This window comes from Vigna umbellata, chromosome 10, assembly GCF_029865625.1.
Source record: "Vigna umbellata cultivar VRB3 chromosome 10, Vumbellata_1.0, whole genome shotgun sequence".
In the NCBI taxonomy this organism is placed as follows: domain Eukaryota; kingdom Viridiplantae; phylum Streptophyta; class Magnoliopsida; order Fabales; family Fabaceae; genus Vigna; species Vigna umbellata.
The window spans coordinates 15,213,399-15,357,577 of NC_142174.1; the positions used below are offsets into that span (position 1 = coordinate 15,213,399).

A 144,179-nucleotide genomic window follows, 5' to 3' on the forward strand; every position below is an offset into this window, starting at 1 on the left:
ATCTTATTCAAATTCAACAAACGTTTTTACTGTGATAAAGTTCTAAGAAAAATAAAGTGTCAGCATGCTTAGATATTAAGAGGAACGATTAGAATGTATGGTGGCATAGAGAGAAAGAAAAATATTTTAAAAAAAATTAAATATGTTGTTGTTTCGGAAGTGTAGGGCTGTGGGGTTCCAAGTCTTCCAAATCCTCCCGTAATCTTGTCTCCGTGGCGGGTCTTCTCCTGGCGCTCTGGCTCTCCTCTTGATCCGGAGGGGTGGAGACCTACAAAAGATTCTCCGATGCCAAAGTCAGTTTCAGAGCAGTGGCTATTTTCAGTAGTAGTAATAAATGTGCATTCAATGTAACCTATCTACCACTCACCGTGGACCTGTATTTATAGTTTTCGCTATGGGCCTGGGATTAGTGAAAAGTTAATCACGGCCCAAAACGGCCCGATAGCTTCTAATTTCTACTTACCTTTAAACCAAATTACTTTCCCTTAAATTATGTTGATTAGTGTTTCGGCGGGCGTGGTCGTCCGCCCATGTGAAATGGGCGTCAGCCTCGCGCGCACAGAGATCCGCCCATGTGGGGTCCGCCCATGTGGGCTCTTTGGTACGGCATCCGGTTTTGCTGGCCGTGTCCGCGGGGATCCGCCCATGTGGGATCCGCCCACGTGGTCGTGGGATCCGCCCATGTGAGCTCTTCCGTACGGCGTCCGGTTTTGCTCGTCGTGTCCGCCCATGTGATATGGGCGTCCGCCTTGTCCGTATGGAGATCCGCCCAATTAGCTTGGGCGTCCGCTCACATAGCTTGGGAGTCCGCTCACATGGATCCTTCCGTACGGCGTCCGGCCCTTGTAGATACACAAGCCCCCCAAGTCCTAGTGCTCGTAGTGAACGTGGGACTTTGGGTCACCTAACAGACAAGATTTGATGCAGTGGCTGTCGTGCCGGGCTGCTCTGTGATGGTAGGATTCCTTGTGAGTTCTTCAAAGTTTTTCTTATAAAGAGGTTCGGCCCGGTTGGTAGGTGTTCCTCCCTGCTACAAGAGGGTTAGGAGAGTTTATACCGGGTCTAGGTTCAATCTTTGGCCGGCTCTTCAACGCATGAGCCTCCGGTGTGCCTTCTACGATTGCGTACAGGCATTGTCGTAAGTCGCCGTAGCCTCCGGAGTGGACTCCGGTATATCTTTGGGTAGGCGATCATTAGACAACCGGACGGTCCTTCCGTATTGGACAACCGGACGGTCCTTCCGTACGGCGCCCGGTATTTCGGGCGTCTTTCGTACGGCGCCTGGCACTTCGGCGCCCCTCGTACGGCGCCTGATACTTCGGCGCCCTTCGTACGGCGCCCGGTATTTCGGGCGTCCTTCGTGCGGCGCCCGATACTCTGGTACACAAGCCCCCCAAGTCCTAGTACACGTAGTGAACGTAGGATTTTGAATACGGCGCGTGGGGATCGGGAACCCGTAATTGGGCTTTATCCAGTGGGCTTTTTGAATTTGGATTTTAGGCGGAAAACACGTGGCGCGTCCCCAGTGAATAGAGCTGAAGCGTCGCCAAATCCGGAGCGTTGGTTGTACCAAATCTAACGGCCATGATACATCCAGCGGTTACTAATTTTTCCCTATAAATAGGGTGTTTAAACGGGGTCATTTTCACTTATCTTCTTTACTCAGGAGTTCGAGATTCTTTTTCCCTCAGGTAATAAATGGCATCTATGTCCATTGAGTCAGGTTCTGGGTCGTCGGGCGGAGTCCGGGAGGGGTCGGCGCAGGGCGACAGCGGCGATTCTCTAAGTTCGGCTTCTTCTCGTTTTTTGGAGGAGGCGGTTGGGTCTTCCGGAGGGGACCCTGGGTCACCGGTCTCGATGAACGACCGGATATTTAATGGTGTGCCTCTGTTCTTGCTCAAAGGCGGTATTCGTGTAGTCGGGTCGCCCTTCGAGCCGGATGGTGAAGGGACGGTGATATCGGAGTTGGCTCCCGTCGTTCCTAGCCGGTATGCTTCCTGCTATGCTTATCGCAAGGATTTAGAATGGCGGATCCGCCATACCCATATCGTACGGGATATGGAGGATTCGAGGTTAATTCGTGCGGGGGTGACTTTGTTGAACGAAAGGGTCTTTCATGATGGGCGGTCTAGTCCTTACGATTTCTTCTTCATGTACGTGACCTTCTTCACTCATCTTTTCGTCCGGGTGCCCTTTACTAAATTTCAAACGGCCGTTCTTCGGGAAGCTAATGTGGCTCCGACGCAGCTGCATCCCAATTCGTGGGCGGCTGTGCAGGCGTTTACGGCGATGTGTTCAGCAGTGGGTGTCACTCCCACCATTCCAGTTTTCTTTCACTATTTCGAAGTCCGCCCTTCTTCTTCTGGCGGTTGGGTATCTTTTAATTCGGTGCGGGACAGGACCCTTTTCCGCCCCTTCTCCGATTCCTTTAAAAATTTCAAGCAACATTACTTTAAAATAATCGTTGATAAGGCCGGCCTCCACGAGTTTTCCGATAGTGAAGGGAGGCCGCTGTTCCCATTCTATTGGACGAGGGACCCTCGACGAATACGGGCGACTTCAATCGGGGATTTGACAGCACCCGACCGAGAGGCCGTGCGCACCATTAACACCCTCCCTCGCCGGATCTCCGCCCGCCACCTGGTTGAATGCCTTAGTCTTGAGGATTGTGGACCAAAGGCGTTCGGTATGGTCTTGTCACATTAGGTGTGCTCGTTTTTCGCATACTGACGTTAATTTTTCTGAATTTCTTTGTTTTTTGCAGAACTAATGACGACTCCGGGCCCCCGCAAATCCAACTTCCTGACCGTCAGGAAGAAGTCCGGTGCCAGCTCGTCGACGGCCCGGCCAACCGGTGCTCCCGCAGTGCCGCGCCCTCCTCCTGCCGGCGCTCCGACTGGACGGGTCCCCCCCACTGGTAAGGCCGGGGGTCCAGGCGTGAAGATTAGAATCCGGGAGCATCAACCGGAGATGGCGGCCGTCCAAGTAGGTCCAACGTCTGGGGCGGCCATGACTTCCGCGGATCCTACTCGAAAGAGAAAAGATCCTACTGCTGAGGGACGTCAAGACAAGGAGGGCTCTTCGTCTCGGTCAGCTTCGAAGAAAGCCCGTAAGGACAAGGGCAAAGAGAAAGAGCGGGAGAGGGTATTGGCCGTCCCCATTCCTGGCGGTGTTTTCAGCCCGGAGTTCAGCATGAGCGACCGGGCAAAATTCCATATGCGCTCCTCTCAGCGGGCGCTTATTGAACCCTTGTCCGAGCTGGAGCTAACCAACGCCATGCTAGAGATGTCTACCCGGACATCCGCTCTGGCCTGGTACTTAAGAAAGTTTGCTGACCGCCCCGGCGTGGCGGAGGTCCGGGCCGAGCTCGACAAGGAGAAGAAGAATGCAGCCTCCCTTCAGTTGACCTTGGAGCAGATGGTCCTTAACCAGGATGAATACGATAAGAAGATCGAACAGTTAGAAGCCGATCTTGAGGAGGCCAAGAGGGAGGCCGCCAAAAGTTTGGCAACCGCCCAGGCCGAACAGGAGCGCTTGGCGGAGGAAGGTCGCCAGCTGAAGGCGGAGGTAGCCCGCCTAAAAGAGGTCGAAACGGATCATGCTAAGACCAACGAGGAGCTCACTCTTGAAGTTACTAAGGCCAAGGAGCAGGTTGCCGAGTTGGAGTCGACCATTATGTTTGAACATGAGGAAGGGTTCAACAAAGCCCTTCGTCAGGTAACTCTGCTGGCGGGCATCCAGGATCCGTTTTCTTTGGGCGTGGATATAGAGAAGGACGTTTTCGACGGCGTCCTTATGGATTTGAATGCGGTTGAAGACGACGGGCCAACTGTAGAGGCGGCATCCGGGAAAAACGTTTAGAATTCTTTTTCTTTTAATTTTTTGGTGTATCTCGTGACCATCCGCCCAACATCTCGGATTGTCCAGAAGTTGGCCGGGCGGTCCTTTTGTAAATCGGCGCGTTTCAGCGTCCCTGATTAATACACAGTTGGTTTTTCCTGTTTCGTATATTTTGTGCGCCTTTTATTCCTACAAAGGACTTGCTTTAGTACCGGTCCGGCCGGGGGGAATGACGCCTCCTTTTCCCGGGCGGGTGTCGACGTTTAGCTTTTAGATGTTTAACTTTCGCTTCATGGCCCACCCGATCAAGCTGAGTCGTTCTCTTTGGATTCGCCTCGTCGCCCAACCAAGCTGAGAGTCGTTCTCTTTGGAACGCTCGTCTGCCAACTTCGGTTTGGTACGGCGGACGTCTCTTCCTTCGTCGCCCAACCAAGCTGAGAGTCGTTCTCTTTGGAAAGCTCGTTCGCCAGCTTGGGTTTGGTAGGGCGGACGTCTCTTCGCTTCGTCGCCCAACCAAGCTGAGAGTCGTTCTCTTTGGAACGCTCGTTCGCCAGCTTGGGTTTGGTAGGGCGGACGTCTCTTCGCTTCGTCGCCCAACCAAGCTGAGAGTCGTTCTCTTTGGAACGCTCGTTCGCCAGCTTGGGTTTGGTAGGGCGGACGTCTCTTCGCTTCGTCGCCCAACCAAGCTGAGAGTCGTTCTCTTTGGAACGCTCGTTCGCCAGCTTGGGTTTGGTAGGGCGGACGTCTCTTCGCTTCGTCGCCCAACCAAGCTGAGAGTCGTTCTCTTTGGAACGCTCGTTCGCCAGCTTGGGTTTGGTAGGGCGGACGTCTCTTCGCTTCGTCGCCCAACCAAGCTGAGAGTCGTTCTCTTTGGAACGCTCGTTCTGAATTAGATGTCTACAAAACAAAGTGAGTTTCATAGGAGAAAATAGAACTTGATTCATTAACCATGGGGGTACATTACATCAAGCCGTGGAAGTTAACTGAAATAAAACTTTAGATGCGTGGCGTTCCAAGTGTTAGGGATGGGACGTCCGTCCATGCGCTCCAGCCTATACGCTCCGTTTCCCAGGGCCTCCATTACTCGGAACGGCCCTTCCCACTTGGCGGCCAGCTTTCCATGAGTTGGGTTTCGGCGGGCGTCTCCCGCTTTTCTCCATACTAGGTCCCCCTCCTGGAAGCTTCTTGGCCGGACCTTGGAGTTGTATTTTCTTTCCACCATGCGCTTGCATGCTTCGGCCCTCAGCGCCGCTCGATCACGCCGTTCGTCCAGGGAGTCCAACTCGATTCTCAACTCTTGGTCGTTGAGGTTCAGGTCCTCGACTTCTCGCCTCAAGGACGGTTCGCCCAGCTCAACCGGCAACATAGCATCAGTACCATAAGTTAAGTTGAAAGGGGTTTCGCCTGTGGTTCCATGAGGTGTGCATCTATAGGCCCATAGGACCTCGGGCAGTTCGTCCACCCACGCTCCCTTCCTTTCTCCCAAACGCCGCTTGAGTTCCGAAACTATGGTCTTGTTCATTGCTTCGGCTTGACCGTTCGTCTGGGGATGCTCCACGGAGCTGGTAATGTGCTTGATTCCCAATCCTTTGAAGAATTCGGCGAGTTTTTTATCTATAAACTGCCGGCCGTTGTCTGTGATGATGGATCGGGGGAGGCCGAAGCGACATATCAACTTCCAACAGAATTTCTGGACCTGGGCGGCCGTGATGGTCGCCAAGGGCTCGGCCTCTACCCACTTGGTGAAGTAATCCACCGCCACCAAGAGGAACTTCCTCTGCGCTTGCCCTACTGGGAATGGTCCTACGATGTCCATTCCCCATTGGGCGAATGGCCATGGGGAGGATATTGAACGTAAGGCATGTGGCGGAAGATGGGTGTTGTTGGAATGTTCCTGACAGCGAACGCAGCGCTGGACGAACGCTTTTGTGTCCGCCTCCATGGTAGGCCAATAATATCCGGCTCTCAGTAACCGGGCTTTTAACGTTCTCCAGCCTGTGTGGAAACCACAAACGCCGTTGTGTAGCTCGTCCATGACATAGCATGCCTCTTCGTTCCCCAAGCACTTAAGGAGGGGGGAGGAGAATCCTCTTCGGTATAAGTCATCCCCCACAATAAGGTAACGGGCGATTTTCTTGGCTTCGCCCGGACCTACCGTCCGCCCCTCGTCCTGGCGGGTCATGATCTCCCTGATTTCTGCACGCCAGTCCTGCCCTCCATCGGATACCGCCGAGCATTCTACCGAAGGCTGAAGTAGAACCTGCCGCACGACAGTAGTCAACTGTCCCTTTTCCTTTCCCGAACTGAGTTTAGACAGTACGTCCGCCCTCGTGTTTTGTTCTCTGGGAATGTGCTGTATGTCACTTTATCGAACGCCCTTGCGAGTTCCGCCGCTCGTTGGTAGTATCGTAAAAGGCGCTCCTCTCTGACTTGGAAGTTGCCGTTCATTTGGCCTACCACCAACTCAGAGTCCGTCCGGCAGGTTATCCTCCGCGCCCCCATGTCTTTTGCCAACTCGAGGCCGGCTATCAGGGCCTCATACTCGGCCTGGTTGTTGGATACTTTGAATTTGAATATCAAGGAATGCTCCAGTAAGAATCCGTTGGGGCCTTCAAGAACGATGCCGGCCCCGCTTATCGAACGCCCGGACGCTCCGTCCACGTACAGATTCCAGTCTTCTAGGCCGGATGGGGGTAATTCGGCCGCGAAATCTGCCAAATGTTGGCCTTTAACCGATCCCCTTGGTTCATAGCGCAAGCCGAACTCTGAGAGCTCTACTGCCCATGCCACCATCCGTCCGGCTAGGTCCGGCTTTCTGAGGATTTTGGAGATTGGGAAGTCCGTCCGGACTATCACTTGATAACTTTGAAAGTAAGGGCGAAGCCTTCGGGATGCGTGCAATAAAGCCAAGGCCACCTTCTCTACCCGCTGATACCGGGTTTCTGCATCTAGGAGCGTTCGACTCACGAAGTAAATTAATCTCGCTTGAGGCCGCTCTTGCATCAATACGGCGCTGACGGCCGTTTCAGATACTCCCAAGAAGATATGCAAATCTCCACCCGGAACCGGGCGGTTCATGACCGGTGGGTTACTTAGGATGGCTTTGACGTCTTGGAACGCTCGCTCGCATTCGTCGTCCCATGACGGGCCGGCCCCTTTCTTCAGCTTACGCAGGACCGGCCTCATCCGCTCTGCTAGCTTGGGGATAAATCGGGACAAGGCAGTGAGGCGTCCGACCAGTCTCTGGACTTCCTTAAGGGTGGCCGGACTCTGCATTTTCAGTACCGCGTCACACTTGTCTGGGTTAGCCTCAATCCCCCTTGATGTCAGCATAAAACCCAAGAACTTTCCGGCGGCTACCCCGAACGTACACTTTGCGGGGTTCAAGCGCATGCCGAATTTCCTTACTTGGCGAAAAACCTCCTCAAGGTCTTGGATGTGTCCCTCTCCATCTGCCGATCGGACCACCATGTCGTCCACATATACGTCCATGCACCGGCCTATCTGGTCCCGGAAGATTCGATCCATTAGGCGCTGGTATGTCGCCCCCGCATTCTTCAGGCCGAACGGCATAACCTCATAGCAGAAGTTAGCCTTCTCTGTGATGAATGCTGTCTTCTCGATGTCTGGTCCGTACATGGGTATCTGATTATACCCGGAATATGCATCCAGGAAACTCAGCACTCGGTGTCCGGAGGCGCCGTCCACCAGGGCGTCTATGCTGGGTAGGGGGTGCGAATCCTTTGGGCAGGCCTTGTTCAGATCCGTGTAGTCGGTACACATGCGCCACTTCCCGCTAGCCTTCTTCACCATGACCACGTTAGCTAGCCATGTGGTGTAGGTGACAGCCCGGACGAATCCGGCTCTCTTCAACTTCTCTACCTCCTCTTCGACCGCCTTGCGCTTCTCCTCGCCCATTCTTCGCTTTTTCTGGGCTATAGGTCGTGCATTCTGGAAAAGCGAGAGCTTGTGGCACATCACCGCAGGATGAATGCCTGGCATATCCGCTGCCGTCCATGCAAAGAGATCACGGTTCCTCCACAAGAGCGCTCTCAACTCCTTTTCCATCTCGAGGTTCAGCTCCCTGGCGATGCGAGTGGTTTGGGCAGGTTCCTTTCCTATCAGGATAGGTTGGGTTTCTCCCATAGGTTCCAGCCGGTCCTCGGTATTCGTCCTAGGATCAAGGTCGGCCATGGCCACCTCCGAGCCGGCCGCCCGCCTTTTTGCGGGACGGACGTGCAACTTCAACCCTGCTGCGTAACATTCTCGCGCCGTCTTCTGGTCCGCCCGGACTGTACAAATAATTCCCTTCTCGGAGGGGTATTTCATTGTGAGGTGGGGGTAGAGACGATTGCTCCAAAAGCGTTTAAGCACGGCCTTCCGAGCAGCACGTTATATGAGGTGCTCGCCTCTACCAGCAGATACCGGACCCTCTTCTCCTCGCTAGATCGTCCGGTCCCCAACCTCGTCCTCAACTCCACATATCCCCTTGTGTCAACTCTTTCTCCTGCAAACCCTACTATCTGCCCATCGTAGGGGACAATCAGATCTTCTGAGATATCCATTTGCAGGAAGGTCTTCCAGTAAAGGATGTTGACCGAACTTCCTTGGTCAACCAGGACTTTGCTTATCCCATACCGTGCTATCTCTGCCGTTATGACCATTGGGTCGTCCTGGTCGGGATCAGGGGCGTGAAAGTCCTCGTCCGAGAAGGTAATGGGCGGCATGGAGCGACGCGGCTTGTCAACCAGATGGACGGATTGGAGGGCCCGAACGTGGCGTTTACGGGCGGAAGAAGATGATCCTCCTCCCGCGAATCCTCCGGAAATGGTATTAATGTGTCCTCTCAAGGGGCGTTCCCGGCTGCGGCTTCGACTTCGGCTCGGGCGCCTTTCGGAGCGGGGTCGTTCCGCTCGGGGATTCCGCGGCTTATCCTTTCGGTAGGCCGGTCTCTGGGGGACCGTTCGGTTGACTGCGACGGGCGCTCGTCTCGGACGTACTTCTTAAGTTTTCCCGCCCGGACGAGTTCTTCTATTTTGTCCTTGAGGGTCCGGCATTCTTCGGTGCTGACCCATGTTTTTGTGGTAGGAGCAATGTTTGCTCCGGTCAGCGCTTCAAAGTTGGGAGTCCCTCATGCTCCACTATCAGTTCTGCACTTAGGGCCTCTCGGAGAATTTTCTCCCTTGAGGCGTTCAAGGGCGTATATTGTTGGAAGCGAGGTCCTTTCTTCTGCTCCCGGGGCCTAAGGCCGAACGTTTTTCCCGTAGAATTGGCGGGCTTATTACCGTCCGTCCTCTCTCCCCTGGCTTCTTGATTTTCTTTTTTATAGGAGAGCTTCATCTCCTCCACCCTTATTTCATCAGCTGCTCTTTCCCTCAACTCCTCCATTGTTTTGGGTGCTCGCCTGCAGACACTATCTTTGAACGGCCCCGGCTTAAGAGCCGGCAGGATGTAGTGAAGGGCGAGCTCCGGCGTCAGGCTTTTCACTCGCCGGACGGTCTTCTGATACCTGTCCATGAACGTCCGCAAGGTCTCGTCCTTCTCCTGCTTGAGGGTCATTAATTCGAATACGGTCAGGTCTTGAGTGCTGCTGGCCGCAAATTGTTTGACGAACAGCTGTTTCAACCCGGCGAAATTTTCTATCGAATTAGGGGGGAGGGTGTTGAACCACTCCAATGCCTCGTCCTCCAACGAGAGCGAGAATGCTCTGCACCAGATGGCGTCATTGCCTGTTCGGAACGCCATCGCGTTCGAGAACGTCTGGATATGGGAGGCAGGGTCCGTTGTTCCGTTATACATTTTGAATTGTGGAGCCATGAATTGCTCCGAAATTTGGACATCCATGATGTTCTGAGTGAACGGGAGTAACAAGGTGGACGACGGTTCCGACTTCACTATCATTCGTCCGTCCTCGGCAGCGCTCTCCGCATGCACCGATTTGGCCTTGCTTCCTTCCGCCTCGGACCCGGTAGGCCTCCAGGTTTTATCATACTCGGTATCGGCGGGTGGACTGTCTTCCGCTACCGTCTTTTCCTTATCCTTCCTTTGCTTTCCTTCATCTATCCGCCCGACCTCCTCGGCTATCCGCCCGACCTTCCTTTGCTTTCCTTAATCTTATTCAAATTCAACAAACGTTTTTACTGTGATAAAGTTCTAAGAAAAATAAAGTGTCAGCATGCTTAGATATTAAGAGGAACGATTAGAATGTATGGTGGCATAGAGAGAAAGAAAAAATATTTTAAAAAAAATTAAATATGTTGTTGTTCGGAAGTGTAGGGCTGTGGGGTTCCAAGTCTTCCAAATCCTCCCGTAATCTTGTCTCCGTGGCGGGTCTTCTCCTGGCGCTCTGGCTCTCCTCTTGATCCGGAGGGGTGGAGACCTACAAAAGATTCTCCGATGCCAAAGTCAGTTTCAGAGCAGTGGCTATTTTCAGTAGTAGTAATAAATGTGCATTCAATGTAACCTATCTACCACTCACCGTGGACCTGTATTTATAGTTTTCGCTATGGGCCTGGGATTAGTGAAAAGTTAATCACGGCCCAAAACGGCCCGATAGCTTCTAATTTCTACTTACCTTTAAACCAAATTACTTTCCCTTAAATTATGTTGATTAGTGTTTCGGCGGGCGTGGTCGTCCGCCCATGTGAAATGGGCGTCAGCCTCGCGCGCACAGAGATCCGCCCATGTGGGGTCCGCCCATGTGGGCTCTTTGGTACGGCATCCGGTTTTGCTGGCCGTGTCCGCGGGGATCCGCCCATGTGGGATCCGCCCACGCGGGATCCGCCCATGTGGGATCCGCCCACGTGGTCGTGGGATCCGCCCATGTGAGCTCTTCCGTACGGCGTCCGGTTTTGCTCGTCGTGTCCGCCCATGTGATATGGGCGTCCGCCTTGTCCGTATGGAGATCCGCCCAATTAGCTTGGGCGTCCGCTCACATAGCTTGGGAGTCCGCTCACATGGATCCTTCCGTACGGCGTCCGGCCCTTGTAGATACAGTTGTGTTATTTATTATTTATTTTTTATCGACAAGACCATTAATTTTTAGGTTATGTTTACTCTACCAACTTGTTTTTATTCAACTATTTTCCTCCTTTTTATCAAACAAAGTATCGGTGTTGATAAATTTACATCCTAAAATGGGATACTTTTTGAGTTTGTGAGTACTTTACCAATATTTTGATACAAGCCACAAGCTGTTTAAGTCTTTGAATAATGTATTATGAATTTCATTCTTATCTATAAACAACACCTATGAGTATACAAATTGAGACACTAGTAAAAAATTGGGTTTTTACAGCGCACATTATGTCACGGTTCACTGGAAACCGCAGCATAATGGTGCGCGGTGGCAGTTTTGTAAATAAATCAAACAAATATGCCGCGGTTCAGAGCGGAACCGCGGCATATACTCCAGTCAACCATCCCCTTTGACGCCACGTCTGAATAAAAAATTAAATAACAGAGTATATGCCGCGGGTTTCTGGACAACCGCGGCATATACCCCTGCCAATTTATTGCAGGGGCTGACTGAGTCAGAGAATTTCAGAAGTTACAAGGGTATATGTCGCGGTTGCTCTGAGGAACCGCAGCATATACCGCAGTAACTTCTGAACTTCTCTGTCAGTCAGAGAATTTCAGAAGTTACAGGGGTATATGCCACAGTTTCTCAGAGCAACCGCGGCATATACCCCATGTCATCTACTGATATTCCCCAAAAGGCAGTTGGGAGACAGTTGTGTTCAGCACGTTACACGGGTATAGGCCGCGGTTCTCAGAGTAACCGCGAACTATTCTCCTACCTGAAATAAATTTAAAATGAATTCGAAATATTTAGAGGAATATACCGCGGTTGCCCGCTGAACCGCTGCATATACTTTAAAAATAATTTAAAAAATGCCATTAAGGTTAATTTTTTAAATCAGTATAGGCCGCGGTTCCTTGTGAAACCGCGACATATAACCATCTTATATCGCGGTTAAGTAGTGAACCGCGGTAGATTCCCCAGTCAGAGTTAAAAAATAAAACTTTGGAACAGTGTCGTCTTCTTGTTCGCGCAGTTTCGCGTTTTCTTCTCCCTCCCGCGACCACCCATCTCAGGCCGTCGTTTTTGCACCGTTTAAACTCAAAATTGTTCGGTCATTTCTCGTTTTTGACGATAAGAAAGAGTTTTAGCCGATCAAAATCATTTGAAACGCTTGTCATTCCTCTCCGCTGCCATTTTCCTTTGTTGCACCAAGCTTTTTCGTCGCCCCTGTTCCAGGTATTTATGCCCTTTTGCATTCTTAACATGATTTCTTCATTAGTTTTTGCATAATAACAATTGCTATAGTTTTGGTAATGTATGAAATTACTATAGTTTTGGTAATGTATGGTATAGTTTTTGCTAAAATTTTGGTAATGCATGAAATTGCTATAGTTTTGATAATGTATGGTATAATTTTTGCTATAGTTTTGGTAATGTGTGCTGTAGTTCTTGCATTATTTATAAACCTTAAAATATTATTCACTAAGTTTCAATGATATGTATGAAATTGCAAGTTTGATTTTTAGTAGCTTATCTTTTTATGTAATATTTAGGAATATGGATCGAAATTGGATTAATTTACCACGTATCCCTCCCCCTCCCACAGGTAAACTTAATAAACATTTATGTGCAATTATTTCTATCTTTTGTATAATCTAACATTTACTCTGACCGGGAGAAGCGCGAAAGGAAGTTGTTCCGCATCAGCCATCCCAGAGGATGACATGGACGATGGTAGTCCATGTCTGCTATACATTTTAGAGGATACTGAGATGGTGCTGGTAGCTCGTGGAACAGAGTTTAGGTCAGCGACTGTATGTCATGGTATGCAACTATTAGAGGATGAGGTGAAGGTCTCAGTGGATGAAATGATCATACCAGATGCCTCGGTTCCTCTGTCCACGGAAGAGATTTTCACTGTGGAACAAGCATATAAGTCGTTTATCTCTTGGCCTAAATTTTTGGTTAAACCAGTTTCTGACCCCTCGGTATGAAATTCTTCTTTACACTTCTCAATTTTAAAGGTTTTTGATGTCAAAACTTATCTTATCTTTTCATGTAACAACAGACGCAGGCACAAGAGAAGATTCCTCTATCTGAGGATGACCCTCTTTCTTCATTGCATCTACTTGCTGACATCCTTGATGATAAGCCTTTGGAGGTTGAGTATGATGCTAATGTATTTGGGACAGGCTCTGAGGTCCCAATATACCTTAATAGCCAAGATGTCCGTGAGCTTGCGTCAGGAACACAAGAGTTGAATATTTCAATTATTCAACTTTGGACGATGTAAGTCTATGACCAATTATTTATATATAAAATTGATTTATATATCAAGTATCCTTATATCAAAGTTAATTTTTGATTTCAGGTATATGTCTGGGGTCAGTAACAAGTTGGGGCGTTCTGATGATTATGGATTCATTGATCCCCAATCAATTCATGAATCAAATGATTTTGATCAGATCAACATGAATCTGATAAGAAGTTTTGGAAGGGGCAAGAAAATATACTTTTTGCCTTATATATCCGGGTAAGTGAACTTTGTTAACATAATAATGTTCCATATGTGATTTTAATATTTAATAGTTACGTTATTATAAATTTCAGGCGCCATTGGCAACTTCTTGTTATGTCTATGCAAGACAACTATGTTTTGTGGTTCTGTTCATTGCACAAGCCTCCTCCCACACAACTCAGACAAGCAATTGATTGGTAAGAACCTCAATGTTTGGACTTTCTTTGTTATATAAATGAATGCTAAAACCTTTTTTTATATATAGTTCTATTCCAGCAAGTATAATGATGGGTGGGAGATCAATTGTTAATAGTAGAAAGATTGCTTGGATTTCTCTCAAGGTTTGACATATGCTAAAGCCATACTTTGTTATAATTGTTTTATTTTAATGTTATTCACTAACTATTATCAACTGTGATGATATATTGTAGTGTAACAGACAAAATGGGTCATATGAGTGCGGATACTATGTAATGTATTGGATGACCCATATTGTTCGTTCTCACATCACAAGTCGCTGGGAAACGGTAATATTTAACTTTAACAAATTTTGATTTTTTTCCAAATGTTGAATTCATATACACTAATTAATATGAATTGTCTTTTGCAGAGATTCAAGACTACTACACCAGTTCTTGAGAAGTCACTATTATTCATTAGGAACGCTGCTGCGAAGTATATAATTAGATTATACAATAGCTCTTAGATTTAAACATTGCATTTGATTAGATTGAATTTTCTTAGACTTTGTACTTTATTTGATGTTGAAATACATTTGAACATGTGTTTGTTTTGTTCAAATTGAATTTGTGTACATGTTTTTATATGCAGGTCTGTTTTTGTGGTAGTGGATATCACAAAAACAGACCTGCAATTTTAAAAAACTGCAGGGGAATATGCCGCGGTTGTAACCACAACCGCGGCATATAGTGTTTCGTTTTTTTGTAAAATGAGACATATGGCCGCGGTTAGTGCTAAAATCGCGGCATATACTACAGTCTTTTGCCGCGGTTGAACCGCGGCATATAGTGGACAAAATTTTTTTTTTTTTAAGAAAATGGATTTAGGCAGCGGTTCCTTGGACAACCGCGGCATATTCCGCAACCTATATACGGCGGCCATAATCGCGACCTAAAGTCTCTGACTTACTACCGCGGCTGAATATGCCGCGGTTCGTAAACCGCGACGTATAGTGAAAAATAACCACAGTAAAATTCTCTCACTGCACTAGTGAAAAGAAAAACTCTGTAACTGTTGCAGTCAGTTATTTCTCAATCGCACAAGACAATTAGAGATTTTGGAAGTGCGCCATGAAAATGGTACTCATGTAGTAGAGTTCAACCTAGGCTCAACCATTTCCATTCAGAATATATACGCCATGATTATTCTGATGAACCAATTTACAGGTCAAATATTGAATCAGACATATGTCTTAAAAATTATGCGAAAAAAAATGTAGTTGAATGCAATGTATCATCACTAACAATCTCATCAAAATGTCTTTTTGAATTTGCGTACTTTATTCAATTTGGACTCTTGATTCATACTCATTTCTTTAATGAATTCTAATACAGATACAAAACCATTTTCATCATAAATTTTTAAATATGTTACAGTGCCATTTAAGTGATCTATAACAATATTTAAATATTTTTAGATTGCATGTACTTACAAAATTGACAGCAAAGAACATATCATACAAAAATTCATTCCCAATATAAAATTTCATAATTCTCCAATTCAAAATTATTCATGATAAGGTGCTAAATATATGATTGTACTCTTTATTTTAGGATCGTAACTAGTTTTTGACAATAATAAGTAGTGCAAGTCTTATTTTTGGTTCTTGAAACTTAATAACACTTTGAATTACGCATGTGCAGTGCAATCAGTATCATCGTAGAAAGATAAAATTGTTTTGTTGCTACTGAATTAATGAAAGTGTATTTTGGGATTTCTGTTTTATCTTTAGAAAGGAATGGTGATAAGTTCATTTGAATGGAAGCACGGCACGAAAAAGTGATTTAGTGGTGAAGAAATAGAAGTAGAATTGGCTTAGTATACGTCAAGTGTATAGAAGAAGAGAAGTGTCGTTGTTTGTGGTGATTAGGAGAAAGGATAAACATGATGAAGCTGACGTAAGCAGAACAAACTGAACAACGGAAATTAATCACCGATTTGCGACGCACAGACGCCGTTTTCTTTGTCCCTTTCGTCACTGCTTTCTGGATCAGAATTTGGTATCTTCTCTTTCTCAGTGATTCATTCCAAACACTACAACACAAAGCTATACCTTCATCTCCACCGTAGTCATCAACACTTCTATTCCTCAAACCAAAACAATTAGCCTTTTCATAACAATGGACCCCATTTTTTTTATTTAATTCTTCCTTATTCTTATCTAATAAGCTAGGGTTATAGTATAAGATTTATTAATATCTTAACTTCAAATGTTGGTTATACCTGTGTCGGAAATGTTTTAAGAATATCGGATGTAGATGGTTTTAGCAAATGATGATTATAAGGATGAAAAGAATACTGAAAAAAAAATATATTTGATTTTTATCTGTAAATAATTTACAAGATATTTATTATTTGTAGTTAATAGATATTTTAATATTTATTTATAAATAAATCAGATACTATATTAACCATGCTCACATATATTTATTACTTATAAAAAAGTTAAAATTAAAATTTAATTCATATTTTATTAAGTTAGATTTAATTAAAATTAATTTATATTTTATTAAATTAAATTTAATTAAATTTTTAATTTTAATTTTAATTTATATCTAATTTAATTTATATTATATTTTATAATTTTATTTTAAAAATTTATAAAATAATTTTTTCTAAATGTCCGTAGGTAACTAGGAATAATAAATAACAAATGGATATCTAACGAATAACGAATAATAAGTAAATTTTTTTTTGTATGAATTTGATAGTGAGTATACATTATCCATCATATGAATATGAATATGTTGGGTGATTAGAATCTGAAGAGATCCATATATTGTCTTGTAAGAATTTTAATTTAACTTTGAGAAACATTAACGTTTGATATTATAAGTTCTTTAATGTTATTTTAGTTAAAATAGAAAGAAGGGTTGGTGAGAGGAGTTGCTTTGGAAGATGAACCTAGAAGAGTTTAGAGGGCAGGTTCAACACCGCTGCTTCGAAACACCACTGCTATCTTGAACTTGGCTGGGATAATATGAATCATTCATCCACTTTCATTGCCAAATCTTCATATCCTACATTTTTGTGTACTTCTGTCACTTCACACTGCCAAAAAAGGCCAAACAATGAATGACTTGATTGAAAATATTGATGAATTATTTCAAAATACAAATACAAAGTATCATGTTAATAAAAATGGGCAAATGTAGAAATATACCATCGGCAAAGATTCATTAATGTAATGATAAAGATTTTGAACTCAATGTGGCATTAAATTCAAAACAACGGACTCTTCGTTCGTATGCAAAGATGTCTCCCCTTAAGCATTATTGCTAAGACTCTCACTTTGCCAAATAGTAGCATATTCCAGCAAGCAGTGGAATTTTTCTTTTTTTGGCCAATAATGCAACTAAACAAATTCTGCTATAGCTGAAATGGACAAGGAAAATTGTATATTGATCATTTAACCCCGAATGCATTTTTCAAAGAGGACTTGGCCAAAAAAGTGAAGTAGAAAAAGGTTGGAATCAGAATTTTGGAAATTGGACGGAGAATAGTTTGGTGCACTCAAACAAAACAAAACAAAATGAAACAAAACCTGTGATGTAATATCAAACTATTAATTTTGTTTGGATATGCCTTTCGAGGAAAAAAAAGTTAAAAAAATTGGAAAGCCAGTACACAAAATTGTTAAGTGTGTCAATTAAAAATAAAGTGCTGGCAGCAAAATTTTTATTGACTAAACTTATTTAAAAGCTATAAAATTACAAAAACATTCACAAAAAATGTATAATTTTCAATAAATATTGACTAACAAAAAGTATAATAATTGTGAGAAAGTAGTATTAATTAGACATCACATTCCAGAATATGCTGTGAATGTTCCGAAAGGAAATTACTGTTCAGGACTACGGGTCAGAGCGACTTAATTTCGGTACAGAGTTTCTTGTTTAAGATGATGAAACAAAGAAATCAGTACGGAGAACAGTACAAATAATGTCAACACTTTTTTGACATCTCTGCCCCCTTAAACTCTTCCAATCTCATACAAAACTAATAATATCTCTGTAAAGGAAGAAAGTACAAGAAGATTTTGAGCAACCATTTGCTTAGTGTTGTCATGTGTAACATGATGACCAAGATGTGTATTGCACACCAACATACAATATCTTGCTTAATTACTCACAACATTATTGCTTTCCTTTGATAAAATAAGTAGAGACACATTGTAACATGCAAAAAAATCATGCATATAGACTCACATGGAGTTCACTACCGAAAATGAAAGAAAAGACTCACATCACATGTAGCTCAGCTGATAGCATCGGTTGAGAGAATATCCCACAGACGTAGCAAAACTAAATTTTTGTTTAAAGCAAATTGTGCAATGAAAACCCGATGAGGACAACATGGTCCAATCTCACAAACGTGTTTTTTCACGAATTAATTACTTTATGCAGTGTGTCTTATAGTGAGGTAAATTCAGTAGCCTCTTCCTATAAAACCACCCACGCTAAACCTCGCTCTCTCAGCGTGAGCAAAACGAGCGAAATAAAATAGAAATGGCTCCCTCGTACTGCGTGAAGGAGAGCAAACCCTGCGTCGGTTGGGTTCAGCGTTACTTGGATGATTGTCTCTGCGATCTTAAAGATGAAATCTCCTTTTCCTTGGGCTTCATCAGTCTCATATGCTGGGGAGTAGCAGAAATTCCTCAGATTATCACCAACTTTCGAGCTAAGTCTAGCCATGGTGTCTCCCTAGCCTTTCTCCTCACTTGGGTCGCTGGGTTCGTCATCTTTTCCCTCTTTCTTTTCTCTACTAATTTTAACCCAACGTTTTATTACTCCCACAATTACTCTAATTCCTTTCCTCAACCATTTTTTATGCAGCGACATGTTCAATCTCGTTGGTTGTGTTCTGGAGCCTGCCACGGTACCAGACTTCTAACCATCAACATTAAAATTAAAACACTTGTTTCGTTCCATACATGTTCTTGTTCCAGTTCTTTCTTGCTTTAATGTTTTTTATATATTTGTACTTATCGTGATTGTTGACTCACTTTATTTACTTGTTTTTATCTTTTTTGTGTGTTGTGTTTTGTTTTTCCACTTGCTTTTTTGGATGGCTGCAAAACCAGTTGCCTACTCAGTACTACACAGCTCTGGTAACTACTGCACCGGAATTCCCTCTCTGCGTGTTATTTCCATTTCTATAAATTTCTTTTTGGTGCGTTTGGTGTTTTAGATCTTAAAGCAATGTAGCTCTGAAACGAAACCTTTAAATTATCTTTAGCTTGGGAATTGCTTGTTTTAAAATTTTCCAGATTCTCAAGAGTGCATTTCCAATAGAGTTACTCTTCTAGTAGCAAGAGTCAAGGTATTTATTGTACAAAAAACCCTTTAAAAAATTATTTAATATTTGCTTTTAAATCTGCCGTTGGAAATATTGAATTAAATGTATTAAATCTCTTTTCCACAATTAATTTATTTAGGCATTTATTAACAAGATCCTTCATAAAATTAAATTGATTTTGTATTTCAAAAGCAAGATTGCAATAACTTCATATAAAAAATTTAATCTAACGCAAGAAAAGTATTTCTCAATTTTACTTAAACGTATTTCATAAACTAAATTTTGAATTTTCTACAATCAATCGTATTTAATTATAAAATTTGTAACTGTAACACTGGGAAACATACTATCATGAACTTTGAAAACTTTTATGTCCATTAACATAAACAAATATTTGCAAAAGTAGGGTACGCCCACTTGTTCACTATACAATAAGGCTATGACATGTCACCAAGCTGAAGGCCACCCATTGGACACGTGTTATTGTGTTCTTTCCAGAGACAAATCAACCGGAACGTTCTTTTGAAATCATCTCTTCCCTTTTCCATTTTTGTGTTCTCAAAAAATTGTATATTAGTATTTTCTTTATATTTTTTAAGTTGTAATTTTTATTTATATAAAAAATAAATAGACTTAAGTTCTTAACATCGCTTGTTTATGTGATGTGCAGCTTTACACAATCACTACGATCGTGCTAGTACTTCAAAGCCTCTATTATGACTACATCTATAAATGGAACAAGCGTCGTCGAAATATCAACATCGACGAGGTACAGTAATAATTTCAAATTTCTCATGCCAGGTTCTGCTCATCAAAATTGAAATATAATTTAAAAGAGAACACGTATATTTCATTAATTTATTCTTTTTTATTAATATTACTAATAGGCCCAGGAAGAAGAGAAAAAACCTTTGAGACCCAAACCAGGGCCACAGTCAGGGATTGCAATACCAAATGACGAACCCAAATCAACGCCCCGACGGGAATACTACTATAGGTAAAAATTGTCTTTCAATTCCCAGTTCATATGAGTACATTTTGTTAAATAATGGTTTTATTAAGAGATTATTCAACTAATTATTTGTTTTTGAGTTAATTAAACAGGTCAGCGAGATCTCTGGCCGGTAATGATACTCCACCATTTGGTACCTACTTGAGAGCTGCTAAAAGTGTCCCTTCGGCCATGGAAATGAACAATGATTCATCCTCTGATGATGAGCCACCTCCACTTTCTTCCACCAAGCCTGTAACACAGCCTAGACCCATCCCTCGATCTGTCCCTGTGAGTTTTTATCCCTGAAATTAAGGTTAACAGAATTTGTATCAATGTCTCAAAAGGTTCTTGTTATCTTAATTTGTTTTCCCAAGTGATGTACTTTTTTAAGTATGACATGATCATCAAAGTTTTGCTAGAGGCACAGTAATATGTCTTGATCTCCTTATACATATTCACTTCCTGTGTTTCAGGCAAGCTATGGAACATTTCTAGCAGCATCTATGAACTTGCCCCGGCAGGGTAATGCTTTGAAGGAGGGATACATAAGATTCAACGGAAGAAAGCTACTCTTGCAGGTATACAGATTGGCAATGTTACTGTTTGATTAATTTATTCACACACTGCCATTACCTTGCTGCCACTTAATTTCTAGAACTCATCACAGGAGCAAAACATGCACAGTGCCTTGGGTCAATGGTTAGGATGGTTTATGGCTGTGATCTATATGGGTGGCAGGCTCCCTCAAATATGGTTGAATGTATGGCTCAGAACTTTTTCTTTTATTTCTGAATACTTTTCATTTTTTCTGCAGTCGTGTTTTTTTTTTCTTGTTAATTACTGATAAAGTTGTTGACTACGTAACCATGGCCAGATTAAACGAGGGAGTGTGGAGGTACTGTATGATCTTAATCTCCTTTTTCTTTTTCAAATTATAACTCACATTGCATTTCCCCTGATTTATAGATGATTTCTCTCTTTATCACTGTAGGGCTTAAATCCTCTGATGTTTCTCTTTGCATTGATCGCCAATGCCACTTACGTTGGAAGGTTACTATTTCCCTCCCTTGCATATGTTTTTCAGCCTTCTATTATGAAAAAAATGAAATTAAGCAATATTCTAATTCCTCTGCTGTTCTGTCATGTGTGCAGTATTCTTGTAAGAACTACCGAATGGGAAAGCATCAGAGCTAATATGCCATGGCTGTTGGATGCCATAGGTTGCGTGGCATTGGATCTATTCGTATCCTTTATACGCAGTTTTTTTATGCAAATATTTGTTGTTGTTAATAAGAAATTGTTTCTTTTTTTCCAGAACATACTCATCAAACACATTCTTACAGGGCTACAAAGTTGTTAAACCTTAACAATGGTAGATAATTTTGCAGTACGCCAACTATAGATACATTCGGAAGAAAGCAAGAAGTGATGATTCTGATTACGGGAACTACGAGGAAGACAACAAAAGATTCGTGTCTTGATACGCCGAACTGTAACAACATGTTAATCTTTCCAAAACTGAAACCATCGTATAACACTTCTATTTCACCATAACATTTAGCTATTAGTAAAGGCGTGGTTAGAATATTGAAGTGGCCTCATTAGGAAACGTGTCTATTTTCACGTTAATGTGATATAGGAAGCTGTCAAAGTTATCAATATGTCTACGAATTATGAATCGTTCACGATTCTTACACCAGCTACCAAATTTATGAACTATTAACCACCCACGATACTATATTATTCCACTTTTTGTTCACCAAATCACTGTCAACAGCTAGCAAATTAAGATGGAATTGATTACTCATATCCTATCTTAAGATTGTGAATTATGAACCGTTCGGTCACATCATAATTCATTCTTCAAACTGTAACACAGGATTCATGATTTTGTATTCAATCATGTATGAACAGGGATAGCTCGACCGGCCAAGTGTAAAGTAAAGAAATATGTTGCAAATTATACAGATTAAAAACAAATTGATTTGAAAATTTAACTACCAAAAGAAAGTAATTAAATCAAATTTCATCGACCAATGATGTTTCCAAACAGTTCCATTGTCTTTTTATCTCTTTCCTACTGCACATATCCAAGGAAACAAATGAACTTTTCTTTGGAGTCGTTACTACAAGATCAAAATAGAGTGTATCATCTACGCCGCCTCCAAGATCTCATTCTGCATCTTCAAAAATTCTAATTTTGACCTTCAGAAATCTCATCATTATCCTACATTTATAAAAAAGTTTATTTTTAACTTTAATAAATATATTTATAAAAGACTTTACACTACGTTAATAATAACTAAATTTAAAATTCAAATATTATTTAATATAATTTTATATTTTAAAAATTATTAAAATATGATTTATGTAATAATAATATTATATTAAAAATATAAAAATAAAATAATTAAAATAAAAATAATAACAATGAAAATAAAATTATATTAAATAAATATTTAATATATTTAAATATATTAAATTATATTAAATTATATTAAATATTAAATTAAATTAAATAATTATTAAATTTTAAATAAAAGATAAAATTTTAAAATAATTATTTATCAAATAACAAATAAAATTATATTAAATAAAATATTTAAATATACTAAATTATATTAAAATATTAAATTAAATTAAATAAAATTTTAAAACTTTTTTATCAGATCATATTTGATTTATAACTTATCGGATATCAATATCTGATTAACAAATTTTTCAAAATTTTATTTTTCTAAAATTTTAATAATTATTAAATTTAATTTAATATTTTAATATATTTAAATATTTTAAATATGATTTTAAGTATTATTTTGATTTTGATTTTGATTTTGATTTTAGTTATTATTTTTTTAATTTTTTTAATAGAATTATTTTAAAAATATAAATCATATTTTATTAATTATTAAAATATAAAAATATAATAAGTAATATTATAATTTTTATTTAAGTTTAATATTTATTAAATTTTAAATAAAAAGCAAAAGTATTAACATATTTTATAGATTTTAATATATAAATAAGTTTTTTAAAATTTTCATTTTTATTTAAAATTTAATAATTATTTAATTTATTTTAATATTCTATTATAATTTAATATATTTGAATATATTAAATCAAATTTATTATTATTATTTATTATTATTTTTATTATTTTTATTTTAATTATTTTATTTTATGTTTTTAATATAACTATTATTATAATATAAATTATATTTTACTAATTATTAAAATACAAAATTATTTTAAATAATATTTAACTTTTAAATTAAATTAAATTATTATTAAGTTGGTGAAGATTGTTTTTAATAAAAAAGAAAAGAAAATGAAAAAATATTTATTTAAGTTAAAAATGAAAGTTTTGAAAAAGTTAGAGGTGGAGGATGAGATGTCAGAAGATTAAAAGTGGAATTTTTTTGGAGGTGTAGGATGAGATCTTGGAGGTGCAGATGAAACACTCATCAAAATAAGATGTTTAGGTGTTGAAGCCCAATTATAAATTTACGTTGAAGCCCATTTATGATTTTGTCCTAACAAAATGACACCATGTGCTTATGGGCCTAAAGATGGAGCCCTGAAGCAAGGTTGAAGGATGGCAAATAAACTTTCAAGTAACTCAAATGAAGTTCAAATTTATTTTCACTGAAAGTAGAAAAAAATGTTAGAAGAGTGTATTATAGAGTGTGTCAGCAACGTTCTTTTAATTATAATTATGTTGTATTCATATTAACGATTGATTATAAAACTGTTCTTGCAATGTTTTTTATTATAGATGAAAAATAAGTTCAAACAACCATGATAGTCGCAGAGACGAAACCGCTGGCATGTACCTAAAATGGGTTTGGTAATGTTTGTGTATCTTACATGTGATAATCTTGATCTTGATTCAATTTTCAGTTTCCAGAGGTTGAAGTCGCTTGGAACACAATTGTTGGTTCTAGCGGTGAAAGAAACAAACAACCAAAATAGATTGTAACACCTGTCGCTGTTGCTTTTGGTATAAAAAACAAGGAGATATGAACCACCACCCAACACATCTTCACAATGAAATGCAAAAAAGAAATGAAAAAAAAGATGATAAAGTAACCAAAAATTTAATGTTGTTTTTTAAGTAATCCACATTTGCTACCGAGAAATTCAATAAACATGTGTCCTAACTTGGTTTGCCTCATTAGTTCAAACCGAAATTTTAGGGGGTTTGTTCATCTCAATGGTACATCTCGTTGTCTTTCATTTTCCGTCTCTTACTAGTCATGTGCTACTTTCTCGATCCCTTTATTTCTCCATCTAAATTTAATGTTCATGCTTCTCATTCCTCTACCCAACTCTCATTCATGCAAAACAGATAATTAATTTGACCATACATATAATATAAAACCATTGTGATACCATGTTTTTCATATTTAATTTACAACACCATAGTAATCCGCGTAACCCATGTTCTATATCACCCTCGGTGTATTGCGAAGAAATTAGATACATGCACAAGTTGACTTAAAAATTAAAATAAGGTATGCCTAAATATTTCGGTAGACTCGTTGCACTTTTTAATGTCTCAGCATCTTTCTTTTGTTTGAACATCTAGTCTTTTACATCGTCCGCTCGCCGAAACTAGCATGCTACTTCGTCTAGGATCTAGAACAAAAAAAAAATACACCAAAAATGTGTACTCTAAAAATTTCCATGGTTAAATTAAAGTAAGATGGCGTATTTGAATCAAGTAGTCGGGTTGACTTAAAAGAAAACTTTGAGTATACCATGTGGACTTCTTTTGCAACGCTTCTTAAATAAAAATAATAGTTAAAACGTCATTTAAAATAATCCAGGAAAGGACTCAGAGATGGTTTTAATTGCATTATGTCATCCACAGTCGAAAACATATATTATATATAATTTTAAAAAATTCTTAAAAGATTGATTTTTAAATTAACTTAATCTTATAAAGCTGACTTATAAAATTATATTTATATCCACTTAAATACAGTAATTTTATCTTAATTTTAATTGATATAAAATTTTTAATATATTTTTCATATCGAAATATACATATTTTAAGTGTGTAATTAGATATTAATAATGGTATGATGGTCAAGATAATTTTTTCAATAATGAGTGAGTTTCTAAGATAAGATATATATATATATTATATATATATATATATATATATATATATATATATATTTTGAAACATATATTAATGAAAAAATTATTATAGTTAATCTCACTCAAACTACCGTAATTTCGTATGTTTGAAATTTTATCAATGACTTAAAATGATTTTATCACAATTTAAATTACCTAATCACTTATATTTTAGAATTGTTTCAACCTTAAAGTGAATATGACGGTGAGAAATGCACATACGTATGGGCAGTATCAGTGGTTCCACGGGACACGACTCCTAACGCGGCACATTAGATGTTAGTTTTCAATTAATGTTTCTATCTGCCATTTGCGTGTTTTCCCAAAGCTTACCAAATTAATTTTACTTTTATTTCTTATTATTGAATCTAGTACAGTGGGTTTCTCACAAGAAAAACATGTTTTTAGAGATGGAACAGTTATAATTGTTAAAGAAAACAACAAATATTTTTTTACCTTTTTCAATCCCGTACAAGTGAACAATTTCTTGACTTTATTTTTCAGGTTGCATGCCCTTAAAGCACGAGTAGTAAAATAAGTTTGGTTAAAGAAATGAGCAAGGAAAAATAAAATTTATATTTATTTTCCTTTTCATTTTCAATTTCACTTTTTTTCATTTTAAACGGACTAAAACTAAAACATGATGAGTGGAAGTTAGACGCGTATAGAGGCTTTTTAATGACGAATTAATGTTTACGTACATTCTGACATTGATTCCTCCGTGTTAAGATTTATAGTAGTACTTTTTTGTTTTTTCATTTAGTGAGAAAACTTGACTTTTGTTTAGACTTTTTCACATTTATTCACCTATGTACGATTTACTCATATAGGCTATTGACGATTCCATAATTGTTAAATTGAACATTGGGTTGAAACTAGTTTATAAATTAATTGATTCTCTTTATACCATGTTCTATGTTTGGAGTTAGTTTTGTTCTAATTCAGTATTTACGTAACTTTTTTGTCAGCACATATTCATGCATGCGATTGAGTTTAGCATATGTAATGATACCTTTTATATTGTTAAATACTATTTGTTACTATCAAGTAGGATGGACTGATCGGACGTGTTTAGACAATACCGAGTATGTGGAAGATGGTATAATTTGTCCGATCGGGCTTCTCCAGCCGTTTGTTGGAGACAGCGTTTGAATGTCCATAAAGGCGTAGTTAATGGGGTAACAGTCATTGTCGGGCAGTTAAGGTGAGCATTGAACGTCGTCATTAAAAGGTAAATTAATGAATAATATTCTCTGAAACCGTATAAATAACAATCGATTGAGAAGGTAAAATCTCTGGTTTTTTACTACATTTTGATAGATTTGTAAGGACAAATTCTGACTTGAGCGTCCGAGTATTTTCTGCAAGTCATCCATATTTGAGATTGAGAGAGAGCGAGAGTCAGAAAGGAAGAAAGAAGTGAGAAGAACCGACCGGTAGAGAAGGAACGTTCCCGAGCGGTTGCAGCTGGAGTTGCCCTCGTCAGTAGAAAGAGTAAGTTTTCTTTTGGGTCACATGGAATAAAAGTAAAAGAAGAAGCATGCATATGAGCAGAAAAAACTGGAAAAAAAATCAAATATTAGAAGGATGGTAAGTCAAATAATTGTTAAGTGTTAAGCCCGGTTGGTACGTTCTTTTGTTTATTTTTCCAAGTTATATATTTTCTCTTTCTTTTTGGTTAAAGGAGGGGGTGGTTTTAATTTATTAATTGTTAAATCTAAGTGCGTCAAACTTTAGAAATGACTAAATAGTGAGTGTCTCTCTGAGTGATTACTTATTTGTAGCAGCAAATGACTCCAATTTAGTATCATATTTCGGACGTATGGATGATTCCATGTTCAAAAATTTGCACCCCCAAAAAGAAGATACAAACAATGATGATCAACCTAGTCAAAACCTTGAAAAGTAATGTTTGGCTTTGGCCAGACAATAGAAGAGAAAAGAGCGATGATTCAGTTGGAGAAGAAAAATATTCAAAATACAACGCACGATCCTTTTCAGATCCGCAGCTACAATAAACCCAACCTCACCGACACAAAATATCCTTTTCAATTTTCCTTACACACAGGCAACCACTGTTCAAGTTGGTTAAGGAGTCTCATGATTATTTCCCACTCCCATTTCACACACGTAATAACGCCACAAATATTATTTCCGAATTACCAATTTCGTAAACAGCCACTCACAACAAAAATTACAATCTAGACGTAGTGAAGAAAAAGAAGAAGAAATTACATTAAAATAAAATAAAAACTTGGCATTGGGGTGATTTCGTGTTAGTAGTTACAAGACGTAACGGTAACAGTGGTATTTGAGTGGCTGAAAGGAAAAAAAGTGGAGGGTATATGTACCTGGCTGTACATGTACAGTGTAAGATCAACACGGCCGTAGTATGGGGCCGCACACGGCGAGGAAGGAGCGACTCCAGCGCCAGCTCCCAGGGACAACCAATATACGACACCACCGCTAAATCAAAACTACTCCCGCAAAGCAAAAAAAAAAATTAAAATAAAATTGTACTAGTACTACTGCTGCTGCCGCTAATAATGATAAAAATGGTTGTGGCGGGCTAGGCTTCGAGAGCGAAAGGAGTTTGGAGAAGATCGTAGGGAGCCCACAGGGCATCCAAGGGGCAAGGGCGGTTGGCGTCGAGGCGGGCCCACGGTTTTCCCTTCCCACTCCAATGCAGGAGGCTCACCGGGCCTGGATGCAAGTCTCTGCAGAGGCCGCGGAAGTTATCCCCGCCAAGCCCATGCTGGTTCCACCTGTGATCCACCGGGCCTATGTTGCCAGCGAAAACGAGTAGAAACGGCGGAAGGGACCCCAGCTCGTAGATCCGCATTCTCTTCTGGAGCTCCATCCACTCCTCGATCTTCCTGGTGTAGTCGCCGGCCCGCCAGCGTTGCAAATCAATCACCATGACGCCGGTGTTGAAGTAGCAGGGCCTTCGGCCCGCGAAGGTGAGGGAGAGAGAGGGGTTGGACCAGAAGGAGGGGGTGAAGTAAGCGCTGAAGTTGGCGTTGCAGTATTCGGGGGCGGCGAGGACGGTGTTGTTGCTGTTGTGGTCTCCGAGTGGCGTGGCCGCCAGTTTGGCGATGTCGTCGACGAGGACGAGGTCGGAGTCGAGGTAGACGATTTTGCGGACGCAGGAGGGGAGGAGGTTGGCGAGGTAGTTGCGGGCGTAGTTGAGGGGGCAATCGAGAGCGGAGCGGATGGAGGTGGAGATGAGGCCGGCAACTTGGAGATCGTTGAAGGGGTAGATTTGGAAATTGAGATAAGGGAAGGAATTGGAGAGGGTGCGATTAAGGAGGGCGGAGGAGGAGGTCCTGGAGGCGGCGGTGACGAAGTGGAAGACGACGTTTTCTGGACAGGAGGAGTGCTGGAGGACGGAGAGGATGGCCGCCATGGAGCCCCGGAGGTAGGTGATATCCAGTGTCATGGCAACGTGAACTGCGTCGTCCGAACAGGTGTGGGTGTGTTCGAGGGCAGTGGTGGCACAGGTGGGGGAGTTGTAGAATTTGGGTGCTTGTTTGAAATGTTGTTGTTGATGTGCAGTGATGGCAGCGGCATTAGTGGAAATGATAAGGATGAGACAGAAAGGTATTAATGCAGAGGAATTGAGTGCATTAGTAGAAGCCATGATTTCTCTTAATGAAACTCCGATGATTGATCCAAGGTTTTATCCAAGGACTCTCTGTGAGACAGAGAGAGAATATGAATATCCTCTTCTACTCTTCTACTTTACTACAACTACCATTTTCTCTCTCTTTTCCTTTCTTGCCTTCCCTCCTTCTCAACCCATTTTTCAACTTGCTTCAGAAATACCTCCTTTTATGCATACTCATTCATCTTCTCTGTTACGCTCCTTCGCCATACTATAATTCTACGCCCACTTAATTTTACTCTCCATCTTCTACTTCTTTCAATTCTACCCTAAATTTTTACTTTCTCTTCATTATAGCTTTTCTATTTAAATCAACCGTGCAATTAATAAACTCATTCCTTCTTCGGTCAAACATCTGATTTTTTATGAAATATTCATTCCAAATCAGTCATTTTCTTACTTTTTTTATTTATTTCCCATTAAAAAGAACTCAAATTAAAAAATACTTTAAATTGAAATATTCAGTGTGCACACCTGTGAATACAGAAGATGGAAAAAGTGCATTTTCTTTTTCTGGGCAAGTCTAAAACAAGAAGGAAACTATCATATATATATATATGACGATGATTATATAATAATTATAGTGGAGAAGTCTCGATGCACTTCAGATATTTTAAAGTTTTGAACCTTGGGATATATTTAAATAAATATAATCTCGATAAATCACGCTTATAGGAGAAAACTTATTACATATTTTATCCATCCATTAAATACGAAGGATATTTCTAAAATGGTGATGTTTACTTTACCCCTTCTTTAATATGTTTTACAACCTTAGTTATGTGCTTTTATTTATTTATTATTTGGAATTATTTTACACATAATTTTAGTTATTTATATTCAATAAGAACATGAATGCTATTTGTCAAATTAAAATTTTGTAATCAAGATGGAGAGGCATTGCCACATAGATGGGTAGAATAATTTTAAATGACAACTTGTGAATGAAAACTCACAAGGAAGGTTTTAAAATATGTGTAAAGAAGAGTTGCCACCCCCTTCTAAAAGTATATCTCGTTATGAATGTTGGAATCACCTTAAATATATTTCATAACTATAATGTTCACCCTAATATCAAATGAGAAATTTTCTTTATAAAATACATTATCCAAAATTAGACAATGTTTCTCCATTCTCTTCCTTTCTTGCTTATTAATTAAAGCAATTTATACCCAAATGGTAATATAACTGCAAATACAAATAAGCAAGAAAAATGTAATTTTCCAGATACTTAGTAAGATTTCGTAATTGTGCTTGCTTTTACATGTATGAGTGAAAAAGAAAAGAAAAGAATCCCTGTGATTGAGGAATTGGGATACACAAAAGGAGTCACTTCCACTGAGGGCAGAGATGGGGCATTTGGTAACATTACTCAAAAGATTGTGATTAAAAACTTAGCCACCACCATTTTGTTCAATGGGCATGTTGCAAATGGCTTCACAGACTAACCACATTGTGCCACATGAACATCAAATGTCATGTCAAATACAAGGAATTTTTTCTAAGCAAAAAAAGAGTGAAAAAGAAGATGTTCTGGTGTTGTTTAATTTCAAAGGGAAAGGGACATGGAAGCTAGAGGTATCGTAGGCAAAGGACTACACAGTAACCACTTATCTCTTTGTAATATGATAAGTTAACTTTTTTTAACAACTTTTTTATAATAGATTATGTGTCACTATTTTATTGGTTCGTGTATTTGAAACGATCAATCACAAGCTATCACGTAATAGGTTGTCAAAAAAATTATTACATTTTTTTTTCCTATCTTTTTCTCTATATTCACCAAGTCCATGACCAAAGTTTACCCAATTTATGCTTTCTTCTAGACTTTATAAAAGTGTCACCTAGAAAGTCTTTCACAAACTTAAAACTGTCTGGTGGTCATGCCTGATCCAAATAATAGACACATACATCATAACTGTTTGCTTTTAAGAAGACAAAACACATATTATTAAAATATGCAAAAGGCAAAAGTATAAGTTGTAGTGTAAAAGGAAAAAAAACAGGATCTATAATTTTGTTATTTTATTTCTATAATTATTCTAATATGATTCTATAATAATGTAACATTATTTATGTCCATCACCTATTTAATATGGATAATAATAATAATATATTCTCTCATAAATCTCAAAATATGATTTATTTTCTAACACTCCCCCTCAAATTGGAAAGTGAATATGAAGAACTTCCAACTTGCGCTTCATGATAGAGAACACTTCTTTTCCCAGTGGTTTGGTGAACACATCGGCAAGTTGTTCAGCTGAAGGTACATATTTATTTGTGACTGAGTCATCCTGAATCTTATCACGAATGAAGTGGCAATCCATCTCTATGTGTCTAGTTCTTTCATGGAAAACTAGGTTAGCTGCAATGTGCAAGGCTGCTTTATTGTGACAATACAACAATGCCAATTTAGGATGCAATATTCGTAAATCTTTCAACAATGATCATAACCAAGTCAACTCACAACAAGTACCAGTCAATGCTCTATATTCAGCTTCTGCAGAGGATAGAGAAATTCTCTTCTTCCTCTTTGTTCGCCAAGAGATAAGGGAAGATCCCCAAAAAAACACAATAGCCTGTAGTTGATTTTCGGGATACTGGGCAAGCAACCTTCCCAATCTGAATCACAGAAAGCATGCAAAGATAATTCATTTTGTGAAGGGAAAAACAAACCTTGACCTGGGTTATTTTTTAAATATCGTAGCACACGCATTGCAGCTTTCATATGAGACTTGCATGGAGCGTGCATAAATCTGCTCAATATGTGTACCGCATAGGTGATATCTGGACGGGTAATTGTTAAATAAATTAAGCGACCAATAAATCGCCTATATATTGACGGGTCCTTTAATAATTCCCCTTCATCAAAAAGCTTTATATTTTGTTCCATGGGAAAATCCACAAGCTTAGCTCCAAGATACCCAACATCTTTTACAATTTCTTAAGCGTATTTTCTTTGTGATATGAAAATACCTTTCTTAGAACGAGAGACCTCAATACCCAGAAAAAATTTAAGATCACCCAAATCTTTTATCCGAAAATGATTGTGTAGAAATTGTTTAAGATTGGATGTTGCAATAGGGTCATTACCAGTTATGAGAATATCATCAACATAGATCAACAAAGTTGTAAAAGACTAGCCTTTTGTATATGTAAACAATGAGTAATCTACTTTTGATTGAATAAAACCAACACTTTGAATAGCTATAGAGAAATTGGTAAACCATTGACGAGAGGCTTGTTTTAATCCATATAAGAACTTGTTGAGGCGACACACAAGATTCTCCCCCTGTGGCTGAAAACCAGGAGGAAGGGACATATAGATTTCTTCAGAAAGATCACCATGAAGAAAAGCATTATGGACATGAAGCTGATGAAGAGACCAATGTTGAGCAGCAGTCAAAGCTAATAAACAATGTACTATAACCATTTTAGCAATAGGTGAAAAAGTGTCATGATAATCGATATCTTCTAGTTGGGTATATCCCTTTGCAACTAGACGCGCCTTATACCGTTCAAGAGAACCATCAGATTTGCGCTTGATTTTGTACCCCCAACGACAACCAATAGCCTGTTTTCCAGGAGGAAGAGTGGTGATAGACCAAGTATTATTGGCCTCCAAAGCAGCCAATTCAGATTTCATTGTCTTTTGCCAATGAGTGTGGCAAACAGCTTGATCATAACATGTAGGTTCAATATCATTAGTAATAACGACAATAAAAGAACGATGTTGAGGTGTGTAAGGTCATAAGAGATAAAATTGCAGAGAGGATATGGTGTACCTTTATTTGGAAAAGATGACGGGGATGACAATGGATCGGGAGACACTACCTGATTGCAAATATAATCTCGCAAAGTTGTAGGAGGACCATGAGATCGTTGAGAACGACGCAAGTCTGTTTTCTGTAGGTGCTGGTTGAGTGTATGAAGGACTCTCAGGCGGAGGATTATCTGGGATAACATTAGGTATGACAGGGTCTAAGGTGGTTGGAGGAGAGGCAATGGATTCATACGGAAAACTAGCCTCATGAAAGACAACATCACGACTAGTGAAGACTTGGTGAGTTTCAAGATCATATAACTTGTAAGCTTTTTTACCAAGAGGATAACCAAGAAAAACACATCTTTGGGCAGGAGGAGCAAACTTATGAGAAACATGAACATTAGTAGCATAAGCAAGACATCCAAAAACTCTAATGTGTGAATAAGAAGGGATTTTACTATATAAGCGCTCAAAAGGTGTCTTGAGTGAAAGAAGAGGTGTGGGCAACCGGTTAATTATATGGACAGTAGTGGAAACACATTCTACCCAAAATTGTAAAGGAAGATGAGCTTGAAAATGAAGAGCTCGTGCTGACTCAAGGATATGTCTATGTTTGAGCTCAACAACCCCGTTTTGTTGTGGTGTGTAAGTGCAAGAATGTTGGTAAGTGGTACCTTGTTGTTTAAAAAAATCTCGCAGAGAAAAAAATTCCTTTCCATTGTCAACCCGAATATTGGCTATATAGGTATTAAATTGAGTTTTGAAAAAAGAAAAAAAAATTGGTAAGAAGATGTTGGGTTTCACTTTTATGGTGCATGAAAAAAACCCAAGTAAAGCGAGAAAAATCATCCACAATGGTCAAAAAATACCTAGCACCAGAAAGAGAAGGAATTTTATATGGTCCCCAAATATCACAATGAATTAATTGAAAAGGTTTAATGGAAGAAATTGAACTAGTTGAAAAAGGAAGTCGTGTCTGTTTTGCAAGAGTACAAACATCACAAGTTTTATTTGACTCTAAAGAGAGATTTAACAAAGTTTTAGCCATGAAGTCTAATCTAGATGGAGATAGATGTCCTAGTCGTCGGTGCCATAAGGTAGTAAAAGTGTTTGAAGGAGGAGATGACTTGGTGGCATGGACTGCTATGGATTGAATAGGAATTTTTGACTTATTTGATGTCATTGCAACCATGTAATAGAGTCTGCCTCGTTGTTTACCCAAACCAATTGTTATTCTCGTCATCAAATCCTGCAAAATACACCCAAAAGGAAAAAAGTTACTAAACAGTTTAAATCTCGTGTGACTCGACTTACCGACATCAAATCTACTTTGCAAGATGACACCCCAAACACATTTTTTAAATAAACAATTGGGCTCAAAGATAGAGTGCCAGTAGAGATAATTGGGGCCTGGTTACCATTTGGCATAACAACTGGTGGTAAAGAAGTGTTTTCTTTACTGTTAACAAACAAGGTTGGTGAAGAAATAATGTGATCGGTAGCCCCACTATCAATTATAAGTTTGGGTGGTGACAAACTTGAAGAAACATTGGCATTGTTGACCTTAGGATTAGCTGATTCATTACCCTGTATAATAGACAACATTTGTTGAAGTTGCAATTCAGTTAATCCATACATTGCAGACTGCATCTGTTGCATCATTGGAGTCGTTGTGACAATATTAGCTAAAGACTGACTACTCCCATTGTGCTTAGAGTAAGCATTCTTGGTTGCTCCATGCTTTGGGTGTTCAGGAGGATAACCATGTAACTTCCAGCATGTGTCTTTTGTATGGTGATCTCTATCACAGTGAGAACAATGCAGCGGCTTTCAATTAGATGAATTAAGACGAGAAGAAAAGCCTTGTTTTCCTCGAACAACAAGGGCTACTGGTTCATTTTTTTTGAATAGTCATGGCTGAAGCTTCTATTGTGTCACGTGCGGTGCCCAAATGTCGTTGTTTTTCTTCTTGAATGATGGAAGAATAAGCTTGTGTAACATCAGGCAAAGGATTCACTAAAAGGAATTGGCCACGAATAGCACTATAAGAGTCATTCAACCCCATAAGAAATTGCATCAATTTGCGTCTTTTACTGCTAGCTCGACAAGTGCAGGTTGCATTACTATAGGAGCCTAACTCATCCCATAATTTTTTAAAGTTGGTGTAATAGGCTGCAACTATCATTTGATCTTGAGCTAAGCAAGCAATGTCTCTCTCAATTTGAAAAATTTGTGGTGTGTGGCTTTGAGAGAAACGATTTTGAAGATCTGTCCAAACTTCATGAGCAGTGTCATAGAAAATAACATTATCTACAATATCAGGTGCTAAAGAATTAAAGATCCAAGATAACACCATGTCATTGCATTTTTTCCATGTTGTATATTCTTCTGGTTTGGCCTCAACAGAAAGTGTCGTAAGAGTTCCATCAACAAAACCCAATTTGGATTTTGCATTCAAAGAGATGACCATGGCTCTATGCCNCAGATGAAGGAGGCGAGGTCGGCGGCGAAGGCCTTGCTTGATTTGGGACGGCCGTGAACAGCGGCGAGGGGCATTGTGTACGCTTCTAACACTTGCAAGTTTGCATCTTTATTTTCTTATTGATGTTATGGTTCTTTTTTGTGTATGTGTGTGTATTGGGTTTTTGGGGAAAAATTTATGTTTTGTATCAGAAGAGGGATGATATTGGATGTTTGGTGCCTATAAGCTGCTTGACGTATATGGTAAGTATCCTTTTGGGTTATCTTGAAAATGTATCATTGAACTGATGATTGTTATATAGGGTCATGGATATCGTGTTTGGGAGGATGAGATTAAATTGCTTGATGGAAAAGGCATTGTTCTTACCCAGCGAAGCAGGCAAAGGAGTCTTCATGATTTTTGGAAGGAATGCCAAAATGATGAAACTGATGATGAGCTGGGAAGTGAACTCAGTGAAAGGATGAAAGTTACAGACTATTCTGAGGATCCCTTGGTTGTGCCAGACAAAGAAGATGGTGGTGCAGCATTAACTACAGCAGATTCGAGTCGCAATGGTTTTCCAGATTTCATGATTGATGGTGATGGTGTGTTAGAAGAGATGGGTGATTTGTTATCCATTTCTTTGTTATTAAAAAAATACAAATATCCACGTCAATTAAAAAGTCAGTTCAGCATGCCACGTCAATCATATACTAACACCGTTAGGTTCAATTTAACGGCAAGGACCAAATTGTTGCAATTTTCATAAAATAGGATCCAATTGAGACGCCGAAAAAGAACAGGACCAAATTGAGATTCTCACCGAAAAAAAAGGACCTCTTGAATGATTAAACCTAACAACTATTTCTTTTGGGAATCCAAGTGTGAGTCTAAGTCTTATGTTGGATAGAAAGTTTTGGATAGAGAGTAGTGTCAATCCTTTATATGGTTGGACTCATATCTCATTGGTATTGTGTCTCCCGAACAAAGATTGAAAAGACATGAAGAAGACTTAGTCAAAAATGTCTTTCAATCAAAACTAAAATTATTGTCTCACAATAAGGAATATGAAGGAAATAAAAGTAGAGGGAAAATTTCTATAAATAAAAAAAATTCTAGAAGTTTCTCTATGACTAGTCAAGGAAAATATTCTCCATATGACATCTGTAGAGAAGTATTGTCGTTATAAAAATAAGCATAAAGCAAACTTTACTGAAGAACATAATAAGGAGAAACTCTTATTCTATGCTAGTCAAGAATCTCCTAATGGAGAAGGAAGTTAATACTTGGATAGTGGATGCAACAATCACATGACAAAAAATTAAAGCATCTTCAAAGACATTGTTAAATCTGTCAAAGTTTGAGTGTGGGTACAACATAGGAAGGAAAGATTTCCTTCCAAAAGGAAATCTAAGCTCCTACCTAAAAGATGGACTTTTTCAAGTTCTTAAAAAAATTAATGATAATGCTTACATTATACATCTACCTAATGATTATGGAGAAAGTTCTAATTTAAAAATTAATGATTTGACTCCATTTGATGTAGGTACTAATTTGGGGATAAATTCGCTTCAAGGAGGGAATAATAGAGGAATGTCCCTTGATTGTTTAGAAGACGACTTGAGGAATAGCCTTTGCATATCAAAGGACCTAAGAGAAGGTCAAGGAGAAAACAATTAGAACAATAAATCTCCTTTAGCCTCATGATGCTCCATGAAGATTGAAATTTAAGAGACATGAAGATCATGGCTTGAAGCATAGTTATAAAATAATTTAGGAAATTAAAAATATTTGCAATTTTCTTTTAATGGAAAATAATTGGTTTCTATTTATTTTTAATTTTTGAATTATTTTTGGGCTTAATGTATTTTGGGCTTTCTTTTGGAGTTTCTTAGGTGTCTTAAAATTTTGTGCTTGTATACAGGGATACAAAATACATATGTAGACACTTTTGAATCATAATATATGCATTTGCATTTTTTAGAGAGGATTCTTTGGTTCTTGGATTAAAACTCTGATTCTTATAAAAGATTAATATCTTTGTGGCGAATCTTCACTTGACTTATCAATCTGCTAGATTGTCGTATCCCCATCTTTGTCTTGTTCCGCATTATTCTTTGGTTTTTTTTTGTTGTACTGATGAGTCAATATTTTCTCAACTACACTTAGTTTATTGTACTAGAATTAATCAGGAATTGTGCTTAAATGTCCAATATTTTTCTATTTTTGCTAATTATGCTTAATTCGATCAGAAATTCTTATTTTGATTAATTTTAATTATCTGAGATTAATTATTTACATTATTGAGTGCAGGGAAAATTTTGGAAATGTTTTGGGACTTCAAGATAAATGTGATATAAACCACACGGCCATTCACGGTGCAGCAAGAATTACACAATGCACATAAAGTGTGAATTTTAGAATAGAGGGAACCACATGTAGTGCAGCTCACGGTTTTACAGCTCTCTTGTAAGATAAATGGGCTGCCACATCTTCTTAATTGTCACGTAAAAGAGTGCTTGGAGAGCCCCCTCATGGCTTTAGCACGTTAGCAATTAATTGAAGGAAGAAAAGGAAGTCATCATCCAAGAGTGGAGCTCACGGTTATTGACCCATAGGAAAACTCATTTTGGTAAGCAAATACCAAAGCATACAATGGAGATGGAGGGGGACCACCATGGTGAAAATTCACGTCCAAAAACCCCAAAGTGCAAGAGCTGAATTTGTTGAAGACAAGCATTATATGCTTTGAATAGAATGTGGGAGCCGCGCCACCTAGGACCATTGGAGAATTTCTCTTTGGTTTAAGAATGAAGTAAGGCCGTGAATGGAGGGACCAGATATTGCAAGTAAGTTCACGGGTTTGCACAATTGGAAAAGCATATAAACATATGGAGAAGAAGCACATAATGGAGGGGACCACGTTTTGAAAGCTCATGACCAAAAAGAAAACATCACTCGGCAATTTACATGAAATAGGAATTTTCTTCCTTTAAGACACATCACACGGCCCACATAGAAAGAGATGGCATTCACTTTGGCTTCATGCAGAATATTGATTACTCTGGGTGTTTTTCCACTCAAAGCAACTCCAGCACTTCACGCTCCAGCTCTTTGAAGTCCAGCAGCTCCATGCACGCAGACCACCATCAAGCACTCCATTACTCCTCACGCAACAGCTGGTTCAGTTTGGAGAAGTGGAAGAGGAGAAGCATGTAGCAGAGGTATCACGGCTTGTGTCCAGCACCTTGCAGTAACGTCCAACACTCCTTCACATCCAGTGGGAGATTCATTGGCTGGAAGAAAAGCACACAAGGAGCAACACTTGGAGGAGAAGAAGTCTCGGCCCTTGAGCAGTAGCCACCACCGAGAAGATGTCTTCACTTTTCTCCATTGGTTCACGCTTGGAAGAATGAAGGAGATGGAGTTGAACGTGTGAAAGAAGAGGAACGTATGGAGAAGCTAGGAAGGGAACCCACGGCTGCAAAACCATTTCCATGAGGAAGAAGTGTGTCTACGGGAACAATTTGAAGAAGAAGACAAACAATGGAGGGCCCACCTATTTCTTTGGCACCTTTAAGAGTTGAAGAAAGTCTCCAACCTACGAGGGAGACAAAAACAAACGTGAAAGTGGGAAGGAATTCAGGCTGTCAATTGAGAACAAGACAAAACAACTATGCTGAATGAGAGAGAGGATCCCACGGGAGTTGGTCAGAGAATTGGTTATAAAAGAGCAGCAGGCAGTCAGTGAAGATTCATTAGAGTTTTAGGAGTAGGAATTAGGAGAGAGTTTACGTTCTGCTTTCATTTTTCCACCTCCCCTTTGGGGAGGTTTTGGATTTGTTCCCCAGTATGTTTTCCAATTTGTTTTACAATTTCAATCTGCACATTTAATTTCCAGTGTGTTTTTCAGTTGTCAAAACTCTACTTTCATCAGCAATTACCTTGCGTTTGCAATTTCGTCTGAACGTTTAAAGCTTTGATCAAATTATTGTCACTGCAAGTTTCTGCTCACATCAATTTCCTTTAAGTTTCATTGCACATTTTAATTTCTATAAGAAGTTTATTTGTTTTTGCAATTTACAGTTTTCTGAATTTACCGTTTTCGTTTTTACCGTTTTTTATCGTTCTGTTTTTACAGTCTTTAAACTTTATTTCAACATTTTTAATTTTGCTTTATTAAATTTCCAGTTTTAATTTTATTTTCCGCATCCAAAACTTTCAAAACCCCCCACTTCGTGTTTAATCTGAGACTGAACCATAAACATTGATCCTTGAGAGACGATCTAGGAGTCACTTCTTAGTCTATACTGCATTATTTTCGTGCAATCAACTTTTGCGAGAGGCGCGACCCTCTCGTCATGTACTCCTTGAGAATTCATATTTAGAGAAGATTGTATTCTTTCCTAGACAGGATCATATCATTTATTAGTTTAGTTTTAATACTTTTTGTTTTGATAAATTTAGTTTTAGTCTTAGTTTTTATTAGTTCATACTTTTAATCTTGAAACTATGCTGGAAACATTCAATATAAAATATTGTGCTAGATGTTTTTTGTTTTCTAGGTTAGGAAAAATTGTAAAAACAAATAAATTATTTTAAAAAAATGCTACAATTGATGTTTATTAATTGACGTTTATTAGTACACTAAAAGACATCAATTAACGTTGGTCTTCTTGGGAATAAAGTGTGAAACTAAGTCTCACATTAGATAGAAATGAGAAAGTTGTACATTATATAAAGATGAAAGATCCATTAACCTATTGCGTTAAGGTTTTGGATACAGAGTGATGTTAATCCTTTATATGATTGAGCTTATATGTCATTGGTGTTTGTGTCTCTCTGGTGAATCTCCTCCTCAATAGACCCAACAGGTCTATATCATAACCAACCACAATTACTTGGTTTTCCATTCCGAAGTTAAATTGACGTCTCTAGCTAAGATGTTAGAGTTTAGACTAACTTCAAATATAAAAAATAATGGATGTCAAAACTCATTTTTGTAGTAGTGATTGAATTTTCAAAGTATGTTTTTACATAGTACCTATTTTAAAAAATAAATAAACGAATAGATAAATGATACTTTCACAAACATAAATTTTTTACATTTATTTAACACTTTCCTTTCTTACTTTTTTTTTTTTCTTATAACTACAAAAAATTCACCCTATTTTATCTTTTATTACGTGTGTTAAATGAAGGTAAACTTTTCTCATCCTACCATACTCTAATAAATATGATGGAAATAAATATTCATTGATGGAAAACAGCTGTGTAAATTTGTGTTGACGGGAAGACTTTAAATTTATTGGTTGATTATTATGGTCTTCGAACAAAATGACCTTCTGCACTGCATTATTCAATGGATTGTGATTCTCTTTCAATTTACTCATTTCCGTTCATCTGCATATTCCGTTTTTCTGTATCCATCTTCCATTAAATAGTTGTTCATCTAGATTATCTCAGCACTCACTCATTCCCATTCATCCACCCCATTTTCTACCATGGCTGTTCAATTGATTACCGATGCTGCTCTGTCCAAATTCTTTGAGAAGACTTTTGACATTTTATTTTCTCGTTTTGAGGGCATATTTCGTGGAGATAATAAAAGTAAAAAGAAACAGATAAGCAACTTGAAGGGGAAGCTCCTGGCCATTGATGTTGTGGCTGATGATGCAGAACAGAAACAGTTCACAAATCCGCGAGTGAGAGATTGGCTTCTCGCAGCCAAAGATGCCGTGTATGATGCAGAGGATCTCCTGGAGGAAATAGATCATGATGCTAAAGAGGTTTGCAATCCCCTCACTTCTTCTTTTATCAGTTTCTTTGAAAATAAATTTGAATCAAGGATGGAAAAACTCATTGAAGACCTAGAAGATCTTGCAACACAAAGCCATGTTCTAGGTTTGAAAAAGGCTGATGATGTTGGGGTCTCAGGATGGGTCAGTAAATTACGATCAACATATTTGCCAAATGAAAGTGTTATATATGGCAGAGATGATGATAAAAAATTTGTGTTTGAGTGGCTCACATCTAACACTCACAACAACCTGTCTATACTTTCTATTGTGGGAATGCCTGGGGTGGGTAAGACCACTCTTGCCCAACATTTATTCAATGACCCAAGCATGAATAAGGATAAATTTGAAGTCAAAGTTTGGGTCTGTGTTTCAGATGAATTTGATGTTTTCAAGGTATCAAGAGCAATTCTTGAGGATGTTACTGGATCACCTGATGATAGCAGAGATACACAGATGGTTCACAAAAGATTGAAAGAAAAATTTACGGGGAAAAAATTTCTTATTGTTTTGGATGACGTTTGGAATGAAAATCAATCTAAATGGGAAGAGGTGCAAAAGCCCCTTGTTTTCGGAGCCCAAGGGAGTAGGATTCTTGTCACTACACGTAATAAGGAAGTTGCTAGTATCATGCAGTCAGAGGAACACTCCCTAGAGCAACTACAGTACGAACATAGCTGGAGATTGTTTGCTAAACATGCATTCGGAAATGATGATACTAAACCAAATCCGAAGTACAATGAGATTGATGTCAAGATTGTTAAGAAATGTAAAGGATTACCTCTTGCCTTGAAAACAATGGGAAGTTTATTATACAACAAATCATCTGTTCCAGAATGGGAAACTGTGTTACAAAGCGAAATATGGGAATTTTCCCAAGAGCGTTGTGATATTGTTCCCGCTTTAGCATTGAGCTATATCCACCTTCCATCTCATTTGAAGGTCTGCTTTGCTTATTGTGCACTATTCCCTAAGGATTATGAGTTTAGAAAAGAGGATTTGATTCAGTTGTGGATGACTGAAAATTTCCTACACTGTCATCAACATAGTAAGAGTCCGGAAGAAGCTTGCCAACAATACTTCAATGATTTAAAATCAAGGTCCCTCTTTCAACCATTAACTGAAAAGAAAGAAGTATTTGTCATGCATGACCTTCTAAATGATTTGGCAAAATATGTTGCTGGAGGCATATATTTCAGGGGCAATATTGATCAAACAAAAAAAATACAAGAAGTAACTCGTCATTTTTCATTTGAACTTGGTTACGACCGACATTTTGAAGGGTTTGGAACTTTATACAAAAGACAAAGGTTACGTACATTTATGCCAACAGGTAGGAGCATGGATCAACTTCCCTGTTATTGGAATTGCAAAATATCGATACCTGAATTGTTCGCCATGTTTAGCTTATTGCGTATCTTATCCCTCTCTCATTGTTCTGACCTTAAAGAGGTACCTGACTGTGTCGGCAATCTTAAGTATCTTCGTTCGTTAGACCTCTCTCGTACTGCCATAAAAAAGTTATCTGAAAGCATATGTTCACTTTCCCGCTTGCAAATACTGAAATTGAATTATTGTGGCGATTTGGTGGAGTTGCCCTCAAATTTGAATTCACTCACCACTTTGTGTCGCCTTGAATTTATAGAGACTAAAGTGATAAAGGTGCCAGATTTGAAAAATTTGAAGAATCTTAAACTAAAGATGAGTTCCTTTAACGTTGGCTGTAGTAGCGAGTTGGGTATTCAACGGTTAGGAGAGCTAAACAACCTTCATGAAAGCCTATCAATTGACGAGTTGGAGAAAATTGAGAAACCCCGGGATGCATCAGAAGCAAATTTGAAGAATAATACACACCTTGTGAAGCTAGAGTTGAAATGGAATTCAAGGAGGAAAGATAACCCTATTGATTCAAAAAAAGAAGAGGATGTAATTGACAAATTGCAACCTTCCAAAAACTTAAAGGAGTTATCAATCTTTAGCTATGGAGGCACACAATTTCCAGATTGGTTACTAGAAGATTCATCATGGGAGATGGTGTCCTTAGCCTTTAAGGAATGTAAGTCTTGCCAACGTTTACCTCCACTTGGACTTTGGAAAGATCTAAAGGACTTGAAGATTGGAGGACTTGATGGGATAGTGAGTATTGATGCTGATTTTTATGGGAACAACTCTTCTTCCTTTAATTCCCTTGAAAATTTAGAGATCTCTGATATGAAACAATTGGAAAAATGGGAGTGTAAAGCTGTGAGAGGTGCTTTTCCAAGTCTGAAACGTCTTTCAATAAGTAATTGTCCCAAGCTGAAAGGAGATCTGCCAGAGCAACTTGTTCCTTTAAATGATCTAAAGATTTCTCATTGTGATCAAGCTTTAACTGTTACTGCTCTAAAAGTGCGATGGCCTACAATGAAACGTCTAAAAATAGACGGGGACTACTTGGAAGCATCAATGGTGAAAATTGTTTGGCACTTCACTTCTCTTGAAGTCTTAGACATTAATTCACACTCGAAGACAAACAGTGATGAATCTGTCTCTCCGTGGACCTTTCCTCTACATTTCTTCCCAACATTAAGTGCGCTTAATCTCAGAGGGTTTCTTAATCTGCAGATGATCTCACAGGATGACCGTCATAATCATCTCAAGTATCTGACAATCGAAAAGTGCCCAAAATTTGAATCATTGCCTGAAAGCATGCATACATTGCTTCCATCTCTCATGAGGCTAAGCATATATGATTGTCAAAAACTTGAGTCGTTCCCTCACGGAGGTTTGCCATCAAATCTAAATTTCGTGAAACTCCAGAATTGCTGCTCCACACTTATTGGCTCATTGAAAGGAGCTTTGCGAGCCAATACCCTGAAAAGCTTGTGGATTGGACTCGTGGATGCAGAATGTTTTCCTGATGAAGGTTTGCTTCCCCTCTCTCTTACTTCTCTATGCATCTATTGTTTTGAAAATCTAAAAAAATTGGACTACGAGGGTCTTCGTCAACTCTCATCTCTCGAAAAACTGAGTCTTCGTGATTGCCCCAATCTCGAAAGCTTACCGGAGGAGGGCCTTCCCGAATCAATTTCACAATTTTCAATTTCGGGTAACTGCCCTTTACTCAAACATCGTTGTCAGAAAGAAGTAGGGGAAGACTGGGAAAAGATTTCACACATCCAAAACCTGGATGTGGAATGATATTTGGCTGAATGTATGTGCACTGAGTTATCTACCATTCGATCAAACATTTCACTCTTGAAATTCGTTTCCCAAAGTCCTACTATAAATTACCATGACATTGCTGACTAGTTTTTGATATATTGTTTGATAATTCGAACAATCGGATCAATAGAAACATTTCTTTGCAAACACAATTTTTTTTGTTGTAAATTTTAAAACAATAGCCGAATAATAGTAAAACTATTAAAAAAGATTAATAATTTATCGAAAACATCCATCATTTAAAATACTACTAGTATTATATATATGTAAGATACCCGAGTTTAAACATAGAATGTTATACAAACATCTCAGTATAATATTTACAAAGTCTTTTAAATATAAGATTAAAAAATAGGCATGATGACGTAAATATTTGAACAATTATTTCCGCATAATTAATTTCTTAATTTAAAATACTAACAGTATTGATTTACTGCAGAAAAAAATTGCAAATAATAACTAAAATACAACAATCAAATTTACTGCATATTTCAAATTAATTTTGCATCCAAATGATTTTCTCTAAAACCACACCATTAAATTTTTTAATTTCACTTCTTAATATAATTTATACATAGTTACAGTACACGGTTCAACATGGTTGAAAGAAGATGATTTGCAATTTCATGTTTACCATCTATATTGTTTTGTTTGGAGCGTGATTTCTATTATCTCCTTATCTTCCTTTTATGTTTTACTTTTCTTTTTTCAATGATTTTCTTTTTCAATTTTTAAGCTATAACAAATTATTAAAGTTAATTTTTAATAGATATTTTAACTTATCAATTATCAATTAATAACCAAGTTCCGTTTCCCACCTGTTTAATCACTAAGACATCATAATTTGAACTTTGATTGAAAGACATTTTTAACAGAGTTTTCATTATATCTTTTCAATCTTTTCTAGCATGCTTTAAGAGAACTCACATGGAAGAGATAGATATTAGGTTTAGAATAATTATAGAACTCTGTTTGAACTCCTTGAAAAATATATTTATCTGTATTTTATGTTTAATATCATATTATTACTTTTAAATTATACTTTAAATATTTAAAAAAAAATTAGTCTTTTCACCTACTCTTGTCTTAATAATGAATATATGTATATATGTTTATCTTATATATATTTTTATCATAACATAAGCTGTAAATAGAGGTAATAGAAGTGACTTAATATTGTATCTGATTCCTTGTCATCTGCGCGTTTGAATGAGCACTGCGGATACTGTATCAGTCTGAAAACCGTTTGCAACTTTTCAAATAACACCTCCTTCGGAATTCTAAGACTATATTCAACACATCACTGTTTAACTTTTAAAAAGGAATAATCAGAAGCGATGAATAAAAGAGAATGTTGAAGGAGGAGTTGAATTCGTAGAGTTATGTGAGTTTTGGTTATAACTAAATTCAATTAGTTCAATCCTTCAACTCAAAACATTAATTAAATCAAGATAATTTCTCTTATAATATGTTAGGTCAATAGATTTTTCCTGTAATCCATGGTTTTTTTTTATATATATTAACAATAAAAGAATTAACCCAAGTTACAGTAAAATTAGTATAGGCAACTTAACTCGATGTTTTACAACATGATCGGGAAGTGGATGTAAGCATGTTCCAATCACCATCCAAACTCAAACAATTAACGTAGTATAATCACTTTCTAGCTTTATTGTTGGGTTGAATTTTTTTATTAATTTAATTTATTTATATTAGTTTCAATACGAGATTTTTTTAAGCATTAAAATAATTAGTTGTGGAGGTATGTGTAACGTCCCAAAATACAGTAATTACCATAAGTCAGAATTAATTACAATTAACAGTAAAGTGAACAGTCTTTACAATTAACAGAAAAACACGTTTCAAAAGCCGAACGGCCTTGATACAAAATAACGAGTGTATCATAACAACAGGAATTAAATCAGAACGAACGGTTTTACAAAAGAAATAACCGAACGTCCTCATAAGCTAACATTTACAATCTAAACATCTACGAGCGCTCTAATCAAAATGAAAGAACGACGTCCTACTGCTCCGCTTTCACTTCTACTTCAACTAAGTTTTCTTCCTCGATGACGTCCTCTAGAGTGGCCTCGCCTTCTGCTCACATCCACACGGATGATCATTGCAAGACAGGACGAACGTACAGATACGATGGACAACAAAGGAAAACGAAAGGGTAAGCTTATATAATTTAAGTTATACATCATCACATACAATAAACATATCATTCCACACAAGCACATAGTTTTCACATATAACAATCATGTAACATTATATATATATATATATATATATATATATATATTTATGACGACCGTCCGGACTGTATGATCTGTGTAGTTACAAGCGTCCTTGCACTCGAGTGATGTAATAACCGGGATACACCTAATCAGCTGCCACTCGAGGTTAGTCCGTTCTTACGTCACCCATGTTAACTTATGGACTAAGGACCTCCTGCCATTCACACGCATGACTTACCCTCTCTACGTGAGAAGAGTAATCACTGAATATCAGGATGGACAGCGAGTCTTAACTTATCCACAGTCATACTTTACCAAATTTAATATTTAACATATCTGAGACGTTCCTCCTTGGAACGCTCGTTCAAATCCCATACTCGTATAACCATTTAATATAGTGTTTGAACATCTTAACATTTCATATTTATCACATTTTCATTCTATGTTCCACTCTCTTAATAAAACGAACGTTCAACTCTCGGAAGGAAGAGGACGAACGTTAAAACCAGATTTAGCGGGACCCAGTAATAATCAAAAAGACTCCAGAATAATAAGACCCTTTTTCAGAATATTTTAAGTACCAAGAGGTCAGGTTGACTCAACTTGTACGAAGATACATCAAGATAAATACTTAACTACATTAGGAACTTTTTGTTTAAAAGGGGAGGCTGCCAGTTAATGACCGAACGCGCCAACATTCATTTACTAAGTATTTTGGACGAACGCGATTTACGTTCGTTAAGGAATCAAAAATAAGGACGAGCGTTCGGTTTAAGACCGAACGCTACATTAAAGCGAACGCTAGGTAGATGACCGAGCACCAATCATGACGAACGCTTGGTATAAGACCGAGCGCTATTTAGGACGAACGCTTCGGTATAAGACCGAGCGCTAATTTGAACGAACGCTTCGGTATAAGACCGAGCGCTAATTTGAACGAACGCTTCGGTATAAGACCGAGCGCTAATTTGAACGAACGTTCGGTATAAGACCGAACGTTACGTATTTTAAAGTTTATGGTATTTATATATAGCTGAGCTGGAACGAACACTCAGACATTCAAATGGGGACTCTCGTTCTCGAGCGGAGTTCTTTCCAAATGAAAGAATTCCAGTCTAAGTTATTTCCAGGAAAAACCGAACGGTATAAGACCATACGGTGACGAGCGTATTTTATCATAGGAAGAGTTTATCATATCCAGATTTTTTTCCAACTTTCTTAACTTTAACATTTCTCATACGATACATACTTTATAATTTCATATCCACATTAATTTACATACTATACAGCTTTCTTCACATTAATAAATCCAACTATACTATAGTCATACATCTTTCATACGAGTCCAATTCAACATGCATTTCAACCAACAGAAAACATATTCATACAGCACAACAGGGTTCGTTCATGCAGATCCAGAACAGCACATATACATATATTTCATACAGACAACCCAGATCCTGCCTTCATAAAATCATACAAGTATAAATTAAATATATAAGCTTCCCTTACCCGGATCAGTATGCGAACTTCCTAAAGCAAGGTATGGTGCGTCCTCTAACAGCGTTCTACCCTCAGTTTTACTAAACACTTTCACTTGATCTAAACACCAAAATCAGAGATGACTCAGATATAATTCATGCATGAACCCAGAACTTGTTTTCGCATGAAACCCTAATAGACGAACTACTAGAGAAGAGTACTTACCAGCTCAGATTCTAATTTTGTTTGGTCCAGAATAACGTCCGTGTCTCCGAGAACGTTCCTACGGTTCTGAAATGAAATCGGAGGAGAAGGGAATGAATTACAGTAGAGAGAAGGTGAACTGGTTCTAGAGAGAAGGTGGAGAAAATGGAGAAATCAGTTTTGAGGAAGAAGGTGAATGCATGCAGAGAATGGGAAGGAGTGTTTTCAGAAAATTAAATTCTCTTTCCCAAGTCAAACGGACGTTCATTCACACGCGGACACCTGTCTTCCACTACTGATTTTTAGAAGGTTCCAGCATGACACATGGCAGATGGGTGGCAGAGAGTGTGAGTGGATTTTTAATGTTCTGAGTAATGGCATGGGTGCGTTTTTCAATGCTTGGCAGAGTGGTTTAATCACATTAAATCTGATTGGACAGGTGTTTTGCAGAGTTAAATATCTAGGGTCTTACATTCTCCCTAACTAAAAAAAAAATTTTCGACCTCGAAAATTAGTACTAACCCGGAAATAAATGAGGATACAAGTCCCTCATAGCATCTTCGACTTCCCACGTTGAATCACCAGTCTTCGCGTCCCACACCATTTTGACTAGACGAACGTCCTTTCCTTTGTATAGCTTGGTGCGGCTGTCTTCCACACGCACTGGTTGCAACTCCAGCGTTCGGTCGTGGCGTAGTGGAACGTCTTCCAACTCCAATATATGAGAGGGGTTGGCTATGTACTTCCGGAGTTGGGAAACGTGGAAGACTGGATGAAGATTTGATAGTTGAGGAGGCAAGGCAAGTTCATACGCCACTGGTCCAATCTTCTTCAAAATCTGGTACGGACGTGAGCTTGTTCGGTTTGATGGAAAGCTTAGGACGCCGGGATCTCTTCTACGGTCTCTGAAATGGGATCGGAGTAGAGAACAGTAAGTTACAGAAGAGAGAAGATGGAGGCTTTTTAGAGAGAAGTTGGAGAAAATGAAATCTGAGTTTTGGGAGGAAGAAGGTGTGTGCAGGAGAGTGGAAGGGTTTTTCAGAAAATTCATTTTGTTTTCCCCACGTCCACACGAACGTGCGTCTCTCCTGTCGACACTTGCAACCCCATTTCTGACTTCAATTCTTTCCTGGTGACACTTGGCGGAAGTTGCAGAGTTAAATTCAGTGGGTTTTAATGAAATCAGAGAAGGTTATCAGTGCATTAAATGTGATTTAACAGGTGGAGGCTGGTTTAAATCTCCCAGGTCTTACAAATTTAAACTTATATAATATTTATATATCATAATTAATTTCGATAATTTAATGTTATAATTATTATTTATAATAATGAATCATTTTATTATTATTAATTACAATGTTGTTATATGTTTGAAATAAGTATTATTTTAATCAGAACATTGTAACATCTGATTATATAATAACCAATATTATATAATATAGACGTCAACATCTAAATAAAGAGAACAGTCGGAGTATGACGTGTAATTAAATGTGAAATTACAGTCATCCAAAAATAAAAGAAACGAAAATTTAAACCTAAACAGTTTAAAGGAATGAACACTACAAGTGTTCGAATAGGAAAAATTCCTAAGAAGACTACTCCGCAACATCAGTAACCTCCAGTTTTTGCTCCAAAGGAATCTCCTCGACAACGTCTGCTCCCATCCAAGTGGATGATCATCGCCAAAGAAACATACCCAAACAGCACACAATACAAACAATGCAAGGGTGAGCTAGATATAAAAACATGTTATACATATAATACAGTTAATTCATGTCATCATACATAGATACATATAAAGGAACAATTAAAGCATGCTCATTAAATCACAACTCACACATCTTTACGCTTGCATAGTTCAGCTGGCACTCCCCAACACTATGCAAGGTAAATTTCCAACACACGACTCATCCGGATTTGTATAACTGTCGAACTAACAGTCGTCTTTGCACTTGCATAGTTCTGTCTTTGCACTTGCAAAGTTCTGCTGGCACTCTCCAACACTAGCAAGGTAAATCCCCAACCTGCCTATATCTGCCATTAAAGGCTATAGACGAGGACCTCCCTCTACTCTCACCACTGACACTGTTCTTCTCTATGTGAGCATGAACAATGCTTTGAGTGTAGGGATAGACAGACCGATCCTAAGTTCACTACAGTTATACAGAACAACCACAACACCACATAACCACTTATAGTCATCTCTCCCTGAGATGTCCACTTCATACTCACATACATCATTTACATTTACAATCATATCATCACAGTAATTTATCATATTTCATACATTCACATATTTTCACATACATCACATCGCAGCATATATTCCAAACATTTGTTGTAACATCCCAAAATACAGTAATAACCATAATCAGAATTTAATTACATTTAACAGTAAAACAGTGCAGTCTTTACACTAACAAAAATCTAATAAAGTCGAACGGCTTAAGTACAGAGTTAATTACAACGCAACAGTAATTCCAGGTTCAGATACGAACGGTTTTACAAACATTAACCGAACGTTCAAAAGTTACAAAACAGAATTACTAAAGACTAAACTTAACGAGCACTCTAGGGCTCGGCTTTAACCTCTACTTCGACCAGATTGGCGTCTTCCAAATTTTCTTCCTCCAGCGTTTCTTCAAGCAACGCCTCTCCGTCTGCTCACATCCACACGGATGATCATTGCACAGACAAGACGGACGTACAAGTACGAACGACAACACAAGGGAATAACACAGGGTAAGCTTATATAAATTTAATTCATAAGTCATTCATACAATTCAACATATCGTATTTATAGAAATATCTCAACACGTAAAATCATCCAAAAACTCTCATAAGACAGACCGTCCGGACTGTATGAATCTGTGTATCTACAGGCGTTCGTGCACCCGGGTGATGTAGTAACTGGAAACGTCCATCAGCTGCCACCCGAGGTTAGCCCTATCAGTCCAAAGTACTCAGAAGGACTAGGACCTCCTGCCGTTCCCACACATGACCTACTCCCCTCTACTTGAGGATGAGCACTCATGGAACATCAGGATGAACTGCCATCAGCAGCTTTACCACAGTCATACCACACACTTCTCAATACTTAATACATGAGTCGTTCCTCCACGGAACGCTCGTCCACTTTCCACAACCATAGTTTCACATCATATACTGTTCATCATTAATAATTTTCCAACATAATATCATTTTCATACTTCATTTTAATTCCATAAAAAGACGAACGTTCAGCCCCCTTCATAATGAGGACGAACGTTATCATGAGCCAAAGAAGTTTCTCGAATCTGAACGGAAGGAAACGAACGTCTTTCCAAGGACGGACGTTATGACTACTTAAATCAGTTAAATGAACTGATTCTAGAACGATTCACTTTATACTTGGAATAATTTAAGTATACTAACTATAGATCAACTGCAAAAGAATAAATACACCTCAAGGCTTTTAGATGCCGATACCTAGTAGAATTAATGAAAGAGACTAACCGTCAGTCAGTGACCGAACGCGGTAATAGATATTTATTAAACATTTGGACGAACGCTATATACATACGTTTGATCATCAAGTGTAAGGACGAGCGTTCGGTATAAGACCGAGCGACATTCATAACGAACGTTTTGGGTCGAGACCCATAGCTGATACGAAATATTAATAGAATAGAAATTATAAGATAACCATAAGAAAGTGAATTATTTAGGAATTGACTAAGTATAGAAATTTGTATTTTTCAAGCTTCTCAATTTCTCACACAACACTCAGAGTACCTACGTTTGGCCGAACGCTCAAACGTAAGATCACTATAAGAGGGCGTTCGTCCTAAATCAGTATTCTTTCCAAATGGAAGAGTTCTGTTTATCAAGGGAATTACTAGAATACCGAACAGTCAAAGACCGTTCGATAACGATCGTTCATTATCATAGCATTTTATATTCAAATTCTCACTTACAGTAATTCATTTTTCAGTATAAACTTTCATACATTTAAATACTCATATCATAGCACATTTCAAAATTTCCATATATCATCTCATCATCCAGATCATATACCAAAGATCAATAATACAGATTTCATACTTCATAAATTCACACACGTCATACAGCACAACACATACACATGAATTAAACTTAATAAGCTTCCCTTACCTGGATCAGTAGTGAACGTCCTAACTCAAAGTATTTGGTTTGTCCGCTAACAGTTTTCTACCCTCAAGGGATCACTTAATTCTTCCAAACAGATCTAACCATAAAAACCAAGAAATACTAAGAACTTAACCCTTCATGCAAACAGAGTTTGATTTTGCATGAGACAGAAAACGTTCGACGAAGAAGAGAAACTTACCGGTGTCAGAACGTTGAGGCGATCGGTTCAAAACGAAGCTTACGACACCAGGGATGGTTCTACGGTTTCTGAAATTTGATCGGAGAAGAAGAAAGTGAGTTATGGTAGAGAGAAGATGGAGGTCCTAGAGAGAAGGTAGAGAATTGGAAGGTCAGAGTTTGGGGAAGAAGACGAAGCATGCAGAAGAGTGGGAAGAGTTTTTCAGAAAAATCATTTTCCCCTTCCCATGCAGGACGGACGTCCATTCTCCTGCTGCCACTTGGATTCCACTAACGATTTCAAATGTTCCAAAGTGACACTTGGCAGTTGCATGCAGAGTGGGTGTGAGTGCATTTTAATGGCACTGCACGTGTGGCGCGGTGCATTTAATGATGGTCTGTGGGGTTGGGTGCATTTCTTCACACAAATTCTGAACAGAGTTTTTGGGTAATAAAAATGGGATTTGACAGGTGGAGGCTGGTTGAGTTTTCAAGACCTTACATTTGTACACATAATTCAATTCAAGAGAAAATAAACTTAGACTCCAACATTATTTGTAGAATACTATTTGGACGAGCACTATTTACCGAACACTGTTAGACGAACGCTACTGAACGAACGCTATTTTCCAAACACCAGGCCGAACATTATTTGGACGGACGTTATCAGATCATACAATATCATGCCGAACGCTATTTCACCGAACGCCATATTGACGAACATTCTTAGAACGAACACCATAATGGATTTAAACACTCTCGGGCCGAACGCTATAACCGAACGCCTCACTGGATTAAACACTATTAGGCCGAACACTAAAACCGAACAACACTGGATTAAACACTATTCGGCCGAACGCTATAACTGAACACCTCAGTAAAATGGATACTGGCTGGACGAACGCTCAAAGATAAAACCTCTTCGAGACCGCACGCTGCCTATGACGGAAACTATTAGAACGAACGTTTATTTTCTACGTCGAATACCTAGGTCACTTTACCGAACACCTAGAGTACTGGCCGAACGTCTAGAACCTTGGCCGAATGATCACGACTTAACCAAACAGTATTAAATCAAAATTTTACCGAACGGTACTACATCTAATCTGACCGTTCGGTACTAAATTAAATCCTGAGAGTACTAATTTATACCGAACGTTACAATTTCTAACACTTTAAGACCGAACGTTCAAGATCAAACTTTAGAATATCAATTTAACAACGAACGCTTAAAATAATAATACAGGCAGACGAACGCTCTTGATCACCATTAGAAACTACCTAATTATAACCGAACGCTACAATCACTAATACATCAAAACCGACCGTTTAAGATCCAAACCTCAGATTAATACCGAACGCTCAGAATTGAAACCTCAAAATATCAATTTAAGAACGAACACTCAAGATTGAAACCTAAAATAGCAAATAGAGAACGAACGCTCACAATCATTAATCTACCAAGTCCGAACGCTCGAGATTGAATACTTAATTAAGGACGAACGCCTAAAATTACTAATTCACTGTATACAGTTTGGACGAACGTCTAATATAATACTAGCTTTACCTAAGGACGAACGCGAACGCTCGTTACCTTAGAACACCAAAACCGAACGCTCACACTATTTTGAATAATTGAATCACATTATTATCCACTAAACAAATTACTACCGATTTAATTAAAAGAATCATAAAAAAATTAGAAGATTACAATACACAATTTGATAATATGAACAAAACGGTATTAACGATTTAATTAATGCTTTTAATCAAATTCAACCCAAAATACAACAGAGAAAAATTGCAAATACGGATAGATTAATGGCAGCGAAAACAAAAACTAGAAATGAAAACGGCGTCGTCGCGTTACCAAGGGTTATTCACAAACTCACTCGTACTGCTCTAGTTTGATTTGAGCGTGGAACTGGAATGTGGGGGCTTCTTCGAACTAGAACGTGTTTGCGATATTCAGAGGCCCTTCTTCTTCATCAACCATGGAAGAAGAAGGTAGGGTTCTGTTCTTTGTCCCCCGTTGACGGCCGTAATTGCCTTCTGGATCTGCCGGAGATCGAGAAGGTTCTGATGGATATCAAAGCTGACGACGTTAAGGTGATACCGGTTCCCAAGCACTGCGATTGGGCCGATTTCATGGTTCTCGCCACTGGCAGGTCCACCTGGCACGTCAAGAACATAGCCCAAGCCCTAATTTACAAGGCACCACACCCTCCTTCCTTCGTCCTTTTTATCGCTATATTTGCATTATTGATTTTCGATTGAAACTCAAAAGTGGTTTTCATTTTTGTTTTTCTTCCGACTTATGTATATTTGTGTAATTAACCAGGCCAAACAGAAACAGAGAGGAGCTGAACGAATGATGCTACCGAGTGTAGAAGGGGAAGAGGGAGGAAAGTGGATAGTCATTGACTCTGGTATCTCGTGCTTTTGTAATCATTTTTGTGTTCATTTTGTTGAGTTTAGAAAATCCATTAGGGGTCGTTTGGACAATCTTCTTCAATAGATAGTTTTTTTCGGTTAAAATTAATTTATACATACCCAAATTCGTAGAATTGTTCTTATATAACTTTTTGTTTTTGTTTTTTTTTATCTTTTACTTTGTGCAATGAGCTAATTTAACTTACCTTCTCTTTTTTAATTTTTCTCACCTAAAGTCATTTTGAAGAAATTTGTCCAAACAGAACTCCAAGTAAAGAAAATTGCAGTAGCGATAATGGCTGATAACAGATACAATGTCATGAATTAGCATCTTGACTGCATTTGCTAAATGTTCTGTTCTTTTAGGAATGTTAGGTATTCACAGGCCTTTCCAATAATTAATATTTACGAAGAACTAGTTTACTATCTTTAATGGGGTCTTCTTTTTCAGAGAGGTCTATTCCATCCACACGATAGATGTTGTGTGATGTTATAAATTAGTAAACCAATATGCAGATACTGGTTGAAACTCACATCAGAGAGCTACTGATGCAGTTTAAGTGGAGACTTATACTCTATCCTAGATAATTGATCTACCTGTGTGACAAATTACTAGTTCGTTAGTACTAGAAAGTTGTTAAATTAACTTGTTGGTTCCACAACATTATTGTCTTAGCGTATGTTGCTCTGCGTGATATTCATTAAATCAAACAAGATAATGAGTTTAGTCTCAGCATGGTATCAGTTTCTACACTCTACAACCTCTGATTTTCTTTCTTGCACTTATTCCAGTTTCTTCACTGGTGAATGGAGCCAGCGAATTACCATTCTTGGGTGATTAGGGATGACAAGGTAAGACGGGTGCTGTAAAAAGGTGTGGGTAGGCTGGACATTTAAGCCCGTCAATCTGCATGGGGCAGTATAACCTGCAGCCCATTGGCCAAAGTGTGGGTGAGCCTGCCCCTCAACATGCATGACTCTTCTATTGAAGAATTAACTGAATTTTGTCTGTTACAACTAATCTAACATTGTGGTTTAATTCTTTTTATCTATTTCGGGAGGTGTTGCAATTTAGTGATTCTTTCATGTTAACTTTTCATTGCTCAGCGCATGCGGTGGCTTGACAAGGCTTTGGGGAAAAAATTACTTTGTTAGTCTTTAGGAAATAGGTCCTTTCTCTGTCACTTTCCTTCTATCAGTCTATTATTTTTGGTGATGTATGATTTGCTAGATCGGTGAACATTGCTTTTTATGTTATGAAAACTTTCAATTATTGGATTTATAGTTCTAACATGCCTTGCTTTCCCTTTTTGGTTCATTTTTTTTTATGTTTAGGTAAAGTGATAGTTCATGCACTTGATGAAAAGGCCAGAGCTTACTACAATTTGGAGGGTCTTTGGACCCGAGGGACAATTCAAAATGAACCTGATGGGGTAAGTACGAGGCTAGCTTATATTCGTTTTAAGTTGTAAGATAGTTAGATATAGTTTGGGTTTGTTAAAGGTTTACTATTTAATCATTTTTTGATTTATAGCTTATATTTACACTGTCATACCTACCAAATTTTTTATTGGTTAATAGTGTAGATAACAGCGCACCAAATAAAACTCAATTTGAAAACCATTAAGTGGAATTCACCATTTCTTACTTCTGTGCCTGCCACCTTAACATTCATTCACTACTTGGATTTATATTATGATGGTATTGCCACACCAAATCTTCCTATGGATTAGGCGTTGTGATTGAGGCCAATTCCTGTACCAGTTTGTGTCAAGAGTAGTTCAAAATGGTACTTTAAGTTATTCTTGGTGGAGGTCTTAGAGCAGGCATTCGATGGGTTTTGGGGGCTCGCGCGAGTTATCTGATTAGGCTTATGTTAGTGTATATGGCTTGGTTCAACTGGGCTTGAGCAATTACATAGACATATGTCTTTATTATTTTTATTATGATGATGAATATGTATTCTTGAGATAAATACTATAGGATGAATAATTCGAATGATCATTTTTCTTTTTACTGATTGTAGGATTTACAAAAAGCTTTGGTGAAGGTTCGTCGAAAAAACAATTCGAAGAAACCTGCACAAAAGAATGCTTAATTGGTGTCTCAATGTAAACAACCTTTTAAAACTGTAGCTTCTGACTGCATCTGATCTAGACAATTTAGAAGTTTGTATACATATCACGGTTTTCTGATCTGTTATTTTAGTTGTTTTGAATACAAATTTTGCTAGGGTTGTCTAGCTGCAATGGTAAAGATAGAAAAGAGGTAACATTGAAGCTGTCCATCATCATGCACTCCACTTTTATTTTTGGTGAGTCATGAATCGTTACCGGAGCCTGGACTTTTACATCACCTACATAAATATGTGAATTAAAAAACCTGTTTACAAACAGAAAATATATATATTAAACATACATCTCATTCTCCTAGGTGACAAAAATTACTTGAGTTGGAAAATGGCTAAAAAAATGAAATATTTTCAACTAGAGTGATGAAAACGGAGGAAAGTATATTTTTCAATATAAAAATCAACTTTAACTTTTTTTAACAGTCAGATAATTCTCTTTAGAAATGGTTCTAACTTCTGAATTCTTTTTCTGACGAAGTAAATTATTTTGAAAAAATTTCAGCTAATAATTAGAAGTTAATTTTAAATAAAAATTTCAAGAAATTCTATTTCTTAAATACTCTTTTTAATGTATATTAACAACTTTGATGTCGCAAAATTTGGCAATATTTTCTAAATTCTTTTAGAATTTTTAATTTTTTACATTTTAAAATTAGAATTTACAGTTGTAAGTTTAACTGTACTTGCATTCGTAATAAATTAAAAATAATAATATATATATTTTTTACTTATTGTATTTGCATGACTATTTTTAACAATACATAATAAATTAATCAATGAAATAATGTATTATTTCAAGTCTTATGAGATAGCATGATATTATAAATAAATTATAATAATTTATAAAAATAATCTGCTTCTAAGCATGCTTTACAATTTCTCAAATATGTTTCTCTCTTTCGATTAATGTAATAGATCTTTCCTTAAAGCCAAGTGAGATTGTGCCAAAACAACAAAAGCATGAACAAACCCTTTTCCACATTTTGAAGACTATTATCAATGTGTCATTAGAAATCTTGTTTGATTAAACCCTTATGATGGATTACAACGCGGGAGATACTAATACCCAATGCATAACGGACCTGTTCATTATTATTTTTTTTTAACTATATTACATATTTTGCTACTTAACTATTATTATTTCATAAATTCTATAGTTGAAGTTTTTTAACATTTTAGTATTATATATATATTTTTATATTTTTTGTATTTTTCTTAATTGTTAAATGTATCATAAATTTTTTACGCGTCCTCCTTTTATCATCATTTGTTATTTAGTTACGTGGTTATGTTATTGATATAAAGCTAAAATATAGGTAAATTGTAAATTTGAAAGGAAATAAAATTGAATGACATAGTAACAATTACTTCTTTATAACAAATGTGAATAAAATAAACTTGGACACAAATTTGGAGATTACTTCTTGTACCGTCCGGTCTTCCCGACACATAGACCGAGCGAGCGGTTAATCCAGTGCCGCCCACCCAGATCACAATCATGGACCGAACGGTCCTCCAAGGTCGCCCATCCAGGCGTGGACAAAATCCCTTCGCATAATTTGGTGATACGAGTAGTCAAATCAATTCCTTTAAGCTATCCTTCAAATGTATAGTCACATACCTACACAGTCTCCAAATCCCTCTCATTCCTGTGTATGTTCGATTCGTCCATGTACCCCTTCCACTCGAAACCTACCAGGAGCCGCTCCTTGTCTGTGGCCCCTGCACCATGCCTCTTGCACCGGCGACACTCCCCGCCCTCGTCTCAGTGCCCGGGTGTCACAGAAACAACTATTGTTCTTGATGTTATGTGTTGTATGTTTGGTGACTCTGTAATCTTGATTTTTTTCCTTTAATTCTGTGTTCTTGATCGATGATGTGCGAGCATTTCTTGTGTGTTGATTTGAAAATGAGTTGAACTCGTAGCTCTGCACATTCTAATTCCTTTTTGGAATTAAACGACCCCAAGGTGGGCGTGCATGACCGAGATGTCTTCTCGAGTTAGAGTTGAGTTCAACGATTAAAAAAAATACGGTTTTTAGCTTTTGTAAATTCTAAAAAAAATCTGATTTAGACTCTGTGACTCCACATAGTTGAAATACCTTAGGGAATTACATTTCATTGTGATTTGGATGAACTGAGTGATGATTATTGACCCTGTGATGGGCTTATTTTACCCGGATGTCTTCCTGATATATGATCAATCACTCTGTACACTGAATCTATATAAATTTGATTCCAGTTCTTGAATCTAACCAATTGAATCTTTGATTTTTAAGATTCCTTTTGATTTTAATGTTCTGCTAGTTGATTTGCATATATGATAGTTTGATTTGGTATTGTTTTAAATCTGCATATTTCATTTAGTTGTTGATTTCAGTTTTAGTTGATAGTAATAGCATGATTGTTTTGATTAATTCTGTTTAGAGTATAGGATTTGATGTTTACTTTAGATTTTAGGTCTTACCTTTTGATTCAGATTTTATGCTTAGTTTAGGTGTATCTCTTGATTGTTAATGCATTCTTTTAGAATTAGGTTTAGCTTCTGTTCTGCAGTTTTGCTTCAAAGAGTTTCTTTCCTTATTTTTTAGCATTTGAGTTCTGTTTAGATTGTATGATATCTGTTCTGTTTAGATTGTAGGAAGTTGTAGTAAGTAGATTTTGTTGCTGTTTTGATAGTGTAATTTTCTTCTATTTCATTACATTTCAAATTCTTTATTCTTTTAAGCATATGTTAGTTTAGATTAGTTTCAATTCTTTTATTTTAGTTTCATTCATTTAAAATGTCCCCACCTGTTTAGTAGTTAGTAAGTAAATAATTAGTAAATAACTACAAGACCTTAACCATACACTTTAATCTTAATTAGCTGAGTCCTAGGATTGATACCTAGGTTGTCCCTATACTTCATTAGTGGGGAAACTTAGTTTGTTCTGATTTTGTGCGACCAAATATCAGTTTAACAAATGACGCCGTTGCCGGGGACTCGACGAGTTAAGTTTTAGAGTGTTAGGTTAGTCTTGTCTAGTTTGTTTCTTTTTTTGATAGATTTTTGCTTGAGTTCTGTATTAGAAATTTTAGAGGTTGATTGGTGTTCTTCCATTGAGCCTTTGGTAAGCATGAATTACTACTCTGCATATGATAATTGCTATTTCCCTTATAATGCTCAACCACCACAATTTATCTTGTTCTGTGAGCCTTTTAGTGAGTAATCTCCCTGTTTTCAACCTTATTGTGAGCAGCCACCCTGGCCTGTTCAACAAGAGTTGTCTCATTGGGACCAGTATGCTGAACCTGAGCAGGAGAATTATCAGTCGCTGCAGCCATGGCAGGACCAACTTTGTGACCAATTGCAGCAGGGAAATCCAGCTTCTGAACTTCAAGGGATGACCAAGCAAGTGGCTCAGTTGGTAGCTGCTGTCCACAAGCTGACAGGGAGATCTGAAGAGGAAGAGGGCACACCTGCTGCCATTGAGTTTCAAACTTTTGAGAGTCAAACCACTTCAGCCATTGTGAGCTCCACACCACAGTTTTATCAAGACTCAGGTCAACCTTGGCAACCTCAATTTGGTGAATCAGAGCAACAAGATGCATACTCTCCAGATTGTATGGCACACTTGTGGAAGGTAGCAGCAAAGTTTGCTAGGAATGAACCTGAAAAGGTAGCTGGTGAATCAAGAAAACAGGTTTTCTCTGAACTGAATATTCAAATTAATATTGATGAGGTTCAAATTCATTTTAATGCTTTTGATCTAGTTAAAGTTGAACCCATAAAACCTGCCATTGATACTGCTGTTTTGATGCCTGCACACACTCACATTTTAGATTCAGTCTTTCACGTAGAACACATTGATATACCTGATGCTGTTTATGATGTGTGCACTGAGCCTGATCACAGTTTTGATGATAATTTTGTGCAATGTGCTGACTCAATTGATTCCGTTGTTGTTGCTGAAGACAATTTTTATGAGTCAATACAAGTTTATTCTAACCTTGAAACTCCCACTGCCACATCTGAATTTCCTATGCCATTTGATGCATTTGATTGTATGTGCTTAGATCTTATAGAGCCTGTTGTTAACACTGCTGAACTTATTGACTCTAAGGTTATTAAAGCAGCATTTGAAATTGAGCATATTGATGTGTATATTGCTGTTACAGAGTTATACACTGATTTTGACACTATTTCAATTGATGGTAGCTGTGCAGAATGTGATGTTGTGGCCACTGAATCCTCTCATACTGGTGAGGTTGTCTTTGATGAATTAGTCCAGGTTAACTGTTAGGGATTGAGAGTTTACGAGTGAAGGAATAAAACATTAAATGCCCAACTGCCTTACCAGTTAGGAAAAGCGGGGTTATTGGTTGTAAAAATAGCCTAATTCGATCATTTCAACTGTGACTGTCTCAACTAAATTCGATTGATTTTTCATCTCCGTTTCAGATTTCCCATTCCAGGGCTTTCTTGCACGGCCGCAAGCCTTCTCTACTGCTCCAAATGTGTGCCAAAAATTTCAACAAAAGGCCACATACTTACAGGAAAAGAGAAAACACAACTATCCACGTAGTGGGTAGATGGGAGAACACTCAGCTGCACAGGGAAGGAGAAGGAGATAAAAAAAAATTAAGATTTAATTAAATAGCCATAAAGTTACTTTTGGTATTTTACATATTTGATGGGGGTGCAGGAAGCAGTTACCAAAACACAATGCACGGAAGTCCCACTATTGTTGGGCCTGGTAAAAGAGGCTTGGATTTTTCAAGCACACCAATTGAAAAAGAAATATTTGAGCTCGCTGAACCTGGTTTGTGTAATTCTTTTGCCCCGTGTATCAGCTCATCCACGGCCTCGCACACCAAGTGTTTGATTATTTGTGTCACCCCGACGAAGAATACTAACGGTTCCTGGATTATGAATTGTAAGCACAAACAACCTTCGCAGTGCTGAATGAGGATGCACTTGAGGTCGTTTTTTTGCGAGGTTAACCTGTTGAACAGGTTAAGCTCGCAAGTGCAAGCTCGTTCATATGTCCGTCGTCGTGAACCGTTTCCCACAAAAGTTGCTCACTACCTCAAACGTGCCAAACTCATTGACTCCATTAGACTCACTCTACGCTCTAAAACCCCCGACTCCTCTCTTCCCTCTCTCATAAACCACCGTCTTTTTGACTCTTTCGTGCTCACTCATGCCATTCGTTCTTCCCCCTCTGTAGATTCCGCTCTTTCCCTTGTTCATGCCCTTGAAAAAAATTCCAATTTTTCGCACACCCCCACACGCTCAATGCACTTGCAACTGTTCTTGCCAAGGCTGGTAGATGCTCCGCGCTCAAATCCCTCATTGATGCTATCCAAGCCAACCGATTCGGCACCATTCGGATCAGCTTCATGAATCTCATGCAGTGGCATGCTGCAGCTGGGGACCTGGACACTGTCCTTCAAGTGTGGGAACAGTATACACTCGAGAGCAACCATCTCTGTACTGAATCATATAATATTGTTATGGCTCTCTATGCTCAAATGGGTAAGGACTCGCAGGCTGTACGAGTTTTTCAGGGGATGATTGATGAAGGGTCTCTGCCGAATTGCAGGAGCTTCACTATAATAATCAAGCACCTTGTGAAGTCTCGGAAGTTATCGGAAGCAATGGAGGTTTTTAATCTGTTGCCTTTGATGAGGGTCAAACGCACTTTGAAGCAGTTCTCGGTTCTGCTAGAGGGTTTTGTAGGTAGCAAATGGTTTGATGAAGTGAAAATTTTAGTTGATGAAATGCAGGTTGATGGAATACTTCCTAGTAGAGGCGTGAGTTTGTTGCTGCAGCAGATGAAAGAGGAAGGAATTCTTGAAGACAAGGAGCAATTACGGCGAGGAATTTTGCCAGATGAGAGAATCAGGAGTGTAAGTTATTCTGTTGATGGTGGTGACGGGATGATGATGAGAATGAGAATGAGGTTGAAGACGAGAATATAAATGATGCTAGTCAATGTATCTTGTTGATGGAGTTCATTTAAAACCATGGCTGGACCCACGGGCTTTGGCAAGTGCCTTGCGGAATTGGAGTCCTGATGAGGTAGCAGCACTAGAGGTGCAAACTTTGTGTGGACAACAGGGTTGGTCTGCAGGATGCTTAGAAATTTCAAAACACCAGAAGCTGCATGGAGTTTCTTCTGCTGGGTTGCTAATCAAAGTGGATTTACTCATGACATATACACCGTACAAAGAATCATGACCCTACTGGCACGACATGGACGTACTGACTTGGTTAATACACTCATCTCCAAGATCAGAATGGAGGGAATGAGACTACCATTCAGCACCATCAGGCTGATCATTGACTTTTATGGGATTTCAAAAAATGCTGATGCTGCTATGAAGGTTTTCAATGACGACCGAATACTTTGCGGTCCCATATCAAATAAACCTGATGCTTCTGTGTTCGTCTCTTCTAAGAACATTGACTAAGTGTGGAAGAAACTCCGATGCCTTGGATATGCTTGATGACATGATTTTAAATGGTATTTGCCCAGATATCCAGACATTTTCAGGCCTAATGCTATACTTTTCACAGCTTGGGGACATAAAAACAGTACAAAAGCTCTTTGCAATGATTAGGCAGAGTGGTCTTGAGCCTGATGCTTATTTATTTAAGGTATTAATCCAAGGTTATTGCAAGTCAAATAGAGCTGCACTAGCATGGAGGCTCTTTGAAGACATGAAGAATTCTGGTTTAGTGCCTGACTCTGCCACCAAAGAGTTGCTAGTAAAGAGTCTCTGGAAAGAGGGAGACGAAGAGAGGCTGCAGCAGTAGAAGAGAGTTGTGAGGAAATAAATAAGGTTCTTCCGCTTGCATTGCAGGGTCATGAATGGACTGTCAGCTCTGCAGATCTCAGAAGAGTTTATAATATTTATTCTAATTCTTTTGCTTAAAATGGGGGCTAGAGCTATCCATCGGCCTATACGATGGGTGAGAATTCCGTCGCACATGAATCTCAGCACACATTCTTACAGGTGACAAACAATTTTTAAAAAAAGTTCGCAATTGTTTTATTTCCATAACAACAACTCCTGTCACGCATTAGTATGTATTTTTCTGCAATGTCAAGGATTGTGGTGACAGCAATTGGAATTGGACCATAATTTAAAATCGTCAAAACGATTGTGGAGATTGTTTTAGACGGTGAGGTTGACTACAAAAGTTTAGGTTGCTGTAATAAGATTTCTAAATATTTGTTGTAGGCTAGGACGTGGGTTGATACTCAGAAGCGGGCCTTTATTCTTATGGCTACGAATCCTTCGTTGTATCCACTCAATCAAGCTCTTTGTTTAACGTGTGGAAACCTGCATTCAGTGGCAATTTTCATCTCCTTTTATTTTTCTTACGAAAGTATTTGGTTACAAATTTCAGTTATGAATAAACAAGGGATGCACTCCGGTAGTGAAAGAAAGGGTGGCGGAACAACGTTAAGAGAAACAGATACGCACGACATTTGGGTGAATCATCAATTTGATCCATGAAATATTGTTCTCTCGTCAATGGTTCTTAGAGTAAGGAAAATTACTTAAAAAGCATTAGAAATGATGTAAGTAATGCCTTAAATGTTCAAAAACTAACCTTCAAAGGTTCTTCGAATTTACTCTAATACATCAATTTTAAGAGTTAATTAATAAGTATTCAAAATTAATTAAACTATTTGTTACTTTAAAGACTGTTTAGAAGGGAAGGTAACAACTTCAGGACAAAATGGGTGATTTACTTTCAAGAGTCAATGGATGATTTTTTTTTTTTAAAGAGCTTGTGTTGCCAAGATAAACTATATTGCATAAGACTTGGCTATGTTGCATAAATGGGGAACACAAAGAATTTCAATGATATACAGGTTCGTTACTGCAACTATAATCCCATTATTTTATATTTTTTATCTCCGATTTTATCTTTAAAATTAATGTCTGACATGATTTTGAATCAGTTTTCTGTTAGAGGATGCTTATTCAAAAGAAAGAGTGTAAACTGCAGCTAATGACATTTTTCCTTTGGTTTAGTCATGATTATTTTTTTATTGATTGAGAATAAAATGTGGTATTTCATATATATTAATTTTTTAAATTTTAAAAAGAGGAAACATAAATAAAAATTATACATATATGGATTTTATAAGAGGTTATTATTTGAGCAAAATTTAGTAGACAGTAAATGGTAAATTATTATAAAAGGATCTTCATTAGAGATCCTTCAAGCTCTTTATGACTCATCGTAAATTTTGCATTATTAAACTACAAGAAATCAGTTTTGTTCCTTTGGTGTGAAATTGTTGGTTTCTATCCTTTTGCTTTATCCGATGTTGTTTTCAGTTCTTATAACTTCTTCCGAACTTTTCTTTCCTTAAACTTACTCTATAATTTCGTTTAATAATTCACATCTGATACTATCATTTGATATTTCATCTGATAACAACATTTGATAAGCTTTTTAGTTATTTCGAAGTCTATTTTCAGCTAAATCTTACAGCCCCTGTACATGCAATATTCCTTCTATTACTATGTTGAATCATGTGTAAATTACAGTCGCTAATAATGGTCTTGGTAAGTCTGAGCAAACCTACCCATATCGCAAGATATCAGCAAGTTTAGTTGGTGTATTGGTGTCGGCTTGCTGGCTAACATCGTGCATAGATAGAACTGGTAGGAACATTAACTGGCCGTCCAAAGCTTTGATTTGACATCACAGTACCCTATTACCAATTTTTTATATATCATGCGCATGAAGTGCATACAATTTGTCTAATATAAATATTGACGTGTCCACTGTGTCTAGGATTCGGACAGCCAAAAGGAAATATAGTTAAAGCTAATGAAACAAACAGGACCATATATTTATATTAAACCAAATGATACTTTTATTGATAAAGAACTCTTCATATCAACAACGCCGATTGCCACTGATAGTAGACTGCCTCATAACTTACATTTGATCACAACTTCACATCAATGGCTGCCTTGTTTGTTTCTCTTTCTCTCCGTGCCCAGATTCTTTATGTTGTACTCATGTTTTTCACTTGTATTGCAGCTCAATCACAACAGACCAATGGAACAAACTTTTCATGCCCTTCCGATTCACCTCCTTCGTGTGAAACCTATGTGACATACATAACCCAGTCTCCAAATTTTTTGAGTGTGACCAGCGTATCTAATATATTTGACACGAGTCCTTTGTCAATTGCAAGAGCCAGCAACATAGAGAATGAGGAAGACAAGTTGATTCCAGGCCAAGTCTTGCTGATACCAGTAACCTGTGGTTGCACTGGAAACCGCTCTTTCGCCAATATCTCCTATGAAATCAACCCAGGCGATAGCTTCTACTTTGTTGCAACCACTTCATACCAGAATCTCACAAATTGGCATGTAGTGATGGATTTAAACCCCACTCTAAGTCCAAATACTTTGCCAGTAGGCATCCAAGTTGTAATTCCTTTATTTTGCAAGTGTCCTTCAAAGAACCAGCTTGACAGAGGGATAAAGTACCTGATCACTCACGTGTGGCAGCCCAATGACAATGTTTCCCTCGTAAGCAACAAGTTTGGTGCATCACCAGAGGACATATTAAGTGAAAACAACTATGGTCAAAACTTCACTGCCGCAAACAACCTTCCAGTTTTGATCCCAGTTACACGCTTGCCAGATCTTATTCAATCTCCTTCAGATGGAAGAAAACACAGAATTGGTCTTCCAGTTATAATTGGTATCAGTCTGGGATGCACACTACTGGTTGTGGTTTCAGCAATATTACTGGTGTATGTATATTTTCTGAAAATGAAGAGTTTGAATAGGAGTGCCTCATCAGCTGAAACTGTAGATAAACTACTTTCTGGAGTTTCATGCTACGTAAGTAAGCCTACCATGTATGAAACTGGTGCAATCTTGGAAGCTACCATGAACCTCAGTGAGCAGTGCAAGATTGGGGAATCAGTGTACAAGGCTAACATAGAGGGTAAGGTTTTAGCAATAAAAAGATTCAAGGAAGATGTCACGGAGGAGCTGAAAATTCTGCAGAAGGTGAGTCATGGAAATCTGGTGAAACTAATGGGTGTCTCATCAGACAATGATGGAAATTGTTTTGTGGTTTATGAATATGCAGAAAATAGGTCTCTTGATGACTGGCTTTTCGCCAAGTCTTGTTCAGAGACATCAAACTCAAGGACCACGCTTACATGGTGCCAGAGGATAAGCATAGCAGTGGATGTTGCAATGGGTCTGCAGTACATGCATGAACATGCTTATCCAAGAATAGTCCACAGGGACATCACCAGCAGTAATATCCTTCTTGACTCTAACTTCAAGGCCAAGATAGCAAATTTTTCCATGGCCAGAACTTTTACCAACCCCATGATGTCAAAAATAGATGTATTTGCTTTTGGGGTGGTTCTGATAGAATTACTTACTGGCAAGAAAGCCATGACAACCAAAGATAAGGGTGAGGTGGTTATGCTGTGGAAGGACATTTGGAAGATCTTTGATCAAGAAGAGAATAGAGAGGAGAGGCTCAGAAAATGGATGGATCCTAAGTTAGATAATTATTATCCTATTGATTATGCTCTCAGCTTGGCCTCCTTGGCAGTGAATTGTACTGCAGACAAGTCTTTGTCCAGACCAACCATAGCAGAAATTGTACTTAGTCTCTCCCTTCTCACTCAACCATCTTCCTCTACACTGGAGAGATCCTTGACTTCTTCTGGATTAGATATAGAAGCTACTCAAATTGTCACTTCCATCGCAGCTCGTTGATTGAGTAAAGCCAATCCAGTTTCTCAAATCCAAGATGGTATTTTTTTTACATAATGATTTCACCTTAGTCAATAATGATGAACTTGGTTTACGGGGAGTGTTCAACATTTAGTTTTTCCGTCCCTGTTGTTCTTTAATGTTTGAGGTAGAGTTGGCAAACGAATAGCAATTGCAGCTCACCTCAGACTAAATTTTCTTGCTTCTATACTTTTTTTGGATGACAATTGAAAGTGAATCAAACAATGGAGTTGTTTATTGCATTGTCAAACAAATTCAATAAGTTTAAAGTATATGTTTCTGTCTTTGCATTAAGCTCATATTTCATACTCAAATCATAATATTGCAGAGACAGAATAATCTATTCATCCATTCTTTTTGTTTTTGGTCACGAGGTTGGGCATAAGACCCAATTGAGAATGTTGAAACTTGGAGAGGATTAGCATTAGCAAGAAGACCTTAAAAGGCTTTTACATGCAATAGAGATACTGATAAATTAAAATGGTGGTTGCCTTTTTGGCTAATCTTAAAACAGTTAGGTAGACAATTGAGAATTTTTAGATAGACAGCATATATCTTAAGCATGTCATAGTTGATTTATGTATAAAAATGTACTTCTTAAGAACAGATGCATTTTTACTTATGATGATGCATGAAGTGACGAAGCAAATTTGTGCAATACAATAATATGGCCCTAGGTTTACAATATCTTGTAGACAGCCCCAAAGAATGCAGCTAGCTCTATGCTGCTGCTGCAAGTCAACCAGTTATTCATGTAACAGGAAGGCCGTTTTAAAATGAATAATATGCTTATAAAGTATAAAATAGAAGCTTCCTTGCTCCAATCATTGACGGAGCTACCTAACTTTAGTGGAAAAAAAACTAGTGCCAACAATGGGAATCGGTGAGAGTTGTGGGTCATGTCTCTATGGGAATCTTGGGTAGACATTACTGCTCATACCTACTTGGCTGTGACAGTTCTGCACCTCAAAGCTGCTGTCAGAGAAGGTTTTGATATATATATTATATATAAACTAAAAAACTCAAGCAAATTTAAAGTTGACTAAAAAAAGTAAAAAATTTAAGAATCTATAATTAATTTATATATTTTGTATAAAACTAATAAGTTATATATAAAGGGATAATTATAAAATTTAAATATCAAATCAAATAAATATCCAGTTATTAGAAAAGCAGAAATATTTTAACCTTGCATTGATATGAAATTGAAAACTATATGAAATAGACAATAACTAAAGAGATGTAAAAACTGATCGAGTCGAGATCAAACCAAGTGGATTAGAATCTTATATAAGACTTGTATCTTGCATCCCATCTTCTTCATTATTCTGGATTTATTTTTCGGAACAAACTAAATCAATTTCGAAAATTCTTTTCGGAAGACAATCACTCACTCCTATTACGGAAAAAAATTTCGAAAGCTTTGATAGAGTCCAGGGAGAAATTTATTGGGAGTGCAGGAAGCAACAACCTCATAATCCGTTTTGACAATTTCTTTTCAAAAATCTAAATCAAAACAACTCAATTAAATGCAATTTTTTTAATATAATTTGTCATAAACTTCCACTAATTTATATGAGGCATAGCAATTGAGGCCTTGAATAAAAAAAATATATTTTATTTTATCTTTTTTAATCTATTATTTATATTATTAAAAACTTCATATTAACTAAAAAATTAATTTACAATAAAATATAAAATAGATTTCATCTTATTGAACTATGTTTATAAGAATAAATTAGATTTAAATTCATTATATGTATAATATAAGACATTTACATCCTAGTCAAGATCAATATTGATTATATAAGTTGCTTTAAGTGATTTATAAATTAGATTAATAAGAAAAATTAGGAGCTAGCAGATCCAAAAAAGCGAAGATGTGGAAATGTATAAATTACATTGATGAAATCATAAATAAATGTATTAAAGTTTTTTTGTATGTTGCCTAATTATTTTCATGCATATTAACCTATAATGTGCTCAATGTTTTATTATTGTTAATATTTATTTGAAAATAAATTGTCGTGACTGGCACTGTCAAAAGTGCATACCCAATGAGCCCCATTTTACAAGTGATTTTAGGCTCTCTTTTTTCTATTTATATTAACTTGTATTGGAATGAGTTCTGCCATACCATAAATTTAAGCATCTAAGAGAAGTCATGAAGTTGGTGAAACCCATCCATAGATCACGTGCCCTCCATGGTATGATGTTGATTTTTGTAATCATTTCTGAATTGGAAATAGAGTTATTCTATTTCTTAATTTTGGGGAAATTCAAATTAACCAATCTAATATGAGTCTTAATTTTTTGTATTCAACATTTAAAAAGTCTTCTTCAATGTTGTCTCTTTCACATTGTGGACTTCACTTGCAGAGGACTCTAGCTCTCTCGTTGATAGCACCATCACTTTAAGATATTTGTGGTCTAATAATAAATAAAAATAATTATAATTTTTTTAACTTTTATTTTAAAATTAAATGTATATTTTTTATATTTTATAAAAGTTCACTAACACAAAAAAGAACTATAATATTATCAATACAACATCTCTATGGGAAAAAACCAACGTAAAAAAATGATAGTGTTTTTTGTAAATAAAATGAAAAATTTGTCATTGATACCCCATTAAACAAATGTCAATGGTGATTTGAAATTGGTCCCCTTATATCTAACGCTTAAAAAACACACAATCTCAATCCATGTAACAACAGAATATAGAGTTACCTACTAAAGCTCCAATAGGATGTTGTGTGAACACAAAAGACTCATTTATAGATCATACTAACTACACAAGTCAATTTGAGTTATTGGTTGATGAAAATCCCCTGCTCATAATGGTCATAGGATAACAACTTAAAGGAAGGAAGATTATCCATGTTGCTCCACTATTGTCTTATAACGCGTGTGTGACGATTGATGGAATTCAAGATCCCCATTCTCGAGTGTTTATGCCAACTTCAGAAATTCAATTCGTGGGAAAGACCTTAGGCACATTTATAGTTTGGTATAAAGCATTGATCATGTTATACTTTGGCTCACCATAGGTACTATAATGTTATTCTTAGTATTTTTATCTTACCGTTTATAAATAAATGATCCATATTATTGAAAATGTTTATTTCAATTCTTCCATTTTGAAAAGTTGGTTGTGCGTCAATATATTATCCATGAAGATTATGACATGACAGATTAGAATATTGTCCTTTAGGAAACTTCTTGACGAAATTAAATAAGGTGAATAAACGACCGCTAGTGTTAGAGCGGAAGTTAAGAGTATTTGGCCTCTAATGTCATGTCTCATTGTACATTAATTTAAATGATGCACTAGAGATCATTAGGGGAGGCATGATGTTGAATATTTCAATCATACAACTATGGTGCATGTAAGATTTTTCATTGTATTCCATATTTAAATCTTAGAATTGGTACTCTTTAATTTATATTTAAGTATCTTATTATAGGTACATGAACATAGTCATTGTTGACCAAGGTTGAGCTTCCATGTATAGATTTATTGAACCTCAGACCATTCAGTCTTTTGGAAACACACTTGACCACAAACAAACTTATTTGTAAACATGGATGTCTGTGTCAAAAATATTGATATACCTTGCACCCTACCTTGATGGGTAGGTATTACTGAATGTAATATTTTATGAAGTATTTTTTATTATTGGACTAACTATTTGTGATTCATCGTAAGACTCATTGACAACTAATGGTCATCATTCCAAGACAAAGCAGAATTGTATGATTTTGATCCCTGCATAAGAAGATAAAACTTTATTTGAAATTCATGTTACAAACGTAAAGTGTTATTTTTTTTATATCATCTACTTAGTTATATTTACTAACCTATATTTCCAATTTAATTAGATTTATGGGTAAGCTCAAAGTACAACAAATTCAAGTATTATATTTAAAGGTTGAAACTAATTCATCTTAAAGTTATTAATTTTCGCATATCAATTTATAAAAACAATAATTTCAAATTAAAGATGATTGGACAAAGAAAATAATATATATATATATATATATATATATATATATATATATATTCACATATTAGAAATCGCATCAAATTTTAAACATTTTTCATATATAATGAAGTTGTGTTATTTTTCAAGGGTTCAAAAATTCATCACCAATAACGAATGATACTACGAAAAAAATAAGACAAGAGTGAACAATGTATTTACGATGAGTTATGATTCACAATAACATTAAGACTTTGCTTGAAAATTGTCTAATAAAAAATTTTGATTATGAAAATTTTAGTTTTATCTTAATAGTTTTAGTTTTGATAGCTCTTGTATTAATAGCTACATTTTGTGTTAATAAGTTTAGTTTTTTTGAGTTGTGTTGAAATATTTTCTGCTTTTCAAGTTAGGGTAAATTGTAACCGTAAATATAAACAAAATTTAAGAAAAAAAATGTAACCTTTGATATTTGTTAGTACATTAATAAACATTAAATATTATCCAATTTTAGTTTAAAATAGCATGTCAGTGTGTTGTGATAAGGGTCATTAAACGACGTCAAATTCTCAAATGATCAACATTCTTAAATATCTGTTTTCAACTTCAATGTGAATTTGATGTCTTCTTATATGTATTCAAAGTTTTTTCTAATTTCAAAAGTAAAAAAATAGCATATCACAAGTCACTCTTGTAGTAATGGTTATATAAATTATTCTTTCTAACAAACAAACTGTAGATAAAAATATATTATAATTTCCACTAAAATTTCATTTGTCACATTATATATTAGTTTATGATAAAATATTTATTTCATCAGCTTCAATCGCCATCTCCAATGTGATTGTGTGTCACATAAAGTCTCATGAGAGGTGAAATTATTATTTAAAGATTTAATCATATTTAAAATGATACTGCATTCATCATTTGTTAAATTAAAATCCATGACCTCCAACATAGAAATATACTACTACCATGTAAAATGTGTGTTGTTTATAAACTATGAAGAGTTAGTTCGATATATGTTTTCTGAATATAAGGTAACAAATTTCGCTTGTGGTATATGTTATAAATGAATAGAAATAATAACAGTCTCACACAACAAAATCATGCAACATTTTATCATTTTAACATGTCAGGATTGAATAAAAAGGGAAATTTGATTTGGAAGGTTATTTAGATGGCTTTAATGAAAAGTATATGAGATCATAGGAAACAACATGTTAAAAAATAAAAAGGTTGACGGGGTGGAAATATTTGCAAGTGCACAACTCAAAGCATGGGTTTGGATTGGAAACAAAATCCCAAAAGTTATTTTCTCATATTCCGATTGGTCAAAGAAATAATAATGACAATCAGAAAAGGTGAGAAGAGAAATACACTTTAAATAAACAAGCTCAACAAGTTTTGCCACTATAGCGCCCTATGATAGACCCATTGCATTTTCCAACGTTTTCCACTCTCATATATAGTATTGCACTATTTAGGATAGCTAATAATTTTGAAGCAAGAAGACATCTCGTATAATTCTCTAGTACAGTTTGTGTGGACCACTTCTATTACTCTTGTTTTAGTATCATTGTTTTAGTTTCACTCTTTTCACCCCTCACAAAAACGAAAATATCAGACAGAATTTATTGTCTAGTTATGATATCAAAACAATAAATATGCACCACACTGTCACTCACCTTCATATTTCAAAAATTATATACCATTGTATATAATATATATATATTCAAAAATTATGAACTTTAATTATATACTATATATATTGCTGAAGTTATTCCAAATTTTACAACTGAATTATTGAAGATAAAACTAGAGTTCCAAACACACTAAGACTACTATTCTACAGCATAATCGACGAAGAAAACAACAGAAGTTAACGGAAACACAGAAAATCGTTGGCTGATAGATGCTTCAACTGCTGTAACACCAAGAGGCTCACCGAAACTTTAGCTTCGTGGGACATTCATTGACCTTTCCCAACTCAATGAAGAATTCAGGGTTCTTGACAGAGATTGCACAATCTCAGGCACACTAGGACGACTTGCTGGATCATTCGATATGCAATTATCAATCATCTCAACCACAAACATACCAAGTTCAAATGGAAAATTTTCTCGCAAAGAGGGATCCACAAACTCCTTCAACCTCTCCTCACCAAGCATGACGCGCAAAACATGTGACAATTTTGTCTCGTCTTCTGTTACAATAGCAGCAGCCTCTTTTCCTGTGATCATTTCCAGCATCACTACCCCAAAAGCATACACAACAAGCTTTGTAGACACAAGACCGTGTTCCAAATACTCGGGAGCCATGTAGCCTCTTGTCCCAACAATGTGCCTAGTGGCAGGAAACTGGTCGTCCCCTCCTTCCACACGCCTCACAAGGCTTAAATTTGCGACCTTTCCTCTGAAGTCACCATCCAGAAGAATGTTAGTACTCTTAATATCCTTGTGGATATAAGGAGAACTGAAACTGTGAAGATAATCAAGTCCTGTGGCCACATCCAATGCAATCTGTATTCTCTGCGTCCAACTCAGAAACTTCCCATCCGCGTTGTTGAAGTAGATCCATTCACTCAAATCTCCATTAGCAGCATACTCATAAACAAAGTACCATCGTCCCTCGTGGAAGCTAACACCGGAAAGGCGTACAACATTAGAATGGTTGATTTTGCTCAGTATCTCCAACTCCTTTGTCACATCACCTTCTATCTTTTTAATTGCAGCCAAATCACCATTAATCACTCCGCGATAAACAGACCCTTTGATCCAGTGGCTAGGACTAAAGTTATCTGTTGCTCGCTTTAGGTCCTCAAAATCATAAACCTTGAACGATTGAGCTATGCCAGATATGATCTCTGACAATTTTTCATTTACACTCATTGGTGGTTTTTTCTTAGTTGCCTCAAAACTCTTTGACACTACCACCGACTCGTCTTCGTTTCTATTTTTTCTCCTGCGTGTGAAGAAAATGACAGCACAGAGAGCTGATGTTAAGGCAACAGCTCCTGCAACAACTCCAACAACAACATACACCCATGTTTTCTTTTGATGAGAAGAGGGGGGTGATGAGGGTGGTGGCGTAAGTTGAGCTGGAGAAACGGTTTGAGAACTTGAGGGCTTATCATGAAGGGGAATTAGAAGTGTAGTAAAGGGATAGATCATGGATTGTGTCAAAGTGAGGTTATTAGCCTCAAGAGCGGTCACAGAGCCAACACCAAATTTGTCAGCAATGAGGGAAACAGAATCACCCCAATTCACCAAGTAGCTTAAGAGGTACCTGATGCCTTTCTGGGTTTGGTTTTTTGTGGGGCAAGCACATCTGAGAGGCACTAGAAGTTTTCTGCCGGGGTATATGTTTGCTGGGTTTTGGTTTTGATTCTGCAAAGCTTGACATGTTGTGAGGCCCTCGAAAGTGTTGTTAGCAACCAAGAAGTAAGTTTCTGCATTCTGGAACACATAGGATGTGTTTGTTTGATAATACTCACCTGCACAGGAACAGTTGACCGGAACAAGCACCAACTTGTTTGTTTCGAAGGTGTCATTCAGGGAAACGGAATTTATTTTAGCAAGTTGGGAGGGGTCAGAACCCAATAAAGTAGATATTGTGGAGACAGAGTCGTAAATGGGTTGAGATCTGAAGGTAAGGAATGCTTGGCAGCTGTTTGCACCATTACAAGTGTATCCACGAATAGAGTTTCTGTTACCTCTTCGAGGGCATGCTACTGTTCCTAAACCAATATAAGGTTGCTGCCCCAGAATCAGAGAGAAGTTGTGAATCAAAACGGTGAAGATGATTATGGCAGTGAAGGGAAAGAGATGCATTGCTGTTGCAGACAGGAAAGGTGTAAAAAGGATTTCTCAGTGACTGCAATTATGAACAACTTATTTTTCTTTTGTACACACGCATGCCTAATCCTAGAAATTGTGTAGCACTTTATTAAATGATTTTGGGAGTGCATTTCCAATTTTGTTTTATGGAATTATTTGATCGATTGATGATGATTTCTGAGAGAAGCTAAATTCTGAGAAATAACCATTTTATTTTGTTTTTTCTCGTTGAAGTTGACTTGGAAGTTAAAAAAATTTCAAACAGGAGATTCGCTTGGATTGTTGTTGACTACACAGTGGATAGCTCTATTACTCAACAACACTTGGATTGGATTATACGTTTACCTTACTGTCTGTCTCATCACTTCACGGGAATAGAACTAAAAGAATCAATTAAAAAAAAAGGCAGAAAAAAGACAGCTTCAATTGACTGATATTAGGATAGCAATGTGGATAAAATCTGCGACTAATAATTAATATATGTGGATATTTATTATCTCTAATTCGCTGGTAGCGGATATTTTAATATCCGTTTATAAATGGGTCGGATACAGATATTATACTATTCGTATTCGCGAATACTCGCTATCTGTAAAATATAAAAATAAAAATATAATTTATATTTTATTAAGTTAACATTAATTTAGATTTTACAAGATTAAGTTTAATTAAAATTGAATTTAAATTTATATTTAATTTAATTTATATTATATTTTATATATTTTTTATAATTTTATTTTAATAATTTATTAAAATATTTTTTTTAAATATTTGCGAGTATCTGTATTTGCGGATTTTAAAATATCCGCAAACATTTTTTAAGCAAATATCCGTATTAATAAAGATTAGATAACGGGTGGATTTTTTTGTTGGATGAAGCATTCCTAACTGACGCGAATCAGTTGTTTATGTTTTGCTTATGTCTTCTGTGTGCGGCATTATTGGTTAACTCTCACTGATAATGTTTTATATTATAATAACATCTTTAAGCAACCCATTTTGCAATCCCTTTTTGTGTACACTTCGCAATTTCCACCGGCTAACGCGGATATGAGCTTTGATTCCTCTAAAGGAAGTTTTAAATTATGTTTTCGAACATCTTAAGTAATTATAAATTCTGTTCAAGCAACAACTACGAAGTTCAAGCTGAAAAATTCAATCACGCTAAAATATTGAAGAACGCATGCTTCGTTCCTAACCTCAAAAGTTCGAAGCTACTTTTAGTTGATAAAATATGAACGAGCCAATGGTACTTCCGTTTATTTCAAATGGAATTGATAATTGATTTTATTTTGTTTTTTTATTGAAATTATTATTATTATTATTTTTAGATAATTAAGATTTTTATTTAATAAATAAAAAATAGAAATATTTTTTTATTATTTGTAAAAATATTGTGTAAATCACGAAATATTGAATAATATATCAACAAAATTAATTATCAATAAATTGAATTATTTCAATTATAAAAATCAATTAAATTGAAATCTTAAAGATGAAATAACATTTCAATAAAATTAGTTGTCAATAAATTTAATTATTTCAATTTAAAAATCTAGTACAAATTTTTAGATGTAATCTAATTAGAGCAAATTCGCTAGATCTTATAAATAAAAGACTTGACAAAACTAAAAAAACACATCCTTAAAGTATAAGAAACTAACTATAAGATAATAAAACAAAGCTCGTTCTGAAAGCATTACTCATTATTCTTTTATTCTTTTTTAGTGTTTCGAATATATAAAGATAATAATTCTTGAGAATTTGACATAATCTTTCTTAATTAAAACAAAAGATAATAAAGAATATAACTTGAAAGAGTATTCCTTAGTTTTGTTTTAAATTGCCAATAATTTATCATCAGCATTCTTATGGGTGTATATTACTATGAAAGGTGACTGTAATTATTATCACCCTTACAATATTATTTAAATCTTTAAGTTAAATACTTTTTAGTCTTGAAAGTGAAATTAAATTTTATTTATGTCTCAAACTTTAATATAATTTTATCTTAAATTTTAAAAATAAATAAATATATTATTTAATCTAATAATAACATTAAAATTTTTACACATATTAAAAAATATTTTATATTAACATTAAAGCTGAAACATATTAAATGATGTAAATAGTTTAAATGTTAGCTTGACACAACAAAATTTTATATAATTAGGTTATAATGATTATATATATTCATATTTAAAATTTGATTACGCAGCTCAAGACAAAAAAAAAATTAATATAAAATAATAACTTAGAATGGTATTAGATTTATTCTCCTTATTGTCGAATATTAAAGCAATCTATGTGAGAAAATTCTAAAAAAATAATAATTAATAGTACGTGAGAGCGTAAGTCATTTTGGAATAAATTAGATATGTTAAAGTGAAGAATACTATTTTATTTTATTTGAAGTAAAATAGTTTTCATCAAATGAGTTAAATTAAATGGTGTTGATTGAACGGGAAAGTTATTATAATATTAGTAACACGGTTGGCAAGATTCATGTTTTAATAATTTATTGTCAAAATATTTAATTAAAATAATGTAGAGACTCACTTACATTATTTTTAATTATTACTATTATCTACAATAAAACTCGCAAGTAATTCGTCGTGTATGTACACGTATATGTCTTAGATATCTCTGATTAAATAAATTCTTTTAAAAAGTTATCTAATCAATAATTTAAGTATATACATTAACTCGTGGATACGAGTGTTGTACTAGTTAATATATACATTTGATTGATATATATTTGTTTGGTTAAGTGAAAAACTATATGGCTTAATCTAAATCATATTTTAGAGGGACAAAAAAATATTAGTCTAACTTAGCTTTGCCGTGATCAAATAAGATATTTTTGATCAATTTAAGAATAATAAAAAATAACTCTAAACTTAAATGAGATATAAAGATACATTAATTTTTAAAATTAAATCCATGTGTAATGACTTTATATATAAATTTTAAGAAAACAATATATTATTTAGTTTTTAATCATGATTTTTAAAAACGGAAAAATATAAGTTTATCGACTCCACCTAAACTGATTTGGAGTATAAATTATATCCGACAATATAAAAGCTTATCTGCAATTTGAATCGTTCTTTCAATTTTGATATTGCTCGTTTTACCAGATCAATGTATCACGTTAGAACTATTTTCTCAATATATATATATTCATAAGATCAGAAATTATAGTCCTGCGTAATAGGTTTTCTTCATTTTTATCATTTTAAAATGAAGGTTAGGTGGAATGGCTGATTCAAAAAGTTATTTTATTTTTCTTTGCAACTTCCTCGTAATGAAAAACTATGACTAAACTGAATTAAATAATAGAGTAGATTATATCATCATTTTCAATCAAGTAATTTTAATTAGAATGGTCGCACTACTAATTTTTACAACAGTCCCAGTCCCACATTAATTTATTAAAGCTCAAAATGTAAGTAATTCATTCATATAAACAAATTTTATTTATTTATTTTACTTAATAAAAAAGCTTATCTCTTGACCCTTTAAATTTTTGAATGAGTGTATTGCAAAATTGACTTCCTATTTACGTGTAGAAAGAGTTCAGCAAAAAGCTCATGCACATAATTTGATGAGTTGAAGGAATTGTTTCCTTCAGAAATTAACCATGAAAAGTATGTACTTGTGGTCATCATTTTCTATTACTATCACTGTTGGTATTGCCTTGCACCAATCTAAACAAACAACGTATAATAAAAGTTAATTAAATTCTAAAACAAGGTTGTTAACTAGAGCTTTGGTTAAATCACTAGTGATTATTTTCATATATTTCCAGGTATTACTGTTGCAATTACAACTTCAATGTATTTCACTATTAATTATTTAACTAATAACTCATTTACATTATCTAAATTTTAAATACAGTAAAATTATTCAAATTACAAATATATTTACTATAATAAGAACTTTTTTATTGATTATTTTGAATGTTGAATCAATATAAATGCCAATCCTTAGAACCAGTTATATTTGACATATGTCACATTCGCATCCATGTGAAAATTACATTAATTATGATTATGATTAATTCTACATGATTTGTCACCACATCTGAAAGGTTATGGATGAAGGAAAATATTAGAAAGAAGAAAAACATTTAGTCTTTATAAAGCTGATGATTAAAGAAAGAGTGAAAAAAATAAAGACATTGAATGAAAAAAAAGGACAAATATACGAAGGTATAAGAATTTTGAAATATATATATATATATATATATATATATATATATATATATATATTAAAGAACATAAACATTTTTATTAAGTTGGAAATTCTTCGTTTTATACACACGTTGAATTTTCTTTTACTAGAAAGATCTCTTAAGGAATGAAATGTTTATCAAACATAAAACTAAATTAACTCTAGTAGTTAGTTTAATTGATAACTCTAATAAGTTTATTTATAAGAAAGTTCTGACTCTAACTACTCTTCATGATTTAAATATTTTGATTCGTTTTACTGTTTGGTTAAAGATTAAATCTAAAATATTTCTTAAGAGATATAAATATCAAATTATTTGTGTTAACCAATACTAAAAAGATTTTGGTACGCTTTACATTATTTGAAAGTATAGTTGGCTAAAAATGCATTTTGAAATTGGTGGTGACTTTATCTATTATCTAAAATATAGGAGCATATCATACTTACTTACATTAAGGAGTGAAATAAACATTATAGTTGAAGAGAAAGATTAGAGAGTTGATATTGTGTAAATAAAAATGTTAACTATGATAATTATTGAAGTGTCATACATCTCTAGGTTGTTATCAAATATATCATGAGATGACGAAACATAAAGACATTAAATAGCTGTGAGAGACATTATTGAGAGACATTATTGAGTCTGGAAATGTCATCAAAATCAAGAAGATAGCATTGGAGGAGAATCTCACAAATCTATTTATAAAGTCTTTGTTAAAATTAATTTTTCGTTTGAGGATAAAGGAAGTTGAGAATTGTGATAATATGCTCTACATCATATTTAATTGATGATTTACTGAAAAACTTAACCAATCAATTTAGAATGACTGAGGTAATAATAAATTTTATTATTGTTTGGCATGAATTGAAGTCATATATCGACTAGAGATAAGACTAAATTATAATATATGAGTGAGGTGCAAACCTCACGTTATAAGTCAGTTTTGTGGGGTTGAGTTAGGTTTAAAACCCACTTTTTAATATGGTATCAGAGTCATGGTTAGAGCCTATCCTAGCGAGTTCTATGTGGACATTCTATTATTCTATTCCACCCATTATCGGACTACTATCGGACCATCCAAGCGTGAAGGGAGTGTATTGGAAGTCTCACATCGACTAGAGATAAGGCCAAATTATAATATATAAGTGAGATACAAACCTGACCTTACAAGTCGGTTTTGTGAGGTTGAATTAGCTTTAAAGTTCACTTCTAATATAGTATCAAAGCTATGGTTAGAACTTATCCTAGCGAGTTCTAAGTGGATATTTTATTTTTCTATTTCACCCACGGTTATCGGATCACATAATCCACTTTGCAATAAGTAAATTATTTTATTTTCAAACTTAAATTTATTTTTTATTGTTATGATATAAAAGTATTTGCATTAATCTCCTACTTAAAAGAATATCGTTAATCAGAGGCTTCACTTCGGTCTGATTTCTGACTTTGAATCGTTAGTAAAATAAACATTAAAACCATTATTTTAGTACTCTTGAGAAAGATATTGTTGTAAATTTCTTACATAGGATGTTCGTGCTTCTCACGAAATATCTTTACAATCGAAGACAGTACTTGTCCATGGTCATAGTCAACTTAATAGCTATATTGTAATGGGAAAGTAATTATAATGGTTTTATTCAACCAAAGAAAATCAGTGCAGGAATTGCATAACTTAAGGTGAGATATTCAAAATCAACCAATCCTGTCGTTGACGATACAGACAAATGAACATAAAGCTGAAAATAGAACACAGCCACAGTATTTGACTACAATCAACGTCCTCAAGAAATTACAAAATCGTTTCCGCGTTTGTTCAGTTCCAATAATTCATAAAGTGGGTAGAGCTTTGCCTTAAGAGTTTCTTTTTGTGGTATTTTTACGGAATATGTTTTTTTTAAATAACTAAATGAATAAAGTTTATAAAAAATATAAAAATAATAATAATAAATTGTGCATAAAAGGCGATTCATTTTCAGTTCTATAAATACAGTTATATTTTTTCAAAAACAATAATAAATTAAAGTTTTCATTAAAAATAATTTTAATTTACTGCATCATTATAATAAAACCAAATCATATGAAAAAACACTACTTTAATTTAAATGAAAGTTATATTTTGATAATTATAGTAATATTAACACTATTTAGTGTAATTATAGTAACAATAATAAATGTCACACAATAATAGTTTTATAATAATTATATTTGACATAGAATAATAATATCATCAATTTTTTGTTATTAATATTATCATAACTATTTTAGTTATCATAATAAAACTAAAATCTTTTGAAGAAGAACGAGTTGAAGTAGTGTTTCTTCATATAATTTTTTTTCTTAAATAGAGATTATGTTTGCAAAAATGATCTATGTAAAATGAAGTCATTTTTTCACTTGAGTGGATTTGAGGGAGAGTAATTGAAGGGATTTGAGAGAATTTGAAAATAATTTTTTTTGTTGATTATTTGAGTGAATTTGGAGGTAAATGAGATTGGATTTGGAAGTAAATTTTTTTAATATGTCACGTCAATCAAATCCTAGACTAATTCTCACAAACTTTACTTCCAAATTCATTCTCACTTACCTCCAAATTAACTCAAATAAACAACAAAAAAAATTATTTTCAAATCTTCTCAAATCCCCTCAATTACTCTTCCTCAAATTCACTCAAGTGAACAAGGCAAGTTTCTTAACTTGTACTCATTTTAGTAATTTAGAAAAGGTACACTAATTTGGTTAAAACACCATTTTTAATGTGATGGAACTTCTTTGTGTGTGGGTTTACAAAAAATTCATATATAAATAAAAACATTTTTTAATTTTAATATATTTTATTAACATTCTCAAATTTTTGTATACACATTATTTTGCCACTTTCAAAATATTCTTCGAAAGTTCACTAATCATATGTCAAAATTATAACATTTTAATTTTATTATATAAGACGAAAAAGATGGATAATAATTGGCTCTAACACAAAAAAGTGTCATGGAAGCTTAAGGAGATTTGCCTTCCCATAAATTGAACATTTTTCACTGTCCTTAAAAAATAGTTTTTAAATTGCATAGTCATTATTTTTTTACTTTAGGATTTCATAATATACATGAAAGTTAATTTGATTTAATAAAATGTTTTTTTTTTGTTATTTTTAGATTATGTAATTTGAAAATCATTTTTTACATTGAAAGAAACTTATAGATTATATTACTTTTAAATTGTGTGATTTTAAAGTTTTTTATTTATTTATTTTCGGTGTACGTAATTTAAAAAAACATTTTTTTCATAAAAAAATAATTAAATTGTGTATAATGTATAAGTTCCTTTTAGATTACACAATAAGGGGCAGCATCAAGCGACGCAATTTAGTCTTTCAACCATTCTCAATGGGATGAGCATGAAATCTATGGGGTACAAAAAAAAATAACCGGTTTAATTATGTCCAAATTTGAAAGCCCAAATCAGACTCGTCCAAATTGGATAGGATGGATTATTTTTTCATATGGAAAGTTTATATATTTTTCCGCTTATACAATAAATTCTATGAGGGGGTTTAAACTTCATTGTGTGAATAAAATAAATCGTAAGTATAACAATTTGAATAATAGTTAAGAAAAGAAAAATGATAAACTCACCGGATTGCACAAACAGAGACAAATACATTGGTTGGTTACACTTTTGTTCTTATCACTTCATTGTTTTAGATCGAATACAAATCATGAATTGTATCTGTTAAAGTTTTAGTTGTATGATTCGTGTAAACTACGCTTTATAACAATTAGAAGTTCTCTTATGAAAACTTTACAAATAAAGAATGAGCAAAAACTTATATAATTAATAAATAACGAGACATTTAAATACATTTATCAACCATTAATTATTATATATAAAAACAAAAATTCTATTTAATTAAAAAAAGTTATTCTATAAGAAAATATTTAGTGTTATTAGTTAAACCTAGTCAAATAACTTTTAGAAAGTTTGTTAAGTAAATTTAAGCGTAATAATGGACCTCTTACTATGAAAAGGATATAGTTATACATCTTACATATTTGAATATTCACATTTTGCTCAAATTTTTAAAGATAAAATAGATATAAATTATTTATACATGTATAAGTTTTCTTCTTTATATATAATTATTATATCTCTTCCTAAAGTTATTTACTACTAAAATAGGTAAGAAAAAATATATATCATATATTCATAGATGAAAAAATGATTTTATAATACAATAGAATGTTAATACATTTGGGGAGTAATGAACTTCTCATTATTTAATGTGATAAATGTCAAATTATTTTAAAGATTCTTTTACTTATCAACATAGAAATGTTTTAGTGCATCGTAAGACACCTGATGAACGAGTTAATAATCTCACATACTTGACATTAGCAATATTAAAACGTTGTTCTTCACTATAGTTTGGTTTTAGCACTTGTCCTCCTTTTGTCATTGTGAAAGAAGCTCCATTCTCAAATGCATCTTTCACTGAATAAAACTCCCATGCATCTCCATTTGTGTGGCTATTCTTTCTCCATGTTACCTTCATGCATTAAATCAATAAAAAAAATATTACAAAAGTGATTTCTTCATACATATCCAACTTTTGTGATGTGTAATTAATTGAATACTATAAGTAGTTGAAATGGAAAAACTAAAATTGCATACCTCCTTACTCCCTTCTGTTGGTGCTATAAAGAGATTAGCTTCACTTTTGAGACTAGGTCTCATACTTCCACCAATGGCATATTGCACCCATCCTAAGTAAAGATTGTTGACTACATGTGCATACCCATGACGAATCCTAACATTTTTTTTATTTAGGAGCAAAAATAAAATTGTGAAATTTATTTAAATTTGTGTATATTATGTACTAATTGAATAATTAATTACCTGGGCATGCGTTGATTGCAATTAGGTCCGAAGTGGTTGTATATAATGGTCACCTTCATGTTTTGGTCTCTTATATAACCATCATCATGTCCAAGAAGCATAACTTTGTCTTGATTTCTAAACCAATTATTAGATATAGTCACATTAGTTGAACCCCGTGTTACATCAAGTAAGCCATCTTGACAATTGTAAAGTGTATTGTGATCAATCCAAATATTTGAAGCAGTAATCAATCTTATTGCATCTCCATCTACATGGCCCAAAGAAATCACCTTTCCTTCAGGTCCCATCACAACCCCTGGAGCTTGAGGTTTGCAATGATGAAGTCGAATGTTATGGATGATTACATTTGTGGCCTAAAATATAAATAAATAAATAAATGAAAAATTGTATAAAAGAAATTAGAAAAGATGTGAATGCATACACCTTTTGTCACAAGCAACAAATTAGTGAATGATTACCTTAAAGATCATTAAACATGCATTTTCAGCAATGTCAACATTAACGCCTCGACCATCAATGGTTGTAAAACTACTAATAAGAAGGGGTCTTTCGAGTCTAATATGCATGTCTCTTTGGAATGTGATCCAAACTTTACGTTGAATTACAGAAGCTCCATATCTCAAGGTACCAGGTTTAGGGTTTATAGGATCATCACTAGGGTCAATAACTTTATAACGAACGAGGTCTTTACCAATGTTGCTTGTCATTTTACCTGTGTAGCCAATAGAACATGTTGCTAGTTGAGGTCGATTCATCCTCCATACATGATTCAATCTCCAACATCGATCAATCACATTCATTTTCAATCCATCTATTTTAGATTGTTTTGCAACACCAAAGTTTGGAATGAAGACAACAACAATAACAGCTAAAGCAAAATGCCAATAATTAAAATTGATATTGTAAGATATCATTGTAAATGACAATTATTCTTAATATATGTGAGTTATAAAAAGAATATAGAAAAGAAAGAGAGAATGTGTGATAGTATAATTTGAAACAAAATGTAATATGAAAAGTGATTATATAGAAAAATATTATTTTGAAAGTTAGTTTAAGTTGTTTTCGCAAGCTATGTCCAATGGATATTTCATACTAAAAAAAACTATCAATAGAAATAAGTAACTATGTTTGCTTAATTAATTTTAAATGTTAACCTTAAGTTATAACAACTACCTAAATTTTACAACCACAGAAGTAAATTTAGAAATTCAAGTATATTAATTGTTAGAAATCCAACATAAACTATAAATAAGACAAATTTAAGGTATATAAACATGTGCAAACCTTACATTACAAGTTGTTTTTGTATAAGTTTGAATTTATTGTAGTGAAAATTGTTTTTTGTTAGACCTATCGTGTCATCCATTATCAAGCCTAATCTCATACTCAATACTTAAGATGTATATGTCTAAATGTGCGAGGTGTGTTTGAGATTTTACATCGACTAAAGATAAGATAAAGTTATATCCTAAGTAGATACAAATATGAAAATCTCATCTTATAAATTTGTTTTATAAAATTGAATTAAATTTAAATTTAAATTCTTAATAATAATGATTTTTCATATGTTAAAATTTAATTTGAAATTCATTAAACAAGAGTTTAATATTAATTTAACATCCTATGAAATTATATATCTTGTCACTTTCTTATTACGAGGCTATATTACTCACATTTGTTATATTTACATTTGTTTTATATATACATAAGTGTTATATTTGTTAAAATCATATTTCTCTATATTAATGGAATAATTTCATTAATTTTATAACAGCCTACTAAGCAAAATAATATTTTAATAAACATTGTTAAACACAATTCATTTTGATAATTAAAAAATAGAAAATACAGCAACAAAAATAAAAACAAATATAATATTGCAAAAGAGACATGTTCTAAGACTCACATTAAGAAAAAGTGAAAAAGTGATAAAGTGAAGTGTTATATACAGATTTAAAGTCATAAATCATTAAAGTTTTGAGTTGAATGTAACAACAATACCTAAAGTGTACATGTTTCATTGATATTATCACGAGTGTTTGTATGATAATTTAAAAAACCACTTTAATTTATTTTAAACTGGTAACATTTTGAAAATATAAAAAATGCAAATTCATAAATAAATGAAAATTTAATTTAATTTGTGAATATTTAATTATTATTGAAATAAGACGTTAATTTTAGCTTTTAGATTCACATTCAGTAAAGGTGTTTAAGGTGCAAACGTTACAAGAGGTTGTTACACCTTAAGATAGTTGTTGTTACAAATATTGTCTTCAAGAATGTTCTTTCTCTTTTTGAATACATTATCTCTATAGTATAATAAATAATTCAAGGACATTTATATCCTTCAAAAGTTGAAATTAAACGCACATACAAATCATGCAAGAGATCATATATTTAATAAATTTCGCAGTTTGAAATATAACATACCACAAAGTATATGTTCTCAAAATAACACAATCTGGACAAAGAATATAATTACACAATATATATTATACACAACACATACATAATTGATACAAAAATATATGCTGACATAGGACACTACAACATGAATATAAAGTAAAAAGCAACAACCTTTTTCTTTCTCTTTAACATAACTTATTCACTCACATCAAATCTTCACAATAAACCGAAGTGTTCCGATGAAACTTTTCTGCACCTGTTATTTATTCTTCCATGATTTTTCTAGAATGCAGAAAGTATATTCTGGAAAATCCATTCCAAAGAAAAATAATAATATAAACACGATAAAGTCTCGTCTACTTCTTTCTGCATCCAATTTTTTCTTCCTACACTCCCTAAAATTTCAAATTACAATTTTACCCTTCAATAAATAATAAAAACCCTAATCTTAATTTTACTCTTATTTATTCATCTCACTTCATCTCCTTTATTCTTTAATCGACTTTCAAAAATCGGTCAAGGTATTTAAAATTTTATTTGGTTGAATTTTTAAATATTTTATTTGATTTTTTAAAATATTTTAATTGTGTCTGGTTTCTATTTTTTATTTAATTTTTTGTTAAATTTGGTTAATTGTGTTTTTTTATGTTTTGTTTGTTTTATTTTGATTTTTCAAAATTTATCATTTGTTATTTTAAATTTAATACATTTTTTTCTTAAATATAAATATGTTTAAGGAATAAACGTATTTCGAAGTATTTTTTTTTAAATGTATTTTGAAGTAAATTTTTCGTTAAATGTATTTTGAAATACGTTGATTCGTATTTCAAAGTGTGTTTATTCGTTAAATGTATTTTAAATTATGTTTATTTCTTAAATGTATTTTAAAATATGTTATTTTTAACCGGTTTTTGAAAGCTGTCGCGAACTTTCAAGTTAAGAGAAAAACGTATTTCAAATATTTAATCGTTGAATTTTTAATGGATTTTGAAAGTTGATTAAGGAATAAAAAGAGTAGGGTGAGGAAAGAGAGGAGAATGAAAAAAGAAACGAAATAAAGGCTGATGGTCATATTTATAATTTTAGAGCTATATATGAAGGAAGAGAGATGCAAGGTGAAACACCCATAATAAAATAACTATTTTAATTTTAAAAAATAATTATTTAAAGATGAAATACAAAAATGTGTAAATAAAAAAGTGAAGTTTCCTTGTATAGATAAAAATGATAATTATAGTTTAAAAAATTTTAATGAAATAATAACATTGAAAAAAAAGTATATAGCTAATTCTCTTCATACAACAATATAGATACTTACTTATATGAAAAAGTAAGTTCTAATTAACTCGCGATAAAAATAACCCTTCCAATGCGTTCATAACTAAGTACTTACAGAAAGCTAGCGATCTAAAATTAGAATTAAATATATAGTTGGTAAATTTTAAAATTAATTGAATAAAAATAAATAATTTTTATTTAATTGTATTATATTCTTCTCAATTTAAAAGAATAAAATGATTTTAACAATTAATTAGGTTGCTTTATTAAAAATAAAAGTGAAGATGCGGCGACCAGCAGCTGTGATTGCCAGGTTGTCCATCAGAGAGTCCGTGTTGCAATGATACCAATCTGTTAAAATACGACAAATTTAAGTTGATAAGACTGATGAATTATGGGTTACGAACCAAAGACACATGTACCATCCATGTTTCCTTGTCTTTTTGTGCGATTTTAAAATTCGTATTTAATTATTTAATTTATTAACTAATTAAATTGGGATTATGTATTGATTTGATCGGATTTTTTAGATTTATGTTAAATTAAAAAATTTAAATAAAAATATTTTTATTTTAAATAAATAACAGAAACATACTTTAATTGAATATATATATATATATATATATATATATATATATATATATATATATATAATTTTAATAATAATTTTATATAACTTATTATTAATTTTAAGATAATAATTTTACATTAAAAATAAAGTTTTAAATTTTAAATATATTTATAAATTTATGAATATTAAAATATAAATTTAGTTGAACTAAATATTTCTAATAATAATATTTATGTATTTTATTTATCGAATATTATTCACTTATTCAATACAATCCGATAGTATCCTAAATTTATTTTGGATTCCCTCCCCACAACGAGACGTTGTTTCATTTCAAGAAATGAAATGAGGAGCAGTAGTAAAAGAAAATCATAACAAATAAAGCTCAACAAAATTTTCCTTTAAATTAATTTAATCTTATTCAAATTCAACAAACGTTTTTACTGTGATAAAGTTCTAAGAAAAATAAAGTGTCAGCATGCTTAGATATTAAGAGGAACGATTAGAATGTATGGTGGCATAGAGAGAAAGAAAAAATATTTTAAAAAAAATTAAATATGTTGTTGTTTCGGAAGTGTAGGGCTGTGGGGTTCCAAGTCTTCCAAATCCTCCCGTAATCTTGTCTCCGTGGCGGGTCTTCTCCTGGCGCTCTGGCTCTCCTCTTGATCCGGAGGGGTGGAGACCTACAAAAGATTCTCCGATGCCAAAGTCAGTTTCAGAGCAGTGGCTATTTTCAGTAGTAGTAATAAATGTGCATTCAATGTAACCTATCTACCACTCACCGTGGACCTGTATTTATAGTTTTCGCTATGGGCCTGGGATTAGTGAAAAGTTAATCACGGCCCAAAACGGCCCGATAGCTTCTAATTTCTACTTACCTTTAAACCAAATTACTTTCCCTTAAATTATGTTGATTAGTGTTTCGGCGGGCGTGGTCGTCCGCCCATGTGAAATGGGCGTCAGCCTCGCGCGCACAGAGATCCGCCCATGTGGGGTCCGCCCATGTGGGCTCTTTGGTACGGCATCCGGTTTTGCTGGCCGTGTCCGCGGGGATCCGCCCATGTGGGATCCGCCCACGCGGGATCCGCCCATGTGGGATCCGCCCACGTGGTCGTGGGATCCGCCCATGTGAGCTCTTCCGTACGGCGTCCGGTTTTGCTCGTCGTGTCCGCCCATGTGATATGGGCGTCCGCCTTGTCCGTATGGAGATCCGCCCAATTAGCTTGGGCGTCCGCTCACATAGCTTGGGAGTCCGCTCACATGGATCCTTCCGTACGGCGTCCGGCCCTTGTAGATACACAAGCCCCCCAAGTCCTAGTGCTCGTAGTGAACGTGGGACTTTGGGTCACCTAACAGACAAGATTTGATGCAGTGGCTGTCGTGCCGGGCTGCTCTGTGATGGTAGGATTCCTTGTGAGTTCTTCAAAGTTTTTCTTATAAAGAGGTTCGGCCCGGTTGGTAGGTGTTCCTCCCTGCTACAAGAGGGTTAGGAGAGTTTATACCGGGTCTAGGTTCAATCTTTGGCCGGCTCTTCAACGCATGAGCCTCCGGTGTGCCTTCTACGATTGCGTACAGGCATTGTCGTAAGTCGCCGTAGCCTCCGGAGTGGACTCCGGTATATCTTTGGGTAGGCGATCATTAGACAACCGGACGGTCCTTCCGTATTGGACAACCGGACGGTCCTTCCGTACGGCGCCCGGTATTTCGGGCGTCTTTCGTACGGCGCCTGGCACTTCGGCGCCCCTCGTACGGCGCCTGATACTTCGGCGCCCTTCGTACGGCGCCCGGTATTTCGGGCGTCCTTCGTGCGGCGCCCGATACTCTGGTACACAAGCCCCCCAAGTCCTAGTACACGTAGTGAACGTAGGATTTTGAATACGGCGCGTGGGGATCGGGAACCCGTAATTGGGCTTTATCCAGTGGGCTTTTTGAATTTGGATTTTAGGCGGGAAAACACGTGGCGCGTCCCCAGTGAATAGAGCTGAAGCGTCGCCAAATCCGGAGCGTTGGTTGTACCAAATCTAACGGCCATGATACATCCAGCGGTTACTAATTTTTCCCTATAAATAGGGTGTTTAAACGGGGTCATTTTCACTTATCTTCTTTACTCAGGAGTTCGAGATTCTTTTTCCCTCAGGTAATAAATGGCATCTATGTCCATTGAGTCAGGTTCTGGGTCGTCGGGCGGAGTCCGGGAGGGGTCGGCGCAGGGCGACAGCGGCGATTCTCTAAGTTCGGCTTCTTCTCGTTTTTTGGAGGAGGCGGTTGGGTCTTCCGGAGGGGACCCTGGGTCACCGGTCTCGATGAACGACCGGATATTTAATGGTGTGCCTCTGTTCTTGCTCAAAGGCGGTATTCGTGTAGTCGGGTCGCCCTTCGAGCCGGATGGTGAAGGGACGGTGATATCGGAGTTGGCTCCCGTCGTTCCTAGCCGGTATGCTTCCTGCTATGCTTATCGCAAGGATTTAGAATGGCGGATCCGCCATACCCATATCGTACGGGATATGGAGGATTCGAGGTTAATTCGTGCGGGGGTGACTTTGTTGAACGAAAGGGTCTTTCATGATGGGCGGTCTAGTCCTTACGATTTCTTCTTCATGTACGTGACCTTCTTCACTCATCTTTTCGTCCGGGTGCCCTTTACTAAATTTCAAACGGCCGTTCTTCGGGAAGCTAATGTGGCTCCGACGCAGCTGCATCCCAATTCGTGGGCGGCTGTGCAGGCGTTTACGGCGATGTGTTCAGCAGTGGGTGTCACTCCCACCATTCCAGTTTTCTTTCACTATTTCGAAGTCCGCCCTTCTTCTTCTGGCGGTTGGGTATCTTTTAATTCGGTGCGGGACAGGACCCTTTTCCGCCCCTTCTCCGATTCCTTTAAAAATTTCAAGCAACATTACTTTAAAATAATCGTTGATAAGGCCGGCCTCCACGAGTTTTCCGATAGTGAAGGGAGGCCGCTGTTCCCATTCTATTGGACGAGGGACCCTCGACGAATACGGGCGACTTCAATCGGGGATTTGACAGCACCCGACCGAGAGGCCGTGCGCACCATTAACACCCTCCCTCGCCGGATCTCCGCCCGCCACCTGGTTGAATGCCTTAGTCTTGAGGATTGTGGACCAAAGGCGTTCGGTATGGTCTTGTCACATTAGGTGTGCTCGTTTTTCGCATACTGACGTTAATTTTTCTGAATTTCTTTGTTTTTTGCAGAACTAATGACGACTCCGGGCCCCCGCAAATCCAACTTCCTGACCGTCAGGAAGAAGTCCGGTGCCAGCTCGTCGACGGCCCGGCCAACCGGTGCTCCCGCAGTGCCGCGCCCTCCTCCTGCCGGCGCTCCGACTGGACGGGTCCCCCCCACTGGTAAGGCCGGGGGTCCAGGCGTGAAGATTAGAATCCGGGAGCATCAACCGGAGATGGCGGCCGTCCAAGTAGGTCCAACGTCTGGGGCGGCCATGACTTCCGCGGATCCTACTCGAAAGAGAAAAGATCCTACTGCTGAGGGACGTCAAGACAAGGAGGGCTCTTCGTCTCGGTCAGCTTCGAAGAAAGCCCGTAAGGACAAGGGCAAAGAGAAAGAGCGGGAGAGGGTATTGGCCGTCCCCATTCCTGGCGGTGTTTTCAGCCCGGAGTTCAGCATGAGCGACCGGGCAAAATTCCATATGCGCTCCTCTCAGCGGGCGCTTATTGAACCCTTGTCCGAGCTGGAGCTAACCAACGCCATGCTAGAGATGTCTACCCGGACATCCGCTCTGGCCTGGTACTTAAGAAAGTTTGCTGACCGCCCCGGCGTGGCGGAGGTCCGGGCCGAGCTCGACAAGGAGAAGAAGAATGCAGCCTCCCTTCAGTTGACCTTGGAGCAGATGGTCCTTAACCAGGATGAATACGATAAGAAGATCGAACAGTTAGAAGCCGATCTTGAGGAGGCCAAGAGGGAGGCCGCCAAAAGTTTGGCAACCGCCCAGGCCGAACAGGAGCGCTTGGCGGAGGAAGGTCGCCAGCTGAAGGCGGAGGTAGCCCGCCTAAAAGAGGTCGAAACGGATCATGCTAAGACCAACGAGGAGCTCACTCTTGAAGTTACTAAGGCCAAGGAGCAGGTTGCCGAGTTGGAGTCGACCATTATGTTTGAACATGAGGAAGGGTTCAACAAAGCCCTTCGTCAGGTAACTCTGCTGGCGGGCATCCAGGATCCGTTTTCTTTGGGCGTGGATATAGAGAAGGACGTTTTCGACGGCGTCCTTATGGATTTGAATGCGGTTGAAGACGACGGGCCAACTGTAGAGGCGGCATCCGGGAAAAACGTTTAGAATTCTTTTTCTTTTAATTTTTTGGTGTATCTCGTGACCATCCGCCCAACATCTCGGATTGTCCAGAAGTTGGCCGGGCGGTCCTTTTGTAAATCGGCGCGTTTCAGCGTCCCTGATTAATACACAGTTGGTTTTTCCTGTTTCGTATATTTTGTGCGCCTTTTATTCCTACAAAGGACTTGCTTTAGTACCGGTCCGGCCGGGGGGAATGACGCCTCCTTTTCCCGGGCGGGTGTCGACGTTTAGCTTTTAGATGTTTAACTTTCGCTTCATGGCCCACCCGATCAAGCTGAGTCGTTCTCTTTGGATTCGCCTCGTCGCCCAACCAAGCTGAGAGTCGTTCTCTTTGGAACGCTCGTCTGCCAACTTCGGTTTGGTACGGCGGACGTCTCTTCCCTTCGTCGCCCAACCAAGCTGAGAGTCGTTCTCTTTGGAAAGCTCGTTCGCCAGCTTGGGTTTGGTAGGGCGGACGTCTCTTCGCTTCGTCGCCCAACCAAGCTGAGAGTCGTTCTCTTTGGAACGCTCGTTCGCCAGCTTGGGTTTGGTAGGGCGGACGTCTCTTCGCTTCGTCGCCCAACCAAGCTGAGAGTCGTTCTCTTTGGAACGCTCGTTCGCCAGCTTGGGTTTGGTAGGGCGGACGTCTCTTCGCTTCGTCGCCCAACCAAGCTGAGAGTCGTTCTCTTTGGAACGCTCGTTCGCCAGCTTGGGTTTGGTAGGGCGGACGTCTCTTCGCTTCGTCGCCCAACCAAGCTGAGAGTCGTTCTCTTTGGAACGCTCGTTCGCCAGCTTGGGTTTGGTAGGGCGGACGTCTCTTCGCTTCGTCGCCCAACCAAGCTGAGAGTCGTTCTCTTTGGAACGCTCGTTCTGAATTAGATGTCTACAAAACAAAGTGAGTTTCATAGGAGAAAATAGAACTTGATTCATTAACCATGGGGGTACATTACATCAAGCCGTGGAAGTTAACTGAAATAAAACTTTAGATGCGTGGCGTTCCAAGTGTTAGGGATGGGACGTCCGTCCATGCGCTCCAGCCTATACGCTCCGTTTCCCAGGGCCTCCATTACTCGGAACGGCCCTTCCCACTTGGCGGCCAGCTTTCCATGAGTTGGGTTTCGGCGGGCGTCTCCCGCTTTTCTCCATACTAGGTCCCCCTCCTGGAAGCTTCTTGGCCGGACCTTGGAGTTGTATTTTCTTTCCACCATGCGCTTGCATGCTTCGGCCCTCAGCGCCGCTCGATCACGCCGTTCGTCCAGGGAGTCCAACTCGATTCTCAACTCTTGGTCGTTGAGGTTCAGGTCCTCGACTTCTCACCTCAAGGACGGTTCGCCCAGCTCAACCGGCAACATAGCATCAGTACCATAAGTTAAGTTGAAAGGGGTTTCGCCTGTGGTTCCATGAGGTGTGCATCTATAGGCCCATAGGACCTCGGGCAGTTCGTCCACCCACGCTCCCTTCCTTTCTCCCAAACGCCGCTTGAGTTCCGAAACTATGGTCTTGTTCATTGCTTCGGCTTGACCGTTCGTCTGGGGATGCTCCACGGAGCTGGTAATGTGCTTGATTCCCAATCCTTTGAAGAATTCGGCGAGTTTTTTATCTATAAACTGCCGGCCGTTGTCTGTGATGATGGATCGGGGGAGGCCGAAGCGACATATCAACTTCCAACAGAATTTCTGGACCTGGGCGGCCGTGATGGTCGCCAAGGGCTCGGCCTCTACCCACTTGGTGAAGTAATCCACCGCCACCAAGAGGAACTTCCTCTGCGCTTGCCCTACTGGGAATGGTCCTACGATGTCCATTCCCCATTGGGCGAATGGCCATGGGGAGGATATTGAACGTAAGGCATGTGGCGGAAGATGGGTGTTGTTGGAATGTTCCTGACAGCGAACGCAGCGCTGGACGAACGCTTTTGTGTCCGCCTCCATGGTAGGCCAATAATATCCGGCTCTCAGTAACCGGGCTTTTAACGTTCTCCAGCCTGTGTGGAAACCACAAACGCCGTTGTGTAGCTCGTCCATGACATAGCATGCTTCTTCGTTCCCCAAGCACTTAAGGAGGGGGGAGGAGAATCCTCTTCGGTATAAGTCATCCCCCACAATAAGGTAACGGGCGATTTTCTTGGCTTCGCCCGGACCTACCGTCCGCCCCTCGTCCTGGCGGGTCATGATCTCCCTGATTTCTGCACGCCAGTCCTGCCCTCCATCGGATACCGCCGAGCATTCTACCGAAGGCTGAAGTAGAACCTGCCGCACGACAGTAGTCAACTGTCCCTTTTCCTTTCCCGAACTGAGTTTAGACAGTACGTCCGCCCTCGTGTTTTGTTCTCTGGGAATGTGCTGTATGTCCACTTTATCGAACGCCCTTGCGAGTTCCGCCGCTCGTTGGTAGTATCGTAAAAGGCGCTCCTCTCTGACTTGGAAGTTGCCGTTCATTTGGCCTACCACCAACTCAGAGTCCGTCCGGCAGGTTATCCTCCGCGCCCCCATGTCTTTTGCCAACTCGAGGCCGGCTATCAGGGCCTCATACTCGGCCTGGTTGTTGGATACTTTGAATTTGAATATCAAGGAATGCTCCAGTAAGAATCCGTTGGGGCCTTCAAGAACGATGCCGGCCCCGCTTATCGAACGCCCGGACGCTCCGTCCACGTACAGATTCCAGTCTTCTAGGCCGGATGGGGGTAATTCGGCCGCGAAATCTGCCAAATGTTGGCCTTTAACCGATCCCCTTGGTTCATAGCGCAAGCCGAACTCTGAGAGCTCTACTGCCCATGCCACCATCCGTCCGGCTAGGTCCGGCTTTCTGAGGATTTTGGAGATTGGGAAGTCCGTCCGGACTATCACTTGATAACTTTGAAAGTAAGGGCGAAGCCTTCGGGATGCGTGCAATAAAGCCAAGGCCACCTTCTCTACCCGCTGATACCGGGTTTCTGCATCTAGGAGCGTTCGACTCACGAAGTAAATTAATCTCGCTTGAGGCCGCTCTTGCATCAATACGGCGCTGACGGCCGTTTCAGATACTCCCAAGAAGATATGCAAATCTCCACCCGGAACCGGGCGGTTCATGACCGGTGGGTTACTTAGGATGGCTTTGACGTCTTGGAACGCTCGCTCGCATTCGTCGTCCCATGACGGGCCGGCCCCTTTCTTCAGCTTACGCAGGACCGGCCTCATCCGCTCTGCTAGCTTGGGGATAAATCGGGACAAGGCAGTGAGGCGTCCGACCAGTCTCTGGACTTCCTTAAGGGTGGCCGGACTCTGCATTTTCAGTACCGCGTCACACTTGTCTGGGTTAGCCTCAATCCCCCTTGATGTCAGCATAAAACCCAAGAACTTTCCGGCGGCTACCCCGAACGTACACTTTGCGGGGTTCAAGCGCATGCCGAATTTCCTTACTTGGCGAAAAACCTCCTCAAGGTCTTGGATGTGTCCCTCTCCATCTGCCGATCGAACCACCATGTCGTCCACATACACGTCCATGCACCGGCCTATCTGGTCCCGGAAGATTCGATCCATTAGGCGCTGGTATGTCGCCCCCGCATTCTTCAGGCCGAACGGCATAACCTCATAGCAGAAGTTAGCCTTCTCTGTGAGGAATGCTGTCTTCTCGATGTCTGGTCCGTACATGGGTATCTGATTATACCCGGAATATGCATCCAGGAAACTCAGCACTCGGTGTCCGGAGGCGCCGTCCACCAGGGCGTCTATGCTGGGTAGGGGGTGCGAATCCTTTGGGCAGGCCTTGTTCAGATCCGTGTAGTCGGTACACATGCGCCACTTCCCGCTAGCCTTCTTCACCATGACCACGTTAGCTAGCCATGTGGTGTAGGTGACAGCCCGGACGAATCCGGCTCTCTTCAACTTCTCTACCTCCTCTTCGACCGCCTTGCGCTTCTCCTCGCCCATTCTTCGCTTTTTCTGGGCTATAGGTCGTGCATTCTGGAAAAGCGAGAGCTTGTGGCACATCACCGCAGGATGAATGCCTGGCATATCCGCTGCCGTCCATGCAAAGAGATCACGGTTCCTCCACAAGAGCGCTCTCAACTCCTTTTCCATCTCGAGGTTCAGCTCCCTGGCGATGCGAGTGGTTTGGGCAGGTTCCTTTCCTATCAGGATAGGTTGGGTTTCTCCCATAGGTTCCAGCCGGTCCTCGGTATTCGTCCTAGGATCAAGGTCGGCCATGGCCACCTCCGAGCCGGCCGCCCGCCTTTTTGCGGGACGGACGTGCAACTTCAACCCTGTTGCGTAACATTCTCGCGCCGTCTTCTGGTCCGCCCGGACTGTACAAATAATTCCCTTCTCGGAAGGGTATTTCATTGTGAGGTGGGGGTAGAGACGATTGCTCCAAAAGCGTTTAAGCACGGCCTTCCGAGCAGCACGTTATATGAGGTGCTCGCCTCTACCAGCAGATACCGGACCCTCTTCTCCTCGCTAGATCGTCCGGTCCCCAACCTCGTCCTCAACTCCACATATCCCCTTGTGTCAACTCTTTCTCCTGCAAACCCTACTATCTGCCCATCGTAGGGGACAATCAGATCTTCTGAGATATCCATTTGCAGGAAGGTCTTCCAGTAAAGGATGTTGACCGAACTTCCTTGGTCAACCAGGACTTTGCTTATCCCATACCGTGCTATCTCTGCCGTTATGACCATTGGGTCGTCCTGGTCGGGATCAGGGGCGTGAAAGTCCTCGTCCGAGAAGGTAATGGGCGGCATGGAGCGACGCGGCTTGTCAACCAGATGGACGGATTGGAGGGCCCGAACGTGGCGTTTACGGGCGGAAGAAGATGATCCTCCTCCCGCGAATCCTCCGGAAATGGTATTAATGTGTCCTCTCAAGGGGCGTTCCCGGCTGCGGCTTCGACTTCGGCTCGGGCGCCTTTCGGAGCGGGGTCGTTCCGCTCGGGGATTCCGCGGCTTATCCTTTCGGTAGGCCGGTCTCTGGGCGGACCGTTCGGTTGACTGCGACGGGCGCTCGTCTCGGACGTACTTCTTAAGTTTTCCCGCCCGGACGAGTTCTTCTATTTTGTCCTTGAGGGTCCGGCATTCTTCGGTGCTATGACCCATGTTTTTGTGGTAGGAGCAATGTTTGCTCCGGTCAGCGCTCTTCAAAGTTGGGAGTCCCTCATGCTCCACTATCAGTTCTGCACTTAGGGCCTCTCGGAGAATTTTCTCCCTTGAGGCGTTCAAGGGCGTATATTGTTGGAAGCGAGGTCCTTTCTTCTGCTCCCGGGGCCTAAGGCCGAACGTTTTTCCCGTAGAATTGGCGGGCTTATTACCGTCCGTCCTCTCTCCCCTGGCTTCTTGATTTTCTTTTTTATAGGAGAGCTTCATCTCCTCCACCCTTATTTCATCAGCTGCTCTTTCCCTCAACTCCTCCATTGTTTTGGGTGCTCGCCTGCAGACACTATCTTTGAACGGCCCCGGCTTAAGAGCCGGCAGGATGTAGTGAAGGGCGAGCTCCGGCGTCAGGCTTTTCACTCGCCGGACGGTCTTCTGATACCTGTCCATGAACGTCCGCAAGGTCTCGTCCTTCTCCTGCTTGAGGGTCATTAATTCGAATACGGTCAGGTCTTGAGTGCTGCTGGCCGCAAATTGTTTGACGAACAGCTGTTTCAACCCGGCGAAATTTTCTATCGAATTAGGGGGGAGGGTGTTGAACCACTCCAATGCCTCGTCCTCCAACGAGAGCGAGAATGCTCTGCACCAGATGGCGTCATTGCCTGTTCGGAACGCCATCGCGTTCGAGAACGTCTGGATATGGGAGGCAGGGTCCGTTGTTCCGTTATACATTTTGAATTGTGGAGCCATGAATTGCTCCGAAATTTGGACATCCATGATGTTCTGAGTGAACGGGAGTAACAAGGTGGACGACGGTTCCGACTTCACTATCATTCGTCCGTCCTCGGCAGCGCTCTCCGCATGCACCGATTTGGCCTTGCTTCCTTCCGCCTCGGACCCGGTAGGCCTCCAGGTTTTATCATACTCGGTATCGGCGGGTGGACTGTCTTCCGCTACCGTCTTTTCCTTATCCTTCCTTTGCTTTCCTTCATCTATCCGCCCGACCTCCTCGGCTATCCGCCCGACCTTCCTTTGCTTTCCTTAATCTTATTCAAATTCAACAAACGTTTTTACTGTGATAAAGTTCTAAGAAAAATAAAGTGTCAGCATGCTTAGATATTAAGAGGAACGATTAGAATGTATGGTGGCATAGAGAGAAAGAAAAAATATTTTAAAAAAAATTAAATATGTTGTTGTTTCGGAAGTGTAGGGCTGTGGGGTTCCAAGTCTTCCAAATCCTCCCGTAATCTTGTCTCCGTGGCGGGTCTTCTCCTGGCGCTCTGGCTCTCCTCTTGATCCGGAGGGGTGGAGACCTACAAAAGATTCTCCGATGCCAAAGTCAGTTTCAGAGCAGTGGCTATTTTCAGTAGTAGTAATAAATGTGCATTCAATGTAACCTATCTACCACTCACCGTGGACCTGTATTTATAGTTTTCGCTATGGGCCTGGGATTAGTGAAAAGTTAATCACGGCCCAAAACGGCCCGATAGCTTCTAATTTCTACTTACCTTTAAACCAAATTACTTTCCCTTAAATTATGTTGATTAGTGTTTCGGCGGGCGTGGTCGTCCGCCCATGTGAAATGGGCGTCAGCCTCGCGCGCACAGAGATCCGCCCATGTGGGGTCCGCCCATGTGGGCTCTTTGGTACGGCATCCGGTTTTGCTGGCCGTGTCCGCGGGGATCCGCCCATGTGGGATCCGCCCACGCGGGATCCGCCCATGTGGGATCCGCCCACGTGGTCGTGGGATCCGCCCATGTGAGCTCTTCCGTACGGCGTCCGGTTTTGCTCGTCGTGTCCGCCCATGTGATATGGGCGTCCGCCTTGTCCGTATGGAGATCCGCCCAATTAGCTTGGGCGTCCGCTCACATAGCTTGGGAGTCCGCTCACATGGATCCTTCCGTACGGCGTCCGGCCCTTGTAGATACAGTTGTGTTATTTATTATTTATTTTTTATCGACAAGACCATTAATTTTTAGGTTATGTTTACTCTACCAACTTGTTTTTATTCAACTATTTTCCTCCTTTTTATCAAACAAAGTATCGGTGTTGATAAATTTACATCCTAAAATGGGATACTTTTTGAGTTTGTGAGTACTTTACCAATATTTTGATACAAGCCACAAGCTGTTTAAGTCTTTGAATAATGTATTATGAATTTCATTCTTATCTATAAACAACACCTATGAGTATACAAATTGAGACACTAGTAAAAAATTGGGTTTTTACAGCGCACATTATGTCACGGTTCACTGGAAACCGCAGCATAATGGTGCGCGGTGGCAGTTTTGTAAATAAATCAAACAAATATGCCGCGGTTCAGAGCGGAACCGCGGCATATACTCCAGTCAACCATCCCCTTTGACGCCACGTCTGAATAAAAAATTAAATAACAGAGTATATGCCGCGGGTTTCTGGACAACCGCGGCATATACCCCTGCCAATTTATTGCAGGGGCTGACTGAGTCAGAGAATTTCAGAAGTTACAAGGGTATATGTCGCGGTTGCTCTGAGGAACCGCAGCATATACCGCAGTAACTTCTGAACTTCTCTGTCAGTCAGAGAATTTCAGAAGTTACAGGGGTATATGCCACAGTTTCTCAGAGCAACCGCGGCATATACCCCATGTCATCTACTGATATTCCCCAAAAGGCAGTTGGGAGACAGTTGTGTTCAGCACGTTACACGGGTATAGGCCGCGGTTCTCAGAGTAACCGCGAACTATTCTCCTACCTGAAATAAATTTAAAATGAATTCGAAATATTTAGAGGAATATACCGCGGTTGCCCGCTGAACCGCTGCATATACTTTAAAAATAATTTAAAAAATGCCATTAAGGTTAATTTTTTAAATCAGTATAGGCCGCGGTTCCTTGTGAAACCGCGACATATAACCATCTTATATCGCGGTTAAGTAGTGAACCGCGGTAGATTCCCCAGTCAGAGTTAAAAAATAAAACTTTGGAACAGTGTCGTCTTCTTGTTCGCGCAGTTTCGCGTTTTCTTCTCCCTCCCGCGACCACCCATCTCAGGCCGTCGTTTTTGCACCGTTTAAACTCAAAATTGTTCGGTCATTTCTCGTTTTTGACGATAAGAAAGAGTTTTAGCCGATCAAAATCATTTGAAACGCTTGTCATTCCTCTCCGCTGCCATTTTCCTTTGTTGCACCAAGCTTTTTCGTCGCCCCTGTTCCAGGTATTTATGCCCTTTTGCATTCTTAACATGATTTCTTCATTAGTTTTTGCATAATAACAATTGCTATAGTTTTGGTAATGTATGAAATTACTATAGTTTTGGTAATGTATGGTATAGTTTTTGCTAAAATTTTGGTAATGCATGAAATTGCTATAGTTTTGATAATGTATGGTATAATTTTTGCTATAGTTTTGGTAATGTGTGCTGTAGTTCTTGCATTATTTATAAACCTTAAAATATTATTCACTAAGTTTCAATGATATGTATGAAATTGCAAGTTTGATTTTTAGTAGCTTATCTTTTTATGTAATATTTAGGAATATGGATCGAAATTGGATTAATTTACCACGTATCCCTCCCCCTCCCACAGGTAAACTTAATAAACATTTATGTGCAATTATTTCTATCTTTTGTATAATCTAACATTTACTCTGACCGGGAGAAGCGCGAAAGGAAGTTGTTCCGCATCAGCCATCCCAGAGGATGACATGGACGATGGTAGTCCATGTCTGCTATACATTTTAGAGGATACTGAGATGGTGCTGGTAGCTCGTGGAACAGAGTTTAGGTCAGCGACTGTATGTCATGGTATGCAACTATTAGAGGATGAGGTGAAGGTCTCAGTGGATGAAATGATCATACCAGATGCCTCGGTTCCTCTGTCCACGGAAGAGATTTTCACTGTGGAACAAGCATATAAGTCGTTTATCTCTTGGCCTAAATTTTTGGTTAAACCAGTTTCTGACCCCTCGGTATGAAATTCTTCTTTACACTTCTCAATTTTAAAGGTTTTTGATGTCAAAACTTATCTTATCTTTTCATGTAACAACAGACGCAGGCACAAGAGAAGATTCCTCTATCTGAGGATGACCCTCTTTCTTCATTGCATCTACTTGCTGACATCCTTGATGATAAGCCTTTGGAGGTTGAGTATGATGCTAATGTATTTGGGACAGGCTCTGAGGTCCCAATATACCTTAATAGCCAAGATGTCCGTGAGCTTGCGTCAGGAACACAAGAGTTGAATATTTCAATTATTCAACTTTGGACGATGTAAGTCTATGACCAATTATTTATATATAAAATTGATTTATATATCAAGTATCCTTATATCAAAGTTAATTTTTGATTTCAGGTATATGTCTGGGGTCAGTAACAAGTTGGGGCGTTCTGATGATTATGGATTCATTGATCCCCAATCAATTCATGAATCAAATGATTTTGATCAGATCAACATGAATCTGATAAGAAGTTTTGGAAGGGGCAAGAAAATATACTTTTTGCCTTATATATCCGGGTAAGTGAACTTTGTTAACATAATAATGTTCCATATGTGATTTTAATATTTAATAGTTACGTTATTATAAATTTCAGGCGCCATTGGCAACTTCTTGTTATGTCTATGCAAGACAACTATGTTTTGTGGTTCTGTTCATTGCACAAGCCTCCTCCCACACAACTCAGACAAGCAATTGATTGGTAAGAACCTCAATGTTTGGACTTTCTTTGTTATATAAATGAATGCTAAAACCTTTTTTTATATATAGTTCTATTCCAGCAAGTATAATGATGGGTGGGAGATCAATTGTTAATAGTAGAAAGATTGCTTGGATTTCTCTCAAGGTTTGACATATGCTAAAGCCATACTTTGTTATAATTGTTTTATTTTAATGTTATTCACTAACTATTATCAACTGTGATGATATATTGTAGTGTAACAGACAAAATGGGTCATATGAGTGCGGATACTATGTAATGTATTGGATGACCCATATTGTTCGTTCTCACATCACAAGTCGCTGGGAAACGGTAATATTTAACTTTAACAAATTTTGATTTTTTTCCAAATGTTGAATTCATATACACTAATTAATATGAATTGTCTTTTGCAGAGATTCAAGACTACTACACCAGTTCTTGAGAAGTCACTATTATTCATTAGGAACGCTGCTGCGAAGTATATAATTAGATTATACAATAGCTCTTAGATTTAAACATTGCATTTGATTAGATTGAATTTTCTTAGACTTTGTACTTTATTTGATGTTGAAATACATTTGAACATGTGTTTGTTTTGTTCAAATTGAATTTGTGTACATGTTTTTATATGCAGGTCTGTTTTTGTGGTAGTGGATATCACAAAAACAGACCTGCAATTTTAAAAAACTGCAGGGGAATATGCCGCGGTTGTAACCACAACCGCGGCATATAGTGTTTCGTTTTTTTGTAAAATGAGACATATGGCCGCGGTTAGTGCTAAAATCGCGGCATATACTACAGTCTTTTGCCGCGGTTGAACCGCGGCATATAGTGGACAAAATTTTTTTTTTTTTAAGAAAATGGATTTAGGCAGCGGTTCCTTGGACAACCGCGGCATATTCCGCAACCTATATACGGCGGCCATAATCGCGACCTAAAGTCTCTGACTTACTACCGCGGCTGAATATGCCGCGGTTCGTAAACCGCGACGTATAGTGAAAAATAACCACAGTAAAATTCTCTCACTGCACTAGTGAAAAGAAAAACTCTGTAACTGTTGCAGTCAGTTATTTCTCAATCGCACAAGACAATTAGAGATTTTGGAAGTGCGCCATGAAAATGGTACTCATGTAGTAGAGTTCAACCTAGGCTCAACCATTTCCATTCAGAATATATACGCCATGATTATTCTGATGAACCAATTTACAGGTCAAATATTGAATCAGACATATGTCTTAAAAATTATGCGAAAAAAAATGTAGTTGAATGCAATGTATCATCACTAACAATCTCATCAAAATGTCTTTTTTATGAATTTGCGTACTTTATTCAATTTGGACTCTTGATTCATACTCATTTCTTTAATGAATTCTAATACAGATACAAAACCATTTTCATCATAAATTTTTAAATATGTTACAGTGCCATTTAAGTGATCTATAACAATATTTAAATATTTTTAGATTGCATGTACTTACAAAATTGACAGCAAAGAACATATCATACAAAAATTCATTCCCAATATAAAATTTCATAATTCTCCAATTCAAAATTATTCATGATAAGGTGCTAAATATATGATTGTACTCTTTATTTTAGGATCGTAACTAGTTTTTGACAATAATAAGTAGTGCAAGTCTTATTTTTGGTTCTTGAAACTTAATAACACTTTGAATTACGCATGTGCAGTGCAATCAGTATCATCGTAGAAAGATAAAATTGTTTTGTTGCTACTGAATTAATGAAAGTGTATTTTGGGATTTCTGTTTTATCTTTAGAAAGGAATGGTGATAAGTTCATTTGAATGGAAGCACGGCACGAAAAAGTGATTTAGTGGTGAAGAAATAGAAGTAGAATTGGCTTAGTATACGTCAAGTGTATAGAAGAAGAGAAGTGTCGTTGTTTGTGGTGATTAGGAGAAAGGATAAACATGATGAAGCTGACGTAAGCAGAACAAACTGAACAACGGAAATTAATCACCGATTTGCGACGCACAGACGCCGTTTTCTTTGTCCCTTTCGTCACTGCTTTCTGGATCAGAATTTGGTATCTTCTCTTTCTCAGTGATTCATTCCAAACACTACAACACAAAGCTATACCTTCATCTCCACCGTAGTCATCAACACTTCTATTCCTCAAACCAAAACAATTAGCCTTTTCATAACAATGGACCCCATTTTTTTTATTTAATTCTTCCTTATTCTTATCTAATAAGCTAGGGTTATAGTATAAGATTTATTAATATCTTAACTTCAAATGTTGGTTATACCTGTGTCGGAAATGTTTTAAGAATATCGGATGTAGATGGTTTTAGCAAATGATGATTATAAGGATGAAAAGAATACTGAAAAAAAAATATATTTGATTTTTATCTGTAAATAATTTACAAGATATTTATTATTTGTAGTTAATAGATATTTTAATATTTATTTATAAATAAATCAGATACTATATTATACCATGCTCACATATATTTATTACTTATAAAAAAGTTAAAATTAAAATTTAATTCATATTTTATTAAGTTAGATTTAATTAAAATTAATTTATATTTTATTAAATTAAATTTAATTAAATTTTTAATTTTAATTTTAATTTATATCTAATTTAATTTATATTATATTTTATAATTTTATTTTAAAAATTTATAAAATAATTTTTTCTAAATGTCCGTAGGTAACTAGGAATAATAAATAACAAATGGATATCTAACGAATAACGAATAATAAGTAAATTTTTTTTTGTATGAATTTGATAGTGAGTATACATTATCCATCATATGAATATGAATATGTTGGGTGATTAGAATCTGAAGAGATCCATATATTGTCTTGTAAGAATTTTAATTTAACTTTGAGAAACATTAACGTTTGATATTATAAGTTCTTTAATGTTATTTTAGTTAAAATAGAAAGAAGGGTTGGTGAGAGGAGTTGCTTTGGAAGATGAACCTAGAAGAGTTTAGAGGGCAGGTTCAACACCGCTGCTTCGAAACACCACTGCTATCTTGAACTTGGCTGGGATAATATGAATCATTCATCCACTTTCATTGCCAAATCTTCATATCCTACATTTTTGTGTACTTCTGTCACTTCACACTGCCAAAAAAGGCCAAACAATGAATGACTTGATTGAAAATATTGATGAATTATTTCAAAATACAAATACAAAGTATCATGTTAATAAAAATGGGCAAATGTAGAAATATACCATCGGCAAAGATTCATTAATGTAATGATAAAGATTTTGAACTCAATGTGGCATTAAATTCAAAACAACGGACTCTTCGTTCGTATGCAAAGATGTCTCCCCTTAAGCATTATTGCTAAGACTCTCACTTTGCCAAATAGTAGCATATTCCAGCAAGCAGTGGAATTTTTCTTTTTTTGGCCAATAATGCAACTAAACAAATTCTGCTATAGCTGAAATGGACAAGGAAAATTGTATATTGATCATTTAACCCCGAATGCATTTTTCAAAGAGGACTTGGCCAAAAAAGTGAAGTAGAAAAAGGTTGGAATCAGAATTTTGGAAATTGGACGGAGAATAGTTTGGTGCACTCAAACAAAACAAAACAAAATGAAACAAAACCTGTGATGTAATATCAAACTATTAATTTTGTTTGGATATGCCTTTCGAGGAAAAAAAAGTTAAAAAAATTGGAAAGCCAGTACACAAAATTGTTAAGTGTGTCAATTAAAAATAAAGTGCTGGCAGCAAAATTTTTATTGACTAAACTTATTTAAAAGCTATAAAATTACAAAAACATTCACAAAAAATGTATAATTTTCAATAAATATTGACTAACAAAAAGTATAATAATTGTGAGAAAGTAGTATTAATTAGACATCACATTCCAGAATATGCTGTGAATGTTCCGAAAGGAAATTACTGTTCAGGACTACGGGTCAGAGCGACTTAATTTCGGTACAGAGTTTCTTGTTTAAGATGATGAAACAAAGAAATCAGTACGGAGAACAGTACAAATAATGTCAACACTTTTTTGACATCTCTGCCCCCTTAAACTCTTCCAATCTCATACAAAACTAATAATATCTCTGTAAAGGAAGAAAGTACAAGAAGATTTTGAGCAACCATTTGCTTAGTGTTGTCATGTGTAACATGATGACCAAGATGTGTATTGCACACCAACATACAATATCTTGCTTAATTACTCACAACATTATTGCTTTCCTTTGATAAAATAAGTAGAGACACATTGTAACATGCAAAAAAATCATGCATATAGACTCACATGGAGTTCACTACCGAAAATGAAAGAAAAGACTCACATCACATGTAGCTCAGCTGATAGCATCGGTTGAGAGAATATCCCACAGACGTAGCAAAACTAAATTTTTGTTTAAAGCAAATTGTGCAATGAAAACCCGATGAGGACAACATGGTCCAATCTCACAAACGTGTTTTTTCACGAATTAATTACTTTATGCAGTGTGTCTTATAGTGAGGTAAATTCAGTAGCCTCTTCCTATAAAACCACCCACGCTAAACCTCGCTCTCTCAGCGTGAGCAAAACGAGCGAAATAAAATAGAAATGGCTCCCTCGTACTGCGTGAAGGAGAGCAAACCCTGCGTCGGTTGGGTTCAGCGTTACTTGGATGATTGTCTCTGCGATCTTAAAGATGAAATCTCCTTTTCCTTGGGCTTCATCAGTCTCATATGCTGGGGAGTAGCAGAAATTCCTCAGATTATCACCAACTTTCGAGCTAAGTCTAGCCATGGTGTCTCCCTAGCCTTTCTCCTCACTTGGGTCGCTGGGTTCGTCATCTTTTCCCTCTTTCTTTTCTCTACTAATTTTAACCCAACGTTTTATTACTCCCACAATTACTCTAATTCCTTTCCTCAACCATTTTTTATGCAGCGACATGTTCAATCTCGTTGGTTGTGTTCTGGAGCCTGCCACGGTACCAGACTTCTAACCATCAACATTAAAATTAAAACACTTGTTTCGTTCCATACATGTTCTTGTTCCAGTTCTTTCTTGCTTTAATGTTTTTTATATATTTGTACTTATCGTGATTGTTGACTCACTTTATTTACTTGTTTTTATCTTTTTTGTGTGTTGTGTTTTGTTTTTCCACTTGCTTTTTTGGATGGCTGCAAAACCAGTTGCCTACTCAGTACTACACAGCTCTGGTAACTACTGCACCGGAATTCCCTCTCTGCGTGTTATTTCCATTTCTATAAATTTCTTTTTGGTGCGTTTGGTGTTTTAGATCTTAAAGCAATGTAGCTCTGAAACGAAACCTTTAAATTATCTTTAGCTTGGGAATTGCTTGTTTTAAAATTTTCCAGATTCTCAAGAGTGCATTTCCAATAGAGTTACTCTTCTAGTAGCAAGAGTCAAGGTATTTATTGTACAAAAAACCCTTTAAAAAATTATTTAATATTTGCTTTTAAATCTGCCGTTGGAAATATTGAATTAAATGTATTAAATCTCTTTTCCACAATTAATTTATTTAGGCATTTATTAACAAGATCCTTCATAAAATTAAATTGATTTTGTATTTCAAAAGCAAGATTGCAATAACTTCATATAAAAAATTTAATCTAACGCAAGAAAAGTATTTCTCAATTTTACTTAAACGTATTTCATAAACTAAATTTTGAATTTTCTACAATCAATCGTATTTAATTATAAAATTTGTAACTGTAACACTGGGAAACATACTATCATGAACTTTGAAAACTTTTATGTCCATTAACATAAACAAATATTTGCAAAAGTAGGGTACGCCCACTTGTTCACTATACAATAAGGCTATGACATGTCACCAAGCTGAAGGCCACCCATTGGACACGTGTTATTGTGTTCTTTCCAGAGACAAATCAACCGGAACGTTCTTTTGAAATCATCTCTTCCCTTTTCCATTTTTGTGTTCTCAAAAAATTGTATATTAGTATTTTCTTTATATTTTTTAAGTTGTAATTTTTATTTATATAAAAAATAAATAGACTTAAGTTCTTAACATCGCTTGTTTATGTGATGTGCAGCTTTACACAATCACTACGATCGTGCTAGTACTTCAAAGCCTCTATTATGACTACATCTATAAATGGAACAAGCGTCGTCGAAATATCAACATCGACGAGGTACAGTAATAATTTCAAATTTCTCATGCCAGGTTCTGCTCATCAAAATTGAAATATAATTTAAAAGAGAACACGTATATTTCATTAATTTATTCTTTTTTATTAATATTACTAATAGGCCCAGGAAGAAGAGAAAAAACCTTTGAGACCCAAACCAGGGCCACAGTCAGGGATTGCAATACCAAATGACGAACCCAAATCAACGCCCCGACGGGAATACTACTATAGGTAAAAATTGTCTTTCAATTCCCAGTTCATATGAGTACATTTTGTTAAATAATGGTTTTATTAAGAGATTATTCAACTAATTATTTGTTTTTGAGTTAATTAAACAGGTCAGCGAGATCTCTGGCCGGTAATGATACTCCACCATTTGGTACCTACTTGAGAGCTGCTAAAAGTGTCCCTTCGGCCATGGAAATGAACAATGATTCATCCTCTGATGATGAGCCACCTCCACTTTCTTCCACCAAGCCTGTAACACAGCCTAGACCCATCCCTCGATCTGTCCCTGTGAGTTTTTATCCCTGAAATTAAGGTTAACAGAATTTGTATCAATGTCTCAAAAGGTTCTTGTTATCTTAATTTGTTTTCCCAAGTGATGTACTTTTTTAAGTATGACATGATCATCAAAGTTTTGCTAGAGGCACAGTAATATGTCTTGATCTCCTTATACATATTCACTTCCTGTGTTTCAGGCAAGCTATGGAACATTTCTAGCAGCATCTATGAACTTGCCCCGGCAGGGTAATGCTTTGAAGGAGGGATACATAAGATTCAACGGAAGAAAGCTACTCTTGCAGGTATACAGATTGGCAATGTTACTGTTTGATTAATTTATTCACACACTGCCATTACCTTGCTGCCACTTAATTTCTAGAACTCATCACAGGAGCAAAACATGCACAGTGCCTTGGGTCAATGGTTAGGATGGTTTATGGCTGTGATCTATATGGGTGGCAGGCTCCCTCAAATATGGTTGAATGTATGGCTCAGAACTTTTTCTTTTATTTCTGAATACTTTTCATTTTTTCTGCAGTCGTGTTTTTTTTTTCTTGTTAATTACTGATAAAGTTGTTGACTACGTAACCATGGCCAGATTAAACGAGGGAGTGTGGAGGTACTGTATGATCTTAATCTCCTTTTTCTTTTTCAAATTATAACTCACATTGCATTTCCCCTGATTTATAGATGATTTCTCTCTTTATCACTGTAGGGCTTAAATCCTCTGATGTTTCTCTTTGCATTGATCGCCAATGCCACTTACGTTGGAAGGTTACTATTTCCCTCCCTTGCATATGTTTTTCAGCCTTCTATTATGAAAAAAATGAAATTAAGCAATATTCTAATTCCTCTGCTGTTCTGTCATGTGTGCAGTATTCTTGTAAGAACTACCGAATGGGAAAGCATCAGAGCTAATATGCCATGGCTGTTGGATGCCATAGGTTGCGTGGCATTGGATCTATTCGTATCCTTTATACGCAGTTTTTTTATGCAAATATTTGTTGTTGTTAATAAGAAATTGTTTCTTTTTTTCCAGAACATACTCATCAAACACATTCTTACAGGGCTACAAAGTTGTTAAACCTTAACAATGGTAGATAATTTTGCAGTACGCCAACTATAGATACATTCGGAAGAAAGCAAGAAGTGATGATTCTGATTACGGGAACTACGAGGAAGACAACAAAAGATTCGTGTCTTGATACGCCGAACTGTAACAACATGTTAATCTTTCCAAAACTGAAACCATCGTATAACACTTCTATTTCACCATAACATTTAGCTATTAGTAAAGGCGTGGTTAGAATATTGAAGTGGCCTCATTAGGAAACGTGTCTATTTTCACGTTAATGTGATATAGGAAGCTGTCAAAGTTATCAATATGTCTACGAATTATGAATCGTTCACGATTCTTACACCAGCTACCAAATTTATGAACTATTAACCACCCACGATACTATATTATTCCACTTTTTGTTCACCAAATCACTGTCAACAGCTAGCAAATTAAGATGGAATTGATTACTCATATCCTATCTTAAGATTGTGAATTATGAACCGTTCGGTCACATCATAATTCATTCTTCAAACTGTAACACAGGATTCATGATTTTGTATTCAATCATGTATGAACAGGGATAGCTCGACCGGCCAAGTGTAAAGTAAAGAAATATGTTGCAAATTATACAGATTAAAAACAAATTGATTTGAAAATTTAACTACCAAAAGAAAGTAATTAAATCAAATTTCATCGACCAATGATGTTTCCAAACAGTTCCATTGTCTTTTTATCTCTTTCCTACTGCACATATCCAAGGAAACAAATGAACTTTTCTTTGGAGTCGTTACTACAAGATCAAAATAGAGTGTATCATCTACGCCGCCTCCAAGATCTCATTCTGCATCTTCAAAAATTCTAATTTTGACCTTCAGAAATCTCATCATTATCCTACATTTATAAAAAAGTTTATTTTTAACTTTAATAAATATATTTATAAAAGACTTTACACTACGTTAATAATAACTAAATTTAAAATTCAAATATTATTTAATATAATTTTATATTTTAAAAATTATTAAAATATGATTTATGTAATAATAATATTATATTAAAAATATAAAAATAAAATAATTAAAATAAAAATAATAACAATGAAAATAAAATTATATTAAATAAAATATTTAATATATTTAAATATATTAAATTATATTAAATTATATTAAATTAAATTAAATAATTATTAAATTTTAAATAAAAGATAAAATTTTAAAATAATTATTTATCAAATAACAAATAAAATTATATTAAATAAAATATTTAAATATACTAAATTATATTAAAATATTAAATTAAATTAAATAAAATTTTAAAACTTTTTTATCAGATCATATTTGATTTATAACTTATCGGATATCAATATCTGATTAACAAATTTTTCAAAATTTTATTTTTCTAAAATTTTAATAATTATTAAATTTAATTTAATATTTAATATATTTAATATATTTAAATATTTTAAATATGATTTTAAGTATTATTTTGATTTTGATTTTGATTTTGATTTTAGTTATTATTTTTTTAATTTTTTTAATAGAATTATTTTAAAAATATAAATCATATTTTATTAATTATTAAAATATAAAAATATAATAAGTAATATTATAATTTTTATTTAAGTTTAATATTTATTAAATTTTAAATAAAAAGCAAAAGTATTAACATATTTTATAGATTTTAATATATAAATAAGTTTTTTAAAATTTTCATTTTTATTTAAAATTTAATAATTATTTAATTTATTTTAATATTCTATTATAATTTAATATATTTGAATATATTAAATCAAATTTATTATTATTATTTATTATTATTTTTATTATTTTTATTTTAATTATTTTATTTTATGTTTTTAATATAACTATTATTATAATATAAATTATATTTTACTAATTATTAAAATACAAAATTATTTTAAATAATATTTAACTTTTAAATTAAATTAAATTATTATTAAGTTGGTGAAGATTGTTTTTAATAAAAAAGAAAAGAAAATGAAAAAATATTTATTTAAGTTAAAAATGAAAGTTTTGAAAAAGTTAGAGGTGGAGGATGAGATGTCAGAAGATTAAAAGTGGAATTTTTTTGGAGGTGTAGGATGAGATCTTGGAGGTGCAGATGAAACACTCATCAAAATAAGATGTTTAGGTGTTGAAGCCCAATTATAAATTTACGTTGAAGCCCATTTATGATTTTGTCCTAACAAAATGACACCATGTGCTTATGGGCCTAAAGATGGAGCCCTGAAGCAAGGTTGAAGGATGGCAAATAAACTTTCAAGTAACTCAAATGAAGTTCAAATTTATTTTCACTGAAAGTAGAAAAAAATGTTAGAAGAGTGTATTATAGAGTGTGTCAGCAACGTTCTTTTAATTATAATTATGTTGTATTCATATTAACGATTGATTATAAAACTGTTCTTGCAATGTTTTTTATTATAGATGAAAAATAAGTTCAAACAACCATGATAGTCGCAGAGACGAAACCGCTGGCATGTACCTAAAATGGGTTTGGTAATGTTTGTGTATCTTACATGTGATAATCTTGATCTTGATTCAATTTTCAGTTTCCAGAGGTTGAAGTCGCTTGGAACACAATTGTTGGTTCTAGCGGTGAAAGAAACAAACAACCAAAATAGATTGTAACACCTGTCGCTGTTGCTTTTGGTATAAAAAACAAGGAGATATGAACCACCACCCAACACATCTTCACAATGAAATGCAAAAAAGAAATGAAAAAAAAGATGATAAAGTAACCAAAAATTTAATGTTGTTTTTTAAGTAATCCACATTTGCTACCGAGAAATTCAATAAACATGTGTCCTAACTTGGTTTGCCTCATTAGTTCAAACCGAAATTTTAGGGGGTTTGTTCATCTCAATGGTACATCTCGTTGTCTTTCATTTTCCGTCTCTTACTAGTCATGTGCTACTTTCTCGATCCCTTTATTTCTCCATCTAAATTTAATGTTCATGCTTCTCATTCCTCTACCCAACTCTCATTCATGCAAAACAGATAATTAATTTGACCATACATATAATATAAAACCATTGTGATACCATGTTTTTCATATTTAATTTACAACACCATAGTAATCCGCGTAACCCATGTTCTATATCACCCTCGGTGTATTGCGAAGAAATTAGATACATGCACAAGTTGACTTAAAAATTAAAATAAGGTATGCCTAAATATTTCGGTAGACTCGTTGCACTTTTTAATGTCTCAGCATCTTTCTTTTGTTTGAACATCTAGTCTTTTACATCGTCCGCTCGCCGAAACTAGCATGCTACTTCGTCTAGGATCTAGAACAAAAAAAAAATACACCAAAAATGTGTACTCTAAAAATTTCCATGGTTAAATTAAAGTAAGATGGCGTATTTGAATCAAGTAGTCGGGTTGACTTAAAAGAAAACTTTGAGTATACCATGTGGACTTCTTTTGCAACGCTTCTTAAATAAAAATAATAGTTAAAACGTCATTTAAAATAATCCAGGAAAGGACTCAGAGATGGTTTTAATTGCATTATGTCATCCACAGTCGAAAACATATATTATATATAATTTTAAAAAATTCTTAAAAGATTGATTTTTAAATTAACTTAATCTTATAAAGCTGACTTATAAAATTATATTTATATCCACTTAAATACAGTAATTTTATCTTAATTTTAATTGATATAAAATTTTTAATATATTTTTCATATCGAAATATACATATTTTAAGTGTGTAATTAGATATTAATAATGGTATGATGGTCAAGATAATTTTTTCAATAATGAGTGAGTTTCTAAGATAAGATATATATATATATATATATATATATATATATATATATATATATATATATATATATATTTTGAAACATATATTAATGAAAAAATTATTATAGTTAATCTCACTCAAACTACCGTAATTTCGTATGTTTGAAATTTTATCAATGACTTAAAATGATTTTATCACAATTTAAATTACCTAATCACTTATATTTTAGAATTGTTTCAACCTTAAAGTGAATATGACGGTGAGAAATGCACATACGTATGGGCAGTATCAGTGGTTCCACGGGACACGACTCCTAACGCGGCACATTAGATGTTAGTTTTCAATTAATGTTTCTATCTGCCATTTGCGTGTTTTCCCAAAGCTTACCAAATTAATTTTACTTTTATTTCTTATTATTGAATCTAGTACAGTGGGTTTCTCACAAGAAAAACATGTTTTTAGAGATGGAACAGTTATAATTGTTAAAGAAAACAACAAATATTTTTTTACCTTTTTCAATCCCGTACAAGTGAACAATTTCTTGACTTTATTTTTCAGGTTGCATGCCCTTAAAGCACGAGTAGTAAAATAAGTTTGGTTAAAGAAATGAGCAAGGAAAAATAAAATTTATATTTATTTTCCTTTTCATTTTCAATTTCACTTTTTTTCATTTTAAACGGACTAAAACTAAAACATGATGAGTGGAAGTTAGACGCGTATAGAGGCTTTTTAATGACGAATTAATGTTTACGTACATTCTGACATTGATTCCTCCGTGTTAAGATTTATAGTAGTACTTTTTTGTTTTTTCATTTAGTGAGAAAACTTGACTTTTGTTTAGACTTTTTCACATTTATTCACCTATGTACGATTTACTCATATAGGCTATTGACGATTCCATAATTGTTAAATTGAACATTGGGTTGAAACTAGTTTATAAATTAATTGATTCTCTTTATACCATGTTCTATGTTTGGAGTTAGTTTTGTTCTAATTCAGTATTTACGTAACTTTTTTGTCAGCACATATTCATGCATGCGATTGAGTTTAGCATATGTAATGATACCTTTTATATTGTTAAATACTATTTGTTACTATCAAGTAGGATGGACTGATCGGACGTGTTTAGACAATACCGAGTATGTGGAAGATGGTATAATTTGTCCGATCGGGCTTCTCCAGCCGTTTGTTGGAGACAGCGTTTGAATGTCCATAAAGGCGTAGTTAATGGGGTAACAGTCATTGTCGGGCAGTTAAGGTGAGCATTGAACGTCGTCATTAAAAGGTAAATTAATGAATAATATTCTCTGAAACCGTATAAATAACAATCGATTGAGAAGGTAAAATCTCTGGTTTTTTACTACATTTTGATAGATTTGTAAGGACAAATTCTGACTTGAGCGTCCGAGTATTTTCTGCAAGTCATCCATATTTGAGATTGAGAGAGAGCGAGAGTCAGAAAGGAAGAAAGAAGTGAGAAGAACCGACCGGTAGAGAAGGAACGTTCCCGAGCGGTTGCAGCTGGAGTTGCCCTCGTCAGTAGAAAGAGTAAGTTTTCTTTTGGGTCACATGGAATAAAAGTAAAAGAAGAAGCATGCATATGAGCAGAAAAAACTGGAAAAAAAATCAAATATTAGAAGGATGGTAAGTCAAATAATTGTTAAGTGTTAAGCCCGGTTGGTACGTTCTTTTGTTTATTTTTCCAAGTTATATATTTTCTCTTTCTTTTTGGTTAAAGGAGGGGGTGGTTTTAATTTATTAATTGTTAAATCTAAGTGCGTCAAACTTTAGAAATGACTAAATAGTGAGTGTCTCTCTGAGTGATTACTTATTTGTAGCAGCAAATGACTCCAATTTAGTATCATATTTCGGACGTATGGATGATTCCATGTTCAAAAATTTGCACCCCCAAAAAGAAGATACAAACAATGATGATCAACCTAGTCAAAACCTTGAAAAGTAATGTTTGGCTTTGGCCAGACAATAGAAGAGAAAAGAGCGATGATTCAGTTGGAGAAGAAAAATATTCAAAATACAACGCACGATCCTTTTCAGATCCGCAGCTACAATAAACCCAACCTCACCGACACAAAATATCCTTTTCAATTTTCCTTACACACAGGCAACCACTGTTCAAGTTGGTTAAGGAGTCTCATGATTATTTCCCACTCCCATTTCACACACGTAATAACGCCACAAATATTATTTCCGAATTACCAATTTCGTAAACAGCCACTCACAACAAAAATTACAATCTAGACGTAGTGAAGAAAAAGAAGAAGAAATTACATTAAAATAAAATAAAAACTTGGCATTGGGGTGATTTCGTGTTAGTAGTTACAAGACGTAACGGTAACAGTGGTATTTGAGTGGCTGAAAGGAAAAAAAGTGGAGGGTATATGTACCTGGCTGTACATGTACAGTGTAAGATCAACACGGCCGTAGTATGGGGCCGCACACGGCGAGGAAGGAGCGACTCCAGCGCCAGCTCCCAGGGACAACCAATATACGACACCACCGCTAAATCAAAACTACTCCCGCAAAGCAAAAAAAAAAATTAAAATAAAATTGTACTAGTACTACTGCTGCTGCCGCTAATAATGATAAAAATGGTTGTGGCGGGCTAGGCTTCGAGAGCGAAAGGAGTTTGGAGAAGATCGTAGGGAGCCCACAGGGCATCCAAGGGGCAAGGGCGGTTGGCGTCGAGGCGGGCCCACGGTTTTCCCTTCCCACTCCAATGCAGGAGGCTCACCGGGCCTGGATGCAAGTCTCTGCAGAGGCCGCGGAAGTTATCCCCGCCAAGCCCATGCTGGTTCCACCTGTGATCCACCGGGCCTATGTTGCCAGCGAAAACGAGTAGAAACGGCGGAAGGGACCCCAGCTCGTAGATCCGCATTCTCTTCTGGAGCTCCATCCACTCCTCGATCTTCCTGGTGTAGTCGCCGGCCCGCCAGCGTTGCAAATCAATCACCATGACGCCGGTGTTGAAGTAGCAGGGCCTTCGGCCCGCGAAGGTGAGGGAGAGAGAGGGGTTGGACCAGAAGGAGGGGGTGAAGTAAGCGCTGAAGTTGGCGTTGCAGTATTCGGGGGCGGCGAGGACGGTGTTGTTGCTGTTGTGGTCTCCGAGTGGCGTGGCCGCCAGTTTGGCGATGTCGTCGACGAGGACGAGGTCGGAGTCGAGGTAGACGATTTTGCGGACGCAGGAGGGGAGGAGGTTGGCGAGGTAGTTGCGGGCGTAGTTGAGGGGGCAATCGAGAGCGGAGCGGATGGAGGTGGAGATGAGGCCGGCAACTTGGAGATCGTTGAAGGGGTAGATTTGGAAATTGAGATAAGGGAAGGAATTGGAGAGGGTGCGATTAAGGAGGGCGGAGGAGGAGGTCCTGGAGGCGGCGGTGACGAAGTGGAAGACGACGTTTTCTGGACAGGAGGAGTGCTGGAGGACGGAGAGGATGGCCGCCATGGAGCCCCGGAGGTAGGTGATATCCAGTGTCATGGCAACGTGAACTGCGTCGTCCGAACAGGTGTGGGTGTGTTCGAGGGCAGTGGTGGCACAGGTGGGGGAGTTGTAGAATTTGGGTGCTTGTTTGAAATGTTGTTGTTGATGTGCAGTGATGGCAGCGGCATTAGTGGAAATGATAAGGATGAGACAGAAAGGTATTAATGCAGAGGAATTGAGTGCATTAGTAGAAGCCATGATTTCTCTTAATGAAACTCCGATGATTGATCCAAGGTTTTATCCAAGGACTCTCTGTGAGACAGAGAGAGAATATGAATATCCTCTTCTACTCTTCTACTTTACTACAACTACCATTTTCTCTCTCTTTTCCTTTCTTGCCTTCCCTCCTTCTCAACCCATTTTTCAACTTGCTTCAGAAATACCTCCTTTTATGCATACTCATTCATCTTCTCTGTTACGCTCCTTCGCCATACTATAATTCTACGCCCACTTAATTTTACTCTCCATCTTCTACTTCTTTCAATTCTACCCTAAATTTTTACTTTCTCTTCATTATAGCTTTTCTATTTAAATCAACCGTGCAATTAATAAACTCATTCCTTCTTCGGTCAAACATCTGATTTTTTATGAAATATTCATTCCAAATCAGTCATTTTCTTACTTTTTTTATTTATTTCCCATTAAAAAGAACTCAAATTAAAAAATACTTTAAATTGAAATATTCAGTGTGCACACCTGTGAATACAGAAGATGGAAAAAGTGCATTTTCTTTTTCTGGGCAAGTCTAAAACAAGAAGGAAACTATCATATATATATATATGACGATGATTATATAATAATTATAGTGGAGAAGTCTCGATGCACTTCAGATATTTTAAAGTTTTGAACCTTGGGATATATTTAAATAAATATAATCTCGATAAATCACGCTTATAGGAGAAAACTTATTACATATTTTATCCATCCATTAAATACGAAGGATATTTCTAAAATGGTGATGTTTACTTTACCCCTTCTTTAATATGTTTTACAACCTTAGTTATGTGCTTTTATTTATTTATTATTTGGAATTATTTTACACATAATTTTAGTTATTTATATTCAATAAGAACATGAATGCTATTTGTCAAATTAAAATTTTGTAATCAAGATGGAGAGGCATTGCCACATAGATGGGTAGAATAATTTTAAATGACAACTTGTGAATGAAAACTCACAAGGAAGGTTTTAAAATATGTGTAAAGAAGAGTTGCCACCCCCTTCTAAAAGTATATCTCGTTATGAATGTTGGAATCACCTTAAATATATTTCATAACTATAATGTTCACCCTAATATCAAATGAGAAATTTTCTTTATAAAATACATTATCCAAAATTAGACAATGTTTCTCCATTCTCTTCCTTTCTTGCTTATTAATTAAAGCAATTTATACCCAAATGGTAATATAACTGCAAATACAAATAAGCAAGAAAAATGTAATTTTCCAGATACTTAGTAAGATTTCGTAATTGTGCTTGCTTTTACATGTATGAGTGAAAAAGAAAAGAAAAGAATCCCTGTGATTGAGGAATTGGGATACACAAAAGGAGTCACTTCCACTGAGGGCAGAGATGGGGCATTTGGTAACATTACTCAAAAGATTGTGATTAAAAACTTAGCCACCACCATTTTGTTCAATGGGCATGTTGCAAATGGCTTCACAGACTAACCACATTGTGCCACATGAACATCAAATGTCATGTCAAATACAAGGAATTTTTTCTAAGCAAAAAAAGAGTGAAAAAGAAGATGTTCTGGTGTTGTTTAATTTCAAAGGGAAAGGGACATGGAAGCTAGAGGTATCGTAGGCAAAGGACTACACAGTAACCACTTATCTCTTTGTAATATGATAAGTTAACTTTTTTTAACAACTTTTTTATAATAGATTATGTGTCACTATTTTATTGGTTCGTGTATTTGAAACGATCAATCACAAGCTATCACGTAATAGGTTGTCAAAAAAATTATTACATTTTTTTTTTCCTATCTTTTTCTCTATATTCACCAAGTCCATGACCAAAGTTTACCCAATTTATGCTTTCTTCTAGACTTTATAAAAGTGTCACCTAGAAAGTCTTTCACAAACTTAAAACTGTCTGGTGGTCATGCCTGATCCAAATAATAGACACATACATCATAACTGTTTGCTTTTAAGAAGACAAAACACATATTATTAAAATATGCAAAAGGCAAAAGTATAAGTTGTAGTGTAAAAGGAAAAAAAACAGGATCTATAATTTTGTTATTTTATTTCTATAATTATTCTAATATGATTCTATAATAATGTAACATTATTTATGTCCATCACCTATTTAATATGGATAATAATAATAATATATTCTCTCATAAATCTCAAAATATGATTTATTTTCTAACACTCCCCCTCAAATTGGAAAGTGAATATGAAGAACTTCCAACTTGCGCTTCATGATAGAGAACACTTCTTTTCCCAGTGGTTTGGTGAACACATCGGCAAGTTGTTCAGCTGAAGGTACATATTTATTTGTGACTGAGTCATCCTGAATCTTATCACGAATGAAGTGGCAATCCATCTCTATGTGTCTAGTTCTTTCATGGAAAACTAGGTTAGCTGCAATGTGCAAGGCTGCTTTATTGTGACAATACAACAATGCCAATTTAGGATGCAATATTCGTAAATCTTTCAACAATGATCATAACCAAGTCAACTCACAACAAGTACCAGTCAATGCTCTATATTCAGCTTCTGCAGAGGATAGAGAAATTCTCTTCTTCCTCTTTGTTCGCCAAGAGATAAGGGAAGATCCCCAAAAAAACACAATAGCCTGTAGTTGATTTTCGGGATACTGGGCAAGCAACCTTCCCAATCTGAATCACAGAAAGCATGCAAAGATAATTCATTTTGTGAAGGGAAAAACAAACCTTGACCTGGGTTATTTTTTAAATATCGTAGCACACGCATTGCAGCTTTCATATGAGACTTGCATGGAGCGTGCATAAATCTGCTCAATATGTGTACCGCATAGGTGATATCTGGACGGGTAATTGTTAAATAAATTAAGCGACCAATAAATCGCCTATATATTGACGGGTCCTTTAATAATTCCCCTTCATCAAAAAGCTTTATATTTTGTTCCATGGGAAAATCCACAAGCTTAGCTCCAAGATACCCAACATCTTTTACAATTTCCTTAAGCGTATTTTCTTTGTGATATGAAAATACCTTTCTTAGAACGAGAGACCTCAATACCCAGAAAAAATTTAAGATCACCCAAATCTTTTATCCGAAAATGATTGTGTAGAAATTGTTTAAGATTGGATGTTGCAATAGGGTCATTACCAGTTATGAGAATATCATCAACATAGATCAACAAAGTTGTAAAAGACTAGCCTTTTGTATATGTAAACAATGAGTAATCTACTTTTGATTGAATAAAACCAACACTTTGAATAGCTATAGAGAAATTGGTAAACCATTGACGAGAGGCTTGTTTTAATCCATATAAGAACTTGTTGAGGCGACACACAAGATTCTCCCCCTGTGGCTGAAAACCAGGAGGAAGGGACATATAGATTTCTTCAGAAAGATCACCATGAAGAAAAGCATTATGGACATGAAGCTGATGAAGAGACCAATGTTGAGCAGCAGTCAAAGCTAATAAACAATGTACTATAACCATTTTAGCAATAGGTGAAAAAGTGTCATGATAATCGATATCTTCTAGTTGGGTATATCCCTTTGCAACTAGACGCGCCTTATACCGTTCAAGAGAACCATCAGATTTGCGCTTGATTTTGTACCCCCAACGACAACCAATAGCCTGTTTTCCAGGAGGAAGAGTGGTGATAGACCAAGTATTATTGGCCTCCAAAGCAGCCAATTCAGATTTCATTGTCTTTTGCCAATGAGTGTGGCAAACAGCTTGATCATAACATGTAGGTTCAATATCATTAGTAATAACGACAATAAAAGAACGATGTTGAGGTGTGTAAGGTCATAAGAGATAAAATTGCAGAGAGGATATGGTGTACCTTTATTTGGAAAAGATGACGGGGATGACAATGGATCGGGAGACACTACCTGATTGCAAATATAATCTCGCAAAGTTGTAGGAGGACCATGAGATCGTTGAGAACGACGCAAGTCTGTTTTCTGTAGGTGCTGGTTGAGTGTATGAAGGACTCTCAGGCGGAGGATTATCTGGGATAACATTAGGTATGACAGGGTCTAAGGTGGTTGGAGGAGAGGCAATGGATTCATACGGAAAACTAGCCTCATGAAAGACAACATCACGACTAGTGAAGACTTGGTGAGTTTCAAGATCATATAACTTGTAAGCTTTTTTACCAAGAGGATAACCAAGAAAAACACATCTTTGGGCAGGAGGAGCAAACTTATGAGAAACATGAACATTAGTAGCATAAGCAAGACATCCAAAAACTCTAATGTGTGAATAAGAAGGGATTTTACTATATAAGCGCTCAAAAGGTGTCTTGAGTGAAAGAAGAGGTGTGGGCAACCGGTTAATTATATGGACAGTAGTGGAAACACATTCTACCCAAAATTGTAAAGGAAGATGAGCTTGAAAATGAAGAGCTCGTGCTGACTCAAGGATATGTCTATGTTTGAGCTCAACAACCCCGTTTTGTTGTGGTGTGTAAGTGCAAGAATGTTGGTAAGTGGTACCTTGTTGTTTAAAAAAATCTCGCAGAGAAAAAAATTCCTTTCCATTGTCAACCCGAATATTGGCTATATAGGTATTAAATTGAGTTTTGAAAAAAGAAAAAAAAATTGGTAAGAAGATGTTGGGTTTCACTTTTATGGTGCATGAAAAAAACCCAAGTAAAGCGAGAAAAATCATCCACAATGGTCAAAAAATACCTAGCACCAGAAAGAGAAGGAATTTTATATGGTCCCCAAATATCACAATGAATTAATTGAAAAGGTTTAATGGAAGAAATTGAACTAGTTGAAAAAGGAAGTCGTGTCTGTTTTGCAAGAGTACAAACATCACAAGTTTTATTTGACTCTAAAGAGAGATTTAACAAAGTTTTAGCCATGAAGTCTAATCTAGATGGAGATAGATGTCCTAGTCGTCGGTGCCATAAGGTAGTAAAAGTGTTTGAAGGAGGAGATGACTTGGTGGCATGGACTGCTATGGATTGAATAGGAATTTTTGACTTATTTGATGTCATTGCAACCATGTAATAGAGTCTGCCTCGTTGTTTACCCAAACCAATTGTTATTCTCGTCATCAAATCCTGCAAAATACACCCAAAAGGAAAAAAGTTACTAAACAGTTTAAATCTCGTGTGACTCGACTTACCGACATCAAATCTACTTTGCAAGATGACACCCCAAACACATTTTTTAAATAAACAATTGGGCTCAAAGATAGAGTGCCAGTAGAGATAATTGGGGCCTGGTTACCATTTGGCATAACAACTGGTGGTAAAGAAGTGTTTTCTTTACTGTTAACAAACAAGGTTGGTGAAGAAATAATGTGATCGGTAGCCCCACTATCAATTATAAGTTTGGGTGGTGACAAACTTGAAGAAACATTGGCATTGTTGACCTTAGGATTAGCTGATTCATTACCCTGTATAATAGACAACATTTGTTGAAGTTGCAATTCAGTTAATCCATACATTGCAGACTGCATCTGTTGCATCATTGGAGTCGTTGTGACAATATTAGCTAAAGACTGACTACTCCCATTGTGCTTAGAGTAAGCATTCTTGGTTGCTCCATGCTTTGGGTGTTCAGGAGGATAACCATGTAACTTCCAGCATGTGTCTTTTGTATGGTGATCTCTATCACAGTGAGAACAATGCAGCGGCTTTCAATTAGATGAATTAAGACGAGAAGAAAAGCCTTGTTTTCCTCGAACAACAAGGGCTACTGGTTCATTTTTTTTGAATAGTCATGGCTGAAGCTTCTATTGTGTCACGTGCGGTGCCCAAATGTCGTTGTTTTTCTTCTTGAATGATGGAAGAATAAGCTTGTGTAACATCAGGCAAAGGATTCACTAAAAGGAATTGGCCACGAATAGCACTATAAGAGTCATTCAACCCCATAAGAAATTGCATCAATTTGCGTCTTTTACTGCTAGCTCGACAAGTGCAGGTTGCATTACTATAGGAGCCTAACTCATCCCATAATTTTTTAAAGTTGGTGTAATAGGCTGCAACTATCATTTGATCTTGAGCTAAGCAAGCAATGTCTCTCTCAATTTGAAAAATTTGTGGTGTGTGGCTTTGAGAGAAACGATTTTGAAGATCTGTCCAAACTTCATGAGCAGTGTCATAGAAAATAACATTATCTACAATATCAGGTGCTAAAGAATTAAAGATCCAAGATAACACCATGTCATTGCATTTTTTCCATGTTGTATATTCTTCTGGTTTGGCCTCAACAGAAAGTGTCGTAAGAGTTCCATCAACAAAACCCAATTTGGATTTTGCATTCAAAGAGATGACCATGGCTCTATGCCAAGTCGAATAGTTGTCTCCATCTAGAGATTTGGAAACAAGAACCATTCCAGGATGGTCAGAATGATGGAGAGAATAAGAACTATTGAAATTTGATTCATTTCCATAGTTAGCCATGGGAATAAGGATAGAAAAAAATTGAGCAGAGGATCGTTCATGCTCCTGATACCATGTAAAAGGAAAAAAAGAGAAAAATTTGTCTTATTATTTTTTAATAAAATATCAAAGATATATACAAGAGAGAGTATCTATAATTTTACTATTTTATTCCTATAATTATTCTAATCTGATTCTATAATAATGTAACATTATTTATGTCAATCACCTATTTAATATGGATAATAATAACAATATATTCTCTCATAAATTTCAAGATATGATTTATTTTCTAACATGTAGTAATCACTTATGTGAAGATACAAAGATATAAATTCTAAAAATTTCGATATTTGTATCGACTTCACCTTCTATTTATTGTAGTGGAATGATCATGTTAGTATGTTGTCTTTATCTCAACACTTGTTGCACCAAACCTGGCTAAGTTTCCAATTCGATTTGTTCTACATTATTCTTTTATACAACTTTTACACTTTGTTTACTTGAATAGATTTGGAGGAGAGTGATTGAATGAATTTGAGAGGATTTGAAGGTAAACTTTTTGTTGTTTATTTGAATGGATTTGGAGGTAAGTGAGAGTAGATTTAAAAGGAAATTTTTTTAATATGTCACATCAATCAAATCCTACACTAGTTCTCACAAACTTTACTTCTAAATTCACTCCCACTTACCTCCAAATTCACTTAAATAAACAACAAAAATTTTACTTTCAAATCCTTTCAAATTCATTCAATCACTCTCCTCCAAATCCATTCAAGTAAACAAAACCTTAATAACTAAAAAAATCACAAATTAACCCTTTTGACGGGACAAGTTCATCTTACCTCACATATTAGATGAAATGAGTGAAAAAAGTTACCATGTCTGCCTTAAAAAACTTCTTTGTCGGCGTCTAAAAAAATAATATAAGAACAATTAACGTGGTTCAAAACTTGGGATGACCTAAATGATCTTGTAAACGTGAAATGTTTTATAAACACAACTGTATAAACCGAATTCCCGTTTACGTGCATAAATTCAAATTCAGGTTTAAAAGCAATGCACAAATTGTTAAGGTGCCAAATTGTGTATACGTGATACACCACACGCGTGCAGAGTTTACCAATTCAGGTAAAATGGTGTTTGCGAGCAGAGGCTCAATTTATAGATTAAGATCAAAACTTTATTTAAAGATTAAGAATTTTGCATTTTCCCGTGAATCCCATAAATCCCACACCTTAAAATGTAAAATATATATGGAGATTTTATACCATTTTTATCCATCACTATAATTGTGGGTGATAATGAAGTTTCAGAAATGTAATACATCACTATTCAAATAATTTATTTACATACCTTCTGTTTAAATTTAGAATTCTCATCTGATTATTTTTCTTTTCTTCAAAAAATAAAAATATTTATCGAGGCCGATGATAAAGAACATTTTATTAGACTTTTTTTTATGACTGGTAATCGTACCATTTGACAAAAATATTGCATTTCATACTTTTATTTAGAATTTTATTTTTATTTGAAATTTAAAAAGGCCGTAAATCTAAAAGTGTGCATTACTTAACTAGAAACTACTGCTGATTGATGAAAATATATTAAATTTAAACTTGGGTACTAAAATTTATAATCTCATTTATTTAAAAAAAAAAATTTAAGAGTTTGTGTGGTACGCACGCACACTTAAATTGACCATGTTGAACATTGGAGAAGAGGCATGGTATAACTCGAATACCATTATGTTTGGTAGCACAAAGATTAAATTGGTCCCACTTCTTAATAAATGAGTATTGACTTTTTGGGTAAAAAAAATAAATAAATAAAATCTTGTTTTTCATTTTCTGTTTTCTTGTTTTTTTCTGCCAACTTGGCCCAAATCCATCTTCATCGTCAATTATTTAAAATGTGGATCTCGCCAAGGACTACCTTTTACAATTCAACACTATAAATTTCCTTCACATATTATGGAGATTTTTTTTTTTCTTCAATGACAACCTTTTATGTCAAAGCAACGTTGAGTATATTATCAAATATTGATTTATCAAACTTTATCATGATGTTGTTTATAAGGGATAAATAGAGCTCGTCTGCTCTGGATAAATTTCAGCTTTGTAATTACTAATTTAATTAAACGTTAAAAAGACTAAAATATTAATTTGTTTATATTATATTATTAAAAAATATATATAAATATATATAAATATATATAATAATATTATTAATACTTTCAAAATTATAATAGAGTAGTTTAAAACATTAAGATAATAATCGTCTTACTTTATTTAATACCAACATTAATTAATTAATTAATTAAAATTTTAAAAATGTTTATGTAATTAAGTATGCTGTTAATATATATTTTAAAAACTTGTTTACAGAACTAAGCCCGTCTTTTAGCCTCTCTAACATCTTAACATTTTTTTTCATATTCAATAAACCTTCAATAAACCATTATCTATAAACCAATATTCACCCTATCTTCCACACCATCAATCCTTCCTTCCTTTGTATCATCATTAACCTAATGTCTGTCTAGGCTTCTCAGAACAAAAGCTTTGCCCTATGATTCGATGAACAAAAAGGTGAAATTTTAAAATTTGAAATGAAAATAAAAATTCAGGAGAGAAAAGAAAACTGCCCTTTCCTTTCCACTTTCTCTTTAATTAATTCTCCTACCCAGTTTCTTTCTCTCCTCCAAAGATTCCAAAAAAACCATAAAACCTTTAAAGTTCGTTGGCCAAAATCTAAAACAAAATAACTATACGTAAAAGCAAAAGGTGATTAAATATAGACTGCACCATCACCATCGCCTCTACGCCCAATGATATCTGATGGAATTATTTACAAACAAGTTAACTAATGCCCAAATCACAAAAAAGAGTTCTTCATGTCTCCAAATAACATGTACTTTTTTTGTAGCGTGCAGCCATGTAGAATCTTTAAAACATCCAACAGTTTCCTTTTTCATGAAACCAGACACCCTTAATTTGACGGTAGGAAGGAGGCAAATAGCATGGAAAGTTTCAGCTATCAATCACTAACTCTCGTCTCAAATGATGAGATGTGGTACCAAAAGTCGTGCTGCCAAAGACCATGCTACAGTAGTGAAGCTACCAACTATTCTTGTTGCTAGTAAGGGGCAGTTTTGATAAGCTTTTTTACTAACATTTCTAGAAGAGCAAAGTGAATAGAAACATGGAACTAGGTTTTCCATAAACTAAAAATTAGTTTGTCGTAAAGTTAAAAATTAACTCTTGTAGACGCAAATATGTGAAAACTGCTATAATATTAACTTTATACACAGTAATTTTAACACTAGGAAAACTAATTTAATTTTTTCTTCTAAAAATACTCAAGGAGCAGACTATTTAAACTTCACGGCTATGTGAACCAACAACCAAAGAACATGGGATGACTTGAGAGAATCTACTAAAAGACAGTAAAACTGCAGGCAAGTCATAAAGACCAAACAGGTAGCATTCAAGTTCACCCGAATGCTTATAATACAGTTCATAAGATTCAAACAGGCAGCAGCCTTTCCAAACATAGAATTCCCTCATCAATCGGCTAAAATATTTACACATAACTCCTGAAGAAGTATTGTAACCTCGACATAGATGACATTACCACACAAAAATAACAGTAAGGAGGACAAGAAACCCAATCAACATAAGCAGATTCTTCAAAACGTTGTCTTCCTGCCGCTGCACTTGGCCCCCAGTTGCCTGATGATACCCCCGCGCGCCCCCTCCGTGAAAGCTATTAAACCCAAAGGGATAACCAGAAGTTGTCCCATAGACAGTGGCATCCTGAAAGCCATGGAAATGAATGTTGAGCAGTGATGGGATAAACCCAGCAAAGGCGGTGGAAAGTGTGAAGTTCCCAAATCTGGCAGTTGCCATGGGAATGAACCCTCCCATGAGTCCAAACCCATAACTCCCAAAAGGGTTATTCTCAGGAGGAGGTGGGGGCGGCGCAGTTTGCGGCCTCTGCCCCGAAGGACGGTGAGGGATCTCCATTCCAGGATATGATTTGGTCCTGGGATCAGTCTGTGTTTTGCCCCTTCCATAAAGAGGCACCAATTTCTCCTCCTGCACAAGGGCCTTGCAAACAGGGCACTCCTGAGAATGGGAATGATGATGGAGCCACCTATAAAGGCATGGCCAACAGAATAGGTGACCACAGAGTGTGATCACGGGCTCTTGCGCCAAATCGAAGCATATGTTGCACTCGAAATCACCAGCATCGTTAGAACTGTTACCCGAGCATGACGGGCTCGGAGCAGACGCTCTCGTTGATTCCCCAAAACCACTCGTCATTTGCCTAATCCCTCACTCAGATCTTCACAAATAAAATCAATTACAATGCCAACCAAACCCTACAATGTCACCCAAAAAATTATCATACGCTATATCACACTATCGTCACCGACAAGGCCGTACGACAATACAAAATCAGCGAATTGTACTAAGATCTAAAATTTATAAATAGAAGAATCGACGGACAAATCTAGAGATTGAACGTGGAATTTAACGGAATGAGAAAACGAAAAAGAAAACATGAAAAAGGACTAAAAAAGAAAAAAGATTCAGATCTGGTCTCAGAATATGAACATAGAAAATTATAAACATGAATTGACGATGAAATAAGCAATCAAAAGATGAACTTACAATTTGGTCGAGGGAAAGACAAAGGGCTGGGAAAGGCACAAGAATTGTAATAGAAAAGTAAATCCTGCGTCTCAAACCCCAAATTTGGTTCTTACCGAAAACCTCGTGGAAGATTCTAGGTTCTCAACGTGCTTTCTTCTATTTGCTCGTTTATTAATTAATTAATTTATTTATTGCAGTCTATTCTATCCATTATTCTATCGTATATATGATCACAACGACTATGCAAATTGGCTCGTTCCATTTTCTGCCATTTGGGGCCATTATGCATTACGAGAAAAGGCCTTTTCTTTCTGCATCCCACTTTTTCTTCGTGCACCACCATACAAATTGTAATCATCCCAACTACTCTTAATAATATTATAATAAAAGTCATTAAACATCATTATATTTCATACTTTCCCGATTGGGTCTGAAAGTCAGATCTTGGAAAATGACTTCTCTATCTAATTCCGATTAGGTGTTTCGGAAGATATTTTGAAATTTGAAAATAACTTTTAAATACTCGTTTAATAATTTTTTAAAAATTTTCATAATGAGTTATGAATTAAAAAACTACTTTTGTAAATTTTTTATATTCTGATAATGTTGTTTTAGATCCTCGCTTTACCACGATTGACAATCTTCTCCACTTCTTTAAATCTAAGTTGCTCCTTTTATTGTCTTTATCCTTAAAATCTTCTCAAATCAGTGAAGTCTTGTGATGTCACAACATGTTGGCTTGCCTCAACTATTGATGTGGGGAAAGCCACACTACAGAGAAACGGGAAGAGGCATAAGGTACAAGGAGGAAAGTGCCAAACAAATGGGAATTTCAAAATTAGGGTTTACCAAAATATTGATGGAATAATAATATTTTAACAACTTTTTTTTAACAATGTTTTGATAACAGACGATGTGTCACTATTTTATTGGTCCATATGTTTAAAACGAAACAATTACATGTTACCACGTAGGTTGCTATTAAAAAGTTGTCAAAGAAAATTGTTAAAGAGACATTTTCCATATTGACGGAAGCATTATGTGATGAGTTGTGTCTATATATACACATAGGTGAAAATGAAATTTTTTGTTAACGTGGAAGGAAATCCAAATAAAAATAAGACTATATAAGTCCATAATTAAGTGAAGATCATTTAGAATATGTGAGAGTAAATATTTATAAAAGAAAAAAATACTAATTATATTTATAAGATGTGATGAAATGATACTTTTATTGAAATGATACTTTTATTGAAATAATACTTATTTAAAAAGTATAATATCGATATAATTAACAATAACATAATAATAAATAATAACAATAATACTAAATTGTTAAAATTTAATTATAATATATGAATATAACTTAATTATAAGTTTAGGTTAGCATCTAAAGAACAGATTTAAAAAATCTAAATCTTATGGAGTCATGCTTTTTAATATATTTATTAGATCAATTAAAAATAATAAGATTTATGATGGGAGAGAAGGAAAGAATTGACAAAAATAGGACATATCTGAGTGGAAATTTTCTCATTGAATTATATAATCATGTGTATCACGATATAAAATCTTATATTAAGTCTTAGATTTAAGGAAAATAAATCAAATTACTTAATCTGATTTGCTCTCCCCAAATTCAGGGCTTAACACCATATTTAACATTCTGATTCACAATCATCTGGAAAGGACAAAATGGAAAGTAAGGAAAATTTTAGAAGTGTAAGAAGAAAACAATATATGCACAAGATGAAGTGCTCTTGCTTTTGGCTGGACCAGTTAGAGTAATAAGTCAATTAACCGAGTGTGTTCACTTTTAATATAAAGTAAAAGTATTTTTATGGGTAAAATAACGATAATAACAAGAGTTTAAGGAATTTACAAAACACCAATCTAATACTTAATTCAGTTATAAATCTAAACAAACTTTATAGGTTAATAATTTACCAAATATAAATCAGTTTACGTTATATGACGTGCGGACGGAACATGCTATATATTATCAAATATAAATCAACTTAAGTTACATTAATTTTTTTTAGTAAAACTGAATTTTGAATAGTTTTTTAAAAAATTCGAATACACACAATATTTTATGTTATTGAAAATTAATTTGCGCATTCCAACTTAAATTTAAATATATTTCCTTCACCTTAACCCTTCCCCTTCATCTTCTTTCTTACCTCTTCATCATCTTCTCCAAATTCATGCCTCAACTTTTTTCTCCAACATCATTTTTCATCTTTTTTTTCCCAACAAAACCACACTCAGAACAATCATTCAAAGCTATATAATTTTCATCCCTTCCATCTAGTTAGCATTCTCGTCCAATACACACAAATCTAACATTTTGAACAGAGAGAAACCCTATTCTTGGGCGAAGGGAGATGAAGGGCTCAATTGTACCTGAGTTTGTGGTGTGCTGGTGCTATAAAGAAGCGGGATGACGATTGAAAAAGGAACCAAGCTTTTTAGGAAAAAGAGAAATATAAATAACACACATCAATATTTTTAAAAAATATAATAAGTACATGCTTTCAACTTGAATTAGTTACAATGACATTTAATTTCATTTAATAATTATTCAATTAGTTATGTGAACATTTAATTTCATTTAATAATTATTCAATTAGTTAAGTGAACATTTAATTTCATTTAATAATTATGAGATAAATCATTCTACTTAAATTTATTAATCTTCATTGCATTTTTAAAGTGTGTATGAATTAAATAAGTTATTTTTCTCACTAATTAATAAAGATAAAATGAATTCATTAACTTTCCTACAAATTTAATTATTCAACAAAATATGTTTTATTATAAAAGAAATTCAAAAGATATACAAATAGTTCAGTAAGCCATTAAAATAGCCAAACAAAGTGTATGAAAAACTCAATAACTCAAATGGAAGTCTAAAAAGCTCGATAAGGTGTTATCCAAGTTATCTAGACTGTCCATCGAGATATTTAAATTCTCAATACACTTTACTAAGTTATTTAGACTTCCCAGCAAACTCTATGAGTTTTCAAGATACCTTATCGAAGTATCCAAACTTCTTACCAACTTATTTAAGTTTTTCATTCACCTTACTAGATTATCTGGAGTTTTTACCCAACTATCGAGATGTCTTTTCAATTTAGGAACACATTACACATATCTTATCGATATTATAAAACGGAAGACATGACACCTCATTTGCTACTAAGCTATCTTAACAACCTTTGGAACATGAATTTAAAAGATGACACATAGTTTATCATGTTAGAAAAAACTAAAGTTATTAGTCATAAAAAACTAAATTTGTAACTTTTTATCATGAGAAAAATCGAAATAAAACAAAGTTTGTAAAGGCTAAAAAACCAAAATCATATTTAACCATGCTTAATAAATCAAAATTTAAATTTTATTCCTAATTTTATAAAATTTATTTATCTATTTTATAATAACACCGAAAAAATTATCAATTAAAATAAATTTTAATAAAAATAGAAAATAAAATTTAGATATCACTGTGATTATTCAATTGTTCATGGTATTAATTAAATAGAGTTTTAAATATATATATATATATATATATATATATATATATATATATATATATATATATATATATATATATGGAGAGAGAGTTCATATTTGTGCATATTATAAAAAATAGAAAATTAGTATAAGATAATATTTTAAATCTACGAATTTAATTTAAATATAAATCTTTATAAATTAAATGACAATTTTATATATTTTAAAAGACAATTTATTTATTTTATTCTGTATAAATGAAATAAAACAACTAAAATTGTACCATTAAAACTAAAAATAGTTAAAATTAGGATAAAATTGGTCTGTTATGAGATAATTAATCGATTAGGAAAATACTCATAATTACTTATTATTTTTAATTCATGTACATTATTGACCATTGCTTTAGAGTTCACACGAAATTAAGTAAATTTTGGTCAATTAATTTTATTTTTTCTTACAAAACTCAAGTAATAATATCCATTAATTTCTATTTAAGTTCAATACATTCACCCCTTATTTCAAGAATTACAGAGATATTAGAATAACACCGTTTTTCAATTATTTCTATTTAAGGTCAATTCATTCATCCCCTTATTTCGAGAATTACAAAGCAACTTTTACTTCTCTATTTACACTCTAAGGAAGAAATATAATTTTTGGTGTCCAAAGAAAATTTGAATATCTCTTTATGTCACAAGAGGAAAGCAAACCTATGTGTTCCAAAAAGATAGACAGAACCTTGTACAGATGGGTAATTCAAATTCTATTGAATTGATGATATCCGATAAATAGTATCTGCGAATGTATTAGTGCCACACTATCAGCCGAATGTATTAGTGCCAATGACGAATGTATTAGTGCCACACTATCTGACGAATGTATTACCAAAATCAAAACCGTGAAAAACTTCAGTACTGTCATGATAAGATTTACCTTAATAATGAACATGAATTGACTTATCTGAATTTATACTTTCATGACAAGATTTTTTCAATAATGCGGTCTGCTTCTCAAATATAGTTTCCTTAAGGTGGGAAGCCTCGCAAGACATCCCAGCCTTCAACAGACAGGAACTTAATGTTCTAATTGTGATGTCATCTGGAGTACAACCAGCATCCAGCATCTTGTAGAAGATGCCAATTGCTTCAAGTGTTCTTCCTTTCATACAATGCCCAATAATAAGAATGGTAAATGTGAACTTATCAGGCTTGCACTTCTCTTCCATCTCTGCCACAATTGCATTAGCCTCATCAATGTTCCCAGATTTGCAATATCCATCAATGACAGGATTGTAGACAAACGACTGTGGAACAATGTCACTCTGTTTCAATAATCTCAAAAGATTATGTGCTTCTTGCAGTCTATTGCTCTTGCAAAGAGCACTAATAAGAACCGAGAAAGTATACAAATTTGCAGAAACATGTCGTGCTTTCATTTCATGTAACAAGTCCAAGCCATGATTAACCCATCCAATTCGGCAATAGCCATTAATTAACGATGATAAAGTAACAACATTGGGAGGACAGTCATGTAAAAGCATTTTCTTGTGGATACCTAGTGCAGAAACCATGTCACCTTCCTTAACAAAGCCATCAATGAGAGAAGTAAAGGTAAAGACATTAGGCTTTATTCCGGATCTAATCATTTCATCAAAAAGAGAGGAGGCCTCTTTCATGTTACTCAATCTGCAATAACCTGATATCACTGTCGTATAACTAACAACATTAGGGGCAAACTCACATTTTAGACAAACTTCTTTCAGTAAACCGCATGCTCTATGAACTTGATCTATTCTACATAAGCCGTGTAATAGAGTGTTATATGTAACTATATCAGGGAAACAACCAAAACTTTTCATATCTCTGAGAAGCTTAAAAGCTTCGTCAACTTCTCCAGCTATGCATAAACCGCGCATTAAAATGTTGAAGGTGAAGGTTTCTAGAGAAGAATGTGTTCTCATAAGCTCTCTAAATAAACAAATCGCATCATCTAACTTATCGTGTTTTATCAATATGTCCAAAAAGTTATTAACAATCACATTTACTTGATTCCCATTGCACAGAGCTTCAGCAAGTAATTCCTTTGAAACATCAAACCTGTCAGCCAGTGCAAAAGAGGAAACCAAAAATCCCAAAAGCCTAAAATCAGGCAATTGCCCATCAGACCTCATGGAATCATATAACAGTTTTGCTGAACTGTGGAGATTTGCTTGACAAAGGGACCTCAAAAGCATATTGTAAGTCCAAAACGAATGAGACATGCACAACTTTTCCCTAGTGAACTGATAGAACTTGAAACCTAAGTTGGGATCGTTAAGCCTTTTAATAATCTCTAAGACATGAGAAGGAGTTAAATGCTTACGAAAATAATCCAAAAGTTTATCATCAAAAGAAGTTGAGCATAGAAAGAGGGTAGAAACTATCTTGACAAACCAAGAATCAGTTGTTGTTATGATTAATCCTTTCTCAGAGAGTCGTACCTGAGTAAGAGTACGATAATGGGAGGCTCGAAAAGCGGTGACAAGCGAGAAAGCCATCGGCTTGGTATGTCATGTGCACATATTCAAGGCATGAAGGAAAATTTAACAGTTGTTGAAAATCAGAAGTACCAAGGTTATTAAATTTTGTGGAACATTTGGCGTCGGAATACTTAACCACGAGTCTGAAAAGGTCGATGATGTAATTGAGGGAGCACAAAAACGCAATGTAGTCCTGTGTGGAGACATCATAAACTAGCCCAGGTTGTGGAGAGGGCTTCTTCTCCCGTTGCATCACGAAGCGGAGACTCTGTGTTGTCGTGGGTATAAGCTGTTGTCATGAGTGCAGATTTAATGGCACTTGGACTCCAATCTGGATTCGCTGCTTTCAACAGCGCAGCCAACCCACTTCGCTATATCACATCATCGTCACCGACAACGCCGTACTAAAATACAAATCAGCGAATTGTACTAACATCTAAAATTTATCAATAGACTAATCGACGGACAAATCTAGAGATAGAATGTGGAAATTAGCGAACGAGAAAACGAAAAAAAAAAAAACATGAAAAAGGGATTCGAAAGAAAAGAGACGCAGATCTTGTCTCAGAATATGAACATAGAAAACTATAAACATGAATTGACGATAAAATAAGCAATCAAAAGGTGAACTTACAATTTGGTCGAGGGAAAGACAAATGGCTGGGAAAGGCACAAGAATTGTGATAGAAAAGTAAATCCTGCGTCTCAAAGCCCCAAATTTGGTTCTTACCGAAAACCTCGTGGAAGATTCCAGGTGCTCTACGTGCTTTCTTCTATTTGCTCGTCTATTAATTAATCAATTTACTTATTTATTATAGTCTATTTTATCCATTATACTATCGTGTACATGATCGCAACGACTATACAAATCTGCCCGTTTCATTTTCTGCCAGTTTGGGCCATTATGGATTACAAGTATAGGCCTTCTCTTTCTGCACCCTTGTTATAATTTTCTTCACCACCACAAAAGTTGTCATCCCAAACTACCCTTAATAAAATTATTATAAAAAATCACTAAACCTCATTATATTTCATTCTTTTCTGATTGGGGTTTTTGGAAGTCATTTCTAGATCCGGAAAATGTCTTCTAGAATACAATTCAGTTAGGTGTTTTGGAATATATTTTCAAATTTAAAAATGATTTTTGAAACATTTGTTGAATAATCTTTTTAATATTTAGGAATAAGTTCTCGATCTGAAAATGACTTTTAGAACAATCATTTTGGAATTTGTTTTATATTCTAGAATAATGATTATTCCAAAATGTATTTTTTAGATCCTTGCTTTGTCATGAACAAGGATTTTCTTCACTTTCTCAAATTCAAAGTGATTCCTTTTGCTGATTTTATCTTTGAAATCTTCTCAGACAACACCAAATCGAAGTCCCACAACGACACACACTCTATGGTGTCATAACATGTTAGCTTGTCTCAACTAGTGATACAAGGAGAGGTGTGATGCTGAGGAATACACACATAGAAATGGAAAGAGGGATAGGGTAGAGGGTGGGAGGTGTGGAAATTTTGAATTAGAGTTTGGCTAAATATTGACTAAAGGATAAAATAGAATATTTAAATTTAAGAGGGTGCAGGTAGAGAAAACAAAGGTGTAGGAAGAAGTGTCATCCTCTTTTAGGTTTTGTTCATTTGAATGAATTTGGGGGAGAGTGATTGAATGTATTTGATTTTTTGTTGTTGTTTATCGAAAACCTCGGCGTGTCCTCACGGATTCGCTTTTGGATGTGAGACTTTGTTTGTATCCAACATCCTCCTTTCAAACAAAGGATTATAGCCCTCACGGATTTGTTTTTGGTACCATTCCAAAAGGCCTCTTACCAATGGAGGTATCTTATGTGTATATAAATCCATGTCCATCTTTTATTTTATTTGATGTGGAACTTTGTTTGTACCCAACAGTATCGACTAAAGATAAAGACAATTTATAATATATAACTGGATGCAAACATCACCTTACAAGCCAGTTTTGTGGAGTTGAGTTAGGTTTAAAGTCTCCTTCTTAACGTATAGATGACTCCTTGTTTTTATTTTACTAACTCTCTCTATTTTTGTTTCTTTTTTCACTTTGAGTATTTTTCGACAACACCGTATTAAAAAGGAAATCATCTATTTAATAATCTAAAAAAAAATAGAGCTTTTTATATCTGCAAGAGTTAATGATATCTATAACTATATATTATATCATAAAGTGGTTTTCATATTTGTTATCCACTTTTGCTTTTTAAATAAAAGTTTTTAAAATATTTTATTAATATTACTTTTAAGTAATTTTTTTTAATTTAACCTTTTTTATTTGACTTTTTTTAAACTTAACTAATCTTTTATTGTAAAACTACCTACAAAATTATTTACAATAAAATTATATATATTTAATTTCATAATAAGTGAACACATATATATATACATAGCATATTTGTTTCCACTAATTAATTAATTAACTATGAATGTGAACACGTATATACATAACATATTTGTTTTCACTAATTAATTATGAATTAGATGTGTGAACGAGTTTCCATTCATCAACATCATTGATTATATCATTCTTCAATTAGAATATCCAACAAATGCTAACTGCTATGAAAATAATAAAAGATTTATAAAATTTAGTTAAGTACACTTATATTTTAAAATTTAAGTGAATAAATTCATATAAGATACTAGAGAATACGACGCTATTTTTTTTAATTTTGAGTTCAAAAATTCTCTTACTCCTATAAATTAGTTATTTTACTCGTGTTTATTTATTTTCAAACATAAGTATTTTAATTATGACAAATCATTTTATTGGAAATAATCTAAATGTGAATCTAAATTTCATATTTGTTAAAATAACAAAGTTAAATATTATATAAGAAAAAAGATTCATTAACTCAATACTTGGAGGTAATGGATAAAAACAACAACACAATAACACAATCATAACAAAAATAGTAACATATATTCAATACTTAAGGTTTTGAGATAAAAGTTGTCTCAATTTTTTATGTGGGATGGTCTAAAGTCATATGTATATATAATCTCTTTCTAAAAAATCTTCTCTTGATAAATCCATCACATTTGTATCACCTTAAATTTTAAGATTTTTTACATACTTTATAACATACTCACATGAGCATTGAATTTTAAAGAACACAAGCACTCAAAACCAAAGTAAAAGATGAAAAAGGAACAAAATAAATAATAGACAAATAATGTAATTTTATTAAAAAAACATAATATTACACATATTTATCTCTAGAGAAAAAACAATAATACCATTTCTTTTGGAAATAGGAAAAACAAATATAAAGAGAATTACTTTGTCCGGGATAATGTGAATCTCCGTCTTTAGATGAGTACAAGAAATCCAGGCTTTTTGCCTTGTAAGTTTTAGCCTGGAAGCTATGATTCGTCCGAGATAATGAATCTTAACTTTTAGATGAGTATAATCAATTTAAGCTTTTTGTCTTACAAGCTTGAGTATGGGGTTATGGTTCGATCAGGATAATGTAAATCTCAGCCTTTAGATGAGTACATGATGTTAATAATATTTTGGTTCAGATATTGGGCTTGGAGCCCATTTGAAACAATAAACCCCTAATGAGAGTACCACTACCCCACTACTCATAAACTATGGAGTTGAATAAATATTTGTGTCTCTATAAAAAATCCATTACACTATCACTAAAAGGGCAAACACATCAAATGTTTCTAGCCTAAGTCACATTTTAGATCTAATTTGGTCTTATATGCAAGACTTTCAACACACCCTCTTCATGTCAAAAAATATATATCCTGTGTGTTGGACTATACATTAATGGGTTCTCCAACAATAGTTCGATAGAGAGTGAAATAATAGACCTAACAAATTTCGTTAGAATACACTCTAACAATGATTTTGATATTACGTTAAGAAGTAAACTTTAAACCTAACTCAATTTCACAAAACTGATTTGTAAGGTGAGGATTGCATGCACACACACACACACACACACACACACACACACACATATATATATATATATATATATATATATATATATTCTAAATTATATTTATCTTTGGTCAAGGAAGGATTTCCAACACATTCTAAAACCTCTTTTTTTCTAGCTTGAGAAAAAAAATTGAGAGAAAATTAATTTTCTTTTATAGATTTTTCTTGTATTTTTTTTTTCTATTTTCAAGAAAGTATATTATTATTATTTCCTTGAAAAGAAAGATATGTAATTTTCTTACTTTTAATAAAATTACATTAAAAAAAATTAAGAGAGGGAATTGATTTTTTGTAAGACTTTTTTGTATTTGTTATTCCTATTTCCAAAGGTATTATTATTTTTAATAATTTTCTTTATTTTTTTATTTTATTTGCATATTTTATTTTAGGTTTAATCATTTCGAACATCCTTATTTGTGGAGGTTTTTCTCAATTAGGTCATCGTATTCAAAATGGTCTCAATTAGGTCCTTTATTGTGTAAAATTGAATCAATTTAGTCCTCGCCTTTAATTTGGGTAGATGGTGTTAAAAATTGTTGTGGGTGACAAAATGACGTTACCAAATTTTACTAACGTGGCCTGAGTTGAAGTTCTTTTATTTGCATATTTAGAAAACATTAATTAAAACATCTCTAGGGAATGCAAAGGGTGGTTATCAAAAGAATCAAACTCACCCAGAAGAATCCAGAAGCTGAAATGAGTCTTCTTAAACTCATCAGGAAGATCTTCTTCCAAAAGCGGATCGTCCTCCTCCTCATCACCCTTCTTCCCTAAAAACTCGGACTGGGCCAGCAACCTCGACTGCGAGGACGGAGTGAGAGAGTTTCCATTGAATTCCTTGATTCCTTAAATTAAGATTTCAATCTTCCAATTTAGGGATTTCAATCTGCAGATTTTTTTTTTCTACGATCGGTTTCCTCTCTTTAACAGTCGCGTGCACGCTAGGGAGTTAGTGTTTTCCATCATCACTTTATGTCCATATTCAAGATTTTTCCCTTTGTTTGCTCTATCACTTTCTCCATAGACAACGATTTTCCAGTTCCGGGACACCCGCAAATGTACAGATTCCCGACCTTTCTCCATGGACAAGTGCAACGCTAGCTTCACCGCCTTTATTTGCTCACCATCTATTATTCAGTCAACAAAAAAAGTCAAAAACACCACTACATAAGATGACAATGAGAAAGAAAAGAATCTCGACCCCTACCTTTGGGATTCACCTGGGTTTCACAGCTGTCGGATCAGCTTGGTTTTCATTTGTGTCGAAATTGTTTACCAGCAAACGAACGACAAGCAATCGATTAATCACAGGAATTGAAAGAGATGAGAGAGCGTATGTAGGGGAATTAGGGTTTTTAGAATTACATTGCGGGAGTGAGAGAGGTAACATGAGAGAGAGTGAAAGAGGTAATAGGAGAGTAAGAAGTAACAGGACACGTCATTAAAAATTGCACAGTGAACAAGCTAAACTACACAAATTTTAACACCATCCAGTCATTAAAAATTGCACAGTGAACAAACTAAACTACACAAATTTTAACACCATCCAATAAATTTAACGGTAAGTTTAAAATTGACTTAATTTTATAAAAGAAAGGAATCTAATTGAAAACTTTTAGAATACGAGTAGCTAATTGATTACAAACATAAATGTTCGAAATGATTAAATTAAATTTAATTGGAAGTAGCTGTGATGTTACTCTTATATTCAACATGAAAGAGTATAAGAAAACAATAATTTGAAATAATAAAAATAGATACTATTGAATTTGAGGATTAAGAATGTGATCATGATTTTGGAAAGTGAAATAGGATTGGAAGAGGGTAGTAGTTTTCCGTTACCAGAGTCGTTATTTGATTAGCGCGTAGTAGTTCAAGCGGGTGGTTCAAATCAATAATCAATCGCCACCTATCAACTTGGACAGCCCTATTTACTGCGTACACCACAAATTTAATGTCTCTCTCTCTCTCTCCTCTCTCTCTCTCTCTCTCCTCTCTCCTTGAGTCTCGACGGTCCACCAGTACAAAACTCAACAAATTTACAACATACGACAACGACAAAACCAGGGAAACAGGAGGGTAATGTGAAGAGGACCAGAATCAACGGCATGTACACGTCACCGTCCGGCGGTACCCTCGGTAAGCCCACGGCGGTGATGCGGGCTCTTAACTTCTACCTCTCGGAGCACCCCGTTATCGTGAGTTTCCGATGGAGTCACGCTCTATGGGGCTCAACCTGGTCCTTCCTCTTCTACTCTATCTCGCTCTACGTCGTTCTTTCCATTTGTCTCCACCTAATATTAGCGGTTCTTCTTCGCCGGGGCCAACGCGTTCCACTTGGGCCGTTACCGGCGCTTCATAGCCTCTCAATGTCCCTCATCTCAGCAACCATCTTCGCCGGCCTTCTGCTCTCGGCCACGTCGGAGATCAGAGAGACGCGGTGGCTCTGGCGGCGTTCCAAGACCCCTCTCGAGTGGCTACTCTGTTTCCCCCTCGGGACGCGCCCCTCCGGCCGCGTTTTCTTCTGGTCCTACGTTTTCTACCTGTCGCGTTACGTGCACATGTTGAGCACCGTTTCGGTCGTTCTACAACGCCGTAAGCTGGTTTTCTTCAAGCTGTTTTATCACGCGATTTCCACGTTCATGTCGTTCCTCTGGTTGGAGTTCTCGCAGTCGTTTCAAGTTCTCGCGATCCTTTTCACCACGCTGGCGTTTTTCGTCATTTACGGGTACCGGTTCTGGACCTCCGTGGCGGCGACGGGCGCGCGTTTGCCGCTGGTGCTGAACTGCCAGATTTTGCTGCTTGGGTGCAACTTGGTGTGCCACGTTGGGGTGCTTTTGCTGCATTTCTTCACAGGGGGGTGTAACGGGATTGGCGCGTGGGTCTTGAATTCTGTGCTGAACGGTGCTATTCTGATGCTGTTTATGAGAGTGTATTTAGGAAGGAAGAGGAAACCTAATAAGAATATGGGTGATTACGAATGTGATGAGAATAAAATCGCTCGTTCCTGCTCTGTTTTTTGCGCTGGAAAGGAAGCAGATAGCAATAAATTGAAGTCCAGTTAAAATCACAGATTGAAGGTTGTTTGTGGAATTGGACACTCTCACTTTGCAATTAACAACATATGCGCAGATTCTCTATAAGGACAAATATGTTTTTAGGAAGATCTGTAAAGTGTTTTTTTTAATGGAGTACTCTTTTTGATCGATAGCACTGTAATATAACTAATTTATACAATCATCCTTCATCTCTTTCGTAGATTCATTCATTGCTTTAGAAAGGAGGTTCAGCAGTTGATGCCATTGAATTTTCAATTCGTAAGTGAAGATCAAACCCTGTAATTAAATGTCTTTACTTGTGATGTGGATGCTATGTATAATCTTAGAGGAGGGGTACTTTTTCGAAGTTTTGGTTTTTGCCTTTACCAGAAGTGATTTCTTGAATCCAAGATCATCATTTCACATCTTATATACAGACTATAAATCTACATAAAAAAAAATCTACAGTGCGAATGATGAATTCTTTTAGAAGAATTATAAAAATTTCTAGAACATAAGTTCTTATATTATACCCCTTCACAGCTCAATTTTATTTTTATTTTTATACATTTTCACAACCTAAAACTTAAATTGTAGAGTCTTTTATGAGATTAATACAAAGTTAATAAAGATCTCAAATTGTGTTACGTGATCTTATATTTATATAGAACAATGGAATTCACTAAGATATATATTGTAATGATATTTAATGTTCGATTTAATTTAAGATTTGTAATTAATGTTGTTTTGATGATATGTATTTCTTTATTAGTATCGAGTTTAACAGCTGTCTGTTACCTTGCAATGAATGTAATTTAAGCAGCCTGTTTCCCGATTTCTGCAACACTAAAAATTGAAAATTAGTTCAATCCTATATCAGATAACATCACTCCTTCTGTTATCTATTTTATCTGACTAGTTGTTTTTACACATACACTCAAATATAATAAAATCCCCTTACTCTAATAAATATGTTTAAATTATCTAAATATTACAGACATGTAAATGTATAACTCATAAAAAAGTAATTAATATAATTTTTAAATTTGTAAATAATAGATAAATAAAACATTATTCAAAAAGTTAACACTCTACAAACTATTCATTCTTTCTCTAATTTATAAACTGATCTTGGTAGTTAATAAACCCCTATCTTACAAGTTTTTTAACTAATGAGTTAGTATAGGTATTTTGTAGAGGTAAAAGCTAGTAAATAAATGTAAACTTTAAGTTTCATTACATAAATAAAATTTGTGTTTCTTAAATAAAATATATATTATCATATAATTATAATTTTAGACTTCAAAAAAATATATTGAGCTTTTTAGTGTTTTTATTTATTTTTAAAAGTTGTATATGTCTCTCTTTTTTGGTTTAATTTGGACAATTAAACTAATTTATCTATTGAGTATTATCTACATGCAGAGAAAAAAAAATTAATGAGCAAGGAAATTATAAATGGCCTTATTCTATTTCAAAACCCAGTTTAGAAATGTTTCTTAGCATAGTACCGTTTTGAGGATAATATCTGATAATGAAATACATAAGAATTAAGATCAGGAATGACGAAAGAAGAGTCTAGTTGAAAGAAAATAGAAATATGTTTTTCTTCAGAGAATGGGAAAAAAAATAAATAAAAGAGGAAGAGGGAGAAAAAGAAGACCGGAAAGGAAACTAAATTGATCATAGATTAGGTTATAAAATAAAATTCCCAAAATAATGACCACATTAATCTACATTAAATAGTAACATTTCTGAAGAAGAGTCCTAACTTAAAGAAGAGAGGGTGGTTTAACTGCAATGCACAACTGCATATATATATATATTTTTCTACCAATGTCCGACACACATTCCAGCTTTGATTGTGTTTCTCGTTATTCCATTATTGTTGCCACACTAACAGGTGATGTTCAATTTCATCTAGCAAACCAGTAACAAGAAAAAAAATTAAGCAGGAAAGCTGTTTGTATATATAGGCAATTAGGCAGCATAGAAATAGAATACAACTGTTATACACAAGTTAACATGTCTATGTTTCTTTCATAATCATAAGAACAATAATGCTGTTGTTCTTGGTGTTTAATGAGTACAATTTGGCAGGAGCAAAAGAAGATGACAAGGGGCTC

General features: G+C 36.2%; 11 protein-coding genes and 6 pseudogenes across 14 annotated transcripts in view; 7 read left to right on the top strand and 10 right to left on the bottom strand.

Moving 5' to 3' along the window:
* Nucleotides 1-18,006: 18,006 nt before the first annotated feature.
* Nucleotides 18,007-21,678, top strand: LOC148192002 (vacuolar lysine transporter YPQ1-like). The gene is made up of 12 exons (XM_088100763.1): nucleotides 18,007-18,354; nucleotides 18,458-18,500; nucleotides 18,706-18,732; nucleotides 19,591-19,689; nucleotides 19,808-19,917; nucleotides 20,025-20,202; nucleotides 20,388-20,492; nucleotides 20,582-20,674; nucleotides 20,789-20,809; nucleotides 20,906-20,964; nucleotides 21,067-21,157; nucleotides 21,291-21,678. The coding sequence occupies exons 1-12, from the start codon at nucleotides 18,131-18,133 to the stop codon at nucleotides 21,393-21,395; spliced, it is 1,155 nt and encodes a 384-aa protein (XP_087956889.1). The 5' UTR covers nucleotides 18,007-18,130; the 3' UTR covers nucleotides 21,396-21,678.
* A 5,515-nt stretch (nucleotides 21,679-27,193) lies between these two features.
* LOC148192003 (putative galacturonosyltransferase-like 1 pseudogene) lies at nucleotides 27,194-28,969 on the bottom strand (annotated as a pseudogene).
* A 4,737-nt stretch (nucleotides 28,970-33,706) lies between these two features.
* LOC148192004 (uncharacterized) lies at nucleotides 33,707-34,569 on the bottom strand (annotated as a pseudogene).
* Nucleotides 34,570-40,236: 5,667 nt separating this feature from the next.
* On the top strand, nucleotides 40,237-44,107 carry LOC124829388 (putative disease resistance RPP13-like protein 1). Its single transcript, XM_088100803.1, has one exon. It carries the CDS (start codon nucleotides 40,458-40,460, stop codon nucleotides 43,929-43,931), a length of 3,474 nt encoding a protein of 1,157 aa, XP_087956929.1. The 5' UTR covers nucleotides 40,237-40,457; the 3' UTR covers nucleotides 43,932-44,107.
* A 9,978-nt stretch (nucleotides 44,108-54,085) lies between these two features.
* Nucleotides 54,086-56,931, top strand: LOC148192005 (protein Iojap-related, mitochondrial-like). The gene is made up of 4 exons (XM_088100196.1): nucleotides 54,086-54,427; nucleotides 54,555-54,642; nucleotides 55,982-56,079; nucleotides 56,673-56,931. Exons 1-4 carry the CDS (start codon nucleotides 54,143-54,145, stop codon nucleotides 56,742-56,744), a joined length of 543 nt encoding a protein of 180 aa, XP_087956322.1. The 5' UTR covers nucleotides 54,086-54,142; the 3' UTR covers nucleotides 56,745-56,931.
* A 4,475-nt stretch (nucleotides 56,932-61,406) lies between these two features.
* Nucleotides 61,407-65,968, top strand: LOC148192006 (pentatricopeptide repeat-containing protein At5g66631 pseudogene; annotated as a pseudogene). Its single transcript, XR_015782538.1, has 2 exons — nucleotides 61,407-64,317; nucleotides 65,837-65,968. The product of XR_015782538.1 is annotated as a pentatricopeptide repeat-containing protein At5g66631 pseudogene (transcript).
* On the top strand, nucleotides 64,949-68,408 carry LOC148192007 (serine/threonine receptor-like kinase NFP). The gene has a single exon (XM_088100195.1). The coding sequence runs from the start codon at nucleotides 65,758-65,760 to the stop codon at nucleotides 67,549-67,551; it is 1,794 nt and encodes a 597-aa protein (XP_087956321.1). The 5' UTR covers nucleotides 64,949-65,757; the 3' UTR covers nucleotides 67,552-68,408.
* Nucleotides 68,409-73,294: 4,886 nt separating this feature from the next.
* LOC124843579 (lysM domain receptor-like kinase 4) lies at nucleotides 73,295-75,508 on the bottom strand. The gene has a single exon (XM_047320356.2). It carries the CDS (start codon nucleotides 75,383-75,385, stop codon nucleotides 73,508-73,510), a length of 1,878 nt encoding a protein of 625 aa, XP_047176312.2. The 5' UTR covers nucleotides 75,386-75,508; the 3' UTR covers nucleotides 73,295-73,507.
* An 8,438-nt stretch (nucleotides 75,509-83,946) lies between these two features.
* LOC124843582 (putative pectate lyase 4) lies at nucleotides 83,947-85,438 on the bottom strand. The gene is made up of 4 exons (XM_047320357.1): nucleotides 84,983-85,438; nucleotides 84,522-84,877; nucleotides 84,297-84,432; nucleotides 83,947-84,171 (listed from the first exon to the last, which is right to left on the bottom strand). The coding sequence occupies exons 1-4, from the start codon at nucleotides 85,436-85,438 to the stop codon at nucleotides 83,947-83,949; spliced, it is 1,173 nt and encodes a 390-aa protein (XP_047176313.1).
* Nucleotides 85,439-97,398: 11,960 nt separating this feature from the next.
* Nucleotides 97,399-98,823, bottom strand: LOC148192008 (uncharacterized). The gene has a single exon (XM_088099985.1). It carries the CDS (start codon nucleotides 98,821-98,823, stop codon nucleotides 97,399-97,401), a length of 1,425 nt encoding a protein of 474 aa, XP_087956111.1.
* An 8,425-nt stretch (nucleotides 98,824-107,248) lies between these two features.
* On the top strand, nucleotides 107,249-110,921 carry LOC124820887 (vacuolar lysine transporter YPQ1-like). Its single transcript, XM_047292673.2, has 12 exons — nucleotides 107,249-107,597; nucleotides 107,701-107,743; nucleotides 107,949-107,975; nucleotides 108,834-108,932; nucleotides 109,051-109,160; nucleotides 109,268-109,445; nucleotides 109,631-109,735; nucleotides 109,825-109,917; nucleotides 110,032-110,052; nucleotides 110,149-110,207; nucleotides 110,310-110,400; nucleotides 110,534-110,921. The coding sequence occupies exons 1-12, from the start codon at nucleotides 107,374-107,376 to the stop codon at nucleotides 110,636-110,638; spliced, it is 1,155 nt and encodes a 384-aa protein (XP_047148629.1). The 5' UTR covers nucleotides 107,249-107,373; the 3' UTR covers nucleotides 110,639-110,921.
* A 5,524-nt stretch (nucleotides 110,922-116,445) lies between these two features.
* LOC124820886 (putative galacturonosyltransferase-like 1 pseudogene) lies at nucleotides 116,446-118,221 on the bottom strand (annotated as a pseudogene).
* Nucleotides 118,222-122,960: 4,739 nt separating this feature from the next.
* On the bottom strand, nucleotides 122,961-123,823 carry LOC148192009 (uncharacterized; annotated as a pseudogene).
* Nucleotides 123,824-127,757: 3,934 nt separating this feature from the next.
* Nucleotides 127,758-129,159, bottom strand: LOC124828581 (uncharacterized). Of its 2 annotated transcripts, none has more exons than XM_047301957.2 (2): nucleotides 129,001-129,159; nucleotides 127,758-128,708 (listed from the first exon to the last, which is right to left on the bottom strand). In XM_047301957.2, the coding sequence occupies exon 2, from the start codon at nucleotides 128,647-128,649 to the stop codon at nucleotides 127,954-127,956; it is 696 nt and encodes a 231-aa protein (XP_047157913.1). In that variant the 5' UTR covers nucleotides 128,650-128,708; nucleotides 129,001-129,159; the 3' UTR covers nucleotides 127,758-127,953. The 2 variants fall into 2 exon arrangements, with proteins under 2 accessions (XP_047157913.1, XP_087956018.1); XM_088099892.1 differs by having other exon boundaries at nucleotides 129,096-129,115.
* Nucleotides 129,160-133,232: 4,073 nt separating this feature from the next.
* On the bottom strand, nucleotides 133,233-135,815 carry LOC124828497 (uncharacterized). Of its 2 annotated transcripts, none has more exons than XM_088099881.1 (2): nucleotides 135,657-135,815; nucleotides 133,233-135,426 (listed from the first exon to the last, which is right to left on the bottom strand). In XM_088099881.1, exon 2 carries the CDS (start codon nucleotides 135,038-135,040, stop codon nucleotides 133,439-133,441), a length of 1,602 nt encoding a protein of 533 aa, XP_087956007.1. In that variant the 5' UTR covers nucleotides 135,041-135,426; nucleotides 135,657-135,815; the 3' UTR covers nucleotides 133,233-133,438. The 2 variants fall into 2 exon arrangements, with proteins under 2 accessions (XP_087956007.1, XP_087956006.1); XM_088099880.1 differs by having other exon boundaries at nucleotides 133,233-135,451; nucleotides 135,657-135,814.
* A 5,153-nt stretch (nucleotides 135,816-140,968) lies between these two features.
* Nucleotides 140,969-142,255, top strand: LOC124828854 (fatty acid elongase 3-like pseudogene; annotated as a pseudogene).
* Nucleotides 142,256-144,000: 1,745 nt separating this feature from the next.
* Nucleotides 144,001-144,179, bottom strand: part of LOC124828946 (UPF0496 protein At2g18630-like) — a 2,075-nt gene continuing 1,896 nt past the window's right edge. The window contains exon 2 of the mRNA XM_047302376.2: nucleotides 144,001-144,179. This exon is cut by the window's right edge and continues 1,402 nt beyond it. The gene's annotated coding sequence lies outside the window, so the exon portion shown is untranslated.

What these genes read in the sequence shown, in the direction of transcription:
- LOC148192002 (XM_088100763.1), top strand. Translation starts at nt 18,131, where the DNA reads ATGGCTCCCTCGTACTGCGTGAAGGAGAGCAAACCCTGCGTCGGTTGG. An exon ending in TCCCTCAAATATGGTTGAAT is followed by an intron (nt 20,675 to 20,788) that starts GTATGGCTCAGA and finishes AACCATGGCCAG; the next exon opens with ATTAAACGAGGGAGTGTGGA. An exon ending in AATGCCACTTACGTTGGAAG is followed by an intron (nt 20,965 to 21,066) that starts GTTACTATTTCC and finishes TCATGTGTGCAG; the next exon opens with TATTCTTGTAAGAACTACCG.
- LOC124829388 (XM_088100803.1), top strand. Translation starts at nt 40,458, where the DNA reads ATGGCTGTTCAATTGATTACCGATGCTGCTCTGTCCAAATTCTTTGAG.
- LOC148192005 (XM_088100196.1), top strand. Translation starts at nt 54,143, where the DNA reads ATGTGGGGGCTTCTTCGAACTAGAACGTGTTTGCGATATTCAGAGGCC. An exon ending in CCCAAGCCCTAATTTACAAG is followed by an intron (nt 54,428 to 54,554) that starts GCACCACACCCT and finishes GTAATTAACCAG; the next exon opens with GCCAAACAGAAACAGAGAGG. An exon ending in GTGGATAGTCATTGACTCTG is followed by an intron (nt 54,643 to 55,981) that starts GTATCTCGTGCT and finishes TTTTATGTTTAG; the next exon opens with GTAAAGTGATAGTTCATGCA.
- LOC148192007 (XM_088100195.1), top strand. Translation starts at nt 65,758, where the DNA reads ATGGCTGCCTTGTTTGTTTCTCTTTCTCTCCGTGCCCAGATTCTTTAT.
- LOC124843579 (XM_047320356.2), bottom strand. Translation starts at nt 75,385, where the DNA reads ATGCATCTCTTTCCCTTCACTGCCATAATCATCTTCACCGTTTTGATT.
- LOC124843582 (XM_047320357.1), bottom strand. Translation starts at nt 85,438, where the DNA reads ATGATATCTTACAATATCAATTTTAATTATTGGCATTTTGCTTTAGCT. An exon ending in CATGTTTAATGATCTTTAAG is followed by an intron (nt 84,878 to 84,982) that starts GTAATCATTCAC and finishes TTTATATTTTAG; the next exon opens with GCCACAAATGTAATCATCCA. An exon ending in CAACAGAAGGGAGTAAGGAG is followed by an intron (nt 84,172 to 84,296) that starts GTATGCAATTTT and finishes TAATGCATGAAG; the next exon opens with GTAACATGGAGAAAGAATAG.
- LOC148192008 (XM_088099985.1), bottom strand. Translation starts at nt 98,823, where the DNA reads ATGGCGTTCCGAACAGGCAATGACGCCATCTGGTGCAGAGCATTCTCG.
- LOC124820887 (XM_047292673.2), top strand. Translation starts at nt 107,374, where the DNA reads ATGGCTCCCTCGTACTGCGTGAAGGAGAGCAAACCCTGCGTCGGTTGG. An exon ending in GAAATATCAACATCGACGAG is followed by an intron (nt 108,933 to 109,050) that starts GTACAGTAATAA and finishes TATTACTAATAG; the next exon opens with GCCCAGGAAGAAGAGAAAAA. An exon ending in GCGTGGCATTGGATCTATTC is followed by an intron (nt 110,401 to 110,533) that starts GTATCCTTTATA and finishes TAACAATGGTAG; the next exon opens with ATAATTTTGCAGTACGCCAA.
- LOC124828581 (XM_047301957.2), bottom strand. Translation starts at nt 128,649, where the DNA reads ATGACGAGTGGTTTTGGGGAATCAACGAGAGCGTCTGCTCCGAGCCCG.
- LOC124828497 (XM_088099881.1), bottom strand. Translation starts at nt 135,040, where the DNA reads ATGGCTTTCTCGCTTGTCACCGCTTTTCGAGCCTCCCATTATCGTACT.